The sequence below is a fragment of the Haemorhous mexicanus genome, assembly GCF_027477595.1.
Source record: "Haemorhous mexicanus isolate bHaeMex1 chromosome 3 unlocalized genomic scaffold, bHaeMex1.pri SUPER_3_unloc_2, whole genome shotgun sequence".
NCBI classification, from domain to species: domain Eukaryota; kingdom Metazoa; phylum Chordata; class Aves; order Passeriformes; family Fringillidae; genus Haemorhous; species Haemorhous mexicanus.
The window spans coordinates 43,131-177,879 of NW_026775976.1; the positions used below are offsets into that span (position 1 = coordinate 43,131).

General features: G+C 53.3%; 4 protein-coding genes across 54 annotated transcripts; 3 read left to right on the forward strand and 1 right to left on the reverse strand.

Moving 5' to 3' along the window:
- Positions 1-11,523: 11,523 nt before the first annotated feature.
- On the forward strand, positions 11,524-27,339 carry CHRNA2 (cholinergic receptor nicotinic alpha 2 subunit). 2 transcript variants are annotated; one of them, XM_059837272.1, is made up of 6 exons: positions 11,524-11,610; positions 15,965-16,110; positions 19,256-19,300; positions 20,513-20,622; positions 23,789-24,860; positions 26,752-27,339. In XM_059837272.1, exons 1-6 carry the CDS (start codon positions 11,538-11,540, stop codon positions 26,875-26,877), a joined length of 1,572 nt encoding a protein of 523 aa, XP_059693255.1. In that variant the 5' UTR covers positions 11,524-11,537; the 3' UTR covers positions 26,878-27,339. The 2 variants fall into 2 exon arrangements, with proteins under 2 accessions (XP_059693255.1, XP_059693256.1); XM_059837273.1 differs by lacking the exons at positions 11,524-11,610; positions 15,965-16,110; positions 19,256-19,300 and having other exon boundaries at positions 20,516-20,622; positions 23,925-24,860.
- Positions 27,340-29,914: 2,575 nt separating this feature from the next.
- On the reverse strand, positions 29,915-91,674 carry PTK2B (protein tyrosine kinase 2 beta). Of its 50 annotated transcripts, none has more exons than XM_059837264.1 (34): positions 91,348-91,506; positions 76,061-76,347; positions 72,894-73,072; positions 72,696-72,783; positions 69,940-70,019; positions 65,988-66,050; positions 64,427-64,481; positions 61,791-61,931; positions 60,803-60,877; positions 60,605-60,706; positions 59,731-59,848; positions 58,498-58,537; positions 58,347-58,393; positions 58,098-58,151; positions 56,896-56,993; positions 56,707-56,791; positions 54,815-54,915; positions 54,086-54,201; positions 52,538-52,638; positions 52,350-52,439; positions 50,333-50,537; positions 48,852-48,960; positions 48,685-48,750; positions 44,829-44,954; positions 39,608-39,754; positions 38,755-38,790; positions 38,284-38,311; positions 37,988-38,034; positions 36,268-36,411; positions 32,343-32,423; positions 31,669-32,256; positions 31,455-31,529; positions 31,146-31,167; positions 29,915-30,761 (listed from the first exon to the last, which is right to left on the reverse strand). In XM_059837264.1, the coding sequence occupies exons 2-31, from the start codon at positions 76,301-76,303 to the stop codon at positions 32,041-32,043; spliced, it is 3,081 nt and encodes a 1,026-aa protein (XP_059693247.1). In that variant the 5' UTR covers positions 76,304-76,347; positions 91,348-91,506; the 3' UTR covers positions 29,915-30,761; positions 31,146-31,167; positions 31,455-31,529; positions 31,669-32,040. The 50 variants fall into 50 exon arrangements, with proteins under 50 accessions (XP_059693247.1, XP_059693248.1, XP_059693242.1 ...); XM_059837265.1 differs by having other exon boundaries at positions 31,455-31,497; positions 31,638-32,256; XM_059837259.1 differs by having other exon boundaries at positions 29,915-31,006; positions 31,455-31,497; positions 31,638-32,256.
- A 3,378-nt stretch (positions 91,675-95,052) lies between these two features.
- Positions 95,053-118,043, forward strand: DRC1 (dynein regulatory complex subunit 1). Its single transcript, XM_059837274.1, has 17 exons — positions 95,053-95,173; positions 95,842-96,364; positions 99,326-99,419; positions 101,324-101,436; positions 103,373-103,556; positions 104,473-104,610; positions 104,824-104,910; positions 106,540-106,662; positions 109,909-110,048; positions 110,130-110,264; positions 112,296-112,525; positions 114,065-114,237; positions 114,372-114,461; positions 115,548-115,658; positions 115,732-115,913; positions 117,542-117,682; positions 117,782-118,043. The coding sequence occupies exons 1-17, from the start codon at positions 95,053-95,055 to the stop codon at positions 117,894-117,896; spliced, it is 2,700 nt and encodes an 899-aa protein (XP_059693257.1). The 3' UTR covers positions 117,897-118,043.
- A 1,850-nt stretch (positions 118,044-119,893) lies between these two features.
- Positions 119,894-128,780, forward strand: TRIM35 (tripartite motif containing 35). The gene is made up of 7 exons (XM_059837275.1): positions 119,894-120,052; positions 122,382-122,820; positions 125,056-125,151; positions 126,352-126,582; positions 126,705-126,727; positions 126,994-127,115; positions 128,078-128,780. Exons 1-7 carry the CDS (start codon positions 119,964-119,966, stop codon positions 128,635-128,637), a joined length of 1,560 nt encoding a protein of 519 aa, XP_059693258.1. The 5' UTR covers positions 119,894-119,963; the 3' UTR covers positions 128,638-128,780.
- Positions 128,781-134,749: the final 5,969 nt, after the last annotated feature.

Here is a 134,749-nt window from a genome sequence, read left to right on the forward strand (position 1 = left end):
AAATTCCCCAAAAATTCCCAAAAAATACCAAAAAAATCCCCCCAAAATTTCAAAAGAATTCCCCAAAAATTCCAAAAAAATTCCCCCAAAATTTCAGGAGGATTTCCCAAAAATTCTCAAAAAACTCTCAAAAAATTCCAGAAGAATTCCCAAAAGTTTTCCCCAAAATTCTCAAAAAATTCCCCCAAAATTCCATAAAATTCCCAAAAAATTCCCCCAAAAATTCCCCAAAATTCCGTAAAATTCCCAGAAACTTCCCCCAAAATTCCCCAAAATTTCTGAAGAATTTCTAAAGAATTCCCCCCAAAAATTCCCGAAGATTTCCCCAAGAAGTCCCCAAAAATTCCCATTTCCCCCCCCAAAAAATCCCAATAAATCCAAAAACTCCCCATTTTCCTGCCCCTCATTCCCAGATTTCCTTTCCCTCCTCATCCTCACCCACAATCCCCGACCCCAAAAATCCTGAAATCCCAAATCCCAAACCTGAAAAATCCCAAACCCCAAAATCCCGAAGACTCCAAAAATCCCCCGAAACCCCAAATCCCAAAAAGCACCAAAACCTCAAAATTCTGAAAATCCCAAATCCCAAAAATGCCAAAAACCCCCAAACCCCAAAAATTCCAAATCCCGAATTCCAAACTCCTGACCCCAAATCCCAAAAACCTCAAAATCCCAAAATCCCAAATCCTGGAAAACCCAAAAATCTGAAAAATTCTGAAAAATCCCAAATCCCCCTAACCATCCCAAGAATCTCAAACCCCAAATCCTAAATCCCCAAAATCCCAAAAATCCCCAAAATCCCAAATCCCAAAACCTCCAAATCCCAAAGGTCCCCAAACCCCCAAAATCCCCAATCCCCAAATCCCAAAATCCCAAATCCCCAAATCCCCAAATCCCAAATCCCCAAATCCCAAAGATCCCAAACCCCAACAATCCCCAAAATCTCAAAAATCCCAAAAATCCCCCAAATCCCAAAAATCCCCAAATCCCCAATATCCCAAAATCCCCCAAAATCCCAAAGATCCTGACCCCAAATCCCCAAATTTTGGATCCCAAACCCCCAAAATCTCAGAAATCCCCAAATCCCCCCAAACCCCAAAAATCCCCCAAAATCCCAAAGGTCCCCAAAGCCCAAAACCCAAAAATCCCAAATCCCCAAAAAATCCCAAAGATCCCAAAAATCCCAATCCCAAATCCCCGAATTTTGGATCCCAAACCCCAGGAATCCCCCAAATCCCCAAAACCCCAAATCCCCCAAATCCCCCAAAGCTCAAAATTCTGAAAACCCCAAATCCCCAAAATACCAAAAACCTTCAAACCCCAAATCCCCAAAACCCCAAACCCCAAAAATCCCAAACTCCAGACGCCGAATCCAAAACCCCGAAGATCCCCAAAGCCCAAAACCCAAAAATCCCAAATCCCCAAATCCCAAATCCCCAAATCCCAAAAATCTGAAAAATTCAAAAAAATCCCAAATCCCCCCAACATCCCAAGAATCTCAAACCCCAAATCCCAAATATCCCAAAAAATTCCAAACTCCAAACCCCAAATCCGGATTCCCAAAAATCCCAAAACCCCAAAACCACAAATATCCCAAATCCCAAAAATCCCAAAGATCCCAAACCCCAAGGATCCCCAAAATCCCAGAAATCCCCAAAAAACCCCAAAGCCCAAAACCCAAAACCCCCAAATCCGAAATCCTCAAACCCCAAAATCCCAAAATCCCAAATGCCCAAAAATCCCAAAATCTCAAAAATCCCAAAGATCCCCAAAAATCCCAAAATCTCAAAAATCCCAAAGATCCCGAAAGCCAAAACCCCCAAAATCCCAACCCCAAATATCCCAAAAAAACCCAAAATCCCCAAAGCCCAAATCCCAAAAAGTCCCAAATCCCCAAACCCAAAAATCCCAAAGATCCCCACATCCAAATTCCCAGAGTTTGGATCCCAAACCCCAAAAAGCCCCAAAACCCCAAATTCCAAAAAGCTCCAAAACCCCAAAATTCTGAAAACCCCAAATCCCCCAAAATTCCCAAATCCCAAAAATCCCCCAAACACCAAAACCCCAAACCCCAAAAATTCCAAATCCCAAATATCTCAAAAACCCCAAAATCCCAAAACTCCCCAAATCCCAAACCCCAAAAAATCCCAAACCCCAAATCCCAAATATCCCAAATATCCAAATCCCAAATTCCAAACCCCAAAAATCCCAAATCCCAAATCCCAAAACCCCCAAACCCCCAAATCCCAAATCCCAAAACTCCCAAAGGCCCCAAAGGCCCCAAATCCCCAAATTTTGGATCCCAAACCCCAACAATCCCCAAAACCCAAAGAATCCCCCAAATCCCCAAATCCCAAAAGCCCCAAAATGTCAAAATTCTGGAAACCCCAAATCCCAAAAACCCCAAATCCCAAATCCCAGAATCCCCAAAATCCCCAAAATCCCAAATCTCCAAAATCCCCAAAAAATTCCGATCCCCGAACACAAAACCCCAAAGATCCCAAAAAACCCCCAAAATCCTCCAAATAATCCCCCCAAAATTCCCAAAAATGTCCCCCAAAATACCCCAAAAATCCCCAAAAAATCCCCCCAAAAATCCCCGCAAAAATCCCCCAAAATTCCCCCAAAATTCCCAAAAATTCCCCCCAAAATTCCCCAAAAATCCCAAAAAAGCCCCAAAAATTGCCCTAAAATTCCCCAAAAATCCCTAAAAAATCCCAAAAGTCCTCCAAAAATTCCCCTAAAAATCCTCAAAAATTCCCAAAAAAATTCCCCAAAAATTCCCAAAAAATCCCCCAAAATTCCCCAAAAATCCCTAAAAAAATCCCCCAAAATCCTCCGAAATTCCCCTAAAAATCCCCCATGAATCCCGAAAAAATTCCCCAAAAACTTCCCCCAAAATCCCCCCAAGATCCTCAAAATTCCCAAAAATTACCCCAAAATTCCCCAAAATTTCCCCCAATTATTCCCAAAAATTCATCCCCAAAATCCCCAAAAATTCCCAAAAATCCCAAAAATTCCCCCCAAAAATCCCCCCAAAATCCACAAAAAAATCCCCAAAAATTCCCAAAAATTCCCCCCAAAATTTCCCAAAAATTCCCCCCAAATTCCCCAAAAATCCCCAAAAATTCCCCCAAATTCCCCCCAAATTCCCCAAAAAATTCCCCCAAAATCCCCCAAAAATCCCAAAAAATCCCGTAAAATTCCCCCAAAAGTTCCCCAAAAATTCCCCCAAAATTTCCTCAAAATTCCCCACAAAAATTCCCCCCAAAATCCCCCACAAATCCCCCCCAAAATCCCCCCAAAATCCTAAAAATTCCCCCCAAAATTCCCAAAAAATCCCCCAAAATCCCAAAAAAATCCCACAAAAATCCCCCAAAAATCCCAAAAAAATCCCCAAAAATTCCCCCAAGTTCCCCCAAAAATCCCCAAAATTTCCCAAAAATTCCCCAAAAAATCCCCCAGAATTCCCCCAAAATTCCTCCCAAAAATCCCCAAAAATTCCCCCAATTTTTCCCAAAAATCCCCCAAAATTCCCCCCAAAAATTTCCCAAAAATTCCCCCCAAAAATTCCCCAAAAAATCCCCAAAATCAAAAAAAAAATCCCCAAAAAATCCCCCAAAATTCCCAAAAAAATCCCCCCAAATTCCCCCAAATTCCCCCCAAAATCCCCCAAAATTTCCCCAAAATTCCCCCAAAATTCCCGAGAATTCCCCCAAATTTTCCCAAAAATTCCCAAAAAATCCCCCCTAAAAAATCCCCCAAAAATCCCCCAAAATTCCCCAAATTTCCCCCAAATCGCAAATCCCAAAAATCCCCAAAATCCCAACCCCCAAATCCCCTCCCCGTCCACAATTCCCAACCCCTTTTCTCCCCAAAATTCCCTTTTTATCCCCCAATAATTCCCATTTTCCCCCAAAATATTCCCCCCAAAATCCCGGTTGCTTCCTCCCAAAATTCCCATTTCCAACCCCCAAAATTCCCATTTTTTCTCTGAAAAATCCCCCCAAAATTCCCATTTTTTACCCCCAAATTCCCATTTTTACCCCCAAAATTCCCATTTGTTTACCCCCAAAATTCCCATTTTTCTCCCCAAAAAAACCCCTTTTTTCTCTCATTTTTCCCCCTAAATTCCCAAAAAAATCCCATTTTAACCCCAAAATTCCTTTTTTTTTACCCCCAAAATTCCCATTTTTTCCTCCGAAAAATTCCCCCAAAATTCCATTTTTTACCCCAAAATTCCCATTTCCCCCCCAAAAATCCCCTTTTCCCCCCTCATTTTTCCCCCTAAAATTCCCCCAAAATTCCCATTTACCTTACCCTCCCCAAATTCACATTTTTTACCCCCAAAATTCCCATTTTGACCCCCAAAATTCCCATTTTTTCCCCCCAAAATTCCCCTATTTTTACCCCCCAAAATTCCCATTTTTTACCCCCAAAATTCCCATTTTTACCCCCAAAATTCCCATTTTTACCCCCCAAAATTCCAATTTTACCCCCCAAAATTCCCATTTTTACCCCCCAAAATTCCCTTTTACCCCCAAAATTCCCTTTTTTTACCCCCAAAATTCCCATTTTTACCCCCAAAATTCCCTTTTTTTACCCCCAAAATTCCCATTTTTGCCCCCAAAATTCCCATTTTCCCCCCTAAAAATCCCCTTTTCCTCTGTCATTTTTCCCCCAAAAAATCCCCAAAATTCCCATTTTTACCCCCTAAAAATTCCCTTTTTTACCACCAAAATTCCCTTTTCCCCCCAAATTCCATTTTTCAACCCCAAAATTCCCTTTTCTAACCCCCAAAAATCCCCTTTTCCCCCCTCATTTTTCCCCCTAAAATTCCCCCAAAATTCCCATTTTTTTACCCCCAAAATTCCCATTTTTACCCCCAAAATTCCCCAAAATTCCCATTTTTACCTCCCAAAATTCCCTTTTTTTCCCCCAAAATTCCCCCAAAATTCCCATTTTTTACCCCCAAAATTCCCTTTTTTTACCCTTAAAATTCCCATTTTTTTACCCCCAAAATTCCCCATTTTTTAACCCCCCAAAATTCCATTTTTACCCCCCAAAATTCCCATTTTTTACCCCCAAAATTCCCATTTTGACCCCCAAAATTCCCTTTTTTTACCCCCCAAAATTCCCCTTTTTTCCCCCCAAATTCCCTTTTTTTCCCCCCCAAAATTCCCATTTTTTCCCCCCCAATATTCCCATTTTTTTACCCCCCTAAAAATTTCCTTTATTCCCTCCAAAAAATCCCCCAAAATTCCCATTTTTCCCCCCCAAAATTCCCATTTTTACCCCCCAAAATTCCCATTTTACCTCCCAAAATTCCCATTTTTTTACCCCCAACATTCCCTTTTTTCCCCCAAAAAATCCCCCAAAACTCCCATTTTTTACCCCCAAAATTCCCTTTTTTCCACAAATAATTCCCCTAAAATTCCCATTTTTACCCCAAAATTCCCATTTTTTTACTCCCAAAATTCCCTTTTTTTTACCCCCAAAATTCCCATTTTTACCCCCAAAATTCCCTTTTTTTCCCCCCAAAATTCCCTTTTTTTACCCCCAAAATTCCCATTTTTTACCCCCAAAATTCTCATTTTTACCCCCAAAATTCCCATTTTTTACACCCGAAATTCCATTTTTACCCCCAAAATTCCCATTTTTTCCCCCCAAAATTCCCATTTTTATCCCCAAAATTCCCTTTCTTTACCCCCAAAATTCCCATTTTTTACGCCCCAAATTCCCCTTTTTACCCCCAAAATTCCCATTTTTTACCCCCTAAAAATTCCCCTTTTTTTACCCCCAAAATTCCCATTTTTACCCTCAAAATTCCCATTTTTTTACCCTCAAAATTCCCATTTTTACCCCCAAAATTCCCTTTTTCCCCCCAAAATATCCCCCAAAAATTCCCATTTTTTACCCCCCCAAAATTCCCATTTTTAACCCCAAAATTCCCATTTTTTACCCCCAAAATTCCCTTTTTTCCTCAAAAAAAACCCCCAAAATTCCCATTTTTACCCCCAAAATTCCCAATTTTATTGCCCCCTAAAAATTCCCTTTATTCCCTCCAAAAAATCCCCCAAAATTCCCATTTTGTCCCCGAAAAATCCCCCAAAAATTCCCATTTTTTACCCCAAAATTCCCATTTTCCCCCCCAAAAAATCCCCTTTTCCTCCCTAATTTTTCCTCCTAAAATTCCCCCCAAAATTCCCATTTTTACTCCCAAAAATCCCATTTTTTACCCCCAAAATTCCCATTTTTACCCCCAAAATTCCCATTTTTTCCCCCCCAAAATTCCCTTTTTTTTACCCCCAAAATTCCCATTTTTTACCCCCAAAATTCTCATTTTTATCCCCCAAAATTCCCATTTTTTACACCCGAAATTCCCCCTTTTTACCCCCAAAATTCCTCTTTTTTACCCCCAAAATTCCCATTTTTACCCCAAAATTCCCTTTTTTTCCCCCCAAAATTCCCTTTTTTTAACCCCAAAATTCGCATTTTTTTACCCCCAAAATTCCCATTTTTACCCCCAAAATTCCCCTTTTTTACCCCCAAAATTCCCTTTTTTTCCCCCCCAAAATTCCCTTTTTTTTACCCCAAAAATTCCCATTTTTTACCCCCAAAATTCCCATTTTTACCCCCCCAAAATTCCCATTTTTACCCCCCAAAATTCCCATTTTTCCCCCCAAAATTCCCTTTTTTCCCCCCCAAAATTCCCATTTTTTCCCCCCAAAAATTTCCCACTCTTGACCCCGCCCCTTCCATTAGCCCCGCCCCTTCCACAAGTCCCGCCCTCCCCTCCCTGGCCCCGCCCCTCCCCTCCATGCCCCCGCTCTCCTCTCCATGTCCCCGCCCCTTTCCCTAAGCCCCGCCCTTCTCTCCCTGGCCCCGCCCTCCTCCCCATCCCCCGCCCCTTTCCTTAAGCCACGCCCCCTCCTGGCCCCCGCCCCATCCCTGCCCCCTCCCCTCCACGGCCCCGCTCTCCCCTCCATGGCCCCGCCCCTTTCTCTAAGCCCCCGCCCCCAAGCCCCGCCCCTTCCCCGCCCCGCTGTCCCCGCGCCTCGGGCGTTTCTCCGTGCGGCAGGTAAGGAACTCCCGCGGGTTTTTCGCGCCAAAACCGCCGCGTTTTCCCGCCAAAAATGGGCTTCCCCCACCCCTCCCCTTCCCGCTTTTCGCGCCAAAAATGGGGATTATTTAAAAAAATTTTTTTCTTTGTTTTTTTTCCTTTTTTTTTGGCTGGGGAGGGAAAAGTTTTGTGGAGTTGGCGGGAAAAATTCCCCCCAAAAATCCGGGAATTCCCGCGGGTGTTTTGGCGGGAGATTTTTTTAGGGTTTTGCCGGGAAAACGAGGGGGAGGGGATTGGCAGGGAAGGGGGTTAAAGCCCCCAAAAAAGGGGGAAAAACCGGGAAAAATCCTTAAAAAAATCAGGGGAAAACTGGGAAAAAAGCGGGGAAAATCCGGGGGAAAAATCCCTAAAAAATCCTGGGAAAATAGAAAAAAAAACCCTTACAAAATTCCAAAGAAATTAAAAAAATCCGGGAAAAATTCCCGGAAAATAAAAAAAATCCTCGGGAGGAAAAGGAGAAAATGGGGAAAATCTCCTCCCCAAATCCGGGGAAAATCCTAAAAAAAACCCTGGAAAAATCCAAGAAAAATCCTGGAAAATCCTTGAAAAGAGGTGAGGAAATCACTAAAAAATCCCCCCCCAGAAAGCCCCAAAAATCCGGAAAAATCCCCCAAAAAATCCCCCAAAAATCCTGGAAAAAACTGAAAAGATTCTGGAAAAATTCTGGAAAAATCCCCCCAAAAATTCAGGAAAAATCCCCCAAAAAATCCTGGAAAAATCCAAAAAATCTCCCCCAATAACCCCAAAAAATGCTGGAAAATCCTTGAAAAATGCTGGAAAAATCCAAAAAAATCTCCCCCAAAAACCCCAAAAATCCGGGGAAAATCCCTAAAAAATCCTGGAAAATTCCTTTAAAAACCCTGGAAAAATCCCCCAAACCATCCGGGAAAAATCCTAAAAAAATCCTGGAAAAACCAAAAAAAAATCGGGAAATATGCTGGAAAATTCCTCCAAAAATCCCCCCCCAAAGCCACAAAAAATCCAGGGAAAATCAAAAAAAAATCAGGGAAAAATCCTTGAAAAATGCTGGAAAAAATCCCCCCTAAAAACCCCAAAAATCCGGGAAAAATCCCCAAAAAAATCCTGGAAAAAGCTGAAAAAATTCGGGAAAAATGCTGGAAAAAATCCTCAAAAAATTCCCCCAAAAAGCCAGGAAAAATTAAAAAAAATCTGGGAAAAATCCCCCAAAAAATCCCCTCCCCCCCCCCCCAAAAATCCTAAAATAAATCCGGGAAAAATCTCAAAAAAATCCCCCCAAAATCCCCCCAAAATTCTAAAAAAGATCCTGAAAAATCCCAAAAAATCCCAAAAAAAATCCAAAAAAAAAACCCCGAAAATAAATCCGGGAAAATTCCCAAAAAATCCCCCCCAAAAATCCTTAAAAAAATCCTGGAAAAATCCCCAAAAAAATCCCCAAAAAAATCCTAAAAAAAAACCACTGAAAAAAATCCAAAAAATCCCCCCAAAATAAAAAAAAAAAAATTCTAAAAAAAGTCCTGGAAAAATCCCAAAAAAATCCTAAAAAATCCCCACAGAATCCTAAAAAAAAAAAAAATCCTGGAAAACTCCCCCAAAAATCCCCAAGCAATCCCAAAAAAAGCCTAAAAAAATTCCTGGAAAAATCCAAAAAACACCCCCAAAAGATCCCGAGAAATCCAAAAAAAGTCCCAAAAAATCCCCCAAAAATCCCAAAAAAATAATTAAAAAAAAATCCTGGAAAAATCCCAAAAATCCCCCCAAAAATCCCCCAAAAAATCCCAAAAAATCCCCCAAAAATCCCCCCAAAAATCCCAATAATCCCCCCAAAATCCCCAAAAAATCCCAAAAAACCCACCAAAAAATCCCAAAAAATCCTAAAAAAAAAATCCCTTAAAAATCTCAAAGAAATCCTAAAAAAAGCCTGGAAAAATCCCCAAAAATCCCAAAAAATCCCCCAAAAATCCCCAAAAAATCCTACAAAAAATCCTGGGAAAATCCCAAAAATCCCCAAAAAATCCCCAAAAATCCCCCAAAAAATCCCTTAAAATCCAAAAAAAAAATCCTGGAAAAATCCCCAAATTCCCCCAAAATTCCCCCAAAAATCCCCAAAACATCCCAAAAAATCCCCCAAAAATCCTGAAAAAATAAAAAAAAAAAAATCCCAATAAAATCCCCCCAAAATCCCCCCAAAATCCCCAAAAAATCCCAAAAAATCCCCAGAAAATCCCAAAAAGTCCCAAAAAATCACAAAAAAAATCCTGAAAAAATCCCCCCAAAAATCCCCCAAAAATCCCCCAAAATCCCCAAAAATCCCCAAAAAATCCTAAAAAAAATCCCCAAAAATCTCCAAAAAATCCTAAAAAAATTCCTGGAAAAATCCCCAAAAATCCCCAAAAATCCCCCCAAAAATCCCCAAAAAATGCCGAAAAAATCCGGGAAAAAACCCCCAAAAATCCCAAAAAATCCCCAAAATTCCCCCAAACCCCCGGAAAATCTCCCAGGGGGAAGGAGAGGAATTAATTAATCAAGTCATCCATTAATTAATTAATTAATGAAGCATTTCATGCATGAAATCAATCCCCACTCCCTAATCGGGATGAGAAGGAGTTCATTCATTAATTTCTAATAATTAATTGTCATGCCGGGTGTTAATTCATGATTGGGGCTCTTTAATTAATTTAATTAATTTAATTAATCAGTAATTAATGAGCCTAATGGGTTAATGAGTTCATTGGCACCGCATGGATTTTAAATAATGAGACAAAAGAATAATTTCAATCATATTTTAATTAATTAATTAATTGATTGATTAATTAAATGCATCCATAGCTAATTAAAGCAATTAATTGTGAATGCATTTCTTTTCCACCTCTCCCATTAATTCCTTAATTAATTAATTATTAGCGAGGTGATTTGCATGTTGATTAAGTCACCCCTTGATTAAATAATCATTAATCTCCAATTATTAATGGATTTGCGTTTTAATTAATTATCATTAATTATTTTAATATGTTAATCGAGTTCATTAATTGCTGTTCTATTAATTAGCACTTGGGGATTTATTTTGATAGTTTAATTCTATTAATTAATTATCTTTACATGCTAATAATCGTTAATGAAGGGAATTAATTAGTCATCTATTTTTATATTATTAAAATTATTTCTTTAATTATCACTGTAATTAATCATTAATTGCTGCTTTGATTTCCTATAATTAATTAAAAATCATTACTGAAGGGCATTAATTAATCATCTATTTTGATATTATTAAAATTTATTTTTGTTTAATGATCACTGTAATTAATCATTAATTGCTGCTTTGATTTCCCATAATTAATTAATTAATTCATTAATTACAAGTGGAGCTCTCCCTGACAGATTCATTAATCATAATGACATGAAATATTTTTAATTAATTAATGAATGCCACTTTTATTTTCAAGGCATTCCGTCCTGTTACATAATTAGTCATGCCCTAATTACAGAACCGGGATTAATTAATTATTCATTAATCATTCCCAGAGAGATTTCCTGACTGCTCTGTGGGAATTTCCCTTCCCTAATGACACCACCTCAATTAATTAATTAATTAACCATTAATGAACCATTTCCAGCTGGATTTTCATTCCTTCACTGCAGAACTGTCACTCCTAATTAATTCATTAATTAATTACTGATTAATTATTCATTAATTAATGATTTCCAGAGGGATTTCTCGGCCTCTCTGTGGGAATTTCCATTCTCTAATTACATCCCCTTCATTAATTAATAATTAATTAATTCTTTCCATTCCCAGCCAGATTTTCATTCCTTCACTGCAGAACTGTCACTCCTAATTAATTCATTAATTAATTACCGATTAATTAATTGATTATTAATTAATTATTCCCAGAGGGATTTCCTGGCCTCTCCCTGTCAATTTCCATTCCCTAATGACATGAACTTAATTAATTCCTAATTAATAATTAATTAATTCCAGAGGGATTTTTCTGGCCCATCCGTGGCAATTTCCAGTCCCTAATTACCCACCCTTCATTAATTCATTAATTAATGGTTAATTAATCATTTCCAGAGGGATTTCTCGGCCTCTCCCTGTCAATTTCCATTCCCTAATGACATCACCTCAATTAATTAATTAATTAACCATTAATGAACCATTTCCAGCTGGATTTTCATTCCTTCATTGCAGAACTGTAATTCTTAATTAATTAAATAATTAATTAACGATTAATTATTCATTAATTAATGATTCCCAGAGGGATTTCCTGACCTCTCCATGGCAATTTCCATTCCCGAATGGCATCACCGTAATCAATTATTGATGATTAATTGTTCATCTTCGATTATTTATTTATGAATTATTAATTAATAATTATTAATTATTGTAATTAATTATTAATTATTTCCATTTCCAGGGGGATTTCCCGGCCTCTCCATGGGAATTTTCTCCCGTCGGGTTTTGCTCCTGGGCTGCCTCCTCCTCCTCCTCCTCCTGCTGCTGCCAGGGGGTGAGAAATTCCCCAAAATGCCCCAAAATCCCCCCAAAAATTCCTCCCAAATTCTCCCAAAATTTCCCCCCAAATCCCCCAAAACTCTCCCAAAAATTCAAAAAGAAATTCCCCAAAATTCCCCCAAATTCTCACCAAAATCCTCGAAAAATTCCCTCAAAATTCCTCCAAAATCCTCCCGAAAATTCCCCAAAATCCTCCTAAAAATTCCCCCAAATTCTCCCAAAAATTCAAAAAAAATTCCCCCAAAATGCCAGAAAAATTGAGAAGAAATTCCCCGAAAATTGCTCCAAATTCTCCCCCAAATCCTCTAAAAATTCCCAAAAATTCAAAAAGAAATTCCTCAAAATTGCTCCAAAATTCCCCCAAATTCTCCCCAAAATCCTTGAAAAATTCCTCAAAATTCCCCAAAATCCTCCCAAAAATCCCCAAAATTCTCCCAAAAATTCCCCAAAATTCTCCCAAAATTCCCCAAAATTCTCCTGAAAATTCCCCAAAATTCTCCCAAAAATTCCCCCAAATTCTCCTAAAAATTAAAAAAAAATTCCCCCAAAATGCCAGAAAAATTCAGAAGAAATTCCCGGGAAATTGCTCCAGATTTCCCCCCAAATCCTCTAAAAATTCCCAAAAATTCAAAAATAAATTCCCCAAAATTGCTCCAAAATTCCCCCAAATTCTCCTCAAAATCTTCGAAAAATTCCCTCAAAATTCCCCAAAAATCCTCCCCAAAATTCCCCAAAATTCAAAAAAAAATTCCCCCAAATTCACCCAAAAATTCCCCAAAATCCTCCCAAAAATTCAAAAAAATTCCCCCAAAATGCCAGAAAAATTCAGAAGAAATTCCCTGAAAATTGCTCCCAAATTCCCCCCAAATTCTCCCAAAATTTCCCCCCAAATCCCCCAAAACTCTCCCAAAAATTCAAAAAGAAATTGCCCAAAATTCCCCCAAAATTCCACCAAATTCTCCTCAAAATCCTCGAAAAATTCCCTCAAAATTCCCCAAAATTCTCCCTAAAATTCCCCAAAATATTCCCAAAAATGAAAAAAAATTCCCCCAAAATGCCACAAAAATTGAGAAGAAATTCCCCGAAAATTGCTCCAAATTTCCCCCAAAATCCTCCAAAAATTCCCCCAAAATCCCCCAAAACTCTCCCAAAAATTCAAAAAGAAATTCCCCAAAATTCCCCCAAATTCTCACCAAAATCCTCGAAAAATTCCCTCAAAATTCCTCCAAAATCCTCTAAAAATTCCCCCAAATTCACAAAGAAAATTCCCCAAAATCCTCCCAAAAATTCCCCCAAATTCTCCCAAAAATTAAAAAAAAAAATCCCCCAAAATGCCAGAAAAATTCAGAAGAAATTCCCGGGAAATTGCTCCAGATTTCCCCCCAAATCCTCTAAAAATTCCCAAAAATTCAAAAATAAATTCCCCAAAATTGCTCCAAAATTCCTCCCAATTCTCCCCAAAATCCTCAAAAAATTCCCTCAAAATTCCCCAAAATCCTCCCAAAAATTCCCCAAAAACCAAAAAAATTCGCCCAAAATGCCACAAAAATTGAGAAGAAATTCCCCAAAAATTGCTCCAAATTTCCCCCCAATCCTCCAAAAGTTCCCAAAAATTCAAAAGTAATTCCCCAATAATTGCTCCAAATTTCCCCAAAATCCTCCAAAAATTCCCCCAAAATCCCCCAAAACTCTCCCAAAAATTCAAAAAGAAATTCCCCAAAATTCCCCCAAATTCTCACCAAAATCCTCGAAAAATTCCCTCAAAATTCCTCCAAAATCCTCTAAAAATTCCCCCAAATTCACAAAGAAAATTCCCCAAAATCCTCCCAAAAATTCCCCAAAATCCTCCCGAAAATTTAAAAAAAATTCCCCCAAAATGCCAGAAAAATTCAGAAGAAATTCCCCGAAAATTGCTCCAAATTTCCCCCCAAATCCTCCAAAAATTCCCAAAAATTCAAAATGAAATTCCCCAAAATTGCTCCAAAATTCCCCCAAAATCCTCGAAAAATTCCCTCAAAATTCCCCAAAATTTTACCAAAATTCCCCCAAAATTCCCCCAAAATTCCTTTTAAATTCCCCAGATTCCATTTCCCCGTTTTTCCCCCTTCCCAGCCATTCCCATCCCCTCTTCCCTCCCTCCATCCCAATTAATTCCCAATAATTCCCAATTAATTCCCAATAATTCCCAATTAATTCCCAAATAATTCCCAATATTTCCCCAATAATTCCCCAATTAATTCTCAATAATTCCCCAATAATTCCCCAATTAATTCCCCAATAATTCCAAATTAATTCCCAATTAATTCCTGAATAATTCCCCAATCATTCCCCAATAATTCCTGAATAAATCCCCAATAATTCCCAATTAATCCCCAATAATTCCCCAATAATTCCCAATAATTCCCCAATTAATTCCCAATAATTCCCCCATTATTTCCCCAATAATTCCTCAATAATTCCCCAATAATTCCCCAATTAATTCCCAATTAATTCCCAATTAATTCCCCAATAATTCCCCAATAATTCCCCAATAATTCCCAATTAATTCCCAATTAATTCCCAATAATTCCCAATTAATTCCCAATAATTCCCCAATAATTCCCCAATAATTCCCAATTAATTCCTAATAATTCCCAATAATTCCCCAATAATTCCCCAATAATTCCCCAATAATTCCCCATTAATTCCCCAATAACTCCCCAATAATTCCCAAATAATTCCCAATTAATTCCAATAATTCCCCAATAATTCCCAATTAATCCCCAATAATTCCCAATTAATTCCCAATAATTCCCCAATTAATTCTCAATAATTCCCAAATAATTCCCAAATAATTCCCCAATAATTCCCCAATAATTCCCCAATTAATTCCCCAATAATTCCCCAATTAATTCCCCAATATTTCCCAAATCATTCCCAATTAATTCCCAATAATTCCCCAATAATTCCCAATCAATTCCCAATAATTCCCAATTAATTCCCGAATAATTCCTGAATAATTCTCAAATAATTCCCCAATAATTCCCAATTAATTCCCAATAATTCCCCAATAATTCCCAATTAATCCCCAATAATTCCCAATTAATTCCCAATAATTCCCCAATTAATTCCCAATAATTCCCAATTAATTCCCAATTAATTCCCCAATAATTCCTCAATAATTCCCCAATAATTCCCCAATTAATTCCCAATAATTCCCAATAATTCCCCAATAATTCCCCAATAATTCCCAATAATTCCCAATTAATTCCCAATAATTCCCCAATAATTCCCCAATAATTCCCAGTAATTTCCCAATAATTCCCAATAATTCCCAATAATTCTCTAATAATTCTCCAATAATTCCTAAATAATTCTCTAATAATTCCCGAATAATTCCTCAATAATTTCTGAATAATTCTCTAATAATTCCCCAGTGATTACTGAATAATTCCCGATTAATTCTCTAATAATTCCTGAATAATTCTCAAATAATTCCCCAATTACTCCTGAATAATTCCTGAATAATTCTCTAATAATTTCCAAATAATTCCCAAATAATTCTCCAATAATTCTCTAATAATTCCCAAATAATTCCCCAATAATTCCTGAATAATTCCCGAATAATTCTCTAATAATTCTCCAAGAACTTCCAAATAATTCCCAATTCATTTCCAAATAATTCCCCAATAATTCCCCAATAATTCCCCAATAATTCCCAATTAATTCTGGAATAATTCCTGAATAATTCCCAATTAATTCTGGAATAATTCCCAATAATTCCAATTCCTGATTAATACCCAATTAATTCACGAATAATTCCCCAATAATTCTCCAATAATTCCCCAATAATTCCTGAATAATTCCCGAATAATTCTCTATTAATTCCCCAATAATTCCCAAGTAATTCTCTAATAATTCCCAAATAATTCCCGAATAATTCCCCAATAATTCCTGAATAATTCCTAATTCCTGAATATTTCTGGAATAATTCCCAAAAAATTCCCAATTAATTCCTGAATAATTCTCTAATAATTCCCAAATAATTCCTGTATAATTCCTGAATAATTCCTGAATAATTTCTGAATAATTCCTGAATGATTCCAGAATAATTCCTGAATAAATGCCAATAATTCCTGAATAATTCCCGAACATTTCCTGAAAAATTCTGGGATAATTCCCAAACAATTCCTGTATAATTCCTGAATAATTTTGGAATAATTCATGAATAATTCCCCAATAATTCCCCAATAATTCCCCATTAATTCTCGAACAATTCCCGAACGATCCCTGATAATTCCTGGATATTTCTGGAATAATTCCCGAATTTCTCCCTGGTAATTCCATGATTTTTTTCCCTCCCGGAGCAGGGTGGGGGCAGCGGCGCAGCCACGCCGAGTCGCGGCTCTTCCGCCGCCTTTTCTCGGCCTACAACCGCTGGTCCCGGCCCGTGCCCAACACCTCGGACGTCGTCATCGTGCGCTTCGGCCTCTCCATCGCCCAGCTCATCGACGTGGTGCGGGCAGAATTCCCGGCATTCCGGGGGTGGAATTCCCAGCATTCCAGGGGCTGAAATTCCTGAGATTCCCGGGATGAAATTCCCTGGGATTCTTGGGTTGGAATTCCCAGGATTCTGGGGTGGGAATTCCTGGGATTCCGGGGTTGGAATTCCCACGATTCCAGGGCTGAAATTGTCAGGATTCCAGGGACGAAATTCCCCGGGATTCTGTGGTTGGAATTCCCGGGATTCTGTGGTCGAAATTCCCGGGATTCTGTGGCCAAAATTCCCGGGATTCCACGGCTGAAACTCTCAGGATTCCAGGGCTGAAATTCCCGGGATTCCGTGGTTGAAATTCCTGGGATCCTGTGGTTGAAATTCCCGAGATTCTGGGGTCGAAATTCCAAGGATTCCAGGGCTGAAATTCGCACCGATCCGGGGACGAAATTCCCAGGATTCTTTGGTTGGAGTTCCTGGGATTCTGGGGTCAGAATTCCTGGGGTTCTGTGGTGAGAATTCCCGGGATTCTGGGGTTGAAATTCCCGGGATTCTGTGGCCAAAATTCCCAGGATTCCAGGGCTGAAATTCCCACCAATCCGGGGACGAAATTCCCAGGATTCTCTGGTCGGAATTCCCGGGATCCTGTGGTCGGAATTCCCGGGATTCTGTGGTCGGAATTCCTGGAATTTTGTGGTCAGAATTCCCAGAATCCTGTGGTTGGAAATCCCAGGATTCCAGGGCTGAAGTTCCCAGAATTCTAGGGGGCAAAATTCCCGGGATTCTGTGGTTGGAATTCCTGGGATTCCGCGGTTGGAATTCCCAAAATTCCATTGTCACAATTCCCGAGAATCCACAGCCTTAATTCACCGTAATTCTGAGGTCAAAATTCCTGGGTTCCTGTGGTCAAAATTCCCGGGATTCTGTGGTTGAAATTCCTAAGATTCTGGAGTGCAAAATTCCCAGGATTCTGTGGTTGGAATTCCCAGGATTTTGGGACAAATTTCCCAGGATTCAACAGCTGAAAATCCCGGGATTCTCTGGTTGGAATTCCCAGGATTCTGTGCCCAAACTTCCCAAGATTCTGTGGTCATGATTCCCAGGATTCTGGAGTGCGAAATTCCCAGGATTCTGGGGCTGAATTTCCTGGGATTTAGGGACAAAATTCCCAGGATTCCACGCCTGAAATTCCCGGGATTCTGTGGTTGGAATTCCCAGGATTCCAGGCCAAAATTCCAACCATTCTGGGGACGAAATTCCCAGGATTCTGTCGTTGGCATTCCTGGGATTCTGTGGTTGGAATTCCCGGGATTCCAGGCCAAAATTTCCAGGATTCCAGGGCAGAAATTCCCACCATTACGGGGATGAAATTCCCAGGATTGTGTGGTTGGAATTCCTGGGACTCTGTGATTGGAATTCCTGGGATTCCAGGGTTGAAATTCCCAGGATTCCATGGCTGAAATTCACAGGATTCTGGGGACAAAATTCCCAGGATTCTGTGGTCAGAATTCCGAGGATTCTGTGGTTGGAACTCCCAGGATTCTGTGGTTGGAATTCCCAGGATTTAGGGACAAAATTCCCAGGATTCCAGGGCTGAAATTCCCAGGATCCTGTGGTGCAAAATTCCCTGGATTCTGTGGTTGGAATTCCCGGGATTCCAGAGTGCGAAATTCCCAGAATTCTGGGGCTGAAATTCCACGGATTTAGGAAAAAAATTCCCAGGATTCCACGGCTGAAATTCCCGGGATTCTGTTTTTGGAATTGCTAGAATTCCAGGGCTGAAATTCCCGAGATTCCAGTGACAAAATTCCCGAGATTCTATGGTTGGAATTCCTGGGATTCTCCAGCTGTGATTGCCATCCCTTATCCCACATCCCATATCCCAAATCCTACATCCCATATCCCATATCCCGTATCACCTATCCCATATCCCATATCCCACATCCCACATCCCATATCCCATATCCCATCCCATCCCATCCCATCCCATCCCATCCCATCCCATCCCATTAAATCCCTTCCCATCCCATCCCATGGATCCCATCCCATCCCATCCCATCCCGTATCCCATTCCCACCTACCTCCCCGCCACCTCATCCCCTATCCCATATCCCATATCCCCTATCCCATATCCCATATCCCATATCCCATATCCCCTATCCCATATCCCACATCCCATATCCCATATCCCATATCCCATATCCCTTATCCCATATCCCATATCCCATATCCCCTATCCCATATCCCACATCCCATATCCCATATCCCATATCCCATATCCCCTATCCCATATCCCATATCCCATATCCCCTATCCCATATCCCTTATCCCATATCCCACATCCCATATCTCCTATCCCATATCCCATATCCCACATCCCACATCCCATATCCCATATCCCCTATCCCATATCCCACATCCCATATCCCCTATCCCATATCCCACATCCCATATCCCACATCCCATATCCCATATCCCATATCCCACATCCCATATCCCATATCCCATATCCCACATCCCATATCCCCTATCCCATATCCCACATCCCACATCCCATTTCCCATATTCCATATCCCATATCCCATATCCCCTATCCCATATCCCATATCCCCTATCCCATATCCCATATCCCATATCCCATATCCCATATCCCCTATCCCCTATCCCATATCCCCTATCCCATATCCCCCATCCCCTATCCCATATCCCATATCCCATATCCCACATCCCATATCCCACATCCCACATCCCATATCCCATATCCCCTATCCCATATCCCATATCCCATATCCCATATCCCATATCCCATATCCCATATCCCATATCCCACATCCCATATCCCATATCCCATATCCCATATCCCATATCCCACATCCCATATCCCACATCCCACATCCCATATCCCATATCCCCTATCCCATATCCCATATCCCATATCCCAAATCCCATATCCCATATCCCATATCCCACATCCCATATCCCATATCCCATATCCCACATCCCATATCCTTCCCACAAATCCCAGGAAATCTCATCCCAAGGAGCCGTTCCCGGAGGGGGGGATGGGAATTTTGGCATCCCTGGAATTTCGGGACAATCTTTGGGATTTTGGGGCAGCCCCGAAATCCCTCGGGATCTCCCGGCTCATCCCGACCTTCCCACCCAGGATGAGAAGAACCAGATGATGACCACCAACGTCTGGCTGAAACAGGTGCGGGAACGGGATTTGGGATTTGGGATTTGGGATTTGGGATTGGGATTTGGGATTTGGGATTTGGGATTCAGGATTTGGGATTTGGGATTTGGGATTCAGGATTTGGGATTTGGGAATTGTGATTTGGGATTTGGAGAACCAGATGATGACCACCAACGTCTGGCTGAAACAGGTGCGGGAACGGGATTTGGGAATTGGGATTGGGGTTTGGGATTTGGGATTTGGGATTGGGATTTGGGGTCAGGATTTGGGATGGGGATTTGGGATTGGGATTTGGGATGAGGATTTGGGATTGGAATCTGGGAGTGGGATCTGGGAGGGGAATTTGGAAATGGGATTGGGATTTGGGATTGGGATTTGGGAATGGGATTTGGAGAAGCAGATGATGACCACCAACGTCTGGCTGAGGCAGGTACAGGAACGGGATTTGGGATTTGGGATTGGGATTGGGATTGGGATTGGGGTTTGGAGAACCAGATGGTGACTACCAACGTCTGGCTGAAACAGGTACAGGAATGGGATTTGGGATTTGGGATTGGGGTTTGGGATTTGGGATTGGGGATTTGGGAATTGGGATTTGGGATTGGGAATTGGGATCACGATTTGGGATTGGGATTTGGGGTCGGGATTTGGGATGGGGATTTGGGATTGGGATTAGGGATTGGGATTGGGATTTGGGATGAGGATTTGGGATTGGAATCTGGGAGTGGGATCTGGGAGGGGAATTTGGAAATAGGATTGGGATTTGGGAATGGGATTTGGAGAAGCAGATGATGACCACCAACGTCTGGCTGAGGCAGGTGCGGGGAATGGGATTTGGGATTTGGGACTGGGATTTGTGATCACGGTTTGGGATTGGGATTTGAAGTGGGATTGGGATTGGGATTTGGGATTGGGATTAGGGATTGGGATTGGGATTTGGGATCGGGATTTGGGAGTGGCATTTGGGAGTGTGATTTGGCAGTGGGATTCGGGAATGGGATTTTGGATGTGGGATTTGGGATTTGGGAGTGGGATTTGGGAATGGGTTTGGGAGAACCAGATGATGACCACCAATGTCTGGCTGAAGCAGGTGCCGGGAATGGGATTTGGGATTTTGGATTGGGATTTGGGATTGGGTTTTGGGATTTGGGATTGGGATTTGGGATTGGGATTTGGGAGTATCCGTTCCCATGGTGTTTTGGGGCCGTCTCCATGGATCTGCTCCAGGAGTGGAGCGACTACAAGCTGCGCTGGGACCCGGCCGAGTACGACAACGTCACCTCCATCCGGGTGCCCTCCGAGATGATCTGGATCCCCGACCTCGTCCTCTACAACAAGTGAGAGACGCTGCCGGGATGGAGAATTCCTGGGATAGCCGGGAATTCCCAAATGCCTTCCCTTCCCATTATCCCATTATCCCGTTATCCCACTATCCCATTATCCCATTATCCCGTTATCCCACTATCCCATTATCCCATTATCCCGTTATCCCACTATCCCATTATCCCATTATCCCATTATCCCGTTATCCCACTATCCCATTATCCCATTATCCCGTTTTCCCACTATCCCATTATCCTATTAGCCCATTATCCCGTTATCCCACTATCCCATTATCCCATTATCCCATTATCCCATTATCCCATCCCACCTTCATCCCTTCTCCAACCGAGGCTCATCCCAGATTGATCCCAAGGTTCATCCCAAGCCCATCCCAAGCCCATCCCAACCCCATCCCAACCCCATCCCAAGCCCGTTCCTGACCGTTCCCGGCCATTCCCTGTTCTCCAGCGCCGACGGCGAGTTCGCCGTGACCCACATGACCAAGGCCCACCAGCTCTCCTGTCCCATCCCATCCCATCCCATCCCATCCCATCCCATCCCATCCCATCCCATCCCAACCCATCCTATTATCCCATTATCTCAACATCCCATTATCCCACCCCATCCCACCTTCATCCCTTCTCCTACCAAGGCTCATCCCAAGATTGATGCCAACCCCATCCCAAGGCTCATCCCAGATTGATCCCAAGGCTCTCCCAAGCCCATCCCTGACCACCCCTGACCATTCCTGACCATCCCTGACCATCCCAACCCCATCCCTGACCATCCCAACCCCATCCCAACCCCATCCCAAGCCCATCCCAAGCCCATCCCAACCCCATCCCTGACCATCCCATCCCATCCCATCCCATCCCATCCCATCCCATCCCATCCCAAGCCCATCCCAAGCCCATCCCTGACCAATCCTGACCATCCCAAGCCCGTTCCTGACCATTCCCGGCCATTCCCTGTTCTCCAGCGCCAACGGCGAGTTCACCGTGACCCACATGACCAAGGCCCACCTGCTCTCCTGTCCCATCCCAACCCCATCCCATCCCATCCCATCCCATCCCATCCCATCCCATCCCATCCCATCCCATCCCATCCCATTCCATCCCATCCCAAGCCCATTCCTGACCATCCCAACCCCATCCCATCCCATCCCTGACCAATCCTGACCATCCCAAGCCCATCCCTGACCAATCCTGACCATCCCAAGCCCATCCCAAGCCCGTCCCTGACCGTTCCCGGCCATTCCCTGTTCTCCAGCGCCGACGGCGAGTTCGCCGTGACCCACATGACCAAGGCCCACCTGCTCTCCTGTCCCATCCCATCCCATCCCATCCCATTCCATCCCATCCCATCCCATCCCATCCCATCCCATCCCATCCCATCCCATCCCATCCCATCCCATCCCATCCCATCCCATCCCATCCCATCCCTGACCATCCCATCCCATCCCATCCCATCCCATCCCATCCCATCCCATCCCATCCCATCCCATCCCATCCCATCCCATCCCATCCCATCCCATCCCATCCCATCCCATCCCATCCCATCCCATCCCATCCCATCCCATTATCCCATTATCCCATTATCCCATTATCCCATTATCCCAACATCCCATTATCTCACCCCATCCCACCTTCATCCCTTCTCCTACCAAGGCTCATCCCAAGATTGATGCCAACCCCATCCCAAGGCTCATCCCAGATTGGTCCCAAGCTCATCCCAACCCCATCCCTGACTATCCCAAGCCCATCCCTGACCACCCCTGACCATTCCTGACCATCCCTGACCATCCCAACCCCATCCCTGACCATCCCTGACCATCCCTGACCATCCCTGACCATCCCTGACCATCCCAACCCCATCCCAACCCCATCCCATCCCATCCCATCCCATCCCATCCCATCCCATCCCATCCCATCCCATCCCATCCCATCCCATTATCCCATTATCCCAACATCCCATTATCCCATTATCCCATCTCACCTTCATTCCTTCTCCAGCCAAGGCTCATCCCAAGACTGATCCCAAGGCTCATCCCAACCCCATCCCTGACCATCTCTGACCATCCCTGACCATCCCTGACCATCCCAACCCCATCCCAACCCCATCCCTGACCATCTCTGACCATCCCTGACCATCCCTGACCATCCCAAGCCCATCCCAACCCCATCCCTGACCGTCTCAAGCCCATCCCGAGCCCATCCCTGACCATCCCTGACCATCCCTGACCATCCCAAGCCCATCCCAACCCCATCCCTGACCATCCCTGACCATCCCAAGCCCGTTCCTGACCGTTCCCGGCCATTCCCTGTTCTCCAGCGCCAACGGCGAGTTCGCCGTGACCCACATGACCAAGGCCCACCTGCTCTCCTGTCCCATCCCAACCCCATCCCAAGCCCATCCCAACCCCATCCCTGACCATCCCAAGCCCATCCCATCCCATCCCATCCCATCCCATCCCATCCCATCCCATCCCATCCCATCCCATCCCATCCCATCCCATCCCATCCCATCCCATCCCATCCCATTATCCCATTATCCCATTATCCCATTATCCCATTATCCCAACATCCCATTATCCCACCCCATCCCACCTTCATCCCTTCTCCTACCAAGGCTCATCCCAAGATTGATGCCAGCCCCATCCCAAGGCTCATCCCAGATTGATCCCAAGCTCATCCCAACCCCATCCCTGACTATCCCAAGCCCATCCCTGACCACCCCTGACCATTCCTGACCATCCCTGACCATCCCAAGCCCATCCAAGCCCATCCCTGACCATCCCTGATCATCCCAACCCCATCCCAACCCCATCCCAACCCCATCCCAACCCCATCCCATCCCATCCCATCCCATCCCATCCCATCCCATCCCATCCCATCCCATCCCATCCCATCCCATTATCCCATTATCCCAACATCCCATTATCCCATTATCCCATCTCACCTTCATTCCTTCTCCAGCCAAGGCTCATCCCAAGACTGATCCCAAGGCTCATCCCAACCCCATCCCTGACCATCTCTGACCATCCCTGACCATCCCTGACCATCCCAACCCCATCCCAACCCCATCCCTGACCATCTCTGACCATCCCTGACCATCCCAACCCCATTCCAAGCCCATCCCAAGCCCGTTCCTGACCGTTCCCGGCCATTCCCTGTTCTCCAGCGCCGACGGCGAGTTCGCCGTGACCCACATGACCAAGGCCCACCTCTTCTGGGACGGCACGGTCAAGTGGGTGCCGCCGGCCATCTACAAGAGCTCCTGCAGCATCGACGTCACCTTCTTCCCCTTCGACCAGCAGAGCTGCAAGATGAAGTTCGGCTCCTGGACCTACGACAAGGCCAAGATCGACCTGGAGAACATGGACCACCAGGTGGACCTCAAGGACTACTGGGAGAGCGGCGAGTGGGCCATCATCAACGCCACGGGCACCTACAACTCCAAGAAGTACGACTGCTGCACGGAGATCTACCCCGACATCACCTTCTACTTCGTCATCCGCCGCCTGCCGCTCTTCTACACCATCAACCTCATCATCCCGTGCCTGCTCATCTCCTGCCTCACCGTCCTGGTCTTCTACCTGCCCTCGGACTGCGGCGAGAAGATCACGCTCTGCATCTCCGTGCTGCTGTCGCTCACCGTCTTCCTGCTGCTCATCACCGAGATCATCCCGTCCACCTCGCTGGTCATCCCGCTGATCGGCGAGTACCTGCTCTTCACCATGATCTTCGTCACGCTCTCCATCATCATCACCGTCTTCGTGCTCAACGTGCACCACCGCTCGCCCGGCACGCACGCCATGCCCGCCTGGGTCCGCAGCTTCTTCCTGGGCTTCCTGCCCAGGTGGCTCTCCATGAAGAGGCCGGCGCCCCCGGAGGGGACGGCGGGGGGACAACGCGATGGCGCCGGGGCGCGGCTGAGCGCGTCGCGGTGCTGGCTGGAGACCGACGTGGATGACAAGTGGGAGGAGGAGGAGGAGGAGGAGGAGGAGGAGGAGGAGGAGGAAGAAGAGGAGAAGAAGACCTGTCCCGGCCACCCCGCGGAATCCAAGGAAGGCCGGTTCCGCTACGGGAAGGGATCGCGCGGAGCGTCCAAGGGGAAGGAGGAGGAGGAGGAGAAGGAGGAGGAGGAGGAAGGCTCGGAGCGGGGCTTGGCGCTGTCCCCCAGGATGATGAAGGCCCTGGAAGGGGTGCAGTACATCGCCGAGCACCTGAGGGCCGAGGACGCCGACTTCTCCGTGAGTTCTGGGAGCCGCGGAGGGGCTGGAGGTCCCAAAAGTGGGATGGGGAATTCTGGGAGCCATGGATGGGGCTGGAGGTCCCAGAATTGGGAAGTTCTGGGATCCATGGATGGGGCTGGAGATCCCAGAATTGGGAGGAGAAGTTCTGGGATCCTTGGATAGAGATGAAGATCCCAAAAATGCGAAGTTCTGGGATCCATGGATGGGGCTGGAGATCCCAGAATTGGGAAGAGCAGTTCTGGGATCCTTGGATGGAGATGGAGATCCCAAAATTGGGAAGTTCTGGAATCCTTGGATGGGGCTGGAGATCCCAAAACTGGGAAGTTCTGGGATCCATGGATGGAGATGGAGATCCCAAAATTGGGATGGGGAGTTCTGGGAGCCGCGGAGGGGCTGGAGATCCCAAAAATGGGATGGGAGTTCTGGGATCCATGGATGGAGATGGAGATCCCAAAATTGGGAAGTTCTGGGATCCATGGATGGGGCTGGAGATCCCAGAATTGGGATGGGGAGTTCTGGGAGCCGTGGAGGGGCTGGAGATCCCAAAAATGGGAAGGGAAGTTCTGGGATCCATGGATGGGGCTGGAGATCCCAAAAATGGGAAGGGAAGTTCTGGGATCCATGGATGGAGATGGAGATCCCAAAAATGGGAAGTTCTGGGATCCATGGATGGAGATGGAGATCCAAAAATGGGAAGTTCTGGGATCCATGGATGGAGATGGAGATCCCAAAATTGGGAAGTTCTGGGATCCATGGATGGGGCTGGAGATCCCAAAAATGGGAAGGGCAGTTCTGGGATCCACGGATGAGGCTGGAGGTCCCAAAAATGGGAGGAGAAGTTCTGGGATCCATGGAAGTGGCCGGAAATCCCAAAAATGGGAAGGGAAGATCTGGGATCCATGGAAGTGGCCGGAAATCCCAAAAATGGAATGGGAAGTTCTGGGATCCACGGTTGGGGCTGGAGAGCCCAAAACTGGAAAGATCTGGGATCCATGGATGAGGCTGGAGATCCCAAAGTTGGGAAGTTCTGGGATCTGTGGATGGGGCTGGAGATCCCAAAATTGGGATGTTTCCTGAGGACCAAAAATTGGGAAGGGCAGTTCTGGGATCCACGGATGGGGCTATAGGTCCCAAAATTGGGAAGGGAAGATCTGGAATCTGTGGATGGGGCTGGAGATCCCAAAATTTGGAAGGAAAGATCTGGGATGTGTGGATGGTTCTTGAGATCCCAAAATTGGCAAGTTTCCTGAGGACCAAAAATTGGGAAGGGCTGTTCTGGGATCCATGGATGGGGCTGGAGGTCCCTAAATTTGGAGGAGAACTTCTGGAATCTGTGGATGGGGCTGGAGATCCCAAAATTTGGAAGGGAATATCTGGGATCTGTGGATGGGGCTGGAGATCCCAAAATTTGGAAGGGAAGATCTGGGATCCATGGATGGGTCTGGAGATCCCTAAATTGGCAAGAGAAGTTCCGGGATCCTGGTTTGGTTCCTGAGATCCCCGAAAACCGGAAGAGCAGTTCCGGGATCCATGGTTGATTCCCAAGGACCCAACACCAGGGAGAAGATCCGTGATCCATCTCCCACCTCCGGGGACGTTCCCGCTCTGCAGGATCAGCCAGGGGTTCCTCCAGCTCCCGCTGGGAATGTCGGAGATCCCTCTCCCACCCTTGGCCCCATTCCCGCTTTTCCCAAAGCAGATTTTTGGAAAACCCCGGGGTGGGATCACCTCCACCCTGGAGATTTCCATCCCCCACCTCCAGATTTCTCAGGAAACCCCAAATTTCTCCCAGAAACTCGAGGAGATTCCTGGGAAGCTCCGGGCGGTCTCCTAACCCCCCATGAGATTCCCGGGAAGGGATTCCCCAGGGATCTTTTCCCGCCGGCAGGTGAAGGAGGACTGGAAGTACGTGGCCATGGTGATCGACCGGATCTTCCTGTGGATCTTCATCATCGTCTGCCTGCTGGGCACCGCGGGGCTCTTCCTGCCGCCCTACCTGGCCGGGATGATCTAGGGCGGGGCTGGGAATGGCGGGAACGGCGGGAACGGCGGGAATGGCGGTGGCCGTGTCCCGCCGGAGGCTGGTGGGGAGGTGGAAGCTGTGGGGAATCTCCAGTGGGGATGGAAGGTGGAGAAAGGGATGGGAGAGTCCATGGGGGATGTGGCGGATGGACGTGATCCCACCATCCCATGATCCCGTGATCCTGTGATCCCACGGTCCCAGGAAGTTGTGGGAGAGGGATAAGGCTTCAGAAGGGACATAGACATGATTCCATAATCCCATGATCCCATGATCCCACCATCCCATGATCCCACCATCCCAGGAGGTCACGGGACAGGGATAACGATTCGGATGGTCCGTGCAGAACGGACATGGACATGATCCCGTGATCCCATCATCCTGTGATCCCACCATCCCAGGAAGTTGTGGAAGAGGGATACGGCTGCAGAAGGGACATGGACATGATCCCACATCCCATGATCCCATAATCCTGTGATCCCATGATCCCACCATCCCAGGAGGGTGTGGGACAGGGATAACGATTCGGATGGTCCGTGCAGAACGGACATGGACATGATCCCGTGATCCCATCATCCCATAATCCATGATCCCATGATCCCACCATCACAGGAGGTCCCTGTCCCAGGTGGGACAGGGATAACCCTGTGGATGGTCCGTGCAGAACGGACACGGACAAGATCCCATAATTCCATCATCCCATCATCCCAGCATGCCATGATCCCAGGAAATTGTGGGAGAGGGATAATGCTGTGGATGGTCCATGCAGAAGGGACATGGTCATGATCCCATGATCCCATGATCCCATCATGGTGTGATCCCACCATCCCAGGAAGCTGTGGGAGAGGGATAAGGCTACAGAAGGGACATGGACATGATCCCATATTCCCATGAACCCATGATCCCATAATCCTGTGATCCCACCATCCCAGAAGGAATAAGGGTACGGATGGTCCGTGCAGAAGGGACATGGACATGATCCCATAATCCCATGATCCCATCATCCTGTGATCCCACCATCCCAGGAAGTTGTGGGACAGGGATAACGGTTCGGATGGTCCGTGCAGAAGGGACACGGACATGATCCCATGATCCCAGGAAGTTGTGGGAGATGCTGTGGATGGTCAGTGCAGAAAGGACATGGTCATGATCCCATATCCCATGATGCCATCATCCCGTGATCCCATGATCCCACCATCCCAGGAAGTTGTGGGACAGGGATAACGGTTCGGATGGTCCGTGCAGAAGGGACACGGACGTGATCCCATGATCCCGTGATCGCAGGAAGTTCTGGGAGATGCTGTGGATGGTCAGTGCAGAAGGGACATGGACATGATCCCATGAACCCATGATCCCATGATCCTGTGATCCCATGATCCCTCCATCCCAGGAGGCCACAGGACAGGGATAAAGGTTTGGATGGTCCATGCAGAAAGGACATGGACATGATCCCATCATCCTGTGATCCCAAGATCCCAGGAAGTTCTGGGAGATGCTGTGGATGGTCAGTGCAGAAGGGACATGGACATGATCCCATACCCCATGATGCCATCATCCTGTGATCCCATGATCCCTCCATCCCAGGAGGTTGTGGGACAGGGATAAGGGTTTGGATGGTCCGTGCAGAAGGGACATGGACGTGATCCCATGAACCCATGATCCCATGATCCTGTGATCCCATGATCCCACCATCCCAGGAGGCCACGGGACAGGAATGGGGGCTTGCGATGGTCAGTGCAGAAGGGGCTCCACCACTGCCCAGGGCTGGAAAACCCTTCCCAGGCAGGAATTATTCCCAAAATCCCATCAACCATTCCCAGTAATCCCACAAACCTCTCCTGCCACAGCTGGAGGCCGTTCCCTCTCATCCCCATCCCTCGTTCCCTGCGAGAAGATCCCGATCCCACCCGGCTCCACCCTCCTGGCCCAGAATTCCAGAGGCAGAAGCTCCCTCAGGATCCTCCTTTTTATCCAGGATTTTTCCCAGGATTTTTTCCCAGCTCCAGCCCCTCCAAACCCTTGGAATGAGAGGCCACCACCACCCCAAACTCTGGGGTGGCTGAAGATCCTGATCCCACCCGGCTCCACCATCCTGATAGGGAATTCCAGAGGCAGAAGCTCCCTCAGGATCCTCCTTTTGTTCCAGGATTTTTCCCAGGATTTTTTCCAAGCTCCAGCCCCTCCAAACCCTCGGAATGAGATCCCACCACCCCAAACTCTGGGCTGGCTGAAGATCCCGATCCCACCTGGATCCACCCTCCTGTCAGGGAATTCCAGATGGAGAAGCTCCCTCAGGATCCTCCTTTTTTTCCAGGATTTTTCCCAGCTCCAGCCCCTCCAAACCCTTGGAATGAGTTCCCACCACCCCAAACTCTGGGCTGGCTGAAGATCCCGATCCCACCTGGATCCACCCTCCTGTCAGGGAATTCCAGATGGAGAAGCTCCCTCAGGATCCTCCTTTTTTTCCAGGATTTTTCCTGGGATTTTTTTCCAGCTCCAGCCCCTCCAAACCCTTGGAATGAGATCCCACCACCACCCCAAACTCTGGGCTGGCTGAAGATCCCGATCCCACCTGGCTCCACCATCCTGATAGGGAATTCCAGAGGCAGAAGCTCCCTCAGGATCCTCCTTTTGTTCCAGGATTTTTCCCAGGATTTTTTCCCAACTCCAGCCCCTCCAAACCCTTGGAATGAGATCCCACCACCCCAAACTCTGGGCTGGCTGAAGATCCCGATCCCACCCGGCTCCACCATCCTGACAGGGAATTCCAGAGGCAGAAGCTCCCTCAGGATCTTCCTCTGTTCCAGGATTTTTTCCAGGATTTTTCCCAGGATTTTTTCCCAGCTGCATTCTCTTCCCTGGACACTCTCCAGCCCCTCCAAACCCATGGAATGAGATCCCACCACCCCAAACTCTGGAGTCCCCCCAAATGTTCCCTTGACCCCACCACCCCGAGAAGCCTCCGAGCATCCCAACCATTCCTCTTCCCGAGGAAATTCCAGGTGGGAACGACAGGAAGGACAGGCCAGGGCAGGATTTGGCGCACAGTTTATCTCAGCTGGGGGGAAAAAACCCCAAAAAAACAACAAAAAAACTGCAGGAAAAACGCCGGGGGAAAACCGGAAGCGCGAACCCCGCCGGAGCACAAAAATTTGGGAATTACGCGGCTGGAAGAGGCACCGATCTCCCAAAATTCCGAAGGTTCCGGAAGCCGTCGTGAAATAAATTCTTCTGTCCAACCTCCGAGGGGGGGAGAAGGAAACGGCGAATTCCGGGAATTTCCCCCCAAAAAAAGAATCCGTGCTGCCCTCGGCTCCCGGCACGCTCCAGGTCCCCGTCCCGCCGAGCCGCCCGCGGCCATCCCAGGATGGATCCCTGGATGCGCCGAGATGGATCCCGCCGGATCCCCCACCCAACCCACAAAACTTTTTTTCCAAGGAAAAACCCCCAAAACCTCCATTTTTTCCAAGCAAATCCCAAACCCTCCGTTTTTACCAAGAAAAAACCCCAAAACCTCCATTTTTCAAGTAAAACCCCAAAACCTCCATTTTTTTTCCCAAGGAAAACCCCAAAACCTCCATTTCTTCCAAGAAAAACCCCAAAACTCCATTTTTTGTCCAACCTCCATTTCTCTCCAACCTCCATTTTTGTCCAACCTCCATTTTCTCCAAGGAAAAAACCCCAAAACCTCCATTTTTCAAGTAAAACCCCAAAACCTCAATTTTTTCCCAAGGAAAAACCCCAAAACCTCCATTTTTTTCCCAAGGAAAAACCCCAAAACCTCCATTTTTTTCCAAGGAAAACCCCCAAAACCTCCATTTTTTCCAAGAAAAACCCCAAAACCTCCATTTTTTGTCCAACCTCCATTTTTGTCCAACCTCCATTTTTTCCAAGGAAAAACCCCCCAAACCTCCATTTTTCAAGTAATACCCCAAAACCTCCATTTTTTTCCAAGGAAAACCCCCAAAACCTCCATTTTTTTCCAAAGAAAACCCCCCAAAACCTCCATTTTTCGAGTAAAACTCCAAAACCTCCATTTTTCAAGAAAAACCCCAAAACCTCCATTTCTTCCAAGAAAAACCCCAAAACCTCCATTTTTTTCCAACCTCCATTTTTGTCCAACCTCCATTTTTTCCAAGGAAAAACCCCCCAAACCTCAATTTTTCAAGTAAAACCCCAAAACCTCCATTTTTTTCGAAGGAAAACCTCCAAACCTCCATTTCTTCCAAGAAAAACCCCAAAACCTCCATTTTTTCTCTAACCTCCATTTTTTCTAAGGAAACCCTAAAACCTCCATTTTTTGTCCAACCTCCATTTTTTTTTCCAAAGAAAAACCCCCAAAACCTCCATTTTTCAAGTAAAACTCCAAAACCTCCATTTTTCCCAAGAAAACTCCCAAAACCTCAATTTTTTTTCCAAGGAAAAACCCCAAAACCTCCATTTTTTTGTCCAACCTCCATTTTTTCTAACCTCCATTTTTTTCCAAGGAAAACCCCCAAAACCTCCATTTCTTCCAAGGAAAACCCCAAAACCTCCATTTATTCTCTAACCTCCGTTTTTTCTAAGGAAACCCCAAAACCTCCATTTTTTGTCCAACCTCCATTTTTGTCCAACCTCCATTTTTTCCAAGGAAAAACCCCCAAAACCTCAATTTTTCAAGTAAAACCCCAAAACCTCCATTTTTTTCCAAGGAAAAACCCCAAAACCTCAATTTCTCCCAAGAAAAACCCCAAAACCTCCATTTTTTCTCCAACCTCCATTTTTTCCAAGGAGAAACCCCAAAACCTCCATTTTTTGTCCAACCTCCATTTTTTCCAACCTCAATTTTTTTTCCAAGGAAAAACCCCAAAACCTCCATTTTTTGTCCAACCTCCATTTTTGTCCAACCTCCATTTTTCCCAAAGAAAAACCCCCAAAACCTCCATTTTTTTCCCCAAGGAAAAAACCCCCCCGAGATGCCTCCAACCTCCCGAAGCGCGACGCGACACTTGGACACACACGCGGCGGCTGCAGCGGCAGGAGGGCGAGGAAGAGGAGGAAAAACGGGAAGGAGGAGGAGGAAGAAGAGCGGGAAAACCCCCCCCAAAAAAAAAACAACGGAGAAACCGGTTCCGGAACTTTCCGGAACTTTCCGGAGCTTTTTTCCGGAACTTTCCGTCATTCCGAGCAGGGCTTGACCAGCCGTGCCTGGAGCTTGGCCTGGTCCACGGCATCCAGGAGGTTCTTGGCGTCCACAGCCAGGGCGTGCGAGGCCGTCAGCATCTGCCGGCGGAATTCCGCGCCCAGGGAGGTGCCGGAATTCTGCTGGGCCAGGCGCATCTTGCCGATGAGGTTGGCCAGGTCCTTGTTGAGGAGCTTCTGGGTGCCCTCGATCTGGGAGGAGAGGGGGGATTTTTTTGGGGGGAATTCCGGGGTTTTTTGGGAATGTTGGAGCCGTGGCGGGGCGGGGGTGTTCGTACCTCGGTGCGGGAGGAGGGCGGGAGGTCGGGCAGGACGTGGTCGACGCTGCCGATCAGCTTGCGGAGGGACAGGCCGATGTTCTGCGGGGGGAGGGGTGGGGGGAGCCATGGGTGGATCTTGGGTGGATCCTTGGGTGGATCCAGGCATAGATCCAGGGGTGGATCCAGGGGTGGAAGGGTTGGGATGGAGCTGGGGGTGATCTAGGGGTTTATTCGAGGATGGTTCCAGGGGTGGATCCAGGGGTGGAAGGGTTGGGATGGAGCTGGGGGTGATCCAGAGGTGGATCTGGGGATGGAAGGGTTGGGATGGAGCCATGGGTGGATCTTGGGTGGATCCGGGGGTGGATCCAGGCATAGATCCAGGGGTGGATCCAGGGGTGGATCCAGGGATGGAAGGGTTGGGATGGAGCTGGGGGTGATCCAGAGGTGGATCTGGGGATGGAAGGGTTGGGATGGAGCCATGGGTGGATCTTGGGTGGATCCGGGGGTGGATCCAGGCATAGATCCAGGGGTGGATCCAGGGGTGGAAGGGTTGGGATGGAGCTGGGGGAGGATCCAGGAGTGGATCCAGGGATGGAAGGGTTGGGATGGAGCCATGGGTGGATCTTGGGTGGATCCGGGGGTGGATCCAGGGGTGGAAGGGTTGGGATGGAGCCATGGGTGGATCTTGGGTGGATCCGGGGGTGGATCCAGGCATAGATCCAGGGATGGATCCAGGGGTGGTTCCACGGAAGGATCCAGGGGTGGATCCAGGGATGGAAGGGTTGGGATGGAGCCATGGGTGGATCTTGGGTGGATCCGGGGGTGGATCCAGGCATAGATCCAGGGATGGATCCAGGGGTGGTTCCACGGAAGGATCCAGGGGTGGATCCAGGGATGGAAGGGTTGGGATGGAGCCATGGGTGGATCTTGGGTGGATCCAGGGGTGATCCATGGGTGGGTTCAGGGGTGGAAGGGTTGGGGTGGATCCAGGTGTGGAAGGGTTGGGATGGATTGAGGGATGGATCCAGGGGTGGATCCAGGGGTGGATCCAGGGATGGAAGGGTTGGGATGGAGCTGGGGGTGATCCAGGGGTGGATCCGGGGATAGAAGGGTTGGGATGGAGTCAAGGATGGATCCAGGGGTGGATTCGAGGATGGTTCCAGCGGTGGAAGGGTTGGGATGGAGCCCGGGGTGGATCCAAGGATGGACCCAGGGGTGGATCCAGGCATGGATCTTGGATGGATCCAGGCATGGATCTTGGATGGATCCAGGATGGACCCAGGGGTGGATCCAGGGGTGGAAGGGTTGGGGTGGATCCAGGGGTGGATCCAGGGATGGAAGGGTTGGGATGGATTGAGGGATGGATCTTGGATGGATCCAGGGATGGTTCCAGGGTAGGATCCAGAGATGGATCCAGGGGTGGTTGCAGGGGTGGATCCAAGGATGGACCCAGGGGTGGATCCAGGCATGGATCTTGGATGGATCCAGGATGGACCCAGGGGTGGATCCAGAGGTGGAAGAGTTGGGATGGATCCAGGAGTGGATTCGAGGATGGATCCAGGGAGGGAAGGGTTGGGATGGATTGAGGGATGGATCCAGGGAAGGATCCAGGGGTGAATTCAAGGATGGAAGGGTTGGGATGGATCCAGGGAAGGATCTGAGGATGGATTCGAGGATGGTTCCAGGGAAGGATCCAGGGGTGGATCCAGGGTGGAAGGGTTGGGATGGATCCGAGGATGATCCAAGGATGGATCCAGGGGTGGATCCGGGGATGGAAAGGTTGGGATGGAGCTGGGCGTTGATCCAGGGCAGGATCCAGAGGTGGGAGGGTTGGGATGGATTGAGGGATGGATCTGAGGATGGATCCAGGCGTGGATCTTGGATAGATCCAGGGGTGATCTGGGTGTGATCCAGGGGTGGATCCAGGGGTGGATCTGAGAATGGATCATGGGATGGATCCAGGGGTGGATCCAGGGGTGGAAGGGTTGGGATGGATTGAGGGATGGATCTGACGATGGATCCAGGCGTGGATCTTGGATAGATCCAGGGGTGATCCAGGGATGGATCTTGGATGGATCCAGGGGTGGATCCAAGGATGGATCCAGGCATGGATCTTGGATAGATCCAGGGGTGATCCAGGGGTGCATGCAAGCATGGTCCAAGGATGGATCCAGGAATGGATCCGAGGATGGATCCAGGGGTGAATCCAAGGATGGATCCAGGGTTGGACCCAGGGGTGGATTCCCGGTGGGAATAGTTTGGGTGGCTGAAGGGAGGGTTCCCGCCGGGAGAGGGGAGTGGTGGGAGAATCTCCAAGCGTTGAGCCAAGGAGGAGCTGGGAATGTGGGAATTGATCCCACCAGGGATCCCAAGGACCAAGGGAAGAGCTGGGAATGTTGGAGATTCCACCATGGATCCAACGATCCGAGGGAAGAGCTTGAAACGTGGGAATTGCTCCCACCATTGATCACAAGACCCATGGGAGGAGCTGGGAATTGGTTCAAGGATCCCAAGGAGGAGCTGGAAGTGTTGGAGATTCCACCATGGATCCAAGGATCCCAAGGAGAAGCTGGGAATGTGGGAATCGCTCCCACCATGGATTCAAGGATCCCAAGGAGGAGCTGGAAGTGTTGGAGACTCTCCCACCAAGGATCCAAGGGAGGAGCTGGGAATGCTGGGATTGCTCCCGCCATGGATCCAAAGACCCAAAAGAAGAACAGGGAATGTTGGAGACTCCACCATGGATCCAAGGATCCAAAGGAAGACCTGGGAATTGGTTCAAGGATCCCAAGGAGGAGCTGGGAATGTGGGAATCGCTCCCACCATGGATTCAAGGATCCCAAGGAGGAGCTGCAAGTGTTGGAGACTTTCCCACCATGGATCCAAGGGAGGAGCTGGGAATGCTGGGATTGCTCCCACCATGGATCCAAAGACCCAACAGAAGAACAAGGAATGTTGGAGACTCCACCATGGATCCAAGGATCCAAGGATGGAGCTGGGAATTGGTTCAAGGATCCCAAGGAGGAGCTGCAAGTGTTGGAGACTCTCCCGCCATTGATCCAAGGAGCCAAGGGTGGAGCTGGGAATGCTTGGGTTGATCCCACCATGGATCCAAGGAATATGGGAGGAGTTGGGAATGTGGGAATCGCTCCCACCATGGATCCAAGGAGGAGCTGGAAGTGTTGGAGACTCTCCCACCATGGATCCAAGGAGCCAAGGGTGGAGCTGGGTATTGGTTCAAGGATCCCAAGGTGGAGCTGGGAGTGTTGGAGATTCCACCATGGATCCATGGATCCAAGGGAGGAGCTGGGGATGCTGGGATTGCTCCCACCATGGATCCAAGGATCACAAGGAGGAGCTGGGAATGCTGGGATTGCTCCCACCATGGATCCAAGGATCACAAGGAGGAGCTGGGAATGTGGGAATCGCTCCCACCATGGATTCAAGGATCCCAAGGAGGAGCTGAGAATGCGGGAATTGCTCCCACCATTGATCCAAGGAGCCAAGGGTGGAGCTGGGAGTGTTGGAGATTCCACCATGGATCCAAGGGAGGAGCTGGGAATGCTGGGATTGCTCCCACCATGGATCCAAGGATCCCAAGGATGAGCTGGGAATGCTGGGATTGCTCCCACCATGGATCCAAGGATCCCAAGGATGAGCTGGGAATGCTGGGATTGCTCCCAACATGGATCCAAGGATCACAAGGAGGAGCTGGGAATGCTGGGATTGCTCCCACCATGGATCCAAGGATCACAAGGAGGAGCTGGGAATGCTGGGATTGCTCCCACCATGGATCCAAGGACCCGACGGAGCAGCCGGAAATGCGGGAATCCCCCCTTCTCATGGACACGCCCCCTTCCCACGATGGCAGCAGCCAATCAGGAGCCCGATTCCCACCTCCCCGTTCCCTCTCCTGGGGAATTCCCAGGGAATTCCGGCCCACCTTGACCACCAGGATGTATCCCTCGGGCGGCACCTGGCCGATCTCGTTCTTCAGCTGCAGCACGGCCCGCACCAGATCCATGACGTTCCCATAGACCGGATCGTCCGTGCGGTCCAGGTTGGCCGTGGGCGCCGGCTGGATGGACTGACGGAAAATCGGGATAACGGGATCAGAAATCCCGGGAAAAACCGGGGGGGGGAAACTCCACGGGGGTTGTGGTGGTCCCGTCCTTTGGAAAGGTGGGATGGGGCTTGGAGAGACTTGGAGAAGGGAATTCTGTGCCCGTGGGATGGGGTGGGATGGGAGGTTCCTTCCCTTGGGATCTTGGGAGGGAATTCCTGGCTGGGCTGGAATTCCCAGAGAATCCCTGGATCCCTGGCAGTGTCCAAGGGTGGGTTGGGATCACCCTGGGATCATGGGAAGTGTACCTGGGATGAGATTGAAGGTCCATGGATCCCATCCCAAACCATTCTGGGATTCTGGGATCAAGGACACTCAGGATCCATCCCCAGGCATTTTTATGGGATTTGGGGATGGAAAAGGGAAGGGAGACCCTGCCTGGAGTCCCCAATTCCCAGGGAAGCCCCTGGATCCTAAAATTCCTTCTCAGAGAGGAGTTGAGATTGGGCTGGATGCAACCCCAGGCTGGGAGAGCTGGGAATGGAGGGAATTCCCTGGGAAAGGGGAGCCTGGGATTGTGGGATCCTGGGAAGGAATTCCTGGCTGGACTGGAATTCCCAGAGAATCCCTGGATCCCTGGCAGTGTCCAAGGAAAGGCTGGAGCACCCTGGGATCGTGAGATTGAAGGTCCATGGATCCCATCCCAAACCATCCCAGGTTTCTGGGATCAAGGACACTCAGGATCCATCCTGAGGGATTTTGATGGGATTTGGGGATGGAAAAGGGAAGGGAGACCCTGCCTGGAGTCCCCCAATTCCCAGGGAAGCCCCTGGATCCCAAAATTCCATCCCAGAGAGGAATTGGGATGGGGCTGGATGCAACCCCAGGCTGGGAGAGCTGGGAATGGAGGGAATTCCCTGGGAAAGGGGAGCCTGGGATTGTGGGATCCTGGGAAGGAATTCCTGGCTGTGCTGGGATTCCCAGAGAATCCCTGGATCCCTGGCAGTGTCCAAGGGTGGGTTGGGATCACCCTGGGATCGTGAGATTGAAGGTCCATGGATCCCATCCCAAACCATTCCGGGATTCTGGGATCAAGGACACTCAGGATCCATCCCGAGGGATTTTTCTGGGATTTGGGGATGGAAAAGGGAAGGGAGACCCTGCCTGGAGTCCCCAGTTCCCAGGGAAGCCCCTGGATCCTGAAATTCCTTCTGGGAGAGGAACCAGGATGGGGATGGATCCAATCCAGAGGGATTTGGGAAAAGGGCCTGGAATGGCGGGACAGGGAATGGCTCCCACCACGGCCAGAGGGTCGGGATTTGGGGATCTTGGGATCTTGGGCAGGAATTCCTGGATCCAGAGAATCCCTGGATCCCTGGGAATGCCCAAGGAAAGGTTGGATCAGCCCGGGATCGTGGGAGGTGATTCCCTGGAATGACCTTGAAGGTCCCATCCCACCCAAAACCATCCTGGAATTCTTTGGGATTTCCCAGTCGGCCCCACCCTCGATCCCGATCCCGATCCCTCTGGAGCTGGGAACGGCCAGGAAATTCCCATCCCGTGGATCCCAGAGGGATCTGGGGATCCACCCGGGTCTTACCTGAGCCCCAAGTCTTGGAGGCTTCTGGGGGGGCCCCGTGAATTGCGCTGGGAAAAGGAGGGAAAATCATTCCGGAAGATTCCAGAAAAAGGCGGGAACGCAGCGAAACCCCGGGATCTGCGCCACGCCCCCACCCCAACCCTCCCCCGCCCCCATCCCAGCTTCCCGAGGGATCCCAATCCCAAATTTTCCCAACTGGGGGAAAAAAGGGAATTTCACTGGTGGGGGGGATGCAGGGGAAACATTCCCGAGGTTTCCGGGTGGGAATTGCGGGGTGGGAATCGGCGGGAACTCACTGTAATCCGACTCCTTCTCCGGGAGCAGCTGAGAGGGGAGGAAAAGCGGGAATTAGAGACCCCAAAATTTGGGATAAAGGGAGGAGGAGCCCCAAAATATGAGATGGAGGAGGAGGAGCCCCAAAATTTGGGATGGAGGGAGGAAGAGCCCCAAAATTTGGGATAGAGGTTGGAGGAGCCCCAAAATTTGGGATGGAGGGAGGAGGAGCCCCAAAATTTGGGATAAAGGGAGGAGGAGCCCGAAAATTTGGGATAGAGGTTGGAGGAGCCCCAAAATTTGGGATGGAGGGAGGAGGAGCCCCAAAATTTGGGATAAAGGGTGGAGGAGCCCCAAAATTTGGGATGGAGGGAGGAAGAGCTTCAAAATTTGGGATGGAGGGACGAAGTGTCGCCATTCCTTGCTGGAATTTTGGGAAGGATGCCGCCAAAAAAGTGGGGTTGGATTTTCCAGGGATGTCTGGGATCACTCACCGGGGGAATGTTGTTGTTCAGGAACACCTTGGGATCCTGGGAAAGCAGGAGGAGATGGTGTGAGGAGGGGGAAATGGGGAAAAATTGGGAAAAATGGGGGAAAAAGGGGAAAAGGGGAAAAAATCCCATTTGGAAAATATAAATAAATAATAATAAAGTGCAAGTGAAAACGGTTTAAAGTCGCCCAAAATTCCAAATACTCCTTTGGATCACGGAGCCCCTGGATCCCGAAATTCCTTCTCCAGGAGGAATTGGGATGGGGATGGATGCAAAGCCAGGCTGGGAGAGCTGGGAATGCGCAGCTGGATCAGGGAAGGATGCAGGGAATCCTTGGAGCCTTTTGCAGAGGGAAAGGAGAGCTGGGATTTGGGCAAGGGCTGGAGGGGCAGGAGCCAGGGAATGGCTTCCAGTGGGAAAGGGGAGCTTGGGATGGTGGGATCTTGGGAAGGGATTCCTGGCTGGGCTGGAATTCCCAGAGAATCCCTGGATCCCTGGCAGTGTCCAAGGGTGGGTTGGGATCAGCCTGGGATGGGGGGAAGTGTCCCTGGGATGGGATTGAAGGTCCATGGATCCCATCCCAAACCATCCCGGGATTCTGGGATCAAGGACACTCAGGATCCATCCCGAGGGATTTTTATGGGATTTGGGGATGGAAAAGGGAAGGGAGACCCTGCCTGGAGTCCCCAATTCCCAGGGAAGCCCCTGGATCCCGAAATTCCTTCTACAGGAGGAGTCAGGATGGGGATGGATCCAACCCAGGAGAACCGCGAGCCATCGGATCCGTGAGGTGATCCCACCCGATCCCACTGGGGGTCGATTCCCGAGGGATTGTTGGGATGCTGGGAGGTCTCACCAGGCTCTGGACCTCGTGGCGGAGCCATCGGTGATCCTCCAGCATCTCCTTCTGCTGGCGCTCCATGGCCTGCTCCACCCGCAGCCGCTCCAGCTCCAGCAGCTGCTGCGCCTCCTCCCGGCTGGAGGGACGCTGGAAATCCTCCTCCTGGAAGGGAGGGAATGCCGGGAAACCGATTGATTGATTGGCAGGGATTGATTGATTGATTGGCAGGGAGGGATTGATCAATTGATTGATTGATTGGCTCCAGCAGCTGCTGCGCCTCCTCCCGGCTGGAGGGACGCTGGAAATCCTCCTCCTGGAAGGGAGGGAATCCATCGATTGATTGATTGATAGGGATTGATTGATTGATTGATTGATTGGCAGGGATTGATTGATTGATTGATTGATTGGTAGTGAGGGATTGACTGATTGATTGATTGATTGGCTCCAGCAGTTGCTGCGCCTCCTCCCGGCTGGAGGGACGCTGGAAATCCTCCTCCTGGAAGGGAGGGAATGCCGGGAAACCGATTGATTGATTGGCAGGGATTGATTGATTGATTGGCAGGGAGGGATTGATCAATTGATTGATTGATTGGCTCCAGCAGCTGCTGCGTCTCCTCCCGGCTGGAGGGACGCTGGAAATCCTCCTCCTGGAAGGGAGGGAATCCATCGATTGATTGATTGATAGGGATTGATTGATTGATTGATTGATTGATTGGCAGGGATTAATTGATTGATTGATTGGTAGTGAGGGATTGACTGATTGATTGATTGATTGGCTCCAGCAGTTGCTGCGCCTCCTCCCGGCTGGAGGGACGCTGGAAATCCTCCTGGAAGGGAGGGAATCTATGGATTGATTGATTGGCAGGGATTGATTGATTGATTGATTGGCAGGGATTGATTGATTGATTGATTGGCGGTGAGGAATTGATTGATTGGCGGTGAGGGATTGACTGATTGATTGATTGATTGATTGGCAGTGAGGGATTGATTGATTGATTGTTTGCAGTGAGGGATTGATTGGCGGTGAGGGATTGATTGATTAATTGTTTGCAGTGAGGGATTGATTGGCAGTGAGGGATTGATTGATTGATTGGCAGTGAGGGATTGATTGGTGGTGAGGGATTGATTTATTGATTGATTGATTGACAGTGAGGGATTGACTGGTTGATTGATTGGCAGTGAGGGATTGATTGATTGGCAGTGAGGGATTGATTGATTGATTGATTGAATGGCAGTGAGGGATTGATTGATTGATTGGCAGTGAGCGATTGATTGATTGATTGATTGGCAGTGAGGGATTGACTGATTGATTGATTGATTGGCAGTGAGCGATTGACTGATTGATTGATGGGCAGTGAGGGATTGACTGATTGATTGATTGATTGATTGACAGTGAGGGATTGACTGGTTGATTGATTGGCAGTGAGGGATTGATTGATTGATTGAATGGCAGTGAGGGATTGATTGATTGATTGATTGACAGTGAGGGATTGACTGGTTGATTGATTGGCAGTGAGGGATTGATTGATTGGCAATGAGGGATTGATTGATTGATTGATTGATTGAATGGCAGTGAGGGATTGATTGATTGATTGGCAGTGAGCGATTGACTGATTGATTGATTGATTGATTGGCAGTGAGGGATTGACTGATTGATTGATTGATTGACAGTGAGGGATTGACTGGTTGATTGATTGGCAGTGAGGGATTGATTGATTGGCAGTGAGGGATTGATTGATTGATTGGCAGTCAGGGATTGATTGATTGGCAGTCAGGGATTGATTGATTGATTGATTGAATGGCAGTGAGGGATTGATAGGCAGAGAGGCATTGATTGATTGGCAGTGAGGGATTGATTGATTGATTGATTGATTGATTGGCGGTGAGGGGGGAAAATGTTGATAAATGGGGATAAAGGGAAAAGGGGAAAATGTGGAAAAAAGGGAAGAGGGAAAGGGGAAAGAGGGGAAAGAGAGGAAAAAAGGAAAAGGAAAAGGAATAGGGGAAAGGGAAAAAGGGGGAAATGGGGAGAAAAGGGAGAAAAATGGGAAAAGAGACGAAAGGGGAAAAAAGAGGGAAAAGGGGGAAAGGGGGGAAATGAGAAAGAGGAGAAAAAAGGGACAAAAGTGGGATAAAGGGGAAGAAGGGGGAAAAGGAGAAAAATGGGAAAAGGGGGAAAGGGATAAAGGGAAGAAAAGGGAAAAACGGGGAAAAGGAGGGAAAAGGGGGAAAAGGGGGCGGGAAGAAAGGGGGAAAAGGGAAAAGGAGGAAAAGGGGAAATGGGGATAAAGGGAAAAGGGGAAAATGGGAAAAAAGGGGGAAATGGAAAAGGGGAAAGGAGGAAAAAGGGGGGAAAGGGAAAAAGGAGAAAAAAATGGGAAATGGGGATAAAGGAGGGAAAATGGGGAAAGGGGAAAGGGAAAAAGGAGAAAAAGGGGGGAATGGGGATAAATGGGGATGAAGGGAAAAGGGGAAATGGGAAAAGGGGAATGAAAAAAAAGGAGAAAAAAGGTGGAAAAGGGGGAAAAAGGGGGAAAAAGGGGGAAATGAGAAAGAGGAGAAAAAGAGGGGGAATGGGATAAAGAGGGAAAGGGGGGAAAGGAGGAAAAAGGGGGGAAAATGGGGAAAAGGTGGGAAAATGGGGAAAAGGGGGAAATGTGGGAAAGAGGGGAAGGGAAAATGGGGAATAAAGGGGAAATGGGGGAAAAGGGGAAATGGGGAAAAGGGGAAAAGAGATAAAAGGAGGAAAATGGGGGAAATGGGGGAAAAGGGGAGGGAAGAAAAGGGGGAAAAGGGGAAAGGGGAAAAGGAGGAAAAAAGGGGAAATGGGGATAAAGGGAAAAAGAGGAAAAAAGGGAAAAGGAGAAAAAATGGGGGAAAGAGGGGAAGGGGAAATGGAAAAAAGGGAAAATGGGGGAAAAGGGAAAAGGAGAAAAGGGGGGAAAAGGGAAAAGGGGGAAAAGGGGAAAAGGGAAAAGGGGGGAAAGGGGGAAAAGGGGGGAAATGGGGAATTGAGGAGAAAAAGGGGGAATGAGATAAAAGGGGGAAATTTGGGATAAAGGAGGAAAAAGGGGAGAAAAGGGAGAAGGCGAGAGTGGTGGGGGGAAAGGAGGGAAAAGGAGGAGAAAATGGGAAAAGGGGGGGAAGGGGAAAGGGGGAAAATGGGAATAGAGGGGGGAAGAGGGAAAGGAGATAAAGGTGGGAAAAGGAGAAAAAAGGGGAGAAAAGGGAAAAAAGGGGAAGGGGGAAAAGGAGGGGGGAAATAGAGGAGAAAAAGGGAGGGAAGGGGGAGAGAAAATGGGGCAAAAAGGGTTGAAAATGGGAAAATTGGAGGAGAAAATGGGGAGAAAATGGGGGAAAAAGGGGAAAAAGGGGAAAATGGAGGAGAAAATGGGGAGAAAATGGGGGAAAAGAGGGAAATGGGAATAGAGAGGGAAAAGAGGGAAAGGAGATAAAGGTGGGAAAAGGGGGGAAAGGGAAAAAAAAGGGGAAAAGGGAAAAGAGGGGGAAAAATGGAGGAGAAAAAGGGGGAAGGGGGAGAGAAAATGGGGCAAAAAGAGGAGAAAATGGGAAAAAATGGGGGAAATGGGAAAAAATGGGGGAAAAAGTGGGGAAATGAGGGGGAAAGAGGGAAATTCCAGTGAGGAGAGGCAACCACGGCATTCCCAACTCCCAGGAGAAATCTTGGGATCCCCACGGGCTGGAAAAATCCCCCTCCGGAATTTCCCCATTCTGGGGTCATTGGTTTTTTGGGAATTCCGGGATATGGGGTGGGGAAAGCAGGGGGAGATCCCAAAGGTGGGGGTGGGATCCGTTGGGAAGGGGATTTGAGGCTCCAAGGGATCCAGCAGGGAGCAGCGGGGAGCGGCGGCGGGAAGCGGAAGCCAAAAACGGGGTGGGGGTTTGGGATTGGGGATTCCTCCGGATCCCGAATCCCAACGGGAAATCGATCCCAAAAAAAAAACAGGATGGGGGTTTGGGATTGGGGATTCCTCTGGATCCCAAATCCCAACAGGAAATCGATCCCAAAAACGGGATGGGGGTTTGGGATTGGGGATTCCTCCGGATCCCGAATCCCAACGGGAAATCGATCCCAACAACGGGATGGGGGTTTGGGATTGGGGATTCCTCCGGATCCCAAATCCCAACAGGAAATCGATCCCAAAAACGGGATGGGGGTTTGGGATTGGGAAGGCTTCCAGATCCCAAATCCCAGTGGGAAATCAATCCCAAAAATGGGATGGATTTTAAGGATTGGGAAGACCTCCAGGTGCCAAATCCCAGTGGGAATCAGATCCCAATGGATCCCAACAAAGGGATGATTTTTTTGTGGATTGGAGAGGCATCCAGATCCCAAATCCCAACGGGAAATCGATCCCAAAAACGGGATGGGTTGTTAGGATTGGGAAGGCCTCCAGGTGCCAAATCCCAATGGGAAATCGATCCCTAAAAGGGGGAAATTTTTGAGGATCGGGAATTCTTCCAGATCCCAAATCCCAATGGGAAGTGGATCCCAACAACAGGATGGATTTATAGGATTGGGAATTCCTCCAGATCCCAAATCCCAATGGGAAATAGATCCCAACAATGGGACAATTTTTGAGGATTGGAGAGGCCTCCAGATCCCAAATCCCAACGGGAATCGGATCCCAACGGATCCCAACAATGGGACAATTTTTGAGGATTGGAGAGGCCTCCAGATCCCAAATCCCAACGGGAATCGGATCCCAACGGATCCCAACAATGGGACAATTTTTGAGGATTGGAGAGGCCTCCAGATCCCGAAACCCAACGGAAAATCGATCCCAAAAACAGGATGGGTTGTTAGGATTGGGACGGCCTCCAGGTGCCAAATCCCAACGGGAATCAGATCCCAATGGATCCCAACAATGGGACAATTTTTGAGGATTGGAGAGGCATCCGGATCCCAAATCTCAACGGGAAATCGATCCCAAAACTGGGATGGGTTGTTAGGATTGGGAAGACCTCCAGGTGCCAGATCCCAATGGGAATCGGATCCCAGTGGATCCCAACAATGGGACGATTTTTTTGTGGATTGGAGAGGCCTCTGGATCCCAAATCCCAACGGGAAATCGATCCCAAAACCGGGATGGGTTGTTAGGATTGGGAAGACCTCCAGGTGCCAGATCCCAACGGGAATCGGATGCCAGTGGATCCCAACAAGGGGACGGGTTTTGAGGATGGGGAATCCCCCGGACGCCGACCCCGGCCTTACCCTGACGCTGCGCCTCTTGAAGCCGTGGTGGCGGCCGGGGGGCGGCGAGCGCCGGGAGCGCGCCGGGCTCTGGAACTCGGCGGGGCTGGCGAGGGCGGGCGAGCTGGCACAGAGCCCCTCCGGCAGCTGGGAATGGTCCGGGAACGGCCACGGCGACAGGAGCCCCGGGAGGGGTTAGTGCAGACGGACACGCGGAGGGACACGCAGAGGAACACGCGGAGGGACACGCGGAGGGACACGCGGAGGGACACGCGGAGGGACGTACGGACACGGGGAGGGACGGAGGGACACGCGAGGGACACGCGGAGGGACACGGGGAGGGACGCGCAGAGGGACACGCAGAGGGACGGACACGCGGAAGGACACGCAGAGGGACACGTGGAGGGACATGCGGAGGGACATGCGGAGGGAGACACAGAGGGACACGCGGAGGGACACGTGGAGGGACACGCGGAGGGACACGCGGAGGGACGGACACGTGGAAGGACACGCAGAGGGACACGTGGATGGACGGAGGGACACGTGGAGGGACGGAAGGACACGTGGAGGGACACGCAGAGGGACACGCGGAGGGACGGACACGTGGAGGGACACGCGGAGGGACACATGGAGGGACGGACACATGGAGGGACACACGGAGGGACACGCGGAGGGACGGACACGCGGAAGGACACGCGGAGGGACACGTGGAGGGACATGCGGAGGGACACGCAGAGGGAGACACGGAGGGACACGTGGAGGGACACGCGGAGGGACACGCAGAGGGACACATGGAGGGACACGCGGAGGGATGGACACACGGAGGGACACGGCGAGGGACACACGGACACGCGGATGGACACGAGGAGGGACACGCGGAGGGACAAGTGGACGGACACGCAGGCGGACACGCGGACGGACGGATGGACACGCGGAGGGACACGCGGAGGGACACGCGGAGGGACACGCGGAGGGACGTACGGACACGCGGAGGGACGGAGGGACACGCGGAGGGACGGAGGGACACGCGGAGGGACACGCGGACGGACACGCGGAGGGACACGTGGAGGGACACGTGGAGGGACACGCGGAGGGACACGCGGAGGGAGACACGGAGGGATGGCACGCAGAGGGACACGTGGAGGGACAAGTGGAGGGACGCGCGGAGGGGCACGTGGAGGGAAACGTGGAGGGACGGACACGTGGAGGGGCACGCGGAGGGACACGTGGAGGGACGGAAGGACATGTGGAGGGACACGCGGAGGGACACGCGGAGGGACACACAGAGGGACACACGGAGGGACACACGGAGGGACACACGGAGGGACACGCAGAGGGACATGCGAAGGGACACGCGGAGGGACACGCGGAGGGACACGCGGAGGGACACGTGGACGGACAGACGAATATGCGGACGGACACATGGATGGACACGCGGACGGATGGATGGACACACAGAAGGACACGCAGATGGACACGCAGAGGGACAGACAGACACGTGGACGGACACGCGGAGGGGACACGTGGAGGGACACATGGATGGATGGACGGACACACAGACGGACACGCGGATGGATGTGTGGACAGACATGCAAATGGACGGACAGACAAACACACGGATGGACACGCGGACAGACACGTGGATGGACACCCAGACACGCAGAGGGACATGCGGATGGATGGACGGACACACGGACGGACACATGGAGGGACACGTGGAGGGACACATGGACGGACACACGGACAGACACACAGACGGACACGTGGATGGACACCCGGACAGATGCAGACAGACACGCGGACAGACACGCGGACAGACACACAGATGGACACGCGGAAGGACACGCGGACGGACAGGCGGACGGACAGACGGACACGCGGATGGACAGGCAGAGAGATACACGGAGGGACACACGGACGGACACGTGGACGGACGGACGGACACACAGACGGACACGTAGATGGACACGTGGACAGACACGCGGATGGACAGATGGACAGACGGACGGACACACGGATGGACACCCGGGTGAACACGCGGACAGATGGACGGACACACAGACGGACAGGTGGATGGACAGACGGACACGCGGATGGACACGCGGAGGGACACATGGACGGACGGACAGACACACGGACGGACACGCGGATGGACGGACACGCGGATGAACGGATGGACACGCGGACGGACGGAGCGTGAGCGCGCGGGCCGAGGCGCAGAGCGGGAAGGGATCCGGGAGCCGAACGCCGGGATGGGGGTTGGGGGTGGGCCTGGAAGTGGCCTTGGGGGATTTGGGGGGATATTGTGGGAATATTCTGGAATATTCGGGGAAATTTTGGGGAATTTTGGGGATATTTTGGGGTATTTTGGGGATATTCTGGAATATTTTGGGATATTTTTCGGAATTTTTAAAATATTGTGGGATATTTGGGGGGATTTTGGAATATTTCGGGAAATTTTGGGAATATTTTTAATATTTTGGGGATATTTTGGGATATTTTGGGATATTCTGGAATTTTTGGGGAATTTTTGGAACATTTTGGAATATTTTGGGGACATTTCCAGATATTCTGGGATATTTGGGGATATTTTTGGGAATTTTTGGAATATTTCGGAATTTGGGCATATTTTGGAATATTTTGGGATATTTTGGGATACTCTGAAATATTCTGGAATATTTTTGGAATTTTTGGAATATTTTGGGGTATTTTGGGATATTCTGCAATATTCTGGGATATTTTGGAATGTTTTGGAATTTTGGGGGAAATTTTTGAAATATTTTGGGATATTCTGGGATATTTTGGGAAGTTTTTGAATATTCTAGGATATTTTGGGATACTTTTGGATATCATGGAATATTCTGGAATTTTTTGGGAATTTGTGGAATATTTTGGGATTTTGAGGGTATCTTGGAATATTTTAGGGTATTTTCAGAATATTTTGGAATTTTTTCAGATATTCTGGAATATTCTGGAATATTTGGGGAATATTTTGGAATATTCTGGGATATTTCAGAATATTCTGGAAAATTTTTGGATTTTTTGGAATATTTTGGGATTTTTTGGTATATTTTGGGATATTTTAGGATATTTTGGGATGTTTGGGGAATTTCTGGAATATTGTGGGATATTTGGGGGTATTTTGGACTATTTTGGGATATTTTGGGATATTCTGGAATGTTCTGGAATATTTTGGGATATTTTGGGAATATTTTGGGATATTCTGGATCATTCTGGGATATTTTGGAATATTTCAGAATATTTTGGAATATTCCAGGGATTTTTGGAATATCTTGGGATATTTTCAGATATTCTGGAATATTCTGGAATATTCTGGGATATTTTGGGATTTTTTGGAATATTTTGGGAATTTCTGGATTATTTTGGGAAATTCTGGAATATTTGGGGAAAATTTTGGAATATTCTGGAATATTCTGGAATTTGGGGGGAATTTTTGGAATATTTTGGGATTTTGGTAATATTTTGGGATATTTTTTGGAATTTTTGGGATTTTTTTTTTTATATTTTTGAATATTTGGGGACATTTTGACCTATTCTGGAATATTCTGGAAATTTTTCGGATATTCTGGAATATTCTGGATTTTTGGGGGAATATTTTGAATATTTTGGGGATATTTGGGATATTTTGGGATATTTTGGGATATTTTGGGAATATTTTGGGATGTCAGGAACAATTCCTGCATGGAAAACCCATCCAGGCCTGGAGAGGGGTGGATGAACCCCCAAAATTCCCGGATGGATTTTGGGGGCTGGTAGTGGTTGGACCCCAAGATCTCCAAGAGCCTTTCTGACCTCAACCAACCCGAGAATTCCACCAGAATTCCCAGGATCTCCCTCAAATCCTGGAATTCCTCACCTGGAATTGCAGCTTGGGAGCCAGGAGATTATTCTGGGATGGCGGCTTGTACATGGGCCTGCTGGGCTGTGGGAACGAGGAGGGGAAAAAGGGCGGGAATTCCTCCGGATCCCATCCGGGAAATCCCAAAATTTCCGTCCCGCCGCAGTTCCCGCCCCCATCCCGACCTTGGGGGGCGGCTCCTGGAATTCCGGCGGCTCCAGGATTTTGGGAGGGCGGTGTCGGTTGTTCCTCTCCTGCTCCTGGGCCAGCTCCTTCTCCATCAGGTAGATGTCACTGCGGGGAGGGGACACCCAGGTGACCGTCCCGGGAATTCCGGGTGGGAATTCCGTTCCAGGGATCCTCCAGCATTCCCGGCCCACCTGAGGCTGCAGAGCAGCTCCTGGAATTTGGGCTTGGAGGAGCCTTGGAGATCCTTTGGAGACCTTTTCCCGGGAAGCAAAGCCCTTCCAATCCCATCCCCTTCCAAAGGGTCTCCAAGGCTCCTCCAAGCCCAAACTTCTCCATAAAATCTCCTGATTCCAAAGTTTTTCCCAGATTTTTCCTCCACATTCCCACCTCTCCATCCCACTCCAGAATTCCCAGCCTTGGAGACCCTTTGGAGGGTTTGGATTCCCGGGAAAGGCTCTGAACCCAAACTTTTTCCATAAAAATCCTGATCCCAAAATTTTCCCAGCTTTTCCCCCCCAACATTCCCACCCCTTCCATGGATCCTCCAGCATTCCAGGCCCACCTGAGGCTGCAGAGCAGCTCCTGGAGTTAGAGCTTGGACAAACCTTGGAGACCCTTTGGAATGGGAGTGATCACTTCCCAGGAAAGTCTCTGAATCCAAACCTTTCCCTAAAAACTCCCAATCCCAAGTTTTTTTCTCCTCAACATTCCCACCCCTTCCAAGGATCCTCCAGCATTCCAGGCCCACCTGAGGCTGCAGAGCAGCTCCTGGAATTCGAGCTTGGACAAACCTTGGAGACCCTTTGGAGCTGGAGCGTTTCGCTTCCCAACAAAACCCAAACCTTTCCATAAAAACTCCCGATCCCAAGTTTTTCCTCCCAACATTCCCACCCTTTCCATGGATCCTCCAGCATTCCAGGCCTACCTGAGCCTGCAGAGCAGCTCCTGGAATTCGAGCTTGGACAAACCTTGGAGACCCTTTGGAGTTGGAGAGTTTCGCTTCCCAGCAAAACCCAAACCTTTCCATAAATACTCCGGATCCCAAGCTTTTCCCAGCTTTTCTCTCCCAACATTCCCACCCCTTCCAGGGATCCTCCAGCATTCCAGGCCCACCTGAGGCTGCAGAGCAGCTCCTGGAATTCGAGCTTGGACAAACCTTGGAGACCCTTTGGAGCTGGAGCGTTTCGCTTCCCAACAAAACCCAAACCTTTCCATGAAATCTCCTGATCCCAAGTTTTTCCTCCCAACATTCCCACCCCTTCCATGGATCCTCCAGCATTCCAGGCCCACCTGAGGCTGCAGAGCAGCTCCTGGAATTCGAGCTTGGACAAACCTTGGAGACCCTTTGGAATGGGAGAGTTTCGCTTCCCAGCAAAACTCAAACCTTTCCCTAAAAACTCCTGATCCCAAGCTTTTCCCAGCTTTTCTCCCCAACATTCCCACCCTTTCCATGGATCCTCCAGCATTCCCGGCCCACCTGAGGCTGCAGACCAGCTCCTGGAACCGGGGCCGTTCCCCGGGGTCGTAGTCCCAGCAGCGCGTCATCAGCGTGTAGAGGACGGGCGGGCAGAGGTCGGGCTTGGGCAGCCGATCCCCCTTCTCCAGCACTCCGATCACGTCCTTGTTCTCCAGCCAGAAGAACGGCTGCTTCCCGAAGCTCAGGATCTCCCACACGCACACGGCTGCGGGAATCCACCGGCACAAGCTCAGACCAAAGGAATTCCTGGGAGTCCGCCCCTTCCTGGGGGGTTTTTTTGGGATCTGGTGGCGCTTTGAGGGGTTGGAGATCGGGATTTTTTTTGGAGAGGTTAACCCAGGGATTCTGCTCCATGCCGTGGGAATCAGGGGAATCCCAGGATCCCAGACCGTGGGAAAGGGATCAGTCCTGGAATTCTGCTCCATGCCATGGGAAAGGGATCAGTCCTGGAATTCTGCTCCATGCCATGGGAAAGGGATCAATTCGGGAATTCTGTTCCATGCCATGGGAAAGGGATCAATTTGGGAATTCTGCTCCATGCCGTGGGAATCAGGGGAATCCCAGAATCCCATTCCATGCCATGGGAAAGGGATCAATTTGGGAATTCGGCTCCATGCCATGGGAATCAGGGGAATCCCAGAATCCCTGTCCACGGGAAAGGGATCAACCCTGGAATTCTGCTCCATGCCATGGGAATCAGGGGAATCCCAGGATCCCAGATCATGCCATGGGAAAGGGATCAACCCAGGAATTCGGCTCCATGCCATGGGAATCACAGGAATCTCAGGATCCCAGATCATGCCATGGGAAAGGGATCAACCCTGGAATTCTGCTCCATGCCGTGGGAATCATGGGAATCCCAGGATCCCTGTCCATGGGAAAGGGATCAGTCCTGGAATTCTGCTCCATGCCATGGGAAAGGGATCAGTCCTGGAATTCTGCTCCATGCCATGGGAAAGGGATCAATTTGGGAATTCTGCTCCATGCCATGGGAAAGGGATCAGTCCTGGAATTCTGCTCCATGCCATGGGAAAGGGGTCAGGTCTGGAATTCTGCTCCATGCTGTGGGAATCCCAGAATCCCAGAATCCCATTCCATGCCATGGGAAAGGGATCAACCCAGGAATTCTGCTCCATGCCATGGGAATCAGGGGAATCCCAGAATCCCTGTCCACGGGAAAGGGATCAACCCTGGAATTCGGCTCCATGCCATGGGAATCACGGGAATCTCAGGATCCCAGATCAGGCCATGGGAAAGGGATCAACCCTGGAATTCTGCTCCATGCCATGGGAATCAGGGGAATCCCAGGATCCCAGACCATGCCATGGAAAGGGATCAACCCTGGAATTCTGCTCCATGCTGTGGGAAGCGGAAAAATCCCAGGATCCTGCTCTACCCCATGGGAAGAGGATAAATCCTAGAATTCCACCTCGTTCCACTCGAAGCGGATCAATCCCAGGATCCCTTTCCACACCTTAGGAAGCGGATCAATCCCAGGATCCAACCCCACGATGCTGAATCCCAGGATTCCTCTCCGAATCCCAGGATCCCTCTCTGAATCTCGTGATCCCCCTCTGTATTCTGGGATCCCCCTCTGAATACCAGGATCCCCCTCTGGATCCCTGGATCCCCTTCTGAATGCTGGGATCCCCTCTCTGAATCCCAGGATCCCTCTCTGAACCCCAGGATCTCCCTCCAAATCCCAGAATCCCCCTCCGAATCCCAGGATCCCCCTCCGAATCCCAGGATCCCCCCCCAATCCCAGGATCCCACTCTGAATCCCAGGATCCTGTTCTGAATCCCAGGATCCCCCTCCTAATCCCAGGATCCCTCTCCCGATCCCAGGATCCTGCTCCGAATCCCAGGATACCCCTCTGAATCCCGAGATCCCCTTCTGAATCCTGGGATACCCCTCCAAATCCCAAGATCCCACCCCACAATGCTGAATCCCGGGATCCCCCTCTGAAACTTGTGATCCCCCTCCGGATCCCGGGATCCCGCCGCTCCCAGCTCTCACCGAACATCCAGACGTCGCTGGCCGTGGTGAAGCGCCGGAAGTTGATGGATTCCGGCGACATCCACTTGATGGGAAGGCGGGAGATGGAGGCTGGAATGACCCGGAAATGATCCCGATCCCACCTTTCCCCGCCCCCACTGCCGCCATCCCGAGGGATCCGCGGGATCCCCGATCCCACGGGATCCCACCTTTGTAGTACTCCTCGTCCTCGATGTAGCGGGAGAGGCCGAAGTCGCCCAGCTTGACGCAGTCTGGGGAGGCCACCAGGATGTTCCTGACGGCGATGTCCCTGGGATTGGAGAGCCGTGGGATTCGGGATTTGGGATTTGGGATTTGGGATAACGGGATTTGGGATATGGGATGTGGGATAGGGGATATGGGATGTGGGATATGGGATATGTGATGTGGGATGTGGGATGTGGGTTATGGGATGTGGGATGTGGGATGTGGGATATGGGATAGGGGATATGGGATATGGGATATGGGATATGGGATATGGGATATGGGATGTGGGATGTGGGATATGGGATATGGGATATGGGATATGGGATATGGGATGTGGGATATGGGATAGGGGATGTGGGATATGGGATATGGGATATGGGATATGGGATGTGGGATATGGGATATGGTATAGGGGATATGGGATAGGGGATATGGGATATGGGATGTGGGATATGGGATGTGGGATATGGGATATGGGATATGGGATATGGGATGTGGGATATGGGATATGGGATATGGGATATGGGATATGGGATGTGGGATAGGGGATATGGGATAGGGGATAGGGGATAGGGGATGTAGGATATGGGATATGGGATAGGGGATATGGGATATGGGATATGGGATATGGGATGTGGGATATGGGATATGGGATATGGGATGTGGGATAGGGGATGTGGGATATGGGATATGGGATAGGGGATAGGGGATGTAGGATATGGGATATGGGATAGGGGATATGGGATATGGGATATGGGATGTGGGATATGGGATATGGGATAGGGGATATGGGATATGGGATATGGGATATGGGATATGGGATATGGGATAGGGGATGTGGGATATGGGATGTGGGACAATGGGATATGATAATGGAGAAGAGAGGCCCCCAGGATGTTCCTGACAGTGATGTCCCCGGGATTTGGGATTCATGGGATACGGGCTAACGGGATGTGGGATATGGGATACGGGATAATGGGATATCAGAGGGGATAATGGCATTTGGGATTTGGGAAAATGGGATTTAGGATATGGGATATGGGATATCAGATGGGATAATGGTATAATGGGATATGGGATAATAGGATATGGGATGGGATAACGGGATTTAGGATATGGGATGTGGGATATGGGATAATGGGAGAATTAGATGATGGGATGGGATGGGATAATGGGATTGAATGGGATCCATGGGATGCAATGGGATCCATGGGATGGGATAATGGGGTGGGATGGGATGGGATGGGATGGGATGGGATGGGATGGGATGGGATGGGATGGGATCCATGGGATGGGATGGAGATAATGGTTTGGGATGGGATGCAGGGAGATGGGATGGGATGGGATGGAGCAGAGTCACGCCCACCCGGCCAACACAGCTCCCCACAGACTCCACCCCCCTCCCCACCCACCCCCACTCCCACCACCCTCCCTCCATGACCCCCCCTCCCCCCGCCCATCCCGGAATTCCGTCGGGCTCCGGCCCCGCCCCGTCCCCATCCCGCACTCACCTGTGGACGCAGTTGACGGCCTCCAGGTAGGCCAGGGCCTTGCTGACCTGCAGCGCGTAGAGCACCAGGGTGGGCACGGCCAGGCCCAGCCGGTTCTGCTCCAGGTACTGACCCAGCTGCAACGGCACCGCCCCAGCGGGATCAGCCCGGGAACGCCGGGATCCGGCCCTCCCCATCCACCGGGATCCATGGATCCTGTACTCCATCATCCCAAGGATCCACTGATCCTGCCCTCTCCATCCATGAGGATCCATGGATCCTGCCCTCTCCATCCATGAGGATCCATTGATCCTGCTCTGTCCATCCATAAAGATTCATGGATCCTCTCATCTCCATCATTCCCACAAGGATCCATGTGTCCTGCCCTCTCCATCCATGAGGATCCAGGGATCCTGCCCTCTCCATCCATGAGGATCCATGGATCCTGTACTCCACCATTCCAAGGATCCATGGATCCTGCCCTCTCCATCCATGAGGATCCAGGGATTTGACCCTCGCCATCATTCCTACAAGGATCCATGGATCCTGCCCTCTCCATCCATGAGGATCCATGGATCCTGCCCTCTCCATCCATGAGGATCCATGGATCCTGTACTCCACCATTCCAAGGATCCATGGATCCTGCCCTCTCCATCCATGAGGATCCATGGATCCTGTACTCCATCATTCCAAGGATCCATGGATCCTGCCCTCTCCAGAACGGGAACGGGGTGGGGATGGGGATCCCACCTCTCCGTAGGGATAGAGCTCCATGATGATCCAGGTGGGCTCCTCCTCAGCGATGCCGATCAGCTTCACGATGTGGGGGTGGTCCAGCTTCTTCATCAGCACTGCGGGAAGGGCGGAATTCCCGCCTTGGGATGGAAGATCCCCCATTCCGGGGAATCCCCATCCCTGGAGCGAGGGGGATGGAGGAATTGTCCGGGATTGGAGATCCTGGGTTTTTTTTTTTTAGGGATCGACATCCCTAGCCAGGGATTCCAGCAGATTCCCCAGCTCCAGTTATCCCTTCCCATAATCCGGGGGGTTTTGGGATCCTGTCCTGGGTTTCTGGGCAGGGATCAACTCCCTCTTCCTCCATCCTGAATTCCAAGGGTTCCTTGTTCCTTGGGGATCCCCAAAAAACCCCAGCAGGACCCTCAGGATCCCAAAAAACCCCAGCAGGAACACTGTGATTCCAAATAAACCATGGCAGGACACTCAGAATCCCAAAAAACACCCAAAAGGACTTTCAGGATCCCAGAAAACCTCAGCAGGACCCCCAGGATCCCAAAAAAACCCATCAGGAGCTTCAGGATCTCAAAAGACCTCATCAGGACCCTTGAGATCCCAAAAAAAAACATGGCTGGATCTCCAGGATCCCAAAAACCCGCCAAAAGAACCCTCAGAATCCCAAAAAAGTCCACCAGGACATTCAGGGTCCCAAAAAAAGCCCAAAAGGACCTTCAGGATCCCAAAAATCTCTACCAGGACCTTCAGGATCCCCCAAAAAACATGGCAGGACCTTCAGGATCCCCAAAAACCCCAACAGGACCCTCAGGATCCCAAAAAAGCATGGCAGGACCTTCAGGATCTCCAAAAACCCCCCAAAGAACCCTCAAGATCCCCAAAAAACCATGGCAGAACCGCCAGGATCCCAAAAAACCATGGCAGAACCTCCAGGATCCCAAAAAACCATGGCAGGACCTCCAAGATCCCAAAAAACCATGGCAGGACCTCCAGGATCCCAAAACCCCCCCAAAAGAACCCTCAGGATCCCAAAAATTTCAGCAGCACCATCAAGATCCCCAAAAAACCACAGCAGGACGTCCAGGATCCCCAAAAATACCCCAAAGAACCCTTGGGATCTCCAAAAAACCCCATTAGGACCCTCAGAATCCCAAAAAACCTCAGCAGCACCATCAAGATCCAAAAAAAAAAAACCATTAGGACCCTCGAGATCATGAAAAAACCATGGCAGGACCTCCAGGATCCCCAAAACCCCCCAAAGAACCTTCGGGATCCCCAAAAAAGCCCAAAAGGATCTTCAGGGTCCCCCAAAAAACCACGGCGGGAACTTCAGGATCCCAAAAAACCATGGCAGGACCTCCAAGATCCCAAAAAACCCCAAAAGAACCTTCAGGATCCCAAAAAAAAAAACTTTAGGACCCTCGAGATCCCAAGAATACCATGGCAGGACCTCCAGGATCCCCAAAACCCCCCAAAGAACCTTCAGGATCCCCAAAAAAACCCCAAAAGGACATTCAGGGTCCCCAAAAAACCACGGCAGGACCTTCAGGATCCCAAAAAACCACGGCAGGACCTCCAGGATCCCCAAAACCCCCCAAAGAACCTTCAGGATCCCCAAAAAAACCCCAAAAGGACCTTCAGGGTCCCCAAAAAACCACGGCAGGACCTTCAGGATCCCAAAAAACCATGGCAGGACCTCCAGGATCCCCAAAACCCCCCAAAGAACCTTCAGGATCCCCAAAAAAACCCCAAAAGGACCTTCAGGGTCCCAAAAAGACCCCAAAGAACCCTTGGGATCCCCAAAAACACACGGCAGGACATCCAGGATCCCCGAAACCCCCCAAAGAACCCTCGGGATCCCCCAAACCCCCCCGGAGGATCCCGGCGGGTACCGGCTTCGCTGAGGAACTTCTCCCGGTTCTCGGGGCTGCAGTCCTGCTTGCAGCTCTTGACGGCCACGCTGATCCGCTCCCCGCTCTGCCGGAGGGAGGAAGGCGGGAATGGGACACCCCGGAATCCGGGATCGGGCGGGGGTTGGGATCGGGGGGTGGAGAAGGACGCGGTGGGGTGGGGGATCTCACGGGCGTGGTGTAGGTTCCCTCGTAGACCTCTCCGAAGAATCCTTCGCCCAGGATTCGGCCCAGCTCCACGGCGTCCCGGGAGATCCCGAAGTGCTGGACTTGGGACGGGGAGGGGAGGAGATTCCCGGGATGGTTCCACGGGGAGATCCACCCGGAATGACCGGGCGGGAGGTGCCCGTGGCTACTGAGAGGACCCATGGATTCTCCCATCTCCAGGAGGGAATCCGTGAGGATCCATGGATCCTGGTCTCTCCATCCATGAGGATCCATGAGGATCCGTGAGGAGCTGTGAGGATCCATGGATCCTGGTCTCTCCAACCATGAGGATCCATGGATCCTGGTCTCTCCAACCATGAGGATCCATGGATCCTGGTCTCTCCATCCATGAGGATCCATGAGGATCTGTGAGGATCCGTGGATCCTGCCCTCTCCAAAATTCCCACATGGATTCCTGGATCCTGCCCTCTCCATCGTTGAAGATCCATGGGCATCCATGGATTCTCTCATCTCCATCCATGAAGATCCATGAGGATCCATAGATCCTGCTCTCTCCATCCATGAGGATCCATGAGGATCTGTGAGGATCCATGGATCCTACCCTCTCCAAAATTCCCACATGGATTCCTGAATCCTGCCCTCTCCATCGCTGAAGATCCATGAAGATCCATGAGGATCCATGGATCCTGGTCTCTCCATCCATGAGGATCCATGAGGATCTGTGAGGATCCATGGATCCAGCCCTCTCCAAAATTCCCATATGGATCCATGGATCCTCCCACCTCCATCCATGAAGATCCATGAGGATCCATGAAGATCCATGGATCCTGCCCTCTCCAAAATTCCCACATGGATCCATGAATCCTCCCATCTTGGATCCATGGATCCTCCCATCTCTACCCATGAGGATCCATGAGGATCCATAAGGATCCATGGATCCTGCCCTCTCCATCATTCCCATGAGGATCCATGGATCCTGCCCTCTCCACCCATGAGGATCCTTGGATCCTGTCCTCTCCACCCATGAGGATCCATGGATCCTCTCATCTCCATCATTCCCACACGGATCCATGGATCCTGCCCCATGCCTCATCCCAGCTCCCCCAGGACCCTCTGAGAGCTTTGGTGAGGCTGGGCCGGGAATTTGGGACAGGCAGGAGGGGCTGGGCCACCTGAGCCAGAGAATTCCCACGGGAATCACCTACTTCCAGATCTCGGCCTCGAGGACTCGTCCAGGATCTCGGCGTAAATCTCGGAATCTGGGGGGAAAACCGGGATGAGGGGATTCCATCGGGTCTTCCAGCACCTCCAGAGGGTCTGGAGCTCCTCCATCCGGGATGCTTGGATGCATCCCAACCCTCTGGAGAAGAGCTGGGGGTCTCCAGCATTCCTGAATCCCGCATGGAATGTGCCCCAGATGGGGATGGGGGGGAGGGGGACGAGGCCGGACTCACCGGCGCTGACGCTGTGGGAAAGCGTGGAATGCTTCTCGCCGAGATTCCTGAGGGTGGGAAGAGGGTCAGGGAGAGGGATGGGGGATGGGGAACGGGATCCCGACCCCGCCCCAGGGACAGGAATCCCGGGAAAAGGGACGGGATCACTCACGGGGCCGGGATTTGCGGGAGGCTGATCCTCTTCTCACGATCTGCGGGGAGGACGGGGAAAGGTCCCATCCCATCCCAGTCCCATTCCCATCCCATCCCAGTCCCATTCCCATCCCAATCCCAATCCCATTCCCGTCCCATCTCAGTATCATCCCCATCCCCATCCCAATCCCATCCCATCCCATCCCATCCCAGTCCCATTTCCATCCCATCTTAATCCCATTCCCATTCCCATTCCCATTCCAATCCCTTCCCATCTCCATTCTCATCCCAATCCCAATCAGATCCACTCCAGCCCATTCCAACACTATCCATATTCCCATGCCCATCCTGTCCCATCCCACTCTCATTCCCATTCCCAATCCTATCCCATCCCATCCCATCCCACTCCCATTCCCAATCCCATCCCATCCCATCCCATCCCATCCCATCCCATCCCATCCCATCCCATCCCATCCCATCTCATCCCATCTCATCCCATCCCATCCCATCCCATATTCCATCTCATGGATCCCATCCCATTATCTCATCCCAATCCCATCCCATACCATGGATCCCATCCCATGATCCTATTGCATGGATCCCATCGCATTATCCCATCCCATCCCACTGCACCCCATGGATCCCATCCCATGGATCCCATCCCAATCCCATCCCATCCCCATTACCCGATCCTATTGATCCCGTCCCATCTCATAATCCCATTATCCCATCCCATCTCCATCCTTTCTCGCCATCCCATCCCATCCCATCCCATCCCATCCCATCCCATCCCATCCCATCATCCCATCCCATCCCATCCCATCCCATCCCATCCCATCTCCCCCATCCCATCCCATCCCATACCATCCCATCCCAATCCCATCCCATCCCATCCCATCCCATCCCATTATCCCATCCCATCATCCCATCCCATCCCATCCCATTATCCCATCCCATTATCCCATCCCATCATCCCATCCCATCATCCCATCCCATCCCATCCCATCCCATCCCATCCCATCCCATCCCATCCCATCCCATCCCATCCCATCCCATCCCATCCCATCCCATCCCATCCCATCCCATCCCATCCCATCCCATCCCATTATCCCATCCCATCATCCCATCCCATTATCCCATCACATCCCATCCCATTATCCCATCCCATCCCATACCATCCCATTATCCCATCCCATCCCACCCCATCCCATTATCCCATTATCCCGTTATCCTGCCCCGCCGGCATTCCCACCTTTCCTGGGGAAGGCAATGAGCGAGCCCTCGGACCCGCCCTGCAGCCGGCAGTATCCGTCGATGAGGTCGGCCATGTTCTCCGCCTCGGCCAGCGACGACGTCTTGACCGACAGCGACTGGGAATGCCGGGATGGGATCGGGATCCCCCCGTGATCCCGATCCCTGATCCCTGCATTCCATAACCACCCTTCCCAGGATTCCAACACACCCAGGACGGCACCAAAGCGTCCCCGGGGAGGAGGAGGGAACGGGGACATTCCTGAGGTTTTGGGGATGTGGGATGGAGACGGAGCGGAACGATCCGTGGGGATGTGGGATATGGGATATGGGATGCGGGATATGGGATAGGGGATATGGGATATGGGATGCGGGATATGGGATATGGGATAGGGGATATGGGATGTGGGATATGGGATGTGGGATAGGGGATATGGGATGTGGGATATGGGATGTGGGATAGGGGATATGGGATATGGGATATGGGATATGGGATATGGGATGTGGGATATGGGATATGGGATATGGGATATGGGATGTGGGACATGGGATGTGGGATGTGGGATATGGGATGTGGGATGTGGGATATGGGATAGGGGATATGGGATATGGGATGTGGGATATGGGATAGGGGATATGGGATATGGGATGTGGGATATGGGATAGGGGATATGGGATATGGGATGTGGGATATGGGATATGGGATATGGGATGTGGGATGTGGGATATGGGATAGGGGATATGGGATATGGGATGTGGGATATGGGATAGGGGATATGGGATATGGGATAGGGGATATGGGATATGGGATAGGGGATATAGGGGACAGGGAATGTGGGCTCTGGCATTCCCAGGAATTCTGCCCCACTCCTCACCTGGGGGGTCCCGCCCAGCCCCAGCTGCAGCAGGGCCTGCCCGTCCTCGGCGGCGGAGCACCGGATGGATTTGATATCCCGGAATTCCGCCAGGCAGGTGGGCTGGGAAGGGGGGAATCCATTGGGAATTCCATCCGTGCTAGGTTTCACCCCCGACCCCGAGGCGGGAGTTCCCGATTCCCAGCCCGGAATTCCCACCTTGGCGTCCTTGCTGGTCACCTGGCGGATGCCCTTGGGGCCGATGACCAGGTCCACGGTGATGTTCCATCCTTGCTGGGGGCAGCCGGAGCAGGGCGGGGGATTTGGGATCAGGGGCATTCCCAAGGCTCCGTCCCATCCCATCTCCATAAAATCCCAACGCTGCCCTCATCCCATCTCCAGCCCGCTCCACCCCATTCCGTCGCCATCCGCCACGGACGTTCCAAGGGTATCCCATCCCATCCCATCCCATCCCATCCCATCCCATCCCATCCCATCCCATCCCATCCCATCCCATCCCATCCCATCTCAACCCATCCTATTAAATCCCTTCCCATCCCATCCCATGGATCCCATGCCATGGATCCCATCCCATCCCATCCCATCCCATCCCATATCCCATTCCCACCTACCTCATCCCATATCCCATATCCCATATCCCATATCCCACATCCCATATCCCACATCCCATATCCCATATCCCATATCCCATATCCCCTATCCCACATCCCATATCCCACATCCCATATCCCACATCCCATATCCCATATCCCATATCCCATATCCCATATCCCTTATCCCATATCCCATATCCCATATCCCCTATCCCCTATCCCACATCCCTTATCCCATATCCCATATCCCATATCCCATATCCCATATCCCATATCCCCTATCCCACATCCCCTATCCCATATCCCATATCCCCTATCCCATATCCCACATCCCATATCCCCTATCCTATATCCCCTATCCCATATCCCATATCCCATATCCCATATCCCATATCCCATATCCCATATCCCATATCCCACATCCCCTATCCCATATCCCACATCCCCTATCCCACATCCCCTATCCCATATCCCATATCTCACATCCCATATCCCATATCCCATATCCCATATCCCCTATCCCATATCCCATATCCCATATCCCATATCCTATATCCTATTCCCGTATCCCACATTCCCGGGCGGGCACGCACGACGAGCTGGCAGCGGAAGCTCTCCTGGTCGATGGGGGCGAAGGCGGCCAGGGTGTGCAGGAATTTCAGGATGCACTCCTCCTCCCGCAGCAGCGCGTACTGCTGGAACGTCTGCTGGATCATCTTCCGCAGCTGCCGCGGCTGCCGGGACACCCGCCAGGAGGGACGTCGGGAACGGCCACGGGAATGCCGGGATCGGGGTGGGATACGGGAACGGGGCGTTGGGTTTGGGAATGGCGGGATGGGCGTGGTGCCGGGTTTGGGAACACCGGGATGGACACCGCGTCGGGAATGGCAACGGGAATGCCGGGATCAGGGTGGGATACGGGAATGGGGCGTTGGGTTTGGGAATGGCGGGATGGGCACGGTGCTGGGTTTGGGAACACCTGGATGGACACCGCATTGGGAATGGACACGGGAATGCCGGGATCGGGGTGGGATACGGGAATGGGGCGTTGGGTTTGGGAATGGCGGGATGGGCGTGGTGCCGGGTTTGGGAACACCGGGATGGACACCGCATCGGGAATGGCAACGGGAATGCTGGGATCGGGGTGGGATACGGGAATGGGGCGTTGGGTTTGGGAATGGCGGGATGGGCATGGTGCTGGGTGTGCCAACACCGGGATGGACACCGCATCGGGAATGGCAACGGGAATGCTGGGATCGGGGTGGGATACGGGAACGGGGCGTTGGGTTTGGGAATGGCGGGATGGGCGTGCTGCCGGGTTTGGGAACACCGGGATGGAGGTGGTGTGGGTTACAGGAACGGGGTGTTGGATACGGGAACGCCAGGATGGAGGCGGTGTTGGATGTGGGAACAGCGGGATGGGGGCAGTATTGGATATGGGAACACTGGGATGGGGGCGGTGTTGGATGTGGGAATGCCGGGATGTGGGTGGTGTTGGGTTTGGGAACACTGGGATGGGGGCGGTGTTGGGTTTGGGAACACTGGGGTGGGGGCGGTGTTGGGTGTGGGAATGCTGGGATGGGGGCAGTGTTGGATATGGGAACACTGGGATGGGGGTGGTGTTGGGTTTGGGAACGCCAGGATGGGGGCGGTGTTGGGGTATGGGAACACTGGGATGGGGGTGGTGTTGGATATGGGAACAGTGGGATGGGGGCGGTGTTGGATATGGGAACAGTGGGATGGGGGTGGTGTTGGGGTATGGGAACACTGGGATGGGGGTGGTGTTGGATATGGGAACAGTGGGATGGGGGCGGTGTTGGGTTTGGGAATGCCGGGATGTAGGCGGTGCGGGATGTGGGAACACTGGGATGGGGGCGGTGTTGGGTTTGGGAACGCTGGGATGGGGGCGGTGTGGGGTACGGGATTGCTGGGATGGGGGTGGTGTGGGGTATGGGAACGCCGGCATCGGGGTGGGGTGGGATACGGGACTGCCTGGATTGGGGCGGGGTGGGATATGGGAACGGGGCATCGGATATGGGAACAGTGGGATGGACGTGGTGTGGGGTACGGGAATGGGGCATTGGATATGGGAACAGTGGGATGGGGGTGGTGTTGGGGTATGGGAATGCTGGGATGGACATGGTGTGGGGTACGGGAATGGGGCGTTGGATATGGGAACAGTGGGATGGGGGCGGTGTGGGGTACGGGACCACCAGGATCAGGGCAGGGTGGGATATGGGAACGGGGCATTGGATATGGGAAGATCGGGATGGACACAATGTGGGATATGGGAATAGCGGGATGGGGGTGGACACACGGACATAGGAGCCCGGTGCGGAGAGGGACACAGGGACACGGGGATGCACTTGGACACAGGGACACACAGGGACACAGGGACACACATGGACACACATGGACACACATGAACACGCAGACACATGGACACACAGGGACACAGGGACACACATGGACACACAGGGACACAGGGACACACATGGACACACAGGGACAAACGGACACAGGGACACATGGACACAGAGGGACACCCAGGGACACACGGACACAGCCAGGGACACACAGGGACACACACACAGGGACACACACAGGGACATATGGACACACACGGACACACACACACCACACGAACACACAGACACACAGGGACACACACACACACGGACACACACAGGGACACACAGGGACACACACAGGGACACACGGACACAGGGACACAGAGGGATGCATGGACACACAGACACAGGGACACATGGACACACACAGGGACACAGAGACACACACAGGGACAACCAGGGACACATGGGGACACACAGACACACACAGGGACACACAGACACAGGGACACACGGACACAGGGACACATGGACACAGAGGGACAGCCAGGGACACACGGACACAGCTAGGGACACACGGACAGACACAGGGACACACAGGGACGCACACAGGGACACACACAGGGACATATGGACACACGGACACACAGGGACACACAGGGACACAGGGACACAGGGACACATGGACACAGAGGGACAGCCAGGGACACACAGACACAGCCAGGGACACACGGACACAGCCAGGGACACACAGGGACACACGGACATAGGGACACATGGACACAGAGGGACACCCAGGGACACACAGACACAGCCAGGGACACACGGACACACGTGTCCCAGGTGTCCCAGCCGTGCCACAGCCAGGTGTGCCTCACCTTGAGGTTCTCCAGCATCTGGCTGGGGAAGAAGAGCTCCAGCCCCACCTCCTTCCTGCAGGGGGGCAGAGAATCCCGGGAATGTCAGCAGGAATTCCCGGCCCAGGGAGGGGGCGGGGCTGGGGGAAGGGCGGGAGGAAGGCGGGATGGCTCTCATCTTCCTCTCCCAGGATGAGGAGGGTGAGGAGGGTGAGGAGGGTGAGGAGCTACAGGAGGATGATGAAGATGAGGAGTAATAGGATGATGAAGATGAGGAAGATGAGGAGGATGATGAAGATGAGGAAGATGAGGAGGATGATGAAGATGAGGAATACCAGGATGAGGATGATGAGGAAGATGAGGAGGCTGATGAAGATGAGGAGGATGAGGAGGATGAGGAGGATGATGAAGATGAGGAATACGAGGATGAGGATGATGAGGAGGATGAGGAGGCTGATGAAGATGAGGAGGATGAGGAGAATGAGGAGGAACAGGAGGATCAGGAGTAGCAGGAGAACGAGGAGGAGGATGAGAAGGATGAGGAGGATGATGAAGATGAGAAGGATGAGGAGGATAAGGAGGATGAGGAGGCTGATGAAGATGAGGAGGATGATGAGGAGGATGAGGAGGATGAGGAGGATGATGAAGATGAGGAGGATGAGGAGGATAAGGAGGATGAGGAGGCTGATGAAGATGAGGAGGATGAAGAGGATGAGGAGGATGATGACAATGAGGAGGATCAGGAGTAGCAGGAGAACGAGGAGGAAGATAAGGAAGATGAGGAGGATGATGAAGATGAGAAGGATGAGGAGGATGATGAAGATGAGGAGGATGATGAGGAGGATGAGGAGCCACAGGAGGATGAGCACAATGATGAGGATGAGGAGGATGAGGAATAGCAGAAGGATGATGAAGGTGAGGAGGATGATGAAGATGAGGAGGATGAGGAATAGCAGGAGGAGGATGAGAAGGATGAGGAGGATGAGGAGGAGGATGAGGAGCCACAGGAGGATGATGAACAATGATGAGGATGAGGAGGATGAGAAGGATGAGGAGTAGCAGAAGGATGATGAAGCTGAGGAGGATGTGGAAAATGAGGAGGATGATGAAGATGAGGAGGATGAGGAGCTGAAGAGGAGGATGAAGATAAGGAGCTGTAGAAGATGAGAAGGATGAGGAGGATGAGGAGGATGACAAGGATGACAAGGATGAGGAGTAGTAGAAGGATGATGAAGGTGAGGAGGATGATGAAGATGAGGAAGATGAGGATGAGGAGAAGGAGAAGGATGAGGAGGATGCTGAAGATGAGGAGGATGAGGAACCACAGGAGGATGATGAAGATTAGGAGGATGAGGAGGATGAGGAGGAAGATGAAGACGAGGAGGATGAGGAGTAGCAGGATGAGGATGAAGAGGGTGAGGAGGATGATGACGATGAGGAGGATCAGGAGTAGCAGGAGAATGAGGAGGAAGATAAGAAAGATGAGGAGGATGATGAAGATGATGAAGATGATGAAGAAGAGGAAGGCCCTCAGCAGGTCCCCAGCCCCCAGGACGGGGCGGTGGCTCCGGGCTGGACTCACTCCAGGAACTCGAAGTTGGATTTCTTGTCCAGCGCGTTCTGGGGCATGTCCTTGTAGAACCTCCTGGGGACAGGGACACGGGGACACCAGCCCGTGACACGCGCCACCAGGGCCTCACGTCCCCCATGTCCTCATGTCCTCACGTCCCCCATGTCCTCATGTCCCCCATGTCCTTCCATGTGCCCCCATGTCCCTCATGTCCCCCATGTCCCCATGTCCTCATGTCCCCCATGTTCTCACGTCCCCCATGTCCCTCACGTCCCCCATGTCCTCATGTCCCCCATGTCCCCATGTCCTCATGTCCCCCATGTTCTCACGTCCCCCATGTCCCCCATGTCCCCCATGTCCTCATGTTCCCCATGTCCCCCATGTTCTCACGTCCCCCATGTCCTTCCATGTCCCTCCATGTCCCTCATGTCTCCCATGTCCCCCATGTCCCCATGTCCCAATGCCCTTCCATGGACCCCATGTCCCCCATGTCCCTCCGTGTCCCTCATGTCCCCCACGCCCCCACAACCCCCATGTCCCTCCATGTCCCTTGTGTCCCCACGTCCCCCATGTCTCCCATGTCTCTCGTGTCCCCATGTCCATCCACGACCCCCATGTCCCCACATCCCTCCATGCCCTGCATGTCTCCATGTTTGCCATGTCCCTCCATGTCCCCATGTCCCCCATATTCAAATGTCCCCCATGACCCTCCATGTCCCCCACGACCCCCACATCCCCCATGTCCCCACATCCCCGATGTCCCCATGTCCCCCATGTCCCCATGATCCCATGTCCCTCATGTCCCCCCATGTCCCTCCATGTCCCATGTCCCCATGTCCCCCATGTCCCCCATGTCCCCCACATCCCCCATGTCCCCATGTCCCCCACATTCCTCATGTCCCTCATGTCCCCATATCCTTCCATGTCCCCCGTGTCTCCCATGTCCCTCGTGTCCCGATGTCCATTCATGACCCCCATGTCCCCCATGTCCATCTGTGTCCCTCATGTCCCCCATGCCCCCCACGCCCCCACATCCCCCATGTCCCTCTATGTCCCCCATGTCCCAATGTCCCCCATGACCCTCCACGACCCCCATGTCCCCCATGTTCCCACTTCCCTCCATGTCCTGCAGGTCTCCATGTTTGCCATGTCCCCCATGTTCCTCCATGTCCCCCATGTCCCTCACATCCCCAATGTCCCCATGTCCCCCACATCCCTCATGTCCCCCATGTCCCCACTTCCCTCCGTGTCCTGCATGTCTCCATGTTTGCCATGTCCCCAGATCCCCCATGTCCCTCCACGTCCTCCATGTCCCCATGTCCCTCCATGTCCTCCATGTCCCCATGTCCTCCATGTCCCCATGTCCCTCATGTCCCTCATGTCCATCCATGTCCCCATGTCCCTCCATGTCCCCCATGTCCCCCATGTCCCTCCATGTCCCTCATGTTCCCCATGTCCCCCATGTCCTCATGTCCCTCCATGTCCCTCCATGTCCCTCATGTTCCCCATGTCCCCCATGTCCTCATGTCCCTCCATGTCCCTCCATGTCCCTTCATGACCCCCATGTCCCCCATGTCTCCCATGTCCCTCGTGTCCCCATATCCATCCATGACCCCCATGTCCCCCATGTCCATTCATGACCCCCAGGTCACCCATGTCTCCACGTCTGCCATGTCCCCCTATGTCCCCATGTCCCTCCATGTCCTCACATCCCCACATTCCCCATGTCCCTCCATGTCCCTCCATGTCCCCATGTCCCCATGTCCCCCATGTCCCTCCATGTCCCTCCATGTCCCTCATGTTCCCCACATCCCCCATGTCCCCATGTCCCTCCATGTCTCCATGTCCCCCATATTCCAATGTCCCCCATGTCCCCCACATCCCCCATGTCCTCCATGTCCCCACATCCCCCACGTCCCCATGTCCCCATGTCCCCACATCCTCCATGTCCCCATGTCCCCTGTCCCCAAGTGCCCCAGGCCCTCCTGCCACCCCCAAAAGAGCTGGAACTTCCCTCCCCATCCCCACACGGACAGACGGACATGGGGACACAGGGACACATGGGGACAAGGGACACAGGGACAGGGACACAGGGACAAGGGGACATGGGGACAGGGGACATGGGGACAGGGGACACAGGGACAGGGGACATGGGGACAGGGGACAAAGGGACAGGGGACATGGGGACAGGGGACACAGGGACAACAGGACATCGGGACAAGGGGACATGGGGACAAAGGACACAGGGTCAGGGGACATGGAGACAGGGGACACAGGGTCAGGGGACACGGGGACAGGGGACACGGGGACAAGGGGACACAGTGTCAGGGGACATGGGGACAAGGGGACATGGGGACAGAGGACATGGGGACAGGGGGCACAGGGACAATGGGACAAGGGACACAGGGACAGGGACACAGGGACAAGGGGACATGGGGACAGGGGAGATGGGGACACAAAGACACAGGGACCGAAGAACACAGGGACAGAAGGACACAGGGACAGAGGGACACGTGGCAGCAAGGGACACAGGGACAGGGGGACAAAAAGACACAGGGACACAAGGACACGCAGAGGGACACAAGGACACAAGAACACAGGTTCACAGGGACACATTGGGACATGGACAGGGGACACAGGGATGGGGGACACAGGGGACACAGGGACAGGGGACACAGGGACACCGGGACATGGGGACACTTGGGGACAAGGAGACATGGAGACAGGGGACCCAGAGGCAGGGGACACAGGGACACAGGGACACAGGCACAAAATGACACAAGGACACAAAGACAGAAGGCCAGAAGGACACAGAGCCAGGGGACACAAGGGGACACAGGGACATAAGGGGACACACAGACACAAGGGGACACAGGAGGACACAGGGGGGCAGTGGACACAGGGGACACAGGGCGAGGGGACACCAGGGGGACACCGGGGGACACACAGGGGACAATGGGACACAAGAGGACACAAGGGGACAAAGTGACACAGAGACACAAGGGACAGGGGACACCAGGGGACACCAGGGGGACATCAGGAGACACAAAGGGACACCAAGGAGCACAGGGGACACCAGGGGGACATCAGGGGACACAGGGTGACACCAGGGGACAGCAGGGGACAGGAGGGGACACAAAGGGACACCAGGGGACAGCAGGGGACACAAAGGGACACCAGGGGACACCAGGGGACACAGGGGACAGCAGGGGACAGGAGGGGACACAGGGGACACAGGGGACATCAGGGGACACAAAGGGACAGCAGGAGACACCAGGGTAACACCAGGGGACAGCAGGGGGACACCAGGGACACCAGGGGACACAGGGGACACAGGGGACACAGGGGACATCAGGGAACACAAAGGGGCACCAGGGAACACAGGGAACAGCAGGGGACACAAAGGGACACCAGGGGACACAAAAGGACACCAAGGGGCACAGGGGACACAGGGGACATACCTGAGCTCGAGGCAGCCCAGCTGCAGCACCAGGGACACAAGGGTGACAGGGACAAAGTGACACAGAGACAGCAGGGGACAGGGGACACCAGGGGACAGCAGGGGACACAAAGGGACACCAGGGGACACAGGGAACAGCAGGGGACATCAGGGGACACAAGGGACACCAGGGGACACCAGGGGACACAGGGAACAGCAGGGGACATCAGGGGACACCAGGGGGACATCAGGGGACACAAAGGGACACCAGAGGACACAGGGGACACCAGGGGGACAGCAGGGGACACAAGGGACACCAGGGGACACAGGGGACACCAGGGGACAGCGGGGCCATACCTGAGCTCGAGGCAGCCCAGCTGCAGTGCCAGGGACACAAGGGGACAAGGGGACAAAGTGACACAGAGACACAAGGGACAGGGGACAGCAGGGGACAGCAGGAGACACCAAGGGACGCAGGAGACACCAGGGGACACAAAGGGACACCAGGGGACAGCGGGGCCATACCTGAGCTCGAGGCAGCCCAGCTGCAGCGCCATGCCCTCGCTGACCTTGCTGGCGTAGCTCTGCATGTACTCACTGCGGAGCTGGGGGACAGCGCGTCACCGCGGGGACAGCGGGGACACCCGGGGACAGCGGGGACAGAGGGGACAGAGGGGACACCCGGGGACAGCAGGGACAGTGGGGACAGCGCGTCACCGCGGGGACAGCGGGGACAGCGGGGACACCCAGGGACAGTGGGGGACAGCGGGGACAGCAGGGACAGCGGGGACACCCCAGGGACAGCGGGGACAGTGGGGACACCCGGGGACACCCGGGGACAGCGGGGACAGTGGGGGACAGTGGGGGACAGTGGGGACACCCGGGGAAAGCGGGGACACCCGGGGACAGTGGGGACAGCGGGGACAGCGGGGACAGAGGGGACACCCGGGGACAGCGGGGACAGTGGGGACAGCGGGGACACCCGGGGACAGCGGGGACAGAGGGGACAGCGGGGACACCCGGGGACAGCGGGGACAGCAGGGACAGTGGGGACAGAGGGGACAGCGGGGACACCCGGGGACAGCGGGGACACCCGGGGACAGCGGGGACAGCGGGGACAGTGGGGACACCCAGGGACAGCGGGGACACCCGGGGGCAGTGGGGACAGTGGGGGACAGCGGGGACAGCAGGGACAGTGGGGACAGAGGGGACAGCGGGGACACCCGGGGACAGCGGGGACACCCGGGGACAGCGGGGACTGCGGGGACAGTGGGGACACCCGGGGACAGCGGGGACACCCGGGGACAGCACGTCACCGTGGGGACAGTGGGGACAGCGGGGACACCCAGGGACAGCGGGGACAGTGGGGACACCCAGGGACAGTGGGGACAGCGCGTCACCACAGGGTCAGCGGGGACAGTGGGGACAGAGGGGACAGCGGGGACAGTGGGGACAGCGGGGATAGAGGGGACACCCAGGGACACCCGGGGACAGCGGGGACACCCAGGGACACCCGGGGACAGCGGGGATAGAGGGGACACCCAGGGACACCCGGGGACAGCAGGGACAGTGGGGGCACGTGGGGACAGAGGGGACACCCAGGGACAGCGGGGACACCCGGGGGCAGTGGGGACAGTGCGTCACCGCGGGGACAGCGGGGACAGCGGGGACACCCAGGGACAGCGGGGACAGCAGGGACAGCGGGGACACCCGGGGACAGCGGGGACAGCAGGGACAGCGGGGACACCTGGGGACAGCGGGGACACCCAGGGACAGCGGGGACACCCGGGGACAGTAGGAGATAGCGTGTCACCGCGGGGACAGTGGGGACACCCGGGGACACCCAGGGACAGCGGGGGACAGTGTGTCACCGCGGGGACAGCGGGGACACCCAGGGACAGCGGGGACACCCGGGGACAGCACGTCACCGCGGGGACAGCGGGGACACCCGGGGACAGCGGGGACAGTGGGGACAGTGGGGACAGCGGGGACAGCGGGGACACCCAGGGACAGCCGGGGACAGCGGGGACAGCAGGGACAGCGGGGACACCCAGGGACAGCCGGGGACAGCAGGGACACCCAGGGACAGTAGGAGATAGCGTGTCACCGCGGGGACAGTGGGGACACCCAGGGACACCCAGGGACAGCGGGGGACAGTGTGTCACCGCGGGGACAGCGGGGACACCCAGGGACAGTGGGGGCACCCAGGGACAGTGGGGGACAGGGCAATGGGGACACCCAGGGACACCGAGGGACAGCGGGGACAGCAGGGACTGTGGGGACAACCCAGGGACACCCAGGGACACCCAGGGACACCCGGGGACACCCGGGGAACAGCAGGGACAGCGCATCACCTTGGGGACAGCAGGGGACAGTGGGGACACCCAGGGACAGTGGGGACACCCAGGGACAGCGGGAACAGCAGTGGACACCCAGGGACACTGGGGGGACAGCACGTCACTGCAGGGACAGTGGGCACACCCAGGGACAGCAGGGGACAGCAGGGGACAGTGTGTCACCACGGGGACAGCAGGGACAGATGGTGACAGGGACTGATGGCAGGGGACAATGGCAGGGGACAGTGACAGGGACTGGTGACAGGGATTGGTGACAGGGATGGGGACAGGGATGGTGACAAGAATAGGGACAGGGCATGATGACAGGGAATGGGGACAGGGATGGGGACAGGGGACAATGGCAGCAATTGGTGGCAGGGATGGGGACAGGGGTTGGTGACAGGGATAGGGACAGGGATGGGGACAGGCAATGCTGGCACTGCCCCCACCCTCTCCCATCCCTGAATGTCCCTGGACATCCCTGGATGTCCATGGACGTCCCTGGATGTTCCTAAACGTCCCTGGGTGTCCCTGGATGTCCCTGGATGTCCTTAAATGTCCCTGAATGTCCCTGGATGTCCCTGGATGTCCCTGGATGTCCCTAAATATCCCTGGACATCCCTGAATGCCCCTGGATGTCCCTGGGTGTCCCTGGACATCCCTGAATGTCCCTGGACATCCCTGGATGTCCTTAAATGTCCCTGGATGTCCCTGGACATCCCTGAACATCCCTGAATGTCCCTGAATGCCCCTGGATGCCCCTGGGTGTCCCTAAATGTCCCTGGACATCCCTGGATGTCCCTAAATGTCCCTGGGTGTCCCTGGACGTCCCCGCTGACCATTCCCATCAGCAGGATGGTGCCACCACCGCCACCCCCGAGGTGACAAAACCTCGGCGATTCCGGGAATTCCGGGAATTCCGGGAACGCCGGGGGCAGCCCTGACCTGCTGGTAGAAGTAGAGCAGCGTGGTCCTGTCCTCCTGGAAGCTCTCCATGAAATCCTGGGGCAGGTACCGGATCTGGAGGTCGTACCTGGCGCGAACCCATCCCTGATGCCACCGGGAATTCCGGGGGGACCAAGGGGACGATGCCACCACCGCCCCCTCCCCTCCCCCCTCCCCGCACCCCGGGGGTGTCCCCACCTCCACTCGGCTTCCAGGTGGAGGCACTCGTATTTGTCCTGGACCTCGCCCACGGTCAGCAGGGGGTGGAGCCAGTGGATCTCCTCGGATTTGACGTGCTTGAGGCGCAGGCCGTAGCACTCGGACAGGCGGATGTCCGGCCCGATCCGGCCGCTGACCAGGATGGAGCGGATCACCTCCTGGGGAGGGGGGAGGGGGAAAAACAACCCCAGGGATCTGGTGAGGGGGGGATCTTGTGGGATCACCTCCTCGAGGTGGGGGGGAGAGGGATCCACTCCTGGGGGGAAAAACCACAGGGATCTGGTGAGGTGGGATCCTGAGGGATCAACTCATGGGAGGGGAGGGGGACCCCAGGGATCTGGTGAGATGGGATCCTATGGGATCAACTCATGGGGGGGAAACCCCAGGGATCTGGTGAGGTGGGATCCTACAGGATTAACTCCTGGGGGGAAAACCATAGGGATCTGGTGAGGTGAGACCCTGAGGGATCAGCTCCTGGGGGAAAAAACCCCATGGATCTGGTGAGGTGGGATCCTGAGGGATCAGCTCCTGGGGGAAAAAACCCCATGGATCTGGTGAGGTGGGATCCTATGGGATTAGCTCCTGGGGGAAAAACCCAGGGATCTGGTGAGGTGGGATCCTATGGGATTAACTCATGGGGAGGGAAACCCAGGGATCTGGTGAGGTGGGATCCTGAGGGATCAGCTCCTGGGGAAAAAAAAAACCCAGGGATCTGGTGAGGAGGGATCCTATGGGATTAGCTCCTGGGGGAAAAACCCAGGGATCTGGTGAGATGGGATCCTACAGGATCAACTCTGGGGGGAGAAAACCCAGGGATCTGGTGAGGTGGGATCCTGAGGGATCAGCTCCTGGGAAAAAAAAAAAAAAAACCAGGGATCTGGTGAGGAGGGATCCTATGGGATTAACTCCTGGGGGAAAACCCTCAGGGATCTGGTGAGGTGGGATCCTATGGGATTAACTCCTGGGGGAAAAACCCTACAGATCAGGTGATGTGGGATCATGAGGGATCGACTCCTGGGGGGGGGAGGAGGAACCACCAAAACCCAGGGATCTGGTGAGTGGGGATTCCATGGGAGCGACTCATGGGGGAAGAAAACAGGGATCTGGTGAGGGGGGAATCCTGAGGGATTAACTCCCGGGGGTGAGGGGGAGAGGGATCCACTCCCAGGGGAAAACCCCCCAGGGATCTGGCAGGCCGGGATCCTGCGGGATCACCTCCTGGGGGAAAAACCCCGAGGGATCTGATCAACGGAGATCCTGAGGGATCAACTCCTGGAGGGGAAAAAACCCCAGGGATCTGGTGAGGGGGGATTCTGTGGGATTGCGGATCGCTTTGGGTGGGAAAGGAGCGAAGATCACGTCCAGGTCCAGCCCCACCACGCCAGGGTGATCCAAAGTTTCCTTGGACGCTGCCAGGGACCCCCTGGGAATTCCAGCCCTGCCAGGAATTCCTTCCCAAGATCCCAAGATCCCAAAATCCCCAAATCCCGACCCTCTGGCCGTGGTGGGAGCCGTTCCCAGTCCTGCCATTCCAGGCCCTTTTCCCAAATCCCTCTCCAGCTCTCCTGGGTTGGATCCAGCCCCATCCCAACTCCTCCTGGAGAAGGAATTTTGGGATCCAGGGGCTTCCCTGGGAATTGGGGACTCCAGGAAGGGTCTCCCTTCCCTTTTCCATCCCCGAATGCCATAAAAATCCCTCGGGATGGATCCTGAGTGTCCTTGATCCCAGAATCCCGGGATGGTTTGGGATGGGATCCATGGACCTTCAATCCCATCCCAGGGACACTTCCCACCATCCCAGGGTGATCCAAACCCACCCTTGGACACTGCCAGGGATCCAGGGATTCTCTGGGAATTCCAGCCCAGCCAGGAATTCCTTCCCAAGATCCCACCGTCCCAAGCTCCCCTTTCCCACTGGAAGCCATTCCCTGGCTCCTGCCCCTCCAGCCCTTGCCCAAATCCCAGCTCTCCTTTCCCTCTGCAAAAGGCTCCAAGGATTCCCAGCATCCTTGGGTGCTCCTCAACCATGTTGGAAACGCGGCTGGAGCCCAATCCAACCAATCCCAGCCCCAAATTCCCAATCCCATCCCTGAATTCCCAATCCCAGCCCCAAATTCCCAACTTCTCCATCCTCAACCACGTGGGAAACGCAGCTCGAAGGGGCCGGATCCAACCCAAATTTGGCTGATCCCAGCCCCAAATTCCCAATCCCAGCCCCAAATTCTCAAACTCCCACCCCGAATTCCCAATTCCCACCTTGAATTCCCAATCCCAACCCCAAATTCCCAATTCCAGCCCTAAAATCCCAATCCCAGCCCCAAATTCCCATTTTCTGTCCCAAATTTCCAATCCCAGCCCCAAATCTGCAATCCCAACCCGGAGTTCCCAATCCCAACCCCAAATTCCCAATTCCCAGCCCGAATTCCAAATTCCACCCCGAATTCCCAATCCCAGCCCCAAATTCCCAATCCCACCCAAAATTCCCAACTCCAGCCCCGAATTCCCAATCCCAGCCCCAAATTCCCAATCCTAACCCCAAATTCCCAATCCCAGCCCCGAATTCCCAATCCCAACCCCAAATTCCCAATCCCAGCCCTGAATCCCCAATCCCAACCCCAAATCCCCAATCCCAACCCCAAATTCCCAATCCCAACCCCAAATTTCCAATCCCAGCCCCAAATTCCCAATCCCAACCCTGAATTCCCAAATTCCCACCCCAAATCCCCAATCCCACCCCCAAATTCCCAATCCCAATCCCGAATTCCCAATTCCCACCCCAAATTCCAAATCCCAACCCCAAATTTCCAATCCCAGCCCCAAATTCCCAATCCCAACCCCGAATTCCCAAATTCCCAATCCCCAAATCCCCAATCCCAACCTCAAATCCCCAATCCCACCCCCGAATTCCCAATCCAAACCCCAAATTCCCAATCCCACCCCGAATTCCCAATCCCCACCCCGAATTCCCAATCCCGAATTCCCAATCTCACCCCAAATCCCCAATCCCACCCCCGAATTCCCAATCCAAACCCCGAATTCCCAATCCCACCCCGAATTCCCACCCCAAATTCCCAATTTCCCACCCCGAATTCCCAATTTCCCACCCCAAATTCCCAACCCCGAACCCCCAATCCCTCCCCACCTACCCGGATCTCCGTGCCCACGGAGCACTTGACCAGCTTGAAGTTCTTGCCCAGGTTGAAGCTGTTGCTGTAGAAGCAAACCTTGAGGATGCGCGTCTCCTCCTGCTCCCGCGGATCCCGGAGGGGATCCCGGAGGGGATCCCGGAGGGGATCCCGGGGATCCCGGTCGGTCTCCTCCAGGGCGCTGGGCAGGCTGCGGCAGGAGCTGCTGCGGGGCCGCGCCGGGGGCTCAGGGAGGGCGGCCATCTTCAGGAGAGCCGCGGGGGCGTCAGCGGAGGAGCATCCCTTCCCTGCGGGAACGACGGCCGGTGGGGGCGGGAGGGACGGCACCGGGCCACTGTCACCGCCGGGGTGACATTGCCACCTCCCTGACACCGCCATGGTGACGCTATCCCATCCCTGTCACCTCCATGGTGACGCTATCCCATCCCTGTCATCACCTCCATGGTGACACCACCATGTCCCTGACATCTGCACAGTGACACCTCCGTGTCCCTGTCACCTCCATGGTGACGCTATCCCATCCCTGTCGTCACCTCCACGGTGACACCACGGTGTCCTCGTCACCTCCACGGTGACACCTCTGTGTTCCTGTCATCTCCATGGTGACACCACCGTGTCCATGTCACCTCCACAGTGACACCTCCCTGTCCCTGTCACCTCCATGGTGACACCTCCGTGTCCCTGTCACCTGCACGGTGACATCTCCCTGTCCCTGTCACCTCCATGGTGACACTTCTGTGTTCTTGCCACCTCCATGGTGACACATCCGTGTCCCTGTCACCACCATGGTGACACTTCTGTGTCTCTGTCATCTCCATGGTGAAACTTCCCCATCCCTGTCACCTCAATGGTGACACCTCTGTCTCCATGTCACCTCCACAGTGACACCTCCATGTTCTTGTCACCTCCACAGTGACACCTCCCTGTCCCTGACACCTCCACAGTGACATTGCCACATCCTTGTCATCTCCATGGTGACACCTCCATGTCCCTGTCACCTCCACAGTGACACCTCCCTGTCCCTGTCACCTCCATGGTGACACCACCGTGTCCCTGACACTTCCATGGTGACACCTCCCTGTCCCTGTCACCTCCACAGTGACACCTCCATGTCCCTGTCACCTCCAAACCAACATGTCCATGTCCTTGTCACCTAAAGAGTGACGGGTTGGTCTCCATGTCACCTTCACAGTGACACCTCCCCGTGTCCTTGTCACCTCCACAGTGAAATCGCCACATCCCTGTCATCTCCATGGTGACACCTCCGTGTCCCTGTCACCTCCAGTGACACCTCCACATCCTTATCACCTCCACGGTGACACCACTGTGTCCCTGTCACCTCCATGGTGACACCACCGTGTCCCTGTCCCCTTGACAGTGACACCACCGTGTCCCTGTCACCTCCATGGTGACACCTCCCTGTCCCTGTCACCTCAGCAGTGACACCTCTATGTCCTTGTCACCTCCAGAGTGACGCCTACCTGTCCCTGTCACCTCCATGGTGACACCTCCCTGTCCCTGTCACCTCCCCAGTGACACCTCCCTGTCCCTGTCACCTCCCTGTCCCTGTCACCTCCATGTCCCTGTCACCTCCAGAGTGACCCCATCCTGACCCTGACCAATTTTCTCCTTCATTTTTAGAGGGGATAACACCCCCAAAAATCCTAAATTTACTCTAAAATTTCAACCTGAGGTGGAACAGCTCCAACCCTTCCCAGAAAAAAAAAAGCAGGATGAGGATCTGGGGTGATCCCAAATTTTGGGATCCGAAGGGATCCCAAATCTGGGGATTCCCGAGGATTTTGGGAATGCCGAGGGATTGCCCCGGGCTGGGTTTGGGAGCCCCGGGGGCGCTGAGCGCGCGTCAGGCGGAGCCGGGAGGGAGCAGAGGTGCGGCGGAGCCTCTGGAATGTGGAATTCCGCATCCGGAGGAGCCTCTGGAATGTGGAATTCCGCCTCCGGAGGAGTTCGGGTTAACGATTAAACCTGCGGGAAGCGGAGGAGCGGATCCAGGGCTGGGAGAGCTGGGAATGCGCCCCGGGATCGGGCGAGGATCCAGGGAAGGGATTTTGATGGGATTTGGGGATGGGAAAGGGAAGGGAGACCCTGCCTGGAGTCCCCAGTTCCCAGGGAAGCTCCTGGATTCCAAAATTCCTTCTCCAGGAGGAGTCGGGATGGGGATGGATCCAGTGCCAGGCTGGGAGAGCTGGGAATGTGCAGCTGGATCAGGGAAGGATGCAGGAAATCCTTGGAGCCTTTTGCAGAGGGAAAGGAGAGCTGGGATTTGGGCAAGGGCTGGAGGGGCAGGAGCCAGGGAATGGCTTCCAGTGGGAAAGGGGAGCTTGGGATGGTGGGATCTTGGGAAGGGATTCTTGGCTGGGCTGGAATTCCCAGAGAATCCCTGGATCCCTGGCAGTGTCCAAGGGTGGGTTTGGATCACCCTGGGATCATGGGAAGTGTCCCTGGGATGGGATTGAAGGTCCATGGATCCCATCCCAAACCGGATTCTGGGATCAAGGACACTCAGGATCCATCCCCAGAGATTTTTCTGGGATTTAGGGATGGAAAAGGGAAGGGAGACCCTGCCTGGAGTCCCCAATTCTCAGGGAAGCCCCTGGATCCCAAAATTCCTTCTCAGGGAGGAGTCGGGATGGGGCTGGATCCAACCCAGGAGAGCTGGAGAGGGATTTGGGAAAAGGGCCTGGAATGGCAGCACCAGCCTGGGAACAGCTCCCACCACGGCCAGAGGGTCGGGATTTGGGGATTTTGGGATCTTGGGATGGAATTCCTGGCTGGGCCAGAATTCCCAGAGAATCCCTGGGAATATCCAAGGAAAGGTTGGATCACCCTGGGATCATGGACAATTCAGGACTGGACCGGGATGGGATTTCAGCTCCCTCTCACCCCAAACTATTTTGGGATCTTTTCACTCTCTGGGTTTTTTTTTTTTTAATTCACCTCCGGTTTTGGGGTTTTTTTGGGGCATTTTTGGGGTTTTTTTGTTCTTTCCCCACCCCCAGGGCCGGCTCTGCAGGAAGCCACATCCTTTGCACAACCCCGGGTGACACTGGGGACACGTCCCCTCCCCAGGTGGCCGCAGGAGCAGCGTGGGGACGGCCGGGCCACCTCGCCCACCTCGTCCCTTCCTGTCCCCCACAATCCAAGGCCACCCCGACCCCAAAAAAACCCGGATGGGTTTGGGTTCCCAGGGAATTCCAGGTGGGGATGACCCCAAATCCAGCCCTGGGGACTGCGGATTTTTAGGGAATTTTTAGGGAATTTTTAGGGAATTTTTCCGGGGATTTTAAGGGAATTTTTCGGGAAATTTTTGGGAATTTTTAGGGAAATTTTAGGGAATTTTTCGGGGATTTTTAGGGAATTCTTCAGGGCAGAAATATTCCATTTATGGGGTTCCCCCCCCCCACCAAGTTTTCCTCATTCCCGGCCCCATTCCCATGGGGGTGGCACGGGGACAGCAGGGCTGGATGTCCCCAACGTGTCCCCATCCCGTCCCCATGGCTGGGAATGGGATGCAGGGAGCAGCCCATGGAATATCCCAAGGGGAATTCCCAGCAGCACCCACGTGGCCAGAGCTGGGGACACCGAGGGACATCTGGGGACATCGAGGGACACCAACGTCCCCTCAAAGCCCTCAAGGACACGAGGGACAATCCCGTCCTTCCCACCAACCCCCGTCCAGACCTTCCCATCCCAAATCCTCCCCCCTTCCAGACCTGGAAAAGTGTCCCTGGTGACATCGCCACCCCCTCGTCGCCGTCCCCAAGCCCTGTCACGTCCCCTCCGCCTTGGGGACACATCCTCGCGCTCCCCGTGACGCAACCGCGGGGACACGGAGGAAACGAAACCGAGCCCGGCGCTGCCACCAACGTCCCCTCCCCGCCCCCCTCCTCACCCCGTGTCCCCTCGTGTCCCCCGGTGCCACCTCCTGTCGCCTCCCGGCCACGGTGACACCGGCAAAGTCCCCGCGGGGCCCGGGGCCACCTCCCCGCACCAGGAAGTCGCCCCGGTGGCTCGCGGCGAAGTTCGGCTGCGTCCCCGCCCGCTGTCACCTCCCCGCCGGGCGCTGTCGCCAAGCCCCGGGTGGCACCTCGGTGACAACTTTGAGGTCTCGTCCCCCCACCCCGGGATCCAAAATTCCCCCAGGGGAATTCTCCGGGATGAGTTTTCCCGGGATCCGCCCTCCGCCAGGTGAGCGGCTCCTCCCGGTGCGCGGAACTCCCGGTGCGCGGAATTCCCGGGATGCAAAATTCCCGGGATGCCAGCGGCACTTACGGAGTGGTGGCCCCGCTGTCGCCGCTGCTGCCCCCTCCCCCAGGGGTGGACCCGATGTCGCCCCCGGGCTGGCCCCGCTGTCGCCGCTGTCGCCGCCGCTGTCCCCGCGCCGAGCGAGCGCCGGCGGCGCTTCCTGCTGTGACTGACTCGGGTGCGCAGAGGGACCGGCGGCGGGAGCCGACACCGGAACCGGCACCGGGACACGGAACCGGCACCGGGACACGGAACCGGCACCGGGACACGGAGCACAGCACCCGACAGCCGCACCGGAACTGGGAACGGGACCAGGACCCGGCACTGGGACAGGCAGTGGGACCCGACACTGGAACCAGCACCGGGACACGGAACGGGCACCGGGACACGGAACTGGCACCTGACAGCGGCACCGGAACTGGGACCGGGACCAGGACCCGGCACCGGCACTGGGACAGGCAGTGGGACCCGACACTGGAACCAGCACCGGGACACGGAACCGGCACTGGGACACAGAACCGGCACTGGGACCCAGAACACAGCACCCGACAGCAGCACCAGGACCAGGACCCGGCACCTGCACTGGGACAGGCAGTGAGACCCGACACCGGAACCGGCACCGGGACACGGAACCTGCACCGGGACTCAGAACCCAGCACCCAACAGTAGCACCGGAAGCAGAACCCAGAACCCAGCACCAGACAGTAGCACCGGAACCGGGATTGGCACTGGGACCGGACACCAGAACCGGAACCGGGACTCAGAACCCAGCACCCGACAGCAGAACCGGGACCGGGACCAAGACCCGGTGCCGGCACTGGGACAGGCAGTGGGACCCAACACTGGAACCGGCACCGGGACACGGAACCAACACTGGGACACGGAGCACAGCACCCGACCGCAGCACCGGGACCGGGACCAGGATCGGGACCCAGCACCGGCACTGGGACAGGCAGTGGGACCCGACACCGGAACCAGCACCGAGACACGGAACCGGCACTGGGACCCAGAACCCAGCACCCAACAGTGGCACCAGAACCAGAACCCAGAACCCAGCACCAGACAGCAGCACCGGAACCGGGATTGGCACCGGGACTGGACACCAGAACCTGCACCAGAACTCAGAACCCAGCACCCGACAGCAGAAACGGAACCAGGAACGGGACCAGGACCCGGCATCGGCACTGGGACAGGCAGTGGGACCTGACACCAGAACTGGCACCGGGACACGGAACCGGCACCGAGACTCAGAACCCAGCACCTGACAGCAACACTGGAACCGGCACTGGGACCCAGAACCCAGCACATGGCACCGGGACCCGGCACTGAAACCGGCACCGACACCGAGACCGGGACTGGCAGTTGGACCCGGCATCCGACACTGGAACTGGCACCAGGACCCAGAACCCAGCATCTGACAGTGGCACTGGGACCGGCACCGGGACCAGCACCAGGACCCAGAACACAGCACCCGACACCCAACGGCGGCATCGGAAATGGCACCGGGACCCAGAACCCAGCACCTGGCACCGGAACCAGCACCAGGACCCAGAACCCAGCACCTGGCACCGGAACCAGCACCAGGACCCAGAACCCAGCACCTGGCACCGGAACCAGCACCAGGACCCAGAACCCAGCACCTGGCACCGGAACCAGCACCAGAACCCAGCAGCTGACAGCGGCACTGGAACCAGGACTGGGACCTGGAACTTGACCTCCAACAGCAGCACTGGAACCCGACACTGGGACCCAGAACCCAGCACCTGACACCGGAACCGGCACCGGGACCCAGAACCCAGCACCTGACAGCAGCACCGGCACCAGCACCCAGAACCCAGCACCTGACACTGGAACCGGCACCGGCACCAGAACCCAGCACCTGACACTGGAACCGGCACCGGGACCCAGAACCCAGCACCTGACTCCGGAATCAGCACCGGGACCCAGAACCCAGTACCTGACAGCAGAACCAGCACTGGGACCCAGAACCCAGTACCTGACAGCGGCACTGGAAGCGGGACCCAGAACCCAGCACCTGACTCCAGAACCAGCACCGGGACCCAGAACCCAGCCCCTAACACCAGAACCAGCACCAGGACCCAGAACCCAGCACCTGACACCGGAACCGGCACCCAGAACCCAGCACCTGACTCCGGAACCAGCACCAGGACCCAGAACACAGCACCTGACAGCAGAACCAGCACCAGGACCCAGAACCCAGCACCTGACACCGGAACCGGGACCCACAACCCAGCACCTGACAGCAGAACCGGCGCCGGGACCCAGAACCCAGTACCTGACAGCGGCACCGGAACCGGAACCGGCACCCAGCACCCAACACTGGGACCGAGCACCTGACAGCAGCACCGGCACCAGAACCAGCACCAGACCGTGGCAGTGGCACCGGAACCGGTACCGGCACCCAGCACCAGACAGCAGCACCAGGACCTGGAACCGGCACCTGACGGTGGCAGTGGAACCCAGAAGCGGAACCGCCACCGGCAGCGTGACCCAACACCGGTGCTGGAACCGGAACCGAGACCAGCACCCAGCACCCCACACCGGTATCAGGACCAGAACTGGGACCAAGAACCGGCACCCAGCACCGGTACCGGGACCAGAACCAGGAGTCAGAACCGGAACCCAGCAGCCAACACCGGAACGAGCACCAGGACCGGGAGCCAGCACCCGACACCCACCAATGGCACCAGGACTGGAACCGGGACCCAGAACCCTGGGACACTGCCAGGGATCCAGGGATTCTCTGGGAATTCCAGCCCTGCCAGGAATTCCTTCCCAAGATCCCACCATCCCAAGCTCCCCTTTCCCAGGGAATTCCCTCCATTCCCAGCTCTCCTGGATTGGATCCAGCCCCATCCCAATTCCTCTCTGGGGAGCAATTTCAGGATCCAGGGGCTTCCCTGGGAATTGGGGACTCCAGGCAGGGTCTCCCTTCCCTTTTCCATCCCCGAATTCCATAAAAATCCCTGGGGATGGATCCTGAGTGTCCTTGATCCCAGAATCCCGGGATGGTTTGGGATGGGATCCATGGAGCTTCAATCCCATCCCAGGGACACTTCCCACCATCCCAGGGTGATCCAAACCCACCCTTGGATACTGCCAGGGATCCAGGGATTCTCTGGGAATTCCAGCCCAGCCAGGAATCCCTTCCCAAGATCCCACCATCCCAAGCTCCCCTTTCCCACTGGAAGCCATTCCCTGGCTCCTGCCCCTCCAGCCCTTGCCCAAATCCCAGCTCTCCTTTCCCTCTGGAAAAGGCTCCAAGGATTCCCTGGATCCTTCCCTAATCCAGCTGCACATTCCCAGCTCTCCCAGCCTGGCATTGCATCCAGCCCCATCCCCCGCTCTCCTGAAGGATCCCAAAATTCCTTCCCATTCCAAGGAAATCCCCAAGGCAGTCGGAACCATTCCCAGAATTTCCCGGATCCCGTCGAGTTCCTGCCCATCTGACCCCCATCATGCTCTGGGGTTATTCCGGCTCCTGGCTGTTATTCCAACTTTTCCAGAGTGGAAAAACTTTGGAGTGGGTGGGGTTGAGAGCAAGGCTGGGCAGAGACCCCCATCCCAAATTCCCAGATCCCAAATTCCCAAATCCCAGCATGCTTGCATGCCACCGCTTCCCACATCCCATTGCTTCCCAGTATCCCATTTTCCCTGCATCCCATCACTTCCCACATCCCAATTTCCCAAATCCCATCTCCCTGCATCCCATGGCTTCCCAAATCCCAGCTTCCCAAATCTCATTGATCCCTGTATCCCGTCTCCTCCAGCTCCCCACTTTTCCCTGCATCCCATTTTCCCTGCTTTCCGTTTTCCCTCCATCCCACTTTCCCATGTTTCCCACCTCCCCAGCTCCACCTCCATCCCATCTCCTCGTGCTCCTCGTTTTTCCATGCATCCCATTTTCCCTGCTCCCCATTTTCCCTGCATCCCATTTTCCCTGCATCCCATTTTCCCTGCATCCCATTTTTCCTACATCCCATTTTCCCTGCATCCCATTTTTCCTGCATCCCATTTTCCCGTTTCTTGTTTCCCACCTCCCCCCGTATCCCATTTCCACCTGCATCCCATTTTCTCTGGATCCCATCTCCTCCTCCATCCCATTTTCCCTCCTCATTCCCACCTGTATCCCATTTTCCCTGAATCCCATCACCATCTGCATCCCATTTTCCCACAATTCCCATTTCCCCTGCATCCCATCTCTCTTGTATCCCATTTTCCCTCCATCTCCTGTATCCCATCTCCTCCAGCTCTCTGTTTTTCCATGCATCCCATTTTCTCTGCATCCCCTTTTCCCTGTTTCCCCTCTCCTCTTTCATCCCATTTTCCCTGTTTCCCCTCTCCTCTTTCATCCCATTTTCCCTGGATCCCATCTCCTCTGCTTCCCATTTTCCCAGTTTCCCATTTTCCCTGGATCCCATCTCCCCCAGCTCCCCACTTTTCCCTGCATCCCATTTTCCTGTGCTCCCATCTCCTCTTTCATCCCATTTTCCCTGCTCCCCATCTCTCCCTGCTTCCCATTCCCCCTGCATCCCGTTTTCCCTCCTTCCCATTTCCACCTGTACTCTCTTCCCCTCTATCCCATCTCCTCCAGCTCCCCGTTATCCCTGCATCCCGTTTTCCCTGCTCCCCATCTCCTTGTGCTCCCCATATTTCCCTGGATCCCATCTCCTCTGCTTCCCATTTTCCCAGTTTCCCATTTTCCCTGCTTCCCATCTCCTTGTGCTCCCCATTTTCCCCTGGATCCCATCTCCTCTGCTTCCCATTTTCCCAGTTTCCCATTTTCCCTGCATCCCATTTTCCCTGGATCCCATCTCCTTGTGCTCCCCATTTTCCCCTGGATCCCATCTCCTCTGTTTCCTATTTTCCCAGTTTCCCATTTTCCCTGCATCCCATCACCGCCTGTATCCCGTTTTCCCCATACCCCATTTCCCCCGTTTCCCATTTCTCTTTTATCCCATTTTCCCTGTTTCCCATTTCTCTTTTATCCCATTTTCCCTGTATCCCATTTTTCTTTTATCCCATTTCCCCCGTTTCCCATTTCTCTTTTATCCCATTTTCCCTGTTTCCTATTTCTCTTTTATCCCATTTCCCCCGTTTCCCATTTCTCTTTTATCCCATTTTCCCTGTATCCCATTTCTCTTTTATCCCATTTTCCCTGTATCCCATTTCTCTTTTATCCCATCTCTCCCTGCTTCCCATCTCTCCCTGCATCCCATCTCCCCCTGTATCCCATTTCCCCTGCATCCCATTTTCCCTGTTTCCTGTCTCACTTGCATCCCATTTTCCATGTTTCCCATCTCCTCCAGCTCCCCCCTTTTCCCTGCATCCCATTTCCCCCTGCACCCCATTCTCCCTGCTTCCCATTCCCACCTGTATCCCATTTTCCCTGCATCCCATTTTCCTGTGCTCCCCATCTCCCCTTTCATCCCATTTTCCCTGCATGCCATCTCCTCAAAGCTCCCCACTTTTCCCTGCATCCCATTTTCCCTGCTCCCCATTTTCCCCTGTATCCCATTTTCCCCTGTATCCCATTTTCCCTGTATCCCATTTTCCCTGTATCCCATTTTCCCTCCTCCTCATTTTTCCCTGCTCCCCATTCCCACCTGTATCCCATTTTCCCTGTACCCCATCTCCCCTGCTTCCCATCTTCCCAATTTCCCATTTTCCCTGGATCCCATCTCCTCCTGCTCCCCATCTCCTCCTGCTTCCCATTCCCACCTGTATCCCATTTTCCCTGCATCCCATTTTCCTGTGCCCCCATCTCCCCTTTCATCCCATTTTCCCTGTTTCCCACCTCCTCTCCTTCCCATTTTTCCCTGAATCCCATTTTTTCCCATCTTCCCCTCTATCCCATCTCCTCCATCTCCCCCCTTTTCCCTTCATCCCATTTTTTCCCTCTTTCCCTTCTTTCCCCTCATCCCCTCGGGATCTGCTTCCCAGCAATCCGACCTTTTCCTGGGAATCCAACCCCTTCCCGGGGATCCGACCTTTTCCCGGGGATCCGCCCCCGGATCCCGGGAGCGCTGCCGGGAATCCCACGCATGGGAATGAGTCAGGATCAGGGAGAACAGGGGAGGAACTCTGCGTTCCTGATGTTCCTGATATTCCCGAGCCGGGATGGGATCCGATCCAACCATCTGGGAAGGGAAAGCTCTCCAGATGTCCTGGAATTTCGGGATGGAAGCTTCCAGGAGGATCCTCAATCCCACTTTTTTTTTTTTTTGGCTGTTGGGGTCGTGATTCCTGATCCAGAAAACCTCTGGAGTTCCGGCTGATCCCAGCCTCGTCATTCCCAGCCCTGCAGCCAACCCCAGGAATTCCATGGGATCCCAGGCATTCCCAGAGGGAGAATTCCCAAGTTTCAGGGGATTTTTCCCAATTTTCCAAATGATTCCCTCTAATCCCCATCCCGATGGACATTTTGGCCATTCCGGCTGCTCCAGCCAGGAGCGATCCCAAAAAAAGGAATCCCAAAGCATCCCCAGGCTTTGGAAAAATCCCGAATCCTGAATTTTTCCGGGTCAGAAAAGAAGGAATTCCCAACTGTTCCCTGCCCAAAAATGATCCCGGAAAAATTTGGGAATTCATTTTCCAGCCTGTGCTGACCCAAGATTGAGATCCCATTGCTCCGCCAAATTCCCGAATCATGGATGATCCATTCCCATACTCCCATCATTCCCACGTGTCCATCGTCTACTTATTCCCATCATTCCCAGATATCCCATCATTCCCACGTGTCCATCATTCCCATATTCCCATCGTTCCCATGGATCCATCATTCCCATATTCCCATCATTCCCAGGTGTCCCTCATTCCCACCTCTCCATCCTTCCCATATTCCCATTTTCCCATAATTCCCATATTCCCATCATTCCTGTGCATCCCTCATTCCCACTTCTCCCTCTTCTCCATGTGCCCATCATTCCCATGGATCCATCATTCCCATTTTCCTATCAATCCCATTTTCCCATCATTCCCATCATTCCCACATTCCCACATATGCCCATCATTCCCACACGTCCATCATTCCCATTTTCCCATCGTTCTCATGTTCCCATCATTCCCATTTTCCCGGATATCCATCACTCCCATATTCCCACCATTCCTGTGCATCCCTCATTCCCACCTTTCCCTCTTTTCCACGTGCCCACCATTCCCATGGACCCTGCATTCAGAAATATCCATCATTCCCACTTTCCCATCATTCCCAGATATCCATCATTCCCATTATCCCATCATTCCCATTTTCCCAACATTTCCAGGTATCAATCATTCCCATCATTCCCATTATCCCATCATTCCCACATTCCCATCATTCCCAGGTGTCCGTCCTTCCCATCATTCCCATCATTCCCATGGATCCATCATTCCCATCAATCCCATATTCCCATATCATTCCCATCATTCCCATGGATCCATCATTCCCATATTCCCATCATTCCCAGGTGTCCATCCTTCCCATCATTCCCAGGTGTCCGTCATTCCCATATTCCCATCAGTTTCCATCACTTCCATATTCCCATCATTCCCATGTGTCCGTCATTTTCATTATCTCATCATTCCCTCATTCCCATCATTCCCATTTTCCCAACATTTCCAGATATCCATCATTCCCATCATTCCCATCATTCCCATATTCCCATCAGTTTCCATCACTCCCATATTCCCATAATTCCCATGTGTCCGTCATTCCCATATTCCCATCATTCCCAGGTGTCCATCCTTCCCATCATTCCCAGGTGTCTGTCATTCCCATATTCCCATCAGTTTCCATCACTCCCATATTCCCATAATTCCCATGTGTCCGTCATTCCCATATTCCCATCATTCCCTCATTCCCATCATTCCCATTTTCCCAACATTTCCAGATATCCATCATTCCCATCATTCCCATTTTCCCAACATTTCCAGGCATCCATCATTCCCATCATTCCCACATTCCCATCATTCCCATCATTCCCACATTCCCATCATTCCCATCATTCCAATTTTCCCAACATTTCCAGCTATCCATCATTCCCATCATTCCCACATTCCCATCATTCCCATCATTCCGACTTTCCCAACATTTCCAGGCATCCATCATTCCCATCAATCCCACATTCCCATATTCCCATCATTCCCATTTTCCCAATATTCCCAGGCATCCATCATTCCCATCAATCCCATATTCCCATCATTCCCATCATTCCCATGTGTTCATCATTCCCATCATTCCCATCATTCCCATGTGTTCATCATTCCCATCATTCCCATCATTCCCAGATATCTGTCATTCCCATCATTCCCATCATTCCCATCATTCCCAACATTCCCATGTGTCCGTCATTCCCATCATTCCCACATTCCCACATTCCCATCACTCCCTCATTCCCATCATTCCCATCATTCCCAACATTCCCATGTGTCCGTCATTCCCATCATTCCCACATTCCCACATTCCCATCACTCCCTCATTCCCATCATTCCCACCGATCCCCCACGTCAATCAATCCCTTCACCCCAAATCCCCTTTTTTCCCCCCAAAATCCCATTCCCACTTTTTCCCAGGAACCTTTCCCAGCCCGTTCCCCTTTGGAACCATCCCCAACTCCTGACATTCACATCGACATTCCCGCTTTTCCCTCTTTTCCAGCCTCCAGCCCGAGCCGGAAAATGCCGGATCGCACCTGGAGACCCCAAAGCTGGGATCGGGATCCTGCCGGGATAAGTCGGATCCCGGGAATCTTCCATGGAATCCACAGCCCTGGGAATCCTTTCCCCATTTTCCTGGGATGTCACAACTCCACCCCCCCAGATATCCCGATTTTTCTGGGAATCCTGGAATTCCAGCACTTCCTTCCCTCTGGAGCCATCCCAGCCCCATCCAAGGCTCCTCCCTGGAACTCCCCACTTTTCCCGGGAAGTGGCAGCCGGGATTTTCCTGTTGGATCCCGGGATATTCCTGGTAAATTCCAGGATTTCCCCATCAGATCCTGGGATTTCCCTGTCAGATCCCAGGATTTTCCTGTCAGATCCTGGGATTTTCCTGTCAGATCCCAGGATTTCCCATCAGATCCCAGGATTTTCCTGTCTGATCCTTGGCTTTTCCTGCCAGATCCAGAGATTTTCCCATCAGATTCCAGGATTTACCTGTCTGATCCCAGAATTTTCCCATCAGATCCTGGGATTTTCCTGTCAGATCCTGGGATTTTGCTGTGAGATCTTGGGATTATCTCTTCAGATCCTGGGATTTTCCTGTCTGATCCCAGGATTTACCGTCTGATCCCAAGATTTTCCCATCAGCTCCCAGGATTGTCCTATTGGGTCCTGGGATTTTCCTGTCAGATCCTGGGATTTCCCCATCAGATCCCAGGATTTCCCTGTCAGATCCCAAGATTTTCCCATCAGATCCCAGGATTTTCCTGTTGGATCCCGGGATTTTCCCGTCAGATCCCGGGATTTTGGCGGAAGGGATTTTTGGGGCCGTTTTCGAGGTTTCCGGGGGCTGTCGGGAGCCTCGGCCTCTTCCTGTTCCCTTTTTTCTGCCGCTTCCTCACACGCGGCCTCTCCGTGATCCCAGCGGTCCCGTCCTTGCCGGGATCCTTCCTGGGATCCATCCCCATAATTCCTGGGATCCTTCCTGGGATTCTTCCCAGGATCCTTCCCAGGATCCATTCCCATCCTTCCTGGGATCCTTCCTGGGATCCATCTCCTTCCTTCCCAGGATCAATCCCCCTCCGTCCCAGGATCCTTCCCAGAATCCTTCCAAGTATCCATCCCCATAATTCCTGGGATCCATTCCTGTCCCATCTGGGATCTATCCCTGTCCTTCCTGGGATCCTTCCAGGGATCCTTCCTGGGATTCTTCCTGGAATCCCTTCCTGGGATCCATTCCCATCCTTTCCGAGATCCTTCCTGGGATCAATCCCTGCCCTCCTCAGGATCCATTCTCATCCTTCCCAGGATCTTTCCCAGGATCCATCCCAGGATCCATCCCCACCCTTCCCAGGATCCATTCCCGAGATCATTCCCTGGATCCTTCCTGGGATCCTCCCAGGGATCCATCCCCACCCTTCCCAGGATCCATCCTCATCCTTCCCAGGAGCCTTCCTGGGATCTTTCCCATGATCCATCCCAGCTCTTCCTGAGATCCACCCTCATCCTTCCTGGGATCCATCCCTGCCCTTTCCAGGATCAATCCCCCTCCTTCCCAGGATCCTTCCTGGGATCCTTTCCAGGATCCATCCCCATTCTTCCTGGGATCCTTCCCAGGATCCTTCCCCATAATTCCTGGGATCCATCCCTGTCTTTCCTGGGATCCTTCCCAGGGATCCATCCCTGCCCTTCCTGGGATCCATCCCGAGGACAAACGCAGCCAAGCCCGTGGGATTTTCCATGGGAATTTTCCTGCTGGTTATCCCAGGTTTTTCCTTCCTCGCTGGAGGAGCCGTGGAAATCCCGCCTGGAGAATTCCCAGATTTCCAGCTCCATCCACCAGGAGAAAAAGCCAAAGGATTCCCAGGCTGCCTTCCCAGCCCTTGGAAAAGCTCGGGGCCGGGTGTGGATTTTCTGGAGGCCGGGATTCCCATCCGGAATTTCCCAAATCCTTCCCCATTCCAGCTCAGACATTCCCTGGATGTTCCCTTCCCTCGGAACACTCCCCGGCTGGGATCCCCACCCCAATCCCAGCGATCCCTGCAGATCCCGAGGGAATCAGGGAATCCCTGGACGCACCGAATCCCAACAAATCCACAACATTCCCACTTCCCTCCTCCAGAAACGCCGGGAAAACCTCGATTCCCGCCAATCCCATGGAATTCCCGATCCTCGGCTCTCATATTCCCAAATTCCCCAACTTCCACCTCCACCATCCCCCCTTCCCCCCGCCCGCCACCAGGAGCTCATCCCGGTTTTCCCGGAGTGTTGGGAAGGGGACGGCGAGAGCCCTTCCCAACTCCTGCTCCCGTTCCCTCGGCTCTTCCCGGCGTTTCCCGAATTTGGGAAGCGGCTCTCACCTTCCCGCGGGATCCCCGTGTCCTGGCGGATCCCGGTGGGATCGGATCCCGGATTCCCGAATCCCGGTGGGAATCAGACCCCGCGGGAAGCGCCGCAATCGCTTCCCGACAGCGCTTCCCAGGAAGCCGGGATGGAAAAGTGGGAAAAGCAGGAAAACTCCGCGATCCCCTCACCTGCGCGGCGGAGCTTTGGGAATCCGCCGGGGAATTCCGGGCGCGGATTCCCGGGAATCCTTCTCGCTCCTCTCCCGGCGCAGGGGGGGATCCCCGCCCCCCCCCACCCCGGATCCCGGGAAAAGCCGGAGCCGCTCCCGGAGCGCGGAAGGAGCCGGGGCAGGAAGGGGGAAGGAGCGGGAGAGGCGGTCCCGGGGCGCCGCCACTCCCCCGGGAAGCGGCGGCACCTTCCCGGTGCCGGGATCCCCGGGATCCTTGGAATTCCGCCCGCAGGATGATCCCGATCCCGCAGAGCTGTTTAAAAGTATGGGAATGGCGGGAGGAAAAACGGGAAGATTCCACAGCTGCGATCCCGGGATCAGCTGGGAATTCCCAGTGGGAATGGGGAAGTGAAGGGGGGTGAGCGCTTCCCGAAATTCCAGGTGGGAATTCCTGCGGAGCTGCAGCCCCGGCTGGGATTCTTCTCCCAGCCTCTTTCCTGGCCCAGAGGATCCTTCCCACTCCCGGGATCTTCGGGATCCTGGGAATTCTGCCCCGAGGATCCTTCACTGAGGAGGAATCCCGATCCCGATCCTGATCCCGGAGTGGTTTAGGGAATGCTGGTAATTCCAGGAGGAAAAGTGGGAAGGGGAGAGGAGCAGTGGGGTGCCCCTGATCCCACAGTTTTGGGATGGGCTGGGAATTCCCAGGGGGGAAAAGGGAAGTGAAGGGGGATGAGCTCTTCCCGAAATTCCAGGTGGGAATTCCTGCGGAGCTGCAGCCCCTTTCCTGGCCCAGAGGATCCTTCCCACTCCAGGGATCCCTGGAATCCTGGGAATTCTGCCCCAAAGATCCTTCACCGAGGTGGAATCCCGATCCTGATCCCAGAGTGGTTTAAATTGATGGGAATGCCAGGAAGAAAAGCGGGAAGGGGAGAGGAGCAGTGGGGTGCCCCTGATCCCACAGTCTGGGGGTAGCTGTGATCCCAGGATGAGCTGGGAATTCCCAGTGGGAATGGGGAAGTGAAGGGGGGTGAGCGCTTCCCGAAATTCCAGGTGGGAATTCCTGTGGAGCTGCAGCCCATGATGGTGTTCAAAGACACCTGGCTCATTCCCATTCCCAATCCCAATCCCAATTCCATTCCCCTTCTCATTCCCATTCCCATTCCATCCTCTTCTCATTCCCATTCCCAATCCCATTCCCAACCCCATCCCCATCCCCATTCCCTTTCCCATTTCCACTCCCATTCCCATTCCAACCCCATTCCCAATCCCAATCCCAATCCCAATCCCAATCCCAATCCCAATCCCAATCCCAATCCCATTCCATCCCCATTCCCATCCCCATCCCATTCCCATCCCCATTCCCATCCCATTCCCATTTCCATTCCCATTCCCACCCCATTCCCAATCCCAATCCCAATCCCAAACCAAATCCCATTCCCATTCCCATACCTATTCCCAATCCCAATTCCCATCCCCATTCCCATCCCCAATCCCATCCCCAATCCCAATCCCATCTCCATTCCCATCCCAATCCCCAATCCCATTCCCATTCCCATTCCCATTCCCATCCCCATTCTCAATCCCAATTCCCATTCCCATTCCCATCCCCATTCCCATTCCCCATTCCCATCCCCATTCCCATTCCCACCCCCATTCCCATTCCCATTCCCATTCCCAATCCCATTCCCATTCTCGTTCCCATTCCCATTCCCATCCCCATTCCCATTCCCATTCCCATTCCCATTCCCAATCCCATTCCCATTCCCAATCCCAATCCCATTCCCAATCCCTCATCTCCCTCTCCTTCCCCGCAGCTCCCACATTTCCCCTCTCCAGGTGGGACCCCCCGGCCACGACCCCTGAAATGTGGGAATGACCCCCGAGGGCTGTGGGGCTCCCCCACTCCCCAAATCCCCCCATGGGGGAATTCCCCCACCCCCTTCCCTGGAATTCCACATCCCGCAGATTCCGCCTCCATTTCCCTTCTGGGGATCATTTTTCCCAGGGGGGGGATGAAGCGCAGGAATCCCGGGATCCCGGGCAGATCCCTCCCTCCCTCCGCGGATCCCCTGGATCCCAAAGATTCCCATCCACGGCTGCTCCCGAGCTCTCCCACGCACACGGCGATGCGCAATTCCCACGCTCCCGCCGGCTCCGGCAGGAATCCCGGATCCTCAGGGCCGGGAATCGGATCCCCGCTCCCCAAAATAAAAAAAAAAAATTCCCACCGGGAATCTCCTCGGGAGTTCCTTCCGACGGGATCCATCCCGCTCCTCCTCACCTCAAACCCCCGATCCCGCCTCAAATCCGGGACCACCCCTCGCGTTGGGAATTCCCCCGAATTCCCGAATTCCCGAATTCCCGGCGGATTCCCGAGGACTCACAGGAGAGCTGGCTCAGGAGGCGGCTGAGCCATCCCATGCTCCCTTCCCCTTTTCCAGAGGCGATCCCGTCGCTCCGGGAACGGCTCCCGGGAAACCGCTGCTCCCTCCCTCCCTCCCCCCCCCACCCCCCGCGCTTCCACTTCCCAATTTTTCCCCTTTTTCCATTGGCACGGAGAGCTGGGAATCAAAATCCGCCGGGATTTTTTCTTTTTTTTTTTTCTTTTTTCCTTCCCTTTTCCCATCGCTAGGGAGCGACGCTTTGGAATTGCGGCGTTCTCGGGGGTGGGAAAAAAAAATTAAAAGAAAAAATTAAATTAAAATGATTCAAATGATTAAAATTAGGGATTCACTCACTTTTTTCCCAGGGGAATGTTGGAGCAGGGAAGGAGCTCCGGAGGATCCGGCCGGGATTTGGGAGCGGGAGAAGTTGGAGCCGCTTCCAGAGGGTTGGACGGAGCTGTTCCCACTGCCGGGAATGCTGCGGGCGCTTGCTGCCATCTTCTGGAGCTGGGGGGAAAAAATTCCAACCCTCCCTCCCTCCCCTCACCCCCTCATTCCAGCATTCCAAGGAATTCGGGGCTTCCCGGCCCTCCAAACCTCCGGCGGGGCCGTAATTCCATGATTTTCTTGGATAATTCCACTTTGGGATGAGTTTGAGGGGATTTTTTTCCCCAGGAAAATCCTGGAAAAGAGCGGGAATGAGGGGCCAGGCCACGGGATCATCCCATTTTTCCTCATCCTTTGGGAAAGGGGATTAGGAGGGGATGGATCAGGCTGAAATTCCCAGATTTTTCCCTTCTTTTCCCATCTCGGGATTCCTGAAGGGAATGATTTGGATGGCGCAATCCCAAAAGGATGGGGAAGTCCCCAAAATCTGGGATCTTCCACGACTGATCCCCTGGAATATTCCCACTCCTCGACCCCAGATCAGCCCCTGCGGAATTCCCTGGGAAAGGAACATTCCAGGAAGGGAAAAGAGGAGGATTTGGGGAAGCAGAAGTTGGGAAGGCCTGGAATTGTTTTATTTTCCCCATTTGGGGCCATCCCGGGAACCCTGGCAGGGCCTCACCCCCTCCCCCCGCCACCCCCTCCATCCCATCCCATTCCCAACCTCCGGCGATTTCCATGGAAACCGCGGGATCCGAATTCCATGGCAACCCCCCATGGCAACAGGCAGTTCCCACATCCCGGAGGAGGAGGCGGGAGAGGACCCGGGAATGCTGAGCCTGGAGAGTTCTGGGCACTGCCTTTCACGGAATTCCCGGAAAATCCCGGAGCTCGGGCGTCAGAGAGGATGGAAAAGCAAATTCCCAAGAATTGGGATTGGGATCCCTTGTCCTGGGATTCTCTGGGAATTCCAGCCCAGCCAGGAATTCCTTCCCAAGATCCCACCATCCCAAGCTCCCCTTTCCCAGTGGGAATTCTCTCCATTCCCAGCTCTCCCAGCCTGGCATTGCATCCATCCCCATCCCAACTCCTCCTTGAGAAGGAATTTTGGGATCCAGGGATTTCACTGGGAATTGGGGACTCCAGGAAGGGTCTCCCTTCCCTTTTCCATCCCCGAATTCCATAAAAATCCCTCGGGATGGATCCTGAGTGTCCTTGATCCCAGAATCCCGGAATTCTGTGGATGGGATCCATGGATTTTAAATCCCATCCCATTCCCAGCCCGACCCCGGGGTTGCTCCAGGCTTTCCTCGGACATTCCCAGGGATTCTCCGGGAATTCCCTCCCTCCTTCCATCCCCGTCCCCAGCTCCCGGATCCCGGCGGGAAGGAGCGGGAGGAGCTTTCCCGGTGCCTTTTCCCCGCTCCTTCCCACGGAAACGCCCCGGGAAAATTTGGAAAAGTTGGGAAAAGGGGGAGCCATGATGCTCCCGTCGTTGCCAAGCAACGGGAAAGGCCTCAGCGCATGCGCAGCAACGTATCGGTGACGACACGCGCGTCGCTAAGCAACAAAGGACGCTCAGAGGTGTGCGCATGCGCAGTGGGCGCCGCGCAGCGACCGTTGCCGGGGTAACGCGAGGAGCGCATGCGCCGTAACGGGCGCGCACCTGCGCCCAGGTGTGCGCATGGAGCCGGGGGAGGACGGGGCGGGCCCAGGCCCGGGCCTGGAGCTCGCGGAGCTGGAGCCCGAGCCTGAACTCGATCCGGAACTCCATCCCAAACCGGATCCCGGTGCTGATCCGGATCCCGGTACCGATCCCGGTGCTGATCCGGATCTCGGCACCGACCCCGGTGCTGATCCGGATCCCGGTACCGATCTCGGTGCTGATCCCGATCTCGGTGCTGTTCCCGATCCCGGTCCCGGTACCGGTGCTGTTCCCGATCCCGATTCCTCTCCTGGTCCCGGTCCCGATGCCGCTGCCGGTGCCGATCCCGGTACCGATCCCGGTGCCGGTGCCGGGTCCGGCGCGGACTGGGAGCGCCAGCAGCGAATCGCCGCCCGCCGGAACCGCGTCGATGTCCGGCGCCGGTGAGGAACGGGGGGCCGGGCCCCATTCCCGGTTTTCCAGAATGGGGGGTGGTGCTGGGGGATCCCACCCCGAACTGGGCCGGAGATCAGGACCGACCCCAAACCCGGGGCTCAGAATCGGAACCGGGGCTCGGAACTGGGACTGGGACTCGGGATCCCTCCCAAATCCCTCCCGGGGGCTCAGGAACATTCCCATAACTCAGGATCCATCCCAAATCCAATCCCAAGGCTCAGGATCCATCCCAAATCCAATCCCAAGGCTCAGGATCCAGCCCCAAGGCTCAGGATCCATCCCAATCCCAGTCTCAGGATCCATCCCAGTCCCAATCCCAATCTTAGAATCCATCCCCAAGGCTCAGGATCCATCCCAATCCCAATCCCAGACTCAGGATCCATCCCAAATCCAATCCCAGTCTCAGGATCCATCCCAAATCCAATCCCAAGGCTCAGGATCCATCCCAAATCCAATCCCAGAGCTCACGGTCCAGCCCCAACCCAATCCCTGGCTCAGGATCCATCCCAATCCCAGGCTCAGGATCATTCCCATTCCCAATCCCAATCCCAGGCTCAGGATCATTCCCGGTCTCAATCGCAGAGCTCAGGATCATTCCCAAATCCCGGAGCATTCCCACATTGGGAGCTGGGAGGGGACAGGGACCCAGGAGTGTCCCCAGAGCAGGCCCAGGCCGGGGCCTGCCCTGGATCCCAAACATTCCCAAACAATTCCCAGGTGGACGCAGGAGCTCAGGGATCCCCCCGGGAGGAGATTCCCAATCCCGGGATCACCATTCCCAGTCCCAGCGGATCCCAAAGCTGAGGACGATCCCGTTCCCAGGCCAAATCCCCATTCCCGCTTGGACATATCCCCCTTCCTATCCCGGATCCTTGCTGGGATCCACCTGGGATCCTTTCCCCAAAGGATTTCCCCTGGGATCGAACTGGATCTCATGGATTCCCCGTCCAGATCCCACTGACCCACAGCGAGGTGCCATCGGATCCTGTTCCCGACAGGAATTCCGAATCCATGGAATCTCACTTGTCACCCCGCCGGGATCCTGCTTCCCTTCCCGATCCCAAATCCTTTCCCAAGGAACCACCTGGGATCGACCCCTCTGGAATGTCTAAGCAGGAAGGATCCCACCGGGATCATCCCAAATCCTGTCCCGATCCCACCTGGGATCGATTCCGCGGGAATATCCCTAGTGGGAAGGATCCCACCAGGATGATCCTAAATCCTTTCCCGATCCCACCTGGGATCGATCCCACTGGAATATTCCAAGTGGGAAGGATCACAACGGGATCATCCCAAATCCTTTCCCAAGGAACCACCTGGGACTGATCCCACTTGAATCTCTTGAGCGGGAAGGATCCCACCGGGATCATCCCAAATCCTGTCCCAATCCCAAGGAACCACCTGGGATCGATCCCACTGGAAAGATCCCAAGTGGGAAGGGGATCCCACTGGGATTATCCTAGATCCTTTCCTGATCCCACCTGGGACTGATCCCACTGGAGTATCCCAAGCAGGAGGGATCCCACCAGGATGATCCTAAATCCTTTCTCCATCCCACCTGGGATTGATCCTGAGCAGGAAGAATCCCACCGGGATCATCCCAAACCCTTTCCCAAGGAACCACCTGGGACTGATCCCACTGGAGGATCCCACAGGGGTGATCTCAAATCCTGTCCCGATCCCACCTGGGATTGATCCCACTGGAATATCCCAAGTGGGAAGGATCCCACTGGGATCATCCCAAATCCTTTCCCAAGGAGCCACCTGGGATTGATCCCACTGGAAAGATCCAACCAGGATCATCCCAAATCCTTTCCCAAGGAACCACCCGGGATTGATCCCACTGGGAGGATCCCACTGGGGTGATCTCAAATCCTTTCTCCATCCCACCTGGGATTGATCCCAAGCCGGAAGGATCCCACTGGGATCGTCCCAAACCCTTTCCCGATCCCAAGGAACCATCTGGGATTGATCCCACTGGAAGGATCCCACTGGGATCGTCCCAAACCCTTTCCTGATCCCACAGATGGGACCAATCCCACCGGGATCATCCCAACCCCTTTCCTGATCCCACAGATGGGACCAATCCCACTGGGATCATCCCAAACCCTTTCCTGATCCCACAGATGGGACCAATCCCACCGGGATCATCCCAAACCCTTTCCCGATCCCACAGATGGGATCAATCCCACCGGGATCATCCCAAACCCTTTCCCGATCCCACAGATGGGATCAATCCCACTGGGATCATCCCAAACCCTTTCCTGATCCCACAGATGGGACCAATCCCACCGGGATCATCCCAAACCCTTTCCCGATCCCACAGATGGGACCAATCCCACCGGGATCATCCCAACCCCTTTCCCGATCCCACAGATGGGACCAATCCCACCGGGATCATCCCAAACCCTTTCCCGATCCCAAGGAACCATCTGGGATTGATCCCACTGGAAGGATCCCGCTGGGATCGTCCCAAACCCTTTTCCGATCCCACAGATGGGACCAATCCCACTGGGATCATCCCAAACCCTTTCCCGATCCCACAGATGGGACCAATCCCACTGGGATCATCCCAAACCCTTTCCCGATCCCACAGATGGGATCAATCTCACCGGGATCATCCCAAACCCTTTCCCGATCCCACAGATGGGATCAATCCCACTGGGATCATCCCAAACCTTTTCCTGATCCCAAGGAACCGATGGGATTGGATCCAGGCCCTTTCCCAGCATCAGGAAGAGGGTGGGGTGGATAATTAATTATTAAATATTAAATAAAAATATATTAAAACTTCTAATCATTAGATCGTTATGAATTATAAAAATATTCCATTCTACATAAAATTTTATATCACTTAAATTAAATTTGTGATCATTTATCAATTTCTAATAGATATTCTTATTCAATATTATTAAAACATTCCCAACTTTTCCCTGTTTCCACGCCAGGGAAGCGCTCGGAGAGAGGGTGGAGCAGGAGCAGGAGCAGGAGGAGGAGGAAGAGGAGAGGAAGAGCCTGAGGCTGGTCAAGGAGACCGAGAGGGTGAGGAAGGATCGGGAATCTCCTCCTGGATCCCTCCTCATCCCTGGTTTTCCTCCTTTTTGGGCCAAAAACCGGGAGAGATGGGACAAAAAAATGGGAGAAGAACACCTTAGGACCAGGATTTGGGATCCAATGGGAATCTCCTCCTGGATCCCTCCTCATCCCTGGTTTTCCTCCTTTTTGGGCCAAAAACCGGGAGAGATGGGACAAAAAAATGGGAGAAGAACACCTTAGGACCGGGATTTGGGATCCGATGGGAATTTCCTCTTGGATCCCTTGTTATCCCTTATTTTCCTCCTTTTTGGGCCAAAAACCAGGAGAGAAACCCTAGGAGTGGGATTTGGGATCCAATGGGAATTTCCTCTTAGATCCCTTCTAGTTCCACATTTTCCTCCTGGGTGTCCCCTTGGTAGGATAAAAATGGGGAGAGAAATTCAACAGGACCGGGATTTGGGATCCAATGGGAATTTCCTCTTGGATCCATCCTTGTTCCGTGTTTTCCTCCTTTTTGGGCCAAAATCCGGGAGGGAAACTCCCCGGGAGTGGGATTGGGTCTGGATCCTTGGGATCCGATGGGAATTTCCTCTTGGATCCATCCTTGTTCCATGTTTTCCTCCTTGGTGTCACTTTGATGGGACAAAAATCCAGGAGAGAAACCTTTGGAGTGGGATTTGTGATCCGATGGGAATCTCCTCTTGGATCCATCCTTGTTCCGTGTTTTCCTCCTTGGCGTCCCCTTGATGGGACAAAAAATTGGGAAAGAAACTTCCCAGGAGTGGGATTTGGGATCCAATGGGAATCTCCTCTTGGATCCATCCTTATCCCTTGTTTTGATCCTTGGTGTCCCATTGGTGGGACAAAAAACCGGGAGAGAAACCAAATTCCCAGGAGTCGGAATTCGAGCCAAATCCTTGAAATCCAGTGGGAATCTCCTCTTGGATCCCTCTTTATCCCTTGTTTTCCTCCTTTTTGGGACAAAAACCAGGAGGGAAACTCCCCGGGAGCGGGATCCATGGTGCTGGGAATGGTTGGATTCCGTGGGATTTTCCAGCCTTAAATGGGGATTCTGGGATGGGATTCTGGGATGGGATTCCAGGATGGGATTCAGGGATGGGATTCAGGGATGGGATTCAGGGATGGGATTCTGGGATGGGATTCCAGGATGGGATTCCAGGAATGGATTCCAGGATGGGATTCTGGGATGGGATTCCGGGATGGGATTCTAGGATGGGATTCCAGGATGGGATTCTGGGATGGGATTATGGGACGGGATTCCAGGATGGAATTCCAGGATGGGATTCTGGGATCGGATTCCAGGATGGGATTCTTCGATCGGATTCCAGGATGGGATTCTGGGATGGGATTCCGGGAATGGATTCCAGGATGGGATTCTGGGATGGGATTCCGGGATGGGATTCTAGGATGGGATTCCAGGATGGGATTCCAGGATGGGATTATGGGATGGGATTCCAGGATGGAATTCCAGGATGGGATTCTGGGATCGGATTCCAGGATGAGATTCTTCGATCGGATTCCAGGATGGGATTCTTCGATCGGATTCCAGGATGGGATTCTGGGATGGGATTCCAGGATGGGATTCCGGGATGGGATTCCGGGATGGGATTCTGGGATTGGATTCCAGGATGGGATTCTGGGATGGGATTCCAGGATGGGATTCCGGGATGGGATTCCGGGATGGGATTCTGGGATTGGATTCCAGGATGGGATTCTGGGATGGGATTCTGGGATGGGATTTAGGGAAGGAAAGGGATTTCGGGGTCCTTTAGGACTTGGGATTTGACCGGGATCCTTTAGAACTGGATTCCCAACCCGCCCACGGACGGGAAGGATCCGGGATGGGTGCATTCCGAGCCCGAATTCCCGGGATGTCCCTTCCCCGGCAGGTCCTGGCCAAGCTGCTCTTCCACGGGACGCAGCTGCTGACGAACGTCCAGGTGGAATCCGACCTCCGGGAATCGCGGCGGCGGGAGAAGGAGGGGCAGGAGAAGCGGAGGAGGTGAGCGGGGAGCAGCCGGGGATTCGGGAATGCTGTCGGATTCCGATGGAAAATTCCAGCCCACGACGAGGTCCCAAATCCCACCTGGCCCAGGTGGTTTGAGGGAGACTTTTCCAGAGGGTTCCTGGAGAGCCGGAGATGGGTTTGGGAATGGGATGGAGGGGTGGGAAACAGGGAATGGCTTCCCACTGGGAAAGGGGAGCTTGGGATGGTGGGATCTTGGGAAGGAATTCCTGGCTGGGCTGGGATTCCCAGAGAATCCCTGGATCCCTGGCAGTGTCCAAGGGTGTGTTTGGATCACCCTGGGATGGTGGGAAGTGTCCCTGGGATGGGATTGAAGGTCCATGGATCCCATCCCAAACCATCCCGGGATTCTGGGATCCAGGACACTCAGGATCCATCCCGAGGGATTTTTATGGGATTTGGGGATGGAAAAGGGAAGGGAGACCCTGCCTGGAGTTCCCAATTCCCAGGGAAGCCCCTGGATCCTGAAATTCCTTCTCCAGGAGGAGTTGGGATGGGGCTGGATCCAGTGCCAATCCAGGAGAGCTGGGAATGTGCAGCTGGATCAGGGAAGGATGCAGGGAATCCTTGGAGCCTTTTGCAGAGGGAAAGGAGAGCTGGGATTTGGGCAAGGGCTGGAGGGGCAGGAGCCAGGGAATGGCTTCCAGTGGGAAAGGGGAGCTTGGGATGGTGGGATCTTGGGAAGGGATTCCTGGCTGGGCTGGAATTCCCAGGGAATCCCTGGGAGTGTCCTAGGAAAGGCTGGAGCACCCTGGGATCATTGGGTTGGAATGGGATGGGATTGAAGGTCCACAAATCCCATCCCAAACCATCCTGGATTTCCCGCTTGGAATTCCTCAGCACATTCCTGGAAAGGCCCTGCCCATCCTGCTCAGGCAGTGGAATTTTTCCTGCTGGGATTTTCCAAAGCTTTTCCAGCCTCTGGCATTCCCTGATCCCACCCCAGGATGGTTCCTGGGTGGTCCCATCCTGCTTTTCCTTCAGCCCCATTCCCAGAAATTCCAGGAAACACCAAATCCATGCTCCCGGGATTCAGGGAAGGGATTCAGGGAAGGAATTTAGGGAAGGAATTTATGGAAAGAAAGGGATTCGGGAAAGGGATTTAGGGAAAGAAAGGAATTTTAGGGAAGGGATTTAGGGAAGCGATTCAGGGAATGGAACAAGGGAAGGAATTCAGGGAAGGGATTTAGGGACTGGATTTTAGGGAAGGGATCTAGGGAAGGAAAGGAATTTTAGGGAAGGGATTTAGGGAAGGGATTGAGGGAATGGATTTAGGGAAGGGATTGAGGGAATGGATCAAGGGAAAGAATTTAGGGAAGGAATTCATGGAAGGGATGTAGGGACTGGATTTAGGAAAGGGATTTAGGAAAAGGATTTAGGAAAGGTCTTCAGGGAGGGGATTTAGGGAAGAAAAGGGATTTGGGGAAGGGATTTTGAGAAGGGATTTAGGGAAGGGATTTGGGGAAGGAAAGGGATTCAGGGAAGAGATTCGTGGAAGGGATTTAGGGAAGAGATTTAGGGAAGGGATTCAGGGAAGGGATTTAGGAAGGGATTTAGGGAAGGAATTCAGAAAAGGGATTTAGGAAAGGGATTCAGGGAAGGGATTCTGGGGAAGAGATTTAGGGAAAGAAAGGGATTTTAGGGAAGGAATCTTGGGAAGGGATTCAGGGAAGGGATTTAGGGAAGGGAAGGGATTTTAGGGAAGGGATCTTGGGAAGGGATTCAGGAAAGGGATTTAGGGAAGGAAAGGAATTCAGGAAACGAAAAGGAACCAGAGAAGGGGTTTAGAGAAGGGAAGGAATTTAGGGATTCAGGCAAGGGATTCAGGGAAGGGATGTAGGGAAGAGAAGAACCCCAGGTCTGGAGCCATTCCAGCCCTATCCCAGCTCCCTGATTCCCTGTCTTCCCGCAGGCTGGAAAGGCTGGAGGCGGAAGCCATGCACGGCACGGAAAAGCTGGAGGAGATCAACTCCAAGTGGGGCCTGGTGGGGGATGTGAAGATCCCGCAGGAATTGTGGGAGCTGCTGGAGCAGCAGCGGGAGGAGTGTGAGCAGCTCCTGGCGGGGAAGAACCAGCTCATCCGAGAGCTCCAGGAGGTAGCTGGGAATTCTCGGAGCTGCTCCCGGGGCTGGAGCGCCTGTGCCGTGGATCCAGGCTGGGAGAGCTGGGAATGTGCAGCTGGATCAGGGAAGGATGCAGGGAATCCTTGGAGCCTTTTGCAGAGGGAAAGGAGAGCTGGGATTTGGGCAAGGGCTGGAGGGGCAGGAGCCAGGGAATGGCTTCCAGTGGGAAAGGGGAGCTTGGGATGGTGGGATCTTGGGAAGGAATTCCTGGCTGGGCTGGGATTCCCAGAGAATCCCTGGATCCCTGGGAGTGTCCAAGGGTGGGTTGGGATCACCCTGGGATGGTGGGAAGTGTCCCTGGGATGGGATTGAAGGTCCATGGATCCCATCCCAAACCATCCCGGGATTCTGGGATAAAGGACACTCAGGATCCATCCCCAGGGATTTTTATGGGATTTGGGGATGGAAAAGGGAAGGGAGACCCTGCCTGGAGTCCCCAGTTCCCAGAAAAGCCCCTGGATCCTGAAATTCCATCCCAGAGAGGAGCTGGGATGGGGCTGGATGCAATGGCAGGCTGGGAGAGCTGGGAATGTGCAGCTGGATCAGGGAAGGATGCAGGGAATCCTTGGAGCCTTTTGCAGAGGGAAAGGAGAGCTGGGATTTGGGCAAGGGCTGGAGGGGCAGGAGCCAGGGAATGGCTTCCAGTGGGAAAGGGGAGCTTGGGATGGTGGGATCTTGGGAAGGAATTCCTGGCTGGGCTGGAATTCCCAGAGAATCCCTGGCAGTTTCCAAGGAAAAGTTGGATCACTCTGGGATGGCGGGATTTGATTTGGATGATCCTTAAGTTCTCTTCCCACCCAATCCTTGATAATTCCACGTCCTGACCTTTCCCTGAGGATTCCCGCCCGATTCCCGCTGATTCCGGCCTCCCTTTCCCTCGTTTTTCCAGGAGCTGAGGGCCAGGGATGAGCAGTACGAGCAGGCCCTGAAGGAGCAGGCGGACGCGATCCAGGTGCTCCTGGAAAGGATGGAAGAGCAAACCCGGAATATGCTCAAAGCCTACCGGCACCACCTCCGGCAGATCGAGGTACCCAACTCCCGGGAAAACAAACCGGGAAAACCGCTTTGCTTCTCCGGATCTTCTGGAAAAACATCCTCGGGATGAAATTGGGGTGGGTGAGGTTGGAATCCGGAGCTCTGAGGGGTCGGGAACGGCTTTGGGAGCGACCCCGGAGCGTCGCCGCCCGGCTGTTTCCCATTCCCTGTGATCCCGGTGTGGAATTCCCAATTTTTCCCGCAGAAAACGTTCGAGGAGGAGCGGCGGGAGATGCTGGTGAGCAACCGGAGGAAGTGGAACGAGGCCATGCAGGCCCACAACGAGCAGGAGGTGAATCCCGCGGGAGATCTGGGAATTGCTGAGGGTGGGAAAAGCCCTCTGGCATCACCGACTCCAACCATTCCCAACCCCCAAAATTGCCAAATCCACGGGGATTTCAATCCCACCGGGAATGGGGACTCCACCCTGCCCTGAGTGGCTCTTCCAGGGCTGGAAAACCCTTTCCAGGTGAGAATTGTTCCCAAGATCCAGCTCAACCTCCCCTGGCGCTTTCCCACTTCTCCTGTGGGAGTGGAGGCCGATCCCACCTGGTTCCAACTTTTCCGGGAATTCCAGAGTGGGAAAGGTCCCTCTGGAGCCTCCTGTTCTCCAGGCTGAGACATTTTTTCCCAGCTCCCTCAGCTGCTCCTGGAGCTCCAGCCCCGTTCCCAATCCGTTCCCCCTTCCTGGACGCGCTCCAGGTCCTGCTTGGAATGCTGGGAATGCAGCGCGAAGGGGCTGGGGGTGTTGGGATTGGGATTGGGATTGGGATTGGGATTGGGATTGGGATTGGGATTGGGATTGGGATTGGGATTGGGGTGGGAGCAGGAAGGGATGGGGATGGAGGAGGTGGGATGGGGTGGGATGAGGTTGAACGGTGTTGGATGTGGTTGGATATGGTGGGATGGGGTTGGATGGTGTTGGATGTGGTTGGATGAGGTGGGATGGGGTTGGATGGGGTTGGACGATGTTGGATGAGGTGGGATGGGGTTGGATGATGAGGCTGGATGAGATTAGATGAGGTTGGATGATATTGGATATGGTGGGATGAGGTTGGATGGGGTTGGATGATGTTGGATGGACTTGGATGTGGTGGGATGGAGTTGTATGATGAGGATGGATGAGATTGGATGAGGTTGGAAGAGGCTGGATGAGGTGGGATGGGGTTGGAGGAGGTTGAATGAGGTTGGATGGGGTTGGGATGGGGTTGGATGAGGTGGAATGGGGTGGGATGAGGTTGCTTGAGGTTGGATGAGGTGGGAGGAGGAGGGAGGAGGTTGGATGAGGTGGGAGGAGGTTGGAAGATGTTGGATGAGGTTGGATGGGGTTGGATGAGCTGGAATGAGGCTGGATGAGGCTGGATGAGGTTGGAGGAGGTTGGAGGAGGTTGGATGAGGTGGGATGGGCTTGCATGAGGTTGGAAGAGGTTTGGGGAGGTGGGATGAGGTTGGATGAGGTTGGAAGAGGTTTGGGGAGGTGGGATGAGGTTGGATGAGGTGGAATGGGGTGGGATGAGGTTGGACAAGGTTGAGGGATGTTGGATGAGGTGGGAGGAGGTTGGATGAGGTTGGATGGGGTTGGATGGGGTTGGATGAGCTGGAATGAGGTTGGAGGAGGTCAGAGGAGGTTGGATGGGGTTGGATGTAGTGGGAGGAGGTTGGATGATGAGGTGGGATGAGGTTGGGATTAGGTTGGGATTAGGTTAGATTAAATGGGATGAAGTTGGATGCGGTGGGATGGGGTTGGATGAGGCTGGATGAGCTGGAATGAGGTTGGAGAAGGTTGGATGTAGTGGGAGGAGCTTGGATGGGGTTGGAAGAGGCTGGATGGGGTGGAATGGGGTTGGATGAGGTGGGATGAGGTTGGATGAGGTGGGATGAGGTTGGATGAGGTGGGATGAGGTTCTCCTTGTTCCCACAGCTGGAATTCCTGCGGAAGCAGATGGACAAGGCGCTGGATTTCGAGCAGCAGCTGAACGAGCTGCAGGATTCGAGCCTGGAGATGTACAACAGCATGAAATCCCAGCTGGAACAGGATGTGCAGGTACCGGGAACGGCCCCGGATCACGGAATCACCACTGGGAATCCGGGAATGGTTTGGGTGGGAAGGGACCTCAAATCCCATCCCATTCCATCCCCGACACCCCCACCATCGCAGGGTGATCCAACCTTTCCTTGGACACTGCCAGGGATCCAAGGATTCTCTGGGAATCCCAGCCCAGCCAGGAATTCCTTCCCAAGATCCCACCATCCCAAGCTCCCCTTTCCCACTGGAAGCCATTCCCTGGCTCCTGCCCCTCCAGCCCTTGCCCAAATCCCAGCTCTCCTTTCCCTCTGCAAAAGCCTCCAAGGATTCCCTGCATCCTTCCCTGATCCAGCTGCACATTCCCAGCTCTCCCAGCCTGGCTTTGCATCCAGCCCCATCCCAATCCCTCTCTGGGAAGCAATTTCAGGATCCAGGGCCTTCCCTGGGAATTGGGGACTCCAGGAAGGGTCTCCCTTCCCTTTTCCATCCCCAAATTCCATAAAAATCCCTCAGGATGGATCCTGAGTGTCCTTGATCCCAGAATCCCGGGATGGTTTGGGATGGGATCCACGGACCTTCAATCCCATCCCAGGGACACTTCCCACCATCCCAGGGTGATCCCAACCCACCCTGGGACACTGCCAGGGACCCAGGGATTCTCTGGGAATCCCAGCCCAGCCAGGAATCCCTTCCCAAGCTCCCACCATCCCAAGCTCCCCTTTCCCACTGGAAGCCATTCCCTGGCTCCCTCCAGCCCTTGCCGAAATCCCAGCTCTCCTGGAGCCCCTTTGGGATCGGGGAGCAGCTCCAAGGATTCCCTGGATCCTTCCCTGATCCAGCTGCACATTCCCAGCTCTCCCAGCCCTGCAGCAGCTCCGTGGCATTCCCTGGCCTCTCTCCAGCCTCTCCCACATCCTCAGTTCTCGATAACTCGGAATGTGGGATGCTCCCAGGTGCTGTGGGATGGAAACAGCTCCGTGCTGGAGCTCAGCATTCCCAGGGAATCCCGTGGGACCGTTGGAAAGGCGGGAAAACCTTGGGAAAACAACCTTGAGCTGTGGCCGAGGGAGGCCCCGGAGATAATTTTCCCTCTTTGTTTTCCATGGCCTTATCCCAGTTTTTGGAGCAGCCTTGGGAACAGGGAAAATAACGGAGAAACCTCTCAGGCTGCTCCAGGGAAAGTTTTCCACTGGATTTTGGGAATATTTCCATCCCCAGAGAGGTGTAAAATATCCCAATATTAATCCCCAAAAAAATGCAGAATTCCCTAAGGAGGAGGAGGAGGAGGGGGAATTCTCCGTGCCCACTGCAGGTGGGAAAAAAAAAAAACCTGAAAGCAGAAATGGAATCTGGGATTTAGGGTGGGAATTCCAAGCTGGGAGAGCCTGGGATTGGGAAGGACTTCCCTGGAGGTGGTTTAGGATTTGCCTCGGGTGGGATTTTTGGGAATTTACCCCTGGATCATGGATTTCCTCCATCCTCTGGAAAGGGGAAAAAATTCTTGGCCCTGCTGGGATTGAATTCCAGCTTTTTTTTTTTTCCCCCTGGGAATCTGAACCCTTCTGGAAGTTTCCCTGAGTTTTCCCTAAGGCCCCGGGCCTGTCTTGGTGGGTTTAATCCCCATTTGAATTTCCATGGAATTCTTTGTGGGTTTTTTCCCCCATGGAATTCTTTGTGGGTTTCCCCCCCCGCCATGGAATTTCCATGGAATTCTTTGTGGGTTTTTTCCCCCCATGGAATTCTTTGTGGGATTTTTTCCCCATGGAATTCTTTGTGGGTTCCCCCCCCCCCCCCCCCACCATGGAATTTCCATGGAATTCTTTGTGGGATTTTTCCTCCCCATGGAATTTCCATGGAATTCTTTGTGGGATTTTTTCCCCATGGAATTCTTTGTGGGTTTTTTTCCCCCATGGAATTCTTTGTGGGATTTTTTCCCCCATGGAATTCTCTGTGGGGTTTTTACCCCCATGATATTTCCATGGAATTCTTTGTGGGTTTAATCCCATGGAATTCTTTGTGGGGTTTTTCCCCCCCTCATGGAATTTCCATGGAATTCTTTGTGGGGTTTTTTTCCCCCCCCATGGAATTTCCATGGAATTCTTTGTGGTTTTTTTTCCCCATGGAATTCTTTGTGGGATTTTTCCCCCATGGAATTCTTTGTGGGGTTTTTTCCCCCATGGAATTTCCATGGAATTCTTTGTGGGATTTTTTCCCCATGGAATTCTTTGTGGGATTTTTTCCCCATGGAATTCTTTGTGGGATTTTTTCCCCCATGGAATTTCCATGGAATTCTTTGTGGATTTCATCCCCATGAAATTTCCATGGAATTCTTTGTGGGGTTTTTTTCCCCCCACAGAATTTCCATGGAATTGTTTGTGGGTTTTTTTCCCCCATGGAATTCTTTGTGGGGTTTTTACCCCCATGATATTTCCATGGAATTCTTTGTGGGTTTAATCCCATGGAATTCTTTGTGGGATTTTTTCCCCCATGGAATTTCCATGGAATTCTTTGTGGATTTCATCCCCATGAAATTTCCATGGAATTCTTTGTGGGTTTTTTTCCCCCATGGAATTCTTTGTGGGATTTTTTCCCCATGGAATTCTTTGTGGGGTTTTTACCCCCATGATATTTCCATGGAATTCTTTGTGGGTTTAATCCCATGGAATTCTTTGTGGGGTTTTTCCCCCCCCCCATGGAATTTCCATGGAATTCTTTGTGGGTTTCTTCCCCATGAAATTTCCATGGAATTCTTTGTGGGGTTTTTTTTCCCCATGGAATTTCCACGGAATTCTTTGTGGGATTTTTCCCCCCATGGAATTCTTTGTGGATTTCATCCCCATGAAATTTCCATGGAATTCTTTGTGGGTTTTTTTCCCCCATGGAATTCTTTGTGGGTTTCTTTTCCCCATGGAATTTCCATGGAATTCTTTGTGGGGTTTTTTCCCCCATGGAACTTCCATGGAATTCTTTGTGGGATTTTTTTCCCCATGGAATTCTTTGTGGGTTTCTTTTCCCCATGGAATTTCCATGGAATTCTTTGTGGGATTTTTTCCCCATGGAATTCTTAGTGAGATTTTTTCCCCATGGAATTCTTTGTGGGTTTTTTCCCCCATGAAATTTCCATGGAATTCTTTGTGGGTTTTCCCCCCCCCCTGAATTTCCATGGAATTCTTTGTGGGTTTTTTTTTCCCCCCATGGAATTTCCACGGAATTCTTTGCGAATTTTTTTTTCTTTCCCCCCTCCTTTTCCCCACGGAATTCCAGCACCTGGAGAGGAAGGTCCGTCAGATGAAGGGCATTTACCACCTGAACCAGGTGAAGCTGGAATACAACCTGGACGTGCTCCGGCAGCTGGACGTGGAGAATTCCACGCTCCGATCCCTGCAGAAACGGAAAATCAGCCGGTAAATCCCAGCCCGGGGAATCCCATCCCCCGCATCCCGGGGGCATTCCCAAAATCCCGGCTCCTCCCGGTCCCTTCCCAGATTCCGGACCACCCTGGAGGTGCTGAAGGACAAAATGGCCAAGCAGGAGGCGAGATTCCAAGAGGAAAAGCAGAGCCTGGAATTGGAGCTGGAGAAGGTGGCGGGGCAGTTCCAGGAGACGCGGGAGCGGATGAGGTGGGGAGCGCTTGGAATTCCGACCCCCTGGAATTCCGACCTTGTGGAATTCCGACCTTGTGGAATTCTGACCCTGTGGAATTCCGACCACGAGGAATCCCGACCTTGTGGAATTCTGACTCCATGGAATTCCAACCCTGTGGAATTCCGACCCTGTGGAATTCCGACCCCGTGGAATTCCGACCTTGTGGAATTCTGACCCCGTGGAATTCTGACCCCGTGGAATTCCGACCCCGAGGAATCCCGACCTTGGGGAATTCCGACCCTGTGGAATTCCAAGCCCGTGGAATTCCGACCCTGTGGGATTCTGACCCCTTGGAATTCCGACCCTGTGGAATTCCGACCCGTGGAATTCCGACCCCGTAGAATTCTGACCCTGTGGAATTCTGACCCCGTGGAATTCCGACCCTGTGGAATTCCGACCCCTTGGAATTGCGACCCTGTGGAATTCCAAGCCCGTGAAATTCCGACCCCGTGGAATTCTGACCCTGTGGGATTCCGACCCCGTGGAATTCCAACCCCGTGGAATTCTGACTCCGTGGAATTCCGACCCTGTGGAATTCCAACCTCGTGGAATTCCGACCCTGTGGAATTTCGACCCCTTGGAATTCCGACCCTATGGAATTCCAACCCTATCTAATTCCGACCCCGTGGAATTCCGACCCTGTGGGATTCTGACCCCATGGGATTCCGACCCTGTGGAATTTCGACTCCGTGGAATTCCGACTCCGTGGAATTCTGACCCCATGGAATTCCGACTCCGTGGAATTCCACCTCCGTGGAATTCCGACCCTGTGGAATTCCGACCCTGTGGAATTCCGACTCCGTGGAATTCCAACCTTGTGGAATTCCGACCCCGTGGAATTCTGACTCCGTGGAATTCCGACCCTGTGGAATTCTTACCCCATGGAATTCCGACCCCGTGGAATTCCGACCCCGTGGGATTCCCCGAGGAATTCCGACCCCATGGAATTCCGACCCTGTGGAATTCCGACCCCGTGGAATTCCGACCTGTGGAATTCCGACCTGTGGAATTCCGACCCCGTGGAATTCCAACTCCGGGACACCGGAGCGGGATCCAATCCTTTCGGGATCCTTTCCTGTGAAAAATGTGAATTTTATGGCTGGCTTTCTTAAATATTAACATAAAATATGAACTAGTAGGAATAATAAAATTAACAAATTAAATAATACGACTCTTTCCATAACCATGCTTTACCATTTTCATAACAATTCTACTCATTTTCATAACCAATCTTTTTACTCTTTTCATAACCAATTTCATGACTCTTTCCATAACCAACTTTTACTCATTTTCATTACCAATTTTACTCTTTTCATAACCGATTTTACTCTTTTCATAACCAATTTTTTTACTCATTTTCATAACAATTTTACTCTTTTCATAACCAATTTTATGACTCTCTTCATAACCATTTTTTACCCTTTTCATTACCAATTTTACTCATTTTCATAACCAATTTTACAACTCTTTTCATAACCAATTTTATTACTCTTATCATAACCATTTTTTTGCCATTTTCATAACAATTTTACTCATTTTCATAACCAATTTTATGACTCTTTCCATAACCAATTTTTTACCATTTTCATTACCAATTTTACTCTTTTCATAACCAATTTTATTACTCTTATCATAACCATTTTTTACTTATTTTCATAACCAATTTTACTCTTTTCATAACCAATCTTTTGACTCTTTTCATAACCAATTTTACGACTCTTTCCATAACCATTTTTTACTCATTTTCATACCAATTTTACTCATTTTCATAACCAATCTTTTTTCTCTTTTCATAACCAATTTTACGACTCTTTCCATAACCATTTTTTACTTATTTTCATTACCAATTTTACTCATTTTCATAACCAATCTTTCGACTCTTTCCATAACCAATTTTACGACTCTTTCCATAACCATTTTTTTTTACCCTTTTCACCACCAATTCCTCCTAAACACGTAAAATTTCAGGGATCCCCCGGGATTGGCGTTTCCCCCCTGTCCCGCAGGCAGCTGATGCGCAGCAATGCCGAGAGATTCCGGCAGGTTTGGATCGTCAACGAGGAGGAGGCCAAAGCCTTGATCCGCGAGGTGCTGGACGCCGACCGGATCATCCACCTCCAGCAGCTGGGAATGCCGTGGGAAGAGCCTCGCTTGTGGTTCATGGACAACGTGGGACCGCTGGGAGGCCACCAGGAGAAGAGGGACGCCATGGAGTTGGCCACGAAGCTTCTGGAAGGTGGGATCCCGTAAATTCCTTGGGATTTTTTCTCCTTGGGAAGGCTCCCGTGTCCCCGCGGATCCGTGGGATTTTCTGGTGGGATCTTCCAGGTGGGATCTTCCAGGTGGGATCTTCCAGGTGGGATCTTCCAGGTGGGATTTCCTGGTGAGATCTTCCTGGTGGAATCTTCCAGGTGGGATTTCCTGGTGAGATCTTCCTGGTGGAATCTTCCAGGTGGGATCTTCCAGGTGGGATATTCCAGGTGGGATATTCCGGGTGGGATTTCCAGATGGGATTTCCAGGTGGGATCTTCCAGGTGGGATCTTCCAGGTGGGATCTTCCAGGTGGGATTTCCAGGTGGGATCTTCCAGGAGCGGTCAGCCCTGAGCTGGCTCATTCCAAGGGATATTCCCGCTGTGTGGGAGGTGGGATCCGTAAATTCCTTGGGATTTTTCTCCTTGAGAAGGCTCCCATGTCCCTGCGGATCCGTGGGATTTCCTGGTGGGATCTTCCAGGTGGGATCTTCCAGGTGGGATCTTCCAGGAGTGACCAACCCTGAGCTGGCTCATTCCAAGGGATATTCCCACTGTGTGTGAGGTGGGATCCGTAAATTCCTTGGGATTTTTCTCCTTGGAAAGGCTCCCGTGTCCCTGTGGGATTTCCAGGTGGGATCTTCCAGGAATGGCCAGCCCTGAGTTGGCTCATTCCAAGGGATTTTCCCGCTGTGTGGGAGGTGGGATCCATAAATTCCTTGGGATTTTTTTCCTTGCAAAGGCTCCCCTGGATCCGTGGGATTTCCTGGTGGGATTTTCTAGGAGTGGCCAACCCTGAGCTGGCTCATTCCAAGGGATATTCCCGCTGTGTGGGAGGAGGGATCGGTAAATTCCTTGGGATTTTTTCTCCTTGGGAATGCTCCCGTGTCCGCCCAGATCCATGGAATCTTCCAGGTGGGATCTTCCAGGTGGGATCTTCCAGGAGTGACCAACCCTGAGCTGGCTCATTCCAAGGGATATTCCCACTGTGTGTGAGGTGGGATCCGTAAATTCCTTGGGATTTTTCTCCTTGCAAAGGCTCCCGTGTCCGCCCAGATCCATGGAATCTTCCAGGTGGGATCTTCCAGGTGGGATCTTCCAGGAGTGACCAGCCCTGAGCTGGCTCATTCCAAGGGATATTCCTGCTGTGTGGGAGGTGGGATCCCATAAATTCCTTGGGATTTTTTCTCCTTGGAAAGGCTCCTGTGGATCCATGGGATTTCCAGGTGGGATCTTCCAGGAATGGCCAGACCTGAGTTGGCTCATTCCAAGGGATATTCCTGCTGTGTGGGAGATGGGATCCATAAATTCCTTGGGATTTTTCTCCTTGGGAAGGCTCCTGTGGATCCATGGGATTTCCAGGTGGGATCTTCCAGGAGCGGCCAACCCTGAGTTGGCTCATTCCCAGGGATATTCCCGCTGTGTTTTTCCCAGTTCTTGGAAGCAGCTCTCATCCCAGGAGCTTTGTTTTCCAAGGATTCCCCCAGTTTGGGATCGTGCTCCCAATTCCCTCTCTGATTTTCAGGGATCAAGCCTGGAAAAGCGGAGCAGGAAGGGAGGAGGAGTAAGAGGACAGGAGCCCGGAGCGCGGAGGGAGGGAAGGAAAACCAGGAAAGGATCGAGGGAAGAATCACATCCCGGCCGGGCATTCCCAGGAAAACCCTCCGGAGAATCCTGGAGGTTGTGAGCGACGAGTCGGTGAGCGCTGCTGGAGCTTGAAATCCGGGATCGGCCCCGGATCCAGATTTTTTTATTTTTTGTGGATCCCTTTGGAATGAGGGCTGGGAATGCTCACCGTGGCTCAGCCCCCTCTTCCCGGCCTTTTTCCCAAGGCATTCCTGCTGGAAAACAAACTCCTTAAGCCGCTGCGGGAGGTGGTGGGACCCAGGAACGACATCCGGCAGCTCCGATCCATCTTCGAGGTGGGTTGGGATGGGATCTCCTGGGATTGGGCTTGGAATGCTCAGCACCAGGAGGAGGTGGAGCTGGGAATGTGCAGCTGGATCAGGGAAGGATGCAGGGAATCCTTGGAGGCTTTTCCAGAGGGAAAGGAGAGCTGGGATTTGGGCAAGGGCTGGAGGGGCAGGAGCCAGGGAATGGCTTCCAGTGGGAAAGGGGAGCTTGGGATGGTGGGATCTTGGGAAGGAATTCCTGGCTGGGCTGGAATTCCCAGAGAATCCCTGGATGCCTGGTAGTGTCCAAGGGTGGGTTGGGATCACCCTGGGATGGTGGGAAGTGTCCCTGGGATGGGATTGGAGGTCCATGGATCCCATCCCAAAACCATCCCGGGATTCTGGGATCGAGGACACTCAGGATCCATCCCGAGGGATTTTTCTGGGATTTGGGGATGGGAAAGGGAAGGGAGACCCTGCCTGGAGTCCCCAGTTCCCAGGGAAGCCCCTGGATCCCGAAATTCCTTCTCAAGGAGGAGTCGGGATGGGGCTGGATGCAATGGCAGGCTGGGAGAGCTGGGAATGTGCAGCTGGATCAGGGAAGGATGCAGGGAATCCTTGGAGTCTTTTGCAGAGGGAAAGGAGAGCTGGGATTTGGGCAAGGGCTGGAGGGGCAGGAGCCAGGGAATGGCTTCCAGTTGGAAAGGGGAGCTTGGGATGGTGGGATCTTGGGAAGGAATTCCTGGCTGGGCTGGGATTCCCAGAGAAGCTGTGGATGCCTCTGGATCCTTGGGAATGTCCAAGGTTTGGGATCATGGAGGGTGTCCCCGCCCATGGAATGGGATGAGCTGTGAGGTCCCTTCCCACCCAGAACATTCCATGGTTCCCAGATTCCCAGCTCCAGCCCATCCCGATGACTTAAACACCTCCAAGGCTCCTCCAGCCTCTTCCCAGACTTTCCCATCCACGGATATTCCTGGCTATCCCACATCAACCCCTTCCCACCATTCCTTCCATATCCATCATTTTCCAGAATTCCAGCATTCCCTCTGCTCCTGGGAAATCCCCTTCCCCTCCCCATCCCACGGATCCCTGACGAAATTCCCGCTTTTCCAGGCCCTCCGGATCGAGGACGAGGACGAGCTGCGCGAGCTCATGGATTTTTTCCTGGATTACGAATCCCACAACGCGCCCAAGATCCCGGTAGGATCCCCGGGGGAGATCCCGGTAAGATCCCTGGGAACGCATCCCAAGAATTCCGGGAAGGAGGATTGGTTCATCCGGAATATTCCACATCCAGCTTTTCTGCCTCCAGGTGAGCCAGGTAGAGGATCCCACGGCTGAGGACCAAGGGAAGAGCGGATCCCATTCCCAGAGGGATCAGAGCCAACCCCTCGGGAGCGCCCCTCGCATCCCGGCCATCCAAGCTGATCACGTCCTGACAATCCTGAGGGAATTCCTCCAGGAATTTGTCAAGCTGAGGTGGGAATTGGGACCGGGACGGAGCCAGTCTGGGATCCAGGGAATGTCCTGGGAGTTCCTGGGTTTGTCCTGCTCGGAGAAAGAGATTCCCAACCTTCCCTGAGGGATCAGGAGATTCCGAAGGCTGGGAATAATCCAGGCAGGAGATGATCCAGGAGCTGGGAAGGGAGGGAAAGATGGAGTTTGTGCTCTATTCCCAGATATTTGCTCTCCATCCCAAAGATTTGTTCTCCATCCCAAAAATTTGTTCTCTATCCCAAGGATTTGTTCTCCATCCCAAAAATTTGTTCTCTATTCCCAAGGTTTTTTTCTCCATCCCTAAGACTTGTTCTTCATCCCAAAAATTTGTTCTCCATCCCAAAGAACTGCTCTCCATTCCCAAAGATTTGCTCTCCATCCCAAGGATTTGTTCTCCATCCCAAGTTTTTTTTCCTCTATCCCAAAGATTTGCTCTCCATCCCAGGAATTTGTTGCCCATTTCCAGAATTTCTTCTCTGTTCCAAAAATTGTCCTCCATCCCAAAAATTTGTTCTCCATCCCAAAGATTTATTCTCCTTCCCAAGGATTTGTTTCCCAATTTTGAACTCCCAATTGCCAAGGATTTGCTCTCCATTCCCAAGGGTTTGTTCTCCTTCCCAAGGATTCGTTCTCCATCCCAAGGTTTTGATCTCCATCCCAAAGATTTGTTCTCCATCCCAAAGATTTGTTCTCTATTCCCAAGGATTTGTTCTCCATCCCAAGGTTCTTTTCTCTATCCCAAAGATTTATTCTTCATCTCAAAGATTTGTTCTCTATCCCAATGATTTGTTCTCTATTCCCAAGGTTTTTTCTCCATCCCAAGGTTTTTTCCTCCATCCCAAGATTTTGATCTCCATCCCAAGGATTTGTTCTCCATCGCAAGGATTTGTTTCCCAATTTTGAATTCCCAAATGCCAAGGATTTGTTCTCCATCCCAAGGATTTTTTCTCCATCCCAAGCTTTCGATCTCCATCCCAAAGATTTGTCCACTATTCCCAAAGATTCGTTTTGTTCTCCATCCCAAGGTTTTGATCTCTATTCCCAAGGTTTTGATCTCTATTCCCAAGGTTTTGATCTCTATTCCCAAAGATTTGTTCTCCATCCCATAGTTTTGTTCTCCATCCCAGATATTTGTTCTCCATCCCAAAGATTTGTTCTCCATCCCAAGTTTTTTTCCCTCCATCCCTAAGATTTGCACTCCATCCCAGGAATTTATTATCCATTCCCAGAGTTTCTTCTCCATCCCAAAAATTTGTTCTCCATCCCAAGGTTTTGTTCTCCGTCCCAAAGATTTGTTCTCCATCCCAAGGATTCGTTCTTCATCCCAAGGTTTTCCTCTCCATCCCAAGCTTTCGATCTCCACCCCAAGGATTTGTCCACCATTCCCAAGGATTTGTTCTCTATTCCCAAAGATTTGTTCTCCATCCCAGATATTTGTTCTCCATCCCAAGCTTTCGATCTCCATCCCAAGGATTTGTTCTCCATCCCAAAGTTTTGATCTCCTTCCCAAAGTTTTGTTCTCCATCCCAAGGATTTGTTCAACATCCCAAGGTTTCCTCTCCATCCCAAGCTTTGGATCTCCATCCCAAGGATTTGTTCTCCATCCCCAGGGACGAAGGACCCCCCAAGGAAATCCAGGACGTGCGGGACAATTCCAAGGACGGGGAATACTGGGAAGCCCTGACCCGCATCATTCCCCAGCGGAAACTCAAACTCTGGGATGCGCTCGGAGCCGCACTCGTGGAATATCAGTGAGTGCCTGCTGGGCTGGGGGCAGCGCTGGGACAATTCCAGGGGTTTTCCACCTCATCCCATGGATTTTCCACATTATCCCGGTGTCCCTTTCCCAGTAAGGTGCTGACCAGGAGATCCGAGCTCTTTTCCGAGGCCACCGCCCTGCAGCAGCAGAACTCGGAGCTGGGAATGCTGCTGGAGGAATATTTGGCATCCATGCAAGGCCGGTGAGCTCAGCCCGGCGTTCCCGGGGAATATTCCGGACACGGATCCCGCCGGGATGGAGCGAAACCCGGGAATCGCCGGTGCCGGGTGTGGGATTCCCTGGGTGTGAGCCAGGAATTCCTGGCAGGGGTTAATAAATGATTCCCAAACCTGGATGGGTGTGCGGAGCAGCTCGGGAATGGGAGCGCATCCAGATGTTCCATCGATCCGGGGAATTCTTGGAATTGTGGGAAGTGCCACAGAGCCGTGGGATTTGAGGCCTGGAATTCCGGGATGGAAGCTCAAATCCCATCCCACCTACCACGATCCAGGGAATTCTTGGAATTGTGGGAAGTGCCACAAAGCCGTGGGAATTTGAGGCATGGAATTCCGGGATGGAAGCTCAAATCCCATCCCGTTCCAATATCCAGGGAATTCCTGGATCCTGGGAATTCTTGGAATGGTGGGAAGTGCCACAAAGCTGTGGGATCTGCAGCCTGGAATTCCGGGATGGAATCTCAAATCCCATCCCAATTCCAGTCCTGGCACCTTCCACGATCCAGGGAATTCCTGGAATTCTGGGAAATGCCATAAACTCATTGGATTTGAGACCTGGAATTCCAGGATGGAAGCTTAAATCCCATCCCATTCCAAGCCTGACACCTTCCAATATCCAAGGAATTCCTGGATCCCGGGAATTCCTGGAATTGTGGGAAATGCCATAAACTCATGGGATTTGAGGCCTGGAATTCCAGGATGGAAGCTTAAATCCCATCTTAATTCCAACCCCACATTTTCCATGATCCAGGGAATTCTTGGAATTGTGGGAAGTGCCACAAAGCTGTGGGATCTGCAGCCTGGAATTCCAGGATGGAAGCTCAAATCCCATCTTAATTCCAGTCCTGACACCTTCCACGATCCAGGGAATTCCTGGAATTGTGGGAAGTGCCACAAAACCCTGGGATCTGCGGCCTGGAATCATCAGACTCTGGGAATTCCACAATCCCAGGATGCTCCAACCTTTTCTTGGACACTTCTCTCAGGGAATTCTCTGGGAATTCCAGCCCAGCCCCTCCTCAGGGAAAAATTCCTTCCCAAAATCCCAAATATCCCTGACAGCTCCAGGGATCCCTGTGTCCCAAGAACCCCATGGAATGCTCAAGGCTGGAATTTCTGCCTGGAAAGGGTTTCCAATCCCTCTTCCTGGCGGGATTTCAAATCCCTCTGGATTTGGGAGGGGAGGGTCACACAGATCCTGGAATTCCCTGGTGATTCCAGAGGGTTTTCCACCCTAAATAATTCCATGATCCCTCCCGCTTCCCCCTCTGGCTCTTCCCAAAAATCCCACCCCCATCCCCTTTCCCTGTCCCGAATTCCCACAAATTCCAGGCCGGGGGGGAATTTTTTTTTTTTTTTCCCAGACGGGATTTTTCCCATCCCACTTTTCCCACTGCTCCAATCTCCCGTTCCCGCATTCCCGGTTTTATCTTTAACCTTGGACTCGCCACCTTTGGAAAACAACGGCTCCAAAGGTTTGGGAAAAAAACAACTTTTTTTTTTCTTTTCTTTTTTTTTTCCTTTTTTTTTTTCCTGGTTTTTTTTTTTTTCCCCTATTGTTTGTCTTTCCTTGGATAATTTTTGGATTTTTCCCGCTTCCCACGGCAGATTTTTTTTTTTTTTTTTGGAGGGGGGGGAATTTTGGGAAGCTCCACGTCGCTCCCGGGACAGGAACGGGGACCAAAAAAAAAAAAAAAAAAAAAAACAAAACAGGGAATTTTGGAGCGGGTGGAAAACAGGGAAAAGGCGGGAAAAAGCAGGAACGGGCACAGCGCCAGGCGGGAAAATCCTCGGGAATTCCGTTCCCGGTGGGATTCCTCGGGAACCCCATTCCCGAAGGAAACGGGAGAGGAGGGAAAGCTGAATTTTTGGGATTTCTGGGATCCCAAAATTCCCGGGGGGAAGGGCGGGGGGGAGGGCTCGGTCCGACCGGGAGGCGGCTCCGGGCCAGCCCCGGGAACCTCCCCCGGAGCTGCATCCCGACCCTCCCGTCCCGCTCCGCCCTCCGAGGGCACCGGGAATATCAGGAGCACCGGGATGTCGCGGGCTGAGACATCCCGGGACCCCCCACGCCGCCTGCAACGGAGGAGAGCGCGCTGCAAACGGTGCCAGGCCCGGTCCGCCAGGTGAGACCCCCACCCGCTGCCAGCCCCCGGTACCGGGAACCCCCCGGAACTGGCACCGGCACCGGGAAGGGCCGGGAGAGACCGCGGTGCCACGTGGAGCGGGATCGGGGTGGGGGACACAGCGGGACCGGGCACCAGGAGTGGGGGATCGGGCACCGGGGATGGGGGAGAGGGATTTGGGGACAGGGATTTGGGGACCGGGCACCAGGATTTGGGGACCGGGCACCGGAATGGCCCCGGGGCGAGGAGCAGGGGTTGTTCCGGGTTTGGGGGAGCGGGACCGGGCACCGGGAGTGGGGGATCGGGCACCGGGAATGGGGACCGGGGATGGGGGACCGGGATCGGACACCGGGACTTGGGGACCGGAATGGCCCCCGGATGGGGGACCGGGGCTGGGCCGGGGGTTTGGAACTGGGACTTGGGGACCGGAGTGGCCCCGGGATGGGGGACCGGGGGTGGGGGACCGGGCACCGGAATGGCCCCTGGATAGGGGACAGAGACTGTGCCGCAGGTGGGGGACCGGGACCCGGCACCGGGAGTGGGGTACGGGGCACCGGAGTGGCCCCGGGATGGGGGACCGGGGGTGGGAGACCAGGACCGGGCACCGGGATTTGGGGACCGGGCACCGGAGTGGCCCCGGAATGGGGGACCGGGGGTTGGGGAGCGGGATCGGACACCGGGACTTGGGGACAGGAATGGCCCCCGGATGGGGGACCGGGGCTGGGCCGGGGGTTGGGAACCGAGACCGGGCACAGGAGTGGCCCCGGGGTTGGGGGTCCCGGGAAAGGAGAGGGTCCCGGCACAGGAGCAGCCCCGGGATTGGAGGTCTGGACACCCGGGGCTGGCGCGAGTTAGGGGGACACCGGTCCGGACCCGAGTTCGGGGAACCGGGGCCTGGGCACCGGGAAGAGCTCCGGGGTGAGGGTCCAAATCCGGGACAGAGGGTCCAGCTCCGGTCACCGGGGCTGTCCCGGGAAAGAAGAGGGGTGGGGGACCAGCCCCGGAGGTGACACTCGGGACCGGGACATGAGGGCCGGAACCGGGCACCGGAGTTGCCCCGGGAGAGGGCGGGGGAGCCGGATCCGGGCACCGGGGGAGCCCCGAGCTGCTGAGACCGGGTCCTGGGGACCCCGAACCGGGCACCGGAACAGCCCCGAGTTTGGGGAACCGGGGCAGCCCCGGGGTGGCGGTCGAGAACCGGAGCAGCTCCGAGTTTGGGGGACCGAAACCGGGATCTGGGGATCCAGAACCGGGCACCGGAGCAGCCCCGAATTTGGGGGACCGGGACCTGGGGATCCAGAACCAGCCACCGGGGCAGCCCCAAGTTTGGGGGACCGGGACCTGGGGATCCAGAACCGGGCACCGGGGCTGCCCCAAGTTTGGGGAACCGGGACATGCGGACCTGAACCGGGCTCCGGGGCAGCCTCGAGTTTGCAGGACCGGGACCTGGGGATCCAGAACCGGGCACCGGAGCAGCCCCGAGTTTGGGGGACCGGGACATGGGGAGCCAGAACCGGGCACCGGAGCAGCCCCGAGTTTGGGGGACCGGGACATGGGGATCCAGAACCGGGCACCGGGGCTGCCCCGAATTTGGGGGACCGGGACATGGGGATCCAGAACCGGGCACCGGAGCTGCCCCGAATTTGGGGGACCGCGACATGGGGTCCTCGAACCGGGCAACGGAGCAGCCCCGAGTTTGGGGGACCGGGACCTAGGGACCCAGAACCAGCCACCGGGGCAGCCCCAAGTTTGGGGGACCGGGACATGGGGACCGAAACCGGGCACCGGGGCAGCCTCGAGTTTGGGGGACCGGGACCTAGGGACCCAGAACCAGCCACCGGGGCAGCCCCAAGTTTGGGGGACCGGGACATGGGGACCGAAACCGGGCTCCGGGGCAGCCTCGAGTTTGAGGGACCGGGACCTGGGGATCCAGAACCGGGCACCGGGGCAGCCCCGAATTTGGGGGACCGGGACCTGGGGAGCCAGAACCGGGCACCGGAGCAGCCCCGAGTTTGGGGGACCGGGACCTGGGGACCGAAACCGGGCTCCGGGGCTGCCCCGGGCGTGTCCGGAGCGAGGGTCTCGGTCCCACCGCGGGGCTAGGGGGGTCCCGTCCGCTTTTGCCGCCGTCTCCGCGAACCGGAACCCCCGGCAGCGGCCCCGGGGCGGTGTCAGCGGGCGGGAGGGAGCGCGGCTGAGTCACCGAGCAGGAAACCGAGCGGTTGCATCAGAAAGCGGAGCCGTTTGTCCGGTCGGGGCAAGCTTGGAAGAGAAAAAAAAAAAAATTAAAAACCTAAAAAAAAAAATCCCATTCCCAAAAATCCCGCAGCATGGAAAGACGAGACGATCCCTGCTCCAGCAGCTCGGCAGCTGCGCCCAGCACGCCGCGCTTGAAGGAGGAATTGCTGTGCCCCATCTGCTACGAGCCTTTCCGGGAAGCCGTGACCCTGCCGTGCGGCCACAACTTCTGCAGGAGCTGCATCAGCAGGTCGTGGGAGAACGGGCTGCACGCGTGTCCGCTGTGCAAGGAGAGGTCCTCGCTGGACGAGCTGCGCATCAACCACACGCTGAGGAACCTGGTGGAGCTGATCCTGAAGGAGGAAGGGCCGTGGCAGGGCCGCGGAGCCGCGCTGTGCCGGGCGCACCAGCAGGAGCCCAAGTTCTTCTGCCTGGAGGACAAGGAGCTGGCGTGCTTCAGCTGCCAGAACTCCCGGGAGCACGAGGGGCACAAGATGAGGCCGGTGCAGGAGGCGGCGGCGGATTTTAGGGTGAGGGGATGGGAGGGAGGGAGGGGAGAGGGATGGATGGAGGGAGGGAGCCATGGATGGATCCATGGATGGATGGGTGGATGGATGGATGGAGGGATGGATAGATGGATGCATGTGGATGGATGGAGGGATGGATCTATGGGTGGATGGGTGGATGGATGGATGGATGGATGGAGGGATGGATGGATCCATAGACGCTGGGATGGATCCGTAGGTGAATCCACAGATTGATCCATGGATGGATGGATGGATGGATGGATGGATGGATGGATGGAGGGAGTGAGGGATGGATGGATGGATGGATGATGGATGGATGGATGGATGGATGGATGGATGGATGGATGGATGGATGGAGGGATGATGGATGGAGGGAGGGACGGATGGATGGATGGAGGGATGATGGATGGAGGGAGGGAGGGAGGGAGGGATGGAGGGATGGATGGATGGAGGGATGGATGGATGTGGATGGGTGGATGGATGGATGGATGGAGGGAGGGATGGATGGATGGATGGATGGATCCATGGATAGATGAAGGGATGGATCCATGGATAGATGGATCCACGAATGGATGTGGATGGATGGATGGATGTGGATGGATGGAGGGATGGATGCATGGATGAATGGATCTATGGATGGAGGGATGGATGGGTGGATCCATGCATGCAGAGATGGATGTGGATGGATGGATCCATGGATAGATGAAGGGATGGATCCGTGGATAGCTGGATCCATGAATGGATGTGGATGGATGGATGGATGTGGATGGATCTATGCATGAATCCATGGATGGATGGAAGAAGGGAGCAATGGATCCATGGATGAAGGGATGGATGTGGATGGATGGATGGATGGATGGATGGATGGATGGATGGATGGATGGATGTGAATGGATGGAGGGATGGATCCATGGATGGATCTATGCATGAATCCATGGATGGATGGAGGAAGGGAGCAATGGATCCATGGATGGATCCATGGATGGAACCCATGGATGGAGGGATGGATGTGGATGGATGGATCCATGGATGGATGGAGGGATGAATCCATGGATGGATGACAAGCAGAGGCACCCCTAAAACCTGGAGCTATCCCAAATTTCCCAGGATTTGGGATGAGGCCGCCACGCTTCCCTGCGGGGATGTGGTGGCTGCTGGATGCTCTCCTGCCTTTTAATTACCCGGCGCCATCCCGGATAATGATCCTGCGGGAAGGGGGAGCGGGTTGATTATTCCTGGAGCTTGGGTGATTCCCTTGATCCCAGCTCGGATCCGGCCATGCTGGTTATTCCAGGCCTTGGGAGCGGGGCTGGGATTTGGGAGTTGCACAATTCCAGCAGAAAGGAGGGACGGGCTGTGGCTGCCTGAGGAGGAGGAGGAGGAGGAGGAGGGGATGGGATGCAGCCAGGAGCTGGGAATGCTGCCAGGACATGCTGGAAAACAGCCGGCGGCGCCCTGACTCATCCTGCTGGAGTTCAAACGTGGCGGGAAAAGCTTGGCCAGCGTTCCTGGGAATGGGAACGGGAATGGGAGTGGGAGTGGGAGTGGGAATGGGAATAGGAATGGGAATGGGAATGGGAATGGGAGTGGGAATGGGAGTGGGAATGGGAATGGGAGTGGGAGTGGGAATAGGAGTGGGAGTGGGAATAGGAGTGGGAGTGGGAGTGGGAGTGGGAGTGGGAATGGGAGTGGGAGTGGGAATGGGAATGGGAGTGGGAGTGGGAGTGGGAATAGGAGTGGGAGTGGGAATGGGAGTGGGAGTGGGAGTGGGAATGGGAGTGGGAGTGGGAATGGGAATGGGAGTGGGAGTGGGAGTGGGAGTGGGAATGGGAGTGGGAGTGGGAATGGGAGTGGGAATGGGAATGGGAATGGGAATGGGAATGGGAGTGGGAATGGGAATGGGAATAGGAGTGGGAGTGGGAATAGGAATGGGAATGGGAGTAGGAATGGGAATGGGAATGGCAACAGGAATGGGAGTGGGGAGTGGGAATGGGAATGGGAATGGGAATGGGAGTGGGAGTGGGAGTGGGGCTGCCCACGGCACCGGGATGGGCAGGGATGGGAAATCCCTGAAAACCAGGGAGGAGGATTCCCTGTGGAGCAAAGCTCCTCTTCCTCCCAGCTGCCCGAGGGGAAGGGTTCGATGGAGCAAGGATCCGGCTCCGGGCGTGTTTATCCCGTAAAAATCCTGGAAAATCCCAGGAATGGGGGAATTCTGAGGGTGTCTCCTCCCCACAGGCCAAGCTGGCGAACATGGAGACTTCCCTGCGGGACAAAGCCAAGGATTTCGCAGCCGTGCGGAGATCCTTCGAATCCATCTCCCGGCACAACGAGGTGCGTGTTCCCTCCTGGAGCTGGATCGATCCCGATCCCAATCCCAATCCCAATCCCGATCACAATCCTGCACATGCAGCTGGGGGTGGAGCAGTGATCCCATCTGGAAAAGGAGAGTGATGGGGATTTGGGAAGCAAGGAAGGGAATTTGGGAAGGGCAGCGTTATCCCAGTGATCCCAGGGAATCCCTGAGGTCTGGGAATGAGGAATCCAGGGAATGTGAGTGCTCCAGAGGTGGGATTGATCCTGATCCTGATTGGGAATGCAGCTGGAGTGGAGCGCTGATCCCGTCCAGGGAAAGGGGATTGATGGGGATTTGGAAAGAGCAGCATGATCCTAGTGATCCCAGGGAATCCCTGAGCTCTGGGAATGGGGAATCCAGGGAATTCAGGTGCTCCAGAGGTTGGATTGATCCTGATCCCAATCCTGCATGTGCAGCTGGATCAGGGATGGAGCCCTGATCCCATCCAGGGAAAGGGGAGTGATGGGGATTTGGGAAGCAGGAAAGAATTTGGGAAGGACAGCATGATCCCAGTGATCCCAGTGATCCCTGAGCTCTGGGAATGGGGAATCCAGGGAATTCAGGTGCTCCAGAGGTGGGATTGATCCTGATCCTGATTGGGAATGCAGATGGAGTGGAGTGCTGATCCCATCCAGGGAAAGGAGAGCGGTGGGGATTTGGGAAGCAAGAATGGGAATTTGGGAAGGGTAGTGTGATCCCAGTGATCCCAGGGAATCCCTCAGCTCTGGGAAGGGGGAATCCAGGGAATTCAGGTGCTCCAGAGGTTGGATTGATCCCAGTCCTGGTCCTGCACACATAGCTGAGTTGGAGCGCTGATCCCATCCTGGGAAAGGAGAGCAGTGGGGATTTGGGAAGCAGGAATGGGAATTTGGGAAGGGCAGCGTGATCCCAGGTAATCCCTGAGCTCTGGGAAGGGGGAATCCAGGGAATTCAGGTGCTCCCGAGGTGGGATTGATCCTGATCCCAATCCTGCATGTGCAGCTGGGGGTGGAGCCCTGATCCCATCTGGAAAAGGGAAGTGGTGGGGATTTGGGAAGCAGGAATGGGAATTTGGAAAGGGCAGCGTGATCCCAGTGATCCCAGGCAATCCCTGAGCGCTGGAGCTGCCTGGAAGGGACCCGCAGGGAATCCGGGCGCTGCCGCCGTTCCCACCTGGAGCAAGGCGCCGGCATTCCCAGGTGGAATCGGGGCGGCTGGAGCGTCAGGTGAAGTGGGAATTTGAGAAGCTGCACAAGTTCCTGTGGGATGAGGAGCAGGCGGTGCTGGCGCAGCTGCGGGAGGAGACGGGCCGGAAGCAGGATCTGATCCAGGCCAAGCTGGAGCAGCTGGCCGACGCCAACCAGGCCCTGCTCAACGAGGCTGCGCGGCTCCAGGCCGATCTCCAGCAGGACGACTTGACCTTCCTGATGGTAATTCCCACTGGATCCCGCTCCCGGCCAGGATCCAGCCTCCCCCATGCGATCCCCTGGCTGTCGGAATCCCGGTGGCATCCAGGATCTGATTCCCGGTGCCTCCTTCTTTTCTTTTCCAGACCCACAAGAACCGGAAGCGGAGGTAGGTCCCGATCCCGTCGTATCCATGGGAATTCGGGAATGGCTGAGCCCTTCCCGCTGGCGGGATGGGATCTCCTGAGGTCCCTGCTCCAAGAAAATTCCAGCGTCCCCTCCGAGGTGCTGGATGTCCCCTGGATTCTCCAGGCGGGACAGCAGGGACACAAAGCGGAATTTTCAGGGTTTGTGGGAAGGGTGAAATCCCAGACTTTTTGGGAGATGCCGGGTGCCTCATCCCAATCCTTTCTCCACGGTCGATCCCTGCCCTAGGATCGCCTGCACGGCCGAGGAGCCGGAAGCTGTTCCCCCAGGAATCGTGGTGGACGTGGCCAAGTACCTGGGATCGCTGCAGTACAACGTGTGGAAGAAGATGCTGGACACCATCACAGCCTGTGAGGAGCCGGAAATGTCCGGAGCGGGGCTTTCCAGGGGGTGGAAAAGTGGGAAATGGGGAGAGGGATTCTTCCCTAAAAATGGTGGGGGTGGGGTCTGGAAAGGTGGGAAATGTGGAGATGGGATTGGGGAAGTGAAGGGAGGGGCTTTGTCCTCAAAAGGGGAAATTTGGGAATGTGCGTTTGTTGGGGGTGGCGTGGGTTAGGGATATATCCATGAATAGGGATGGATGGATGGATGGATGGATGGATGGATGGATGGATGGATGGATGGATGGATGATGGATGGATGGAGGGATGGATGGATGATGGATGGATGGGTGGATGGATGGATAGGTGGATGGAGGGATGGATGGATGGATAGATGGGTGGATGGGTGGAGGGATGGATGGATGGATGGATGGATGGATGGATGGATGGATGGATGATGGATGGATGATGGATGGATGGATGGATGGATGGATGGATGGATGGATGGATGGAGGGATGGATGGAGGGATGGATCCATGGATGGATGGATGAATCCATGGAATGATCCAAGGATGGATAGAGGGATGGATCCATGGATGGAGAGACAGATAGATGGATCAATGGAAGAGTTTGTGGATGGATAGAGGAAGGGATCCATGATGGAGGGGACAGATGGATGGATCCATGGAGGGATCAGCTGAATCTATGGATGGAGAGATGGACCCATGGAGGGATGGATGGATCCATGGATGGAGGGACAGATGGATGGATCCATGAAAGGATCCATGGATGGATGGAGGAAGGGATCCATGGATGGAGGGACAGATGGACGGATCAATGGAAGGATCCATGGATGGATGGAGGGAGGGATCCATGGATGAATCCACGGAAGGATCCATGCATGAATGGATCCCATGAAGGGCTCTACGGAGGGACAGACGGATCCCTACCGAGCTGCGAGCTTCCCGTGTAACATTCCCCTTCCCGGCCAGTCCCCTTCAGCCTGGATCCCAACTCGGCCGCGGGCTGGCTCTCCATCTCCGAGGACCTCTCCAGCGTCTCCAGCTGCAGCTACAAAGGCTCCGTGGACAACCCGGAGCGCTTCACCTCCGCCCCCTGCATCCTCGGCTCCCGCGGCTTCTCCGAAGGCTTCCACACCTGGGAGGTGGACCTGGGCGGGCTGACCAACTGGAGGGTGGGCGTCTCCCGGCCCCACAAAGGATCCCACTGGAGTTGCCACCACGATTCCCGCTCGGGCTTCTGGTACATCTACCACCTCCACGGCAAGGACGAGTGCCGGGCGTCCAACGCCGTGCGCTCGCAGACGGCGCTGGGGAACATCCGGCGCGTCCGCGTGGAGCTGGACTGCACCGAGGGGGAGCTGTCCTTCTATGACGCCGACCTCCAGAGCCACATCTACACCTTCCACGAGAAGTTCGGAGGTGTCGTCTTCCCCTATTTCTACGTGGGGAGCTCCCAGGGCGACGCCAACACCAAGACGCTCCGGATTTGCCCGCTCCGCGTCCGTGTCCGTGAGGATGTCCTGACCTAGGGCGTCTCCCGGTGGGGTTCTCCCGGGGCTTTTCCAGGAAAAAGGAGAGAAGAAAAATAAGCAGGGATGAAAAAAGTATTTGTTTGTAATGTCTCAGGTTTTTATCATTAATAAACATTAATAAATATTTGAAATATTATCAATATCTCTCTCTCTGCGAGGTTCAGTGCCCATATCCCAAATTTTCCTGCCTCTCTCTGTCGTGGATCCGAGCTGGGAATGCTTTGGGAGGAAGGGATTTCCCTGATAAATAAGGAATTAAAGGATTTAGGGGCTTTTCCCACAGTTTTCAGGGATCCAGGGAACCCTGCTGTGAACGGCGAGACTGGAATGGGAAAATCCCACAGGATTTGGCCGGACATGGGGTGCCTCCACATGGAAAACCATCCATGGGAACATCCCTGGGGGTATCCCACCTCCTCCACCCTTTTCCCTGTGCCTTTATCCCTCCAAAGGGTTTTCTCCCGGAATTCTGAGCTCTGGGAATCCGGTGAAGATGCGTCGTTGGTGTTGGGAAAAGGAGGAATTTTGGAATTTTTACCAGGAGTTAATCCCACCCAAATGTTTTTTTTCACCAATCCAGGTGAGTCCTTGGGATTTCAGGTGATTCCATAGGGAAGGAGAAGGGGCCTGGGCCGTCCTTCCTGCCCTTTTCCTGCTTTTTTCCTGCCTGGATTCTGACGGGAGCGGGTGGTTTCCATGGTTTCCCACTATTTGCTCGGGAAGCTCCTCGGGAACAAGAGAGGGAGGAGGGAAAACAAAAGGGAGACGCTGGAGCTGGGGGCGACCCCAGGATCCTCCCACGGCGTATCCCAGTCCCAATCCAGCTCCATCCCAACCCCAATCCCATCCCACCCAAATCCTGCATTCCCATTCCAAGCCCAATCCTGATCCATCTCAATCCCATCCCAATCCCAATCCTGCTCCATCCCAATCCCAGTCCAAATCCAATCCCATCTCAATCCCAATCCTGCACTGCCATCCCAATCTCAATCCCAACCCCAATCCCATCCCACCGCACCCCAGTACTGTATTCCCATCCCAATCCCAATCCCCTCTCCATCCTTATCCCATCCCATCTTCATTTTCATCCACATCCCATCCCAATTCCAACCCCAATCCCAATTCCAATCCTAACCCATCCCACCCCAATCCTGCACTGCCATCCCAGTCCCAATCCTCATCCCCATCTCAATCCCAATCCCAATCTCAACCCCAATCCCATCCCCATCCATCTTCATCCCTTCTCTCTATCCCATCACTTCCCATCCCATCCCACCCCAATTCTGCATTCCTATTCCACCCCAGTCCCAGTCCCAGTCCCAGTCCCAGTCCCAGTCCCCATCTCAATCCCAGTCCCAGTCCCAGTCCCAGTCCCAGTCCCCATCTCAATCCCAGTCCCAGTCCCAGTCCCCATCCCAATCCCAGTCCCAGTCCCCATCCCAATCCCAGTCCCAATCCCAGTCCCAGTCCCAATCTCAGTCCCAGTCCCAGTCCCCATCCCAATCCCAGTCCCAATCCCAGTTCCAGTCCCAATCCCAATCCCAATCCCAATCCCAATCCCAATCCCAATCCCAATCCCAATCCCAGTCCCAATCCCAGTCCCAGTCCCCATCCCAATCCCAGTCCCAGTCCCCATCCCAATCTCAGTCCCAGTCCCAGTCCCAATCCCAGTCCCAGTCCCAATCCCGATCCCAGTCCCAGTCCCCATCCCAATCCCAGTCCCAGTCCCCATCCCAATCCCAGTCCCAGTCCCCATCCCAATCTCAGTCCCAGTCCCAGTCCCAATCCCAGTCCCAGTCCCAGTCCCAATCCCAATCCCAGTCCCAATCCCAGCCCCACTCCCAGTCCCAGTTCCAATCCCAATCCCAGTCCCAGATTCAGTCCCACTCCAATCTCATTCCCATTCCCAATACCAAGACCAAGACCATTCCCAATCCCAATCCCAGTCCATTCCCAACCTCAATCCCATTCCCAATCCCAATCCCAATCCCAATCCCAATCCCAATACCATTGCTAATCCCAATCCCAATCCCAATCCTGATCCCATTCCCAACCCCAATCCCATTATCCCATTCCCATTCCCATTCCCATTATCCCATTCCCATTCCCAACCCCAATCCCATTCCCATCCCACCCCTCCTCCCCATCCCAATCCCCCTTCCCCATCCCACATCCCAACATTTCCCATCCCCCCAAATCCTGCTGATTCCCAGAATTCCGAGCACCCCAACCCCAATCCAGGCACGTTTGAGATCCTTCCGGAATGTGAGCCCTGGGATTTTCCCTTTTTTCCGGGAATTTTGGAGGAAAAATGTGGGAAAAACTCTGGAGGGATCGAGGGGTACCTCTGCACCTTTTCCACCCCAAAACTTGGGATGGAATTCCTGGAATTCCACCTCGGAAAAAGAGGATTCTTTCTTGGAAGGTTCTCACTGATTTTTTTTTATTTTATTTTTTTTATTTTAATTTTTTAAATTTTTATTTTATATTTTCTTTCTTAAATTTTTTTTTCATTTTTTAGGTTTTAATTTATTTTGCTTTTAGGTTTTAATTTTAAATTTTTCAATTAATTCTGTTTGTTCGTGGGTTTTAAAAAAAAATTAATTAATTTTTATTTTTCTTCTCTAGGCTTTTATTTCAACTTTCATATTAAAATCGTTGCATTTCTAAAACGGTAAAATCAATTTTTATTTTTATTAAATGTTATTTTCACTCTTATTGTAAAACTGTTTTTTCCCGTTTTTATTTTTGTTTTTTAGACTTTCATTTTAGATTTTAATTCCATTTTTGTTTATTCCTATTTTTACAATTACTTTCATTAATATTTTTACCTTAATTTTAAAATATTAATTCATTTGTCTATAAATAAATTATTTAATTCCCTTTTTATATTTATTTTATTTATTATTTTGCATTTTTTATTTAATAGAAATATTTTATATCTATTCAATCATAACTATTTATCTAACACGAATTTTTTCATTTATTTTATATCTATTTTACATTTTTTGGGGTGTTGTATTTATTTTTATCTTTCTTCTAAGTCAAAATTTTGGGGAGGGTTTTTGTTGAGATTTATTTTATATTATTTCAATATATTTAAAATTTATTTTATATTTATATTTGCATTTATTTACAATTTATTCCGTATTTATTTTTGCATTTATTTAAAATCGATTTTATATTTTTAGCATCTATTTAAAAATTTATTTCACATTTATTTTCATTAATTTCCCCCGTATTTTTCCCACATTTTCCCCATCCCATTTTCCCCTTTTTATCCCAATTTCCAACAAAAATCCCCTCACTGTTTTCCCGTTTTTCCCACAATTCCCACCCCATTCCCGGGATCCCCCTGGACCCACCCAGGATTTGGGGCGGGGCCTCCATCCCGGCTGCTCATCGATGATGTCATTTCTGACCAATCAGTGACCGATACCGCGCCTTTGCCCCGCCCCTCCCCTCCCTCCGGGTACCCGGAGCATCCCAAGGATTTGGGGGATTTTGGGGGGGCTCGAGAGCCTCCCGGGGAGGTTCTCCGGGAATCCTGGGAGCCGCTGGAATTCCCAGGGACAGGAATCATGGACAGGGAATGGTTTGGGTGGGAAGGAGCTCGAATCCCACCCATTCCAACCCCGACACCTCCCGCAGTTCCAGGGGGATCCAAACCCACCCTTGGACACTGCCAGGGATTCTCTGGGAATTCCAGCCCAGCCAGGAATCCCTTCCCAAGATCCCACCATCCCAAGTTCCCCTTTCCCACTGGAAGCCATTCCCTGGCTCCTGCCCCTCCAGCCCTTGCCCAAATCCCAGCTCTCCTTTCCCTCTGCAAAAGGCTCCAAGGATTCCCTGCATCCTTCCCTGATCCAGGTGAGCATTCCCAGCTCTCCCAGCCTGCCGTTGCATCCAGCCCCATCCTGACTCCTCCTGGAGAAGGAATTTTGGGATCCAGGGGCTTCCCTGGGAATTGGGAACTCCAGGCAGGGTCTCCTTTCCCTTTTCCATCCCCAAATCCCATAAAAATCCCTGGGGATGGATCCTGAGTGTCCTCGATCCCAGAATCCTCAACACCTCCCACCATCCCAGGCTGCTCCAGGCCCATCCAGCCTTTCCTTGGACACTGCCAGGGATTCAGGGATTCTCTGGGAATTCCAGCCCAGCCCTAAAAAAGCCACTCCTGAAACGTGGGGACAGCAGCCACCTCCAGGGGTGACCCTCCCAGAGCCATTCCCAGGTCCAGGATTTGATCCCAAAATCCATCCCTGAAAAAGTCACTCCTGAAATCATGGAGCCACCTCCAGGTGTGACCCTCCCAGAGCCATTCCCAGGTCCAGGATTTGATCCCAAACTCCATCCCTGAAAAAGCCACTCCTGAAATGGGGACACATGACCTTCCCAGTGCTCCCAGAGCCATTCCCAGCTCCAGAAGATGATCCCCAAACTCCATCCCTGAAAAAGCCACTCCTGAAATCAGGGACACGGAGCCACCTCCAGGTGTGACCCTCCCAGTGCTCCCAGTGTCATTCCCAGCTCCAGCTGACCCACGGCCACCAAGGCCACCAGGGCTCTGGGAGTGGTGCCCAGAGCTGTGATCCCGGGAAGGGCCCGGATCCCGGGAATCTCAAAGGAGCAGCCGGTGCCAGGCGCGGCCGGGCCGTCCCCGGAGCCACTGAAGGGCTCTTTGTCCCCAACTTGGCTGCTGGGATTTGACCCTTTCCCGGCCTTTGTCCCTCTGGAATGTGCTCCAGCCCAATTCCCACGGGAATCCCAAATCCCGCCCGCTCGGAACCTGGCGGGGAAAGGACCGGAATGTCCCTGCCATGAAATCATTGGATTATGGAACGGTTTGGGTGGGAATGGTCCTTAAATCCCACCCCAAGGACGCCTTCCCCAATCCCAGATTTCTCCAATCCCCACACAACCTGGAACTGAACATTCCAGAGCCGGAATACCCCAGATTCACCCCCCAAATTCCAACGGGGCCATCCCATCCTTCCCAAAATCCTGCCCCTGAATCCCTTTTCCAGAGCGATCCACGTCCCTAAAATGTAACAGAGAAATCCAGAACCTAAAAATACCAGGATGATTCCCAGAGGTGCCGGCATGTGATCAGTGGAAAATCGGCCGGGATGAGGCGGATTTGGGGAAGGAGAGCTGGAATAACCAATTCACCCCCCAAATTCCAACAGGGTTATCCCGTCCTTCCCAAAATCCTGCCCCCCTAAATCCCTTTTCCAGAGCGATCCACATCCCTAAAATGTAACAGAGAAATCCAGAACCTAAAAATACCGGGATGATTCCCAGAGGTGCTGGCATGTGATCAGCGGAAAATAGGCCGGGATGAGGCGGATTTAGGGAAGGAGAGCCGGAATTTGGGAAGGACTCGCACTCCGGAGGTGCCCTCGTTCCTCCCGGATTCCCCGGAGACTCCGCTCGCCCCAAAATAGTTTCGGGATCTGGGGCTCGGCCTCTCCGTGTTCCCGTGGCCCGGATTGGGGATGGAGGAGGACGAGTCCCGGCGGGAATTTGGGGCTGGGAATGATGGGTCAGGGTGGGATTGGGATTGGGACATGTCCTGGGGTTGGCCCAATGTCCTTCAGGATGGACAGGACATCCTGTTGTCCCCAAATCCTGGAGGTGTCACCCCAAATCCTGGAGGATTCACCCCATTATCTCAGATATGACACCTCATTGTCCCTCAGGATGGAGGGGACACCTCGTTGTCACCAAATCTTGGAGATGCCACCCCATTGTCCCTCAGGATGGAGGGGACACCCCATTGTCCCCAAATCTCAGAGATGTCACCCCATTATCTCAGAGATGCCACCCCATTGTCCCACAGGATGGAGGGGACACCCCGTTGTCACCAAATCTTGGAGATGCCACCCCATTGTCCCTCAGGATGGAGGGGACACCCCATTGTCACCAAATCTTGGAGATGCCACCCCATTATCTCAGAGATGCCACCCCATTGTCCCTCAGGATGGAGGGTACACCCCAGAATGAAGGGGACACCCCATTGTCCCCAAATCCTGGATATGTCACCCCTTTGTCCCCCAAGATGGAAAGGACACCTCATTGTCCCCCCATATCGATGTCACCCCATTGT

Bases quoted from the DNA above. Each gene is read 5' to 3' on its own strand.
- CHRNA2 (XM_059837272.1), top strand. From the start codon at position 11,538: ATGGGAATTTTCTCCCGTCGGGTTTTGCTCCTGGGCTGCCTCCTCCTC. The intron at 11,611-15,964 runs GTGAGAAATTCC...CTCCCGGAGCAG, and splicing joins CCTCCTGCTGCTGCCAGGGG to GGTGGGGGCAGCGGCGCAGC. The intron at 24,861-26,751 runs GTGAGTTCTGGG...TCCCGCCGGCAG, and splicing joins CCGAGGACGCCGACTTCTCC to GTGAAGGAGGACTGGAAGTA.
- PTK2B (XM_059837269.1), bottom strand. From the start codon at position 76,303: ATGGCCGCCCTCCCTGAGCCCCCGGCGCGGCCCCGCAGCAGCTCCTGC. The intron at 60,878-61,790 runs GTGCGTGCCCGC...GGCTGCCCCCAG, and splicing joins GCTTCCGCTGCCAGCTCGTC to CAAGGATGGAACATCACCGT. The intron at 38,791-39,607 runs GTGAGACCTCCC...CTGCTTTCCCAG, and splicing joins GCCACGAGGTCCAGAGCCTG to GATCCCAAGGTGTTCCTGAA.
- DRC1 (XM_059837274.1), top strand. From the start codon at position 95,053: ATGGCAACAGGCAGTTCCCACATCCCGGAGGAGGAGGCGGGAGAGGAC. The intron at 99,420-101,323 runs GTGAGGAAGGAT...CTTCCCCGGCAG, and splicing joins TGGTCAAGGAGACCGAGAGG to GTCCTGGCCAAGCTGCTCTT. The intron at 115,659-115,731 runs GTAAGATCCCTG...TTCCACATCCAG, and splicing joins GATCCCCGGGGGAGATCCCG to CTTTTCTGCCTCCAGGTGAG.
- TRIM35 (XM_059837275.1), top strand. From the start codon at position 119,964: ATGTCGCGGGCTGAGACATCCCGGGACCCCCCACGCCGCCTGCAACGG. The intron at 125,152-126,351 runs GTGCGTGTTCCC...CGGCATTCCCAG, and splicing joins CCATCTCCCGGCACAACGAG to GTGGAATCGGGGCGGCTGGA. The intron at 126,728-126,993 runs GTAGGTCCCGAT...TCCCTGCCCTAG, and splicing joins CACAAGAACCGGAAGCGGAG to GATCGCCTGCACGGCCGAGG.